This window comes from Chiroxiphia lanceolata, chromosome 4 (assembly GCF_009829145.1).
Source record: "Chiroxiphia lanceolata isolate bChiLan1 chromosome 4, bChiLan1.pri, whole genome shotgun sequence".
Classification (NCBI taxonomy): domain Eukaryota; kingdom Metazoa; phylum Chordata; class Aves; order Passeriformes; family Pipridae; genus Chiroxiphia; species Chiroxiphia lanceolata.
The window spans coordinates 24,568,678-24,670,554 of NC_045640.1; the positions used below are offsets into that span (position 1 = coordinate 24,568,678).

At 41.2% G+C, this 101,877-nt stretch overlaps 3 protein-coding genes across 18 annotated transcripts; 2 read left to right on the plus strand and 1 right to left on the minus strand.

Annotated features, from left to right (window-relative positions):
• The first annotated feature begins 2,736 nt into the window (after positions 1 to 2,736).
• N4BP2 (NEDD4 binding protein 2) lies at positions 2,737 to 46,102 on the plus strand. Of its 15 annotated transcripts, none has more exons than XM_032684646.1 (22): positions 2,737 to 2,815; positions 9,049 to 9,163; positions 9,459 to 9,631; positions 11,329 to 11,489; positions 15,332 to 15,433; positions 16,464 to 16,803; positions 18,569 to 19,796; positions 20,640 to 20,764; positions 21,949 to 22,037; positions 23,711 to 23,787; positions 25,567 to 25,722; positions 26,801 to 29,139; positions 30,562 to 30,647; positions 31,330 to 31,372; positions 32,230 to 32,471; positions 33,871 to 33,989; positions 36,470 to 36,605; positions 36,704 to 36,889; positions 39,075 to 39,243; positions 41,054 to 41,177; positions 41,960 to 42,038; positions 44,994 to 46,102. In XM_032684646.1, the coding sequence occupies exons 6-21, from the start codon at positions 16,587 to 16,589 to the stop codon at positions 42,003 to 42,005; spliced, it is 5,382 nt and encodes a 1,793-aa protein (XP_032540537.1). In that variant the 5' UTR covers positions 2,737 to 2,815; positions 9,049 to 9,163; positions 9,459 to 9,631; positions 11,329 to 11,489; positions 15,332 to 15,433; positions 16,464 to 16,586; the 3' UTR covers positions 42,006 to 42,038; positions 44,994 to 46,102. The 15 variants fall into 15 exon arrangements, 14 of the variants coding, with proteins under 14 accessions (XP_032540537.1, XP_032540545.1, XP_032540536.1 ...); XM_032684654.1 differs by lacking the exon at positions 15,332 to 15,433 and having other exon boundaries at positions 18,569 to 19,219; positions 19,448 to 19,796; XM_032684645.1 differs by lacking the exon at positions 15,332 to 15,433.
• A 4,095-nt stretch (positions 46,103 to 50,197) lies between these two features.
• Positions 50,198 to 75,441, plus strand: RHOH (ras homolog family member H). 2 transcript variants are annotated; one of them, XM_032684660.1, is made up of 5 exons: positions 50,198 to 50,248; positions 51,455 to 51,517; positions 56,013 to 56,069; positions 57,127 to 57,231; positions 70,561 to 75,441. In XM_032684660.1, the coding sequence occupies exon 5, from the start codon at positions 70,788 to 70,790 to the stop codon at positions 71,361 to 71,363; it is 576 nt and encodes a 191-aa protein (XP_032540551.1). In that variant the 5' UTR covers positions 50,198 to 50,248; positions 51,455 to 51,517; positions 56,013 to 56,069; positions 57,127 to 57,231; positions 70,561 to 70,787; the 3' UTR covers positions 71,364 to 75,441. The 2 variants fall into 2 exon arrangements, with proteins under 2 accessions (XP_032540551.1, XP_032540552.1); XM_032684661.1 differs by lacking the exons at positions 50,198 to 50,248; positions 56,013 to 56,069 and having other exon boundaries at positions 51,284 to 51,517.
• Positions 75,442 to 97,953: 22,512 nt separating this feature from the next.
• Positions 97,954 to 99,279, minus strand: LOC116785762 (extensin-like). Its single transcript, XM_032685715.1, has 2 exons — positions 99,245 to 99,279; positions 97,954 to 98,641 (listed from the first exon to the last, which is right to left on the minus strand). The coding sequence occupies exons 1-2, from the start codon at positions 99,277 to 99,279 to the stop codon at positions 97,954 to 97,956; spliced, it is 723 nt and encodes a 240-aa protein (XP_032541606.1).
• Positions 99,280 to 101,877: the final 2,598 nt, after the last annotated feature.

Consider the following 101,877-nt stretch of genomic DNA (forward strand, 5'->3'; position numbering starts at 1 on the left):
CACACCAGAGCATACTGAAAACCTCTCTCTTCCTCTTTTTTGGCAACCTTAAGAATATAAAGACACAGTCATTACACTGGAATTTACATGACCTATTTTTCCAAATGTATGATTAACACATTACCAGCATCACACTCTTAAAGAAAAACGATTTTGTTTCTGATACTTATCCAGATACTGAACACATGAGGCAAGGAAACTGTTCCCCGTACGTCCATGAAACCGTTACTTGACACCACATGCACACACAAATTCTGATCAAGCCTTTTCTTGCAGATTTTTGGATGCTCACAACAGCAGCATGTTGAATAATTATTTATTTTCCTTTTGTGAGTCGTGGCAAGAGACAGCTTTTTTGAGGCTTACCAGCACATCCTGTGGATGTGAAGGCTTTATGTATTGTATTAGAAATGGGAATGTTTGTCCTTGTTTATTTAAATATTGCACACGATATTGCTACAAGATAGGTACTGAAATAGCAAAGTGATGGGCATATTAGCAATGCCTAAATCAATTTATTTCCTAAAACATTAAATGCTTTGAATACTAATTTTCTAACACTACTTTTATTGAGGAATGTATACAATCCTATATATAAAACATACTTGCCATTCTGCTGCTACCAAATAGCCAGCACCTTAGGACCATGATCCCTACAATTCTAGACAAATTACTCTGTGCAGTGTTCCACAGTTTTCATAAAACAACTGCAGTGAGCTACTCATGCATACTTAGTTCACCCTAGAACTATCTATTATTTTTGCACGTGTTTATTCAGTACTGGCATTAAAACTAAAGTTACATTTCTAGTGCAAACAGGTGCATCCTGGTGGCAGAAGGAGAACTCTCCAGGCCTCTAAGAAAGCAGCAATGGAAGTATGAGTGACTCAGACACAAAGCTGGCCATGACTTCTTGGTCTTTCTTGTGAAGCACGTAAGATTAGATGCTAAATAAGCAGCATTTTAGCAGTCTGTCCATGTTTCCCTCTTTGAAGGAAAATGAATGACAAATGAGGCTCAGGGTGCCCCTTCCCTTGAATGGGATGAAGCACAATATAAGGGATCTTTGGACTGGGAGACAACTTTAGTCCCCTTGTGAAGGACCAGGTATAAGAAGGTAAGCATGTTCTATGTCAAATGTTCTGACTGTTGCTACAGGAAAGTTGTGACTGGAAGAGAGGGGAGCGTCCTGCAGAGGTGGGACAGCGGGAGTTGGGAGGTTGCTGAAGTTTCTTGTAAAAGTTAAGGGCTTGTTCGCCAACACATCTGAGACTAAATAGTGGGCTATTTGCTGGAGTTAAAGAAGTTAAGATACAATGAAGCATAAGAGTTCCCTGACATAAGGACTGGTGTCTTTGTTCAGCCTGACGAGAATTTATAAAGAACATCACACATCCTACTGAGTGGGTCGTGACACTCCTCTGGGGAAAATGCTTCTCCCTTTTCACAGGAGTGTCATATTTCTGTTCCCTAGGAGGATCACAGTGGGACACCTCCAGCAAACGTCCTCCTGAAGCGCTGTGCCCTGATGGGAGGTGGTCGCATACAGATGGCAGGGAGATGTCTCAAGATAATGGGGCATAAGAAGGCACTCAGCTCCATCTGAGAATCAGATGTACTAGCAGGAAGTAGTGGAGACCCTGCCTATTATCTTGCTGGGACAGGCAGGGAGACAGAGCTGACAAGGTTGCCTATGGCTATGTAATGAAGTCCTATTCTTAGAAATCAGTAATGGGTAAACTTCATATGTAATTTCCCACCTAGATTTTAAAGCCTGTTTGGTGACCGTGAAATTTCTCAGATCAACGAACTTCTATAAAACTACCTGAAAGTTCTCCTCGCAGAACCTCCTCGAGTGTTGTTTTTTAATTATTTTTTCATTTTATTATAAGAGCTCTGCCCATAAACGCCTTTTGCATCTTGTGTATAACACAAGAAATGTGTTGATAAATTCAAAACTCTTCTCCAGATGCTTAGTTCCCTTTGTGGTGGCTTCACAGCAGTTCTAATTTAAGAGCTGCTTATTATCATCTTAGTCTATCAAACGCACATCTCTCTTTCATCTTTCCATAATCTTCCATTGTCCATCTCCATCAAACGTCCATTGCTTGGTGGAGATAACGAAGCCCTCTCCTCCTAACCACTTGCTCCTCTATTCTCCTGCTGCAGCTCAACTTCCACAGCAATCACTGATGCCAGATCCCGTCAGACGCCTCAATTCGTAAAAACTCTCTATCTCCTCTGCTGCTTACTGCCATTGCCCCTTCAGCACCAGCCCGCTGACCCACGGCATCATTCCAGACTGTGGGAACTTTCTCGACGTGAGAAAAATGCTCCGTAGCACAGGGTAGCGGTACGAGAAACTAGACGAGTGAAACCTGTCACTACACGGCTCAGTCACCGTGCTCAACCCCGGGGGTCTCCCGCTGTTCCTGACCTCACCTGTGCCGTACCCAGCAGCGCGGCCCCCACACACAGCTCCGTCTTCCCGCGCTGGTTTCTCACCCCGGCAGAGCATTGCGACCCTTCCCAAAGCTGAGCAGGCGAAGCTGGATCGGCAGGCAGGTGTGACCGGCAACCACACCGGGAAAAGGGGCGGGGGCGCCTCCCGGGCAGGAGCGCTGCCCTCAGCCGGTCGGCGCGGGAAAGGGGCGGGGGCGGTGTCTCCTCCCGGGCTGCGCTGCCCCGGGCGGCCGGGGAGCGGCGCTGTGTCCCCGCGGCGCTCGCCCCGCCCGAGCCGCCCCTTCCCGCGGTCGCAGCCTCGCGCCCGCCGCCGGCGGCAGCGAGTGAGGGGAGCTGAGCCGAGCCGAGCGAGGTAACGGCCGGCGGGTCTGGCGGCGGGGCCGGGGAGGAGCTTCAGCCTCCCTCTGCTCACGATAGGGCGCGGGGCTGTTCGTCGCGGTCTCCCGGGGGCGGGAGGCGGGCGGCCCCCGCGGCGCGTTATGCATGGCGGCGGGCCCGGCTGCGCTGGGGGCCCGTCCCCGGCGTCACTGCAGAGGAGTTGCCTGCGGGTGGGAGGGGGGGCGGCGGGGCGGGGGCTGCCACTGGCGGGAAGCGGCTGGGGCAGCGCGGTCGCGGGTGGGCCCCGCCGCCGCCAGGCCGGGTCCGCCACTCGGGCCTGAATTCCCCAGGGCCTGGCCGTGGCCTCGGCGCTCCCCGCCGCTGTGGTGAGCGCTGGCGGCGCTCCGCGGAGCCGGCGCCGTTTGCCCCGGCCACCCGCGGCTCCTCCTCGCCCGTCACCGCGGTGCCCGGCCTTCCGCAGAAATCCCGGCTCCTGCCCCGTCGGCGGCTCTGGCCGCTGGAGGAAGGGTCAGGGTTGGCGTGTCGGCGAAAAGGGTTCGCCCGCTTGCCCCGGGCAGACAGTGCGGAGTGCTCGTGAACTTCGTCTCGTAAAATAGAGCCCCGCAGTATGAATTCACCCCGTTCAAAATGAAATCAGAAGGTTCTAAGTACTCTTAGAGCTTGTGCGTTCTGAACAAGAGAACCGCTGAAAGGTGTTTACCATGCGTTTACTCCATAGCGTAGTATCCCTGAACGCTTTGGACACAGTTTGCAGTTTTGCTGATGACGTACGATAAGGTCACTGGGGCTTGGGAGGAAGTCTGACTTCCAAGGCGAGAATAAAAACCATATTACTTTTCTTAACTTTTGTTCTAAAAGACTAAGAACAGTTTGACTCTTAAGAAACACTTTAATACTTTTATACAGTGTCATGACAAAGTTTGGTCTGCATCTCAGGCTTGCAGTAGGACCTGCAGTGAAAAGATGAGCATAATTTATATAGAACTTAAGCAAAATAAGCAAGCTTAAGAACTTAAGCAAAAGACCTCCAAAAAGAAAAAAAGTTTTAGATCACGTGTCTTTCGATGTGAGGGGAGAGCCAAAGGTTGAAATATAGACATGAGGAAAATTATAGAAGGGCAGGAAAAATTAAGTATGGTATAGGTCTGTAAAGCTTGAAAATTGTAGCCCTCATTCATCTGGGTGGGGTCACCATGGGTAGGGTAGGGTTATGTGTATCATGTGGTTGCAGCACATGTTTGCAGCGCTTTCAAGTTGCAATAGTTTATGTTCCTGTAGATTATGTGAAGAACTTGTGAGGGAAATTTAACAGTATAGAAGCACATCTTAAAATCCTTTGTTTTCTTTTTAATAGGCTTTTTCCTATTGTCTTTTGCTTTTTGTTTTGGTTTTTGGTTGTCCTCTAATTCTTTTGTAGTTTTGTTTATACTTTTTATTTAGAGAACTCCTTTTGTGTTGTATTAACGTTAATGCATTTCAGCTGGGCAAGCTACTGATGTAGAGGGAAATGAAGTTCTTAATGATACAGTGTGAAAGTGCAGTAGTACCTGACAAAAATGGTAGCCTAGGCGTGGTGTTAGGAAACATCCATCCAGACTTACAGCTCTTTCACTTTATGGTAGCTTGTTACCTTGTCCATTTTACAAAAGAGAATTTTAATTTGTCTTGAATTAAGATATAGAAATATTGTATTAGGGACTGGGAGATTGTAGATCTGGTGTATTGCACAATCTCATCTTTCGCTCCAGTCTGTCACTGTTAGTGCACTCATTGTACTGATCTATATTCTGTGTTAAATCGCTGACTTAATTAGTCTAATTATTATTTTAAATGGAGTTCTTCTACATATGAATTTAGTTCTGTAAAAGTTTCTGAATTATTAGTCCTCGACTTTTATGAAAGTTGCTGCCTTTGTTTTTCTCACAGAGGCTCTGCTACTATAAAAATGTCAGTAGGCTATTAATTAGCTGTCAGTTACACTGCCTCAGAAGTGAGTAATGCTGTACATTTTCACCTCAGTCTGGCTGTGGTCATGGAAGAGGTTGTTTTACAGCTGTTTCTTCTCATGATTCTGCAGGGGATTCTTTGATTACCAGTGGGTTGGTTTATGTAACTAATCTCAAAAATTGCCTGTGTTAACTCAAACCGCCATTTAAAACTGTTCAAATGGTTCTGGCTGATGTTTTCTTAGTCATCTCAGGTGAACTACTTTCTGAAAGTAAATAACAGGTTTAAGTCTAGATCTATGAAGTAAGTAATGGCAGTCATTTGGAGGCTGTAAGCTTTTTGTTGATGTACGTAGATCAGGACGGTCATCCATCTGTGGGTTATATCAAACTCAGAATAGTGTTTATTGTGTAATGGCTGTGTGTGTTCTACATTCAACTGGCCTAGTGGATTAAGCAGTGGAAGTGCATTTGAACATATGAAGCAGAAATAATTGCCCTGATAAGATCAGTGTAAGTGTCCAGCCTGGGACCTCACATGTGATTTTATTTCCTTCCCCTCCCCCCTGAAAATATTTAAGGTCTCTCCATGAATAAACTGTCAAGCTTTCTTTATGTGATTTGTTTTCTGGCTTTATTTTTTAAGCTGTAATTGTATGATGCAACATGACTCAGTGTGAGCTGGTGAAGTGTATTATGTATCACTATGGTATGTTCCTGTTCAGGAAATTCTGTAGTGGTTCTCATGTTGCTGTTGCATGTGGGCCATCAGGAAAATTCACAAACTGCTTTATGTTTCTTTCTAACCTGCCTCCTGCTCTCCCTGTGGCTGCTACCGTTCTGAGGTCAGTGGTTAATAGGTAACACCTTGGTGAAAAATATTAAGTTCCAGCACACTTTGTGTTCTGATGCTCCAGCATGATCTCCTCAGGCTCCCGTTTTTGCAAGTGCTTTCTGCAAACCTGAGTACATCATTTTGTTCAAAAATTTCTTGTGCTTCAGCTTTGTCCCAGTATGCAACAAAGCTTCGTTTAGAGGAAAACTGTATGAGGCTGTTTGGAGTAAAGTGGCTGCTGGGGATCACTGGAGTGCAGCACTGTGTGTGTTGTCAGTTTGAATGTAAGCTGACCTTCAGGTAGGAAGAGATTATTTTGGAGAGTTGGCCAGATAGTGCTGCCTTTGAGTTGTTCTATGTATCACACACAAAGGAAAGGTGGAGAGCTGAGAAACTTTTGTGGAAGCCTGTGTGGAAGCACCAGAACCAAGACCTGGGCACATTGCAGAAGCCCTCTTAGGTGTCTGCAGAGGTCTGAAGACTCATGCTCTGGAGCCTCAGTCTTTGACAGACACTTCCCTTTGTTCCCAGGTGCGTTGGAATTGCAGCATCTATAAGAAAGTAAACCTGTCTTCATTTGCTTCAACAGCTAAAGCAAGCCAAGATTTGGGGAAGTAGCATTTGCATTTATTGCCAGCCCTGACTGCTGCCAGTGCAGAAAAGTCTAAATTAAAGTATTCCTTTAATGTTCCACTTTTCCTTCCTCCATAATGCCACCTGCATGTGTGTGCCCATAATAATAAGCATCATTTGTGAACTTCAGTAATACTCCTCTTTTACAGTATCTTCTCATCTTGGTAGAACCAGTCCTCACCCTCACAGCCTTTTGCTGGCTTTCCAAGCACTAAAATAAATGCTCATCCTTTGACCAGGTATTAGTCACAGAAAAAAAATCTTTACATTTTCCTTTTTTTATCAGCCTCAAATGTGCTATGGCGTAGCTGCTTAGCTAGATAATGCCAGAGTTGCAATTTATAAAAGATTACAAACTGTTTCCTGCAACTCAGGTCCCAAGACTTGAATTACAAGATCCAGGCACTGCTGTCTTTAGAAAGGCTTTTCAGAGACCGTTATGAAAGTTCATCTGGAGACGACATGAAAGGAAATTCTGTGATGCTGAGGAAATGTTAATTTTGCAGAGATGTCTTTGTTTCATTCACTGCCCTTCAGCCTGAGTTTTGAGCAGTCTTCGGAAGCATTATGTGGGAAGTCTCAGCTCCACCTGTGAGGAGTTCTCTTTCCTCTTTCCAGATACCTCTCTGTGTCTCATAATGTGGACCAGGAATACAACCTTAAGGAGTAGTACTGACTGCAGGTGTGAAACTGCGGAAGCACCACCACGAACATGAGTCTGGTCTTTGTTGCAGCCTGTGGCATTGCTCTGGAGGCCGGCCATAGGTCATGGCAGTGTAGCTGAGCTGTGTGGACAGCCCAGGCAGCTTGAGAGCTCTGCATCCTGGAAGAGCTCTCCTCAAAGCCGAGTTCACCATGGGTAACCCTTCTGCATGTTCGAGAGGGCTGTGAGCTGTATGGGAGGCTATGAAAGGATCAACTAACTCTAAACTCCTCTAGGGCTGGAAAGACATTTTGCAGATACTCTGTATTACTATTTTCTGAAAAAAATGCATGAACTCAAAACATAACAAGCAACAACACTCTCTACCTAAACAAGGAAAACAACAGCTTGTTGATTTTTCCAGCTTGTCAGGTTACATATCTGTACTTTCCATAATCCCAAGGCCAGACTTTGACCTTTAGCACACAGCAAAAGGAGGGTGAATACAAAAGTATTCTTTCAAGCAGACTTGGTGCTGGAGAATAAGATCACTGGTGGCTCTCCCTCCTCCTGCCTTGCTACTTTAATCATGTGCACCCAGCCCGTGGTGTACATGAGCCTGTGCTCACCTGTATGGAGGGCTTCTAGCAAGAGCAGCTTCCCGGCTTAAAAGGAAACTGCATGATGTGGAGTTTGCAGCTTCTGTCACCTGTCAAATACCAGCTGACTGCCACTGCAGGTTGACTTCTTGTGACCTGGCACGTGGAGAAGAGCTTTTGAGTCCATCCTAGTAAACAGGCTCTGTTCTTCCTTCTGTTTACTTCCTAAGCATCTACTTCTGATGAGTTTGTGCTGGTTTTGTACTCTGGAACTGTGTGCGTAGTTGGATGAAATTTTTGTTTCGTATTGAAAGGAAGATTTATTTTTTTTTTTGGTAGCAGTTTCAAAAGAATCTGTATGGCTTGGACCAGACTTTAAAATCATAAAAGTGGAAAAAAATCCTAGCAGAACAGATTGCATAAAGCAAGTGTATGCACATTAGTTAAGAATGAGTTCTATGTTTCGGTGTTATGCACTTTGACAGAATTTGATGTGGAAAAAAAGGATCTTACTTCAAACTGTTGAACTAGCCAAAGCCCTTGGAACAACCAGTGGGAATACTACTGAGGGGCAGAAGGGAAGAGCAGAACACACACTTGAAGTGTTTTTAGAAGCACTTTGTCTCTAGCTCAGTATCAATTTTCGCATTCAATAACAAAGTGTTTAGGTGGCCCATTCTGTTGCTGGCTGCTGGTGGAAATGGAAGAACACAAAAGGCTCCTAAACCATCTCCTTTGCTACTCTCAGGCTTATTGAAAAAAATCTGCTGGAAGCTATTTCCTTTTTTTTCTTCCCTTTTTTTACCTTCTGGTTTTTAGAGAGGGGACTCGAATATTGTACTAAGTACAGCTAGAAAGTACAATGAGTTGGTCTCAGTTTGATTTCATTGGCTGCTTTTTTCTCTTGTGCTGGTGTTTAAATGCTTATTTTGCTCCATATATGAAACCTCAAAATGCAAATGAGCAAATGTGGAAATAACCTTTGTTAAAAAGTTGTTCTGTAAAACCACTGAATGGCTTTCAGCCTTTCCTGGTGTGGTTTTTTCTGAATCCATGTGTTTGAGAGTGAGGTGAATAACATTCTGTGTCTGCAACCTGTCCTATCCTTTGTAAATTTGAGTGCTCATCATCAAGTTCTTGCTTACATGAAGTGCTCTATATGTTTTGATGGCAATTCTTATTGCTTAGGAGTAGTGGCATGAGGTTACATGCAAAATGTGAGATGGGTTTCTTCATCTCTTCTGAAGAATGTTATAAAGTATTTGAGCCATCAACCTGTCATGTCATGAGTGTGACAGAATAGTTGTTTCATATTCTTTGCCTGATTAGGTGTATATGCTTAATTTGGTGTTTGGTTTTGATTTTATTTCTTTTTACTTTGAAAGCACAAGACTGTTGTCAGGCATGAGCTCTAGGCTAATATGTACAGTGGAATTAAGTCAGGCTTTGAGTAGATGTAAACATCTTCGGTGTGTACACAGTGGTTTAGGGGTTTAAATCTGCTTGATGAACAGAAGTGCAGTTCTTTAGCATCAGAAGGGCATCGCAAATAAGTGGTATAAGTAACATAATCTTATTTTGATGTACCAGGTTTTCTTTGCCTAATTTCCCACATGATGGAACAAATCTGTTCTTGACCAGCATGGATATGTAGACCTTTTCAAGATGGTTAAGAACTGTGGTGAAGAACCAAGTGGAATGGCAAGTGAGGAAACTTACATTTATTTCTAACTAATTTTTCTGCCATTATGTTATGCGTTTACCTGACATAAGTCAAGCCTTTTTAGATAAGAAATCATTTAAAAGCTGAAATCAAGTAGGTATTTTTATCCTAGCAAGACTTACACTTGAGCTCAACTTGATATATTGGGTACTTAGTTAAAGTATTAGCTGTGTTTAATCTACTAAAACCAATTAAGTGTATTGGTCAGTGTTTAAAACTTTGCTTATAGTGAGCAAAATGCAAATTTTAATTTGCATGCTGCTTATTCTTTTGTCAGGAGGAAGAATCTACTTCTGCTGATGTTTGATTTCTATGCTGGGAGGCATGGTTTCCTGACAGAAGAGTGCATTATATTTTATAACAGCAGATCTTTATTAAATGTGCCATCAGTGGTAGTTTTGGAAAGATGAGAAGACATCCGTTGCAGAACAATTCAGTGAAGCTGAAAATGTAAGTTCTGTGCCATTGCTATTTTATTTGTATTACCAGTTGAGATTTTTTTTCAGTCCCCATCATGTCACTGTATATGTGCATATGTGTTTTTTAAAAGCTGGAAGATAAACATGAACATTACATGAGATATATTTTATATAATTTAAAATTAAAATATGCTTCAAAAACCTCAAAAGCAAACCAAAATAATAAAAAAAGCCACCACCACCAAAGAACCAAAACTAAACCAGCCTCTTTTATATGTACGGAGTTAACTTCCTAAAATTGTTCAGAGAAATTTAAAAATATATGTAAATCAGGCAGCTTTATTCATATTGCTTGAATCTTACATTGTGTCAAGGCTGGAGACTTCCTCTGTCCTTAAAAGAAGAATAGAAATAATTTTGATAACATTTGTCATTTGAAGTTGATCACAGTTAAACCAGAAGTGTCTCGTGCTGCTTAGTGCTTTTAGTAAACTTCCCGTAGTGGTTAGAATACTTTGCCGGTCTGTTTACTTAAAAAATAAGTTCTTGTAATGACTTTGAAAAATTATATTTACTGTTGATTTTTTGCTGATGCAGTATCTTTGATGTAAAGAGCTTTGTGAATACTTTGGTATCGACTATCTAACTCACTTCAAAAATAGTTTAATGTATTTCTTCCTTTATTCTATATGTTCTGTCTCTTCTTGAATACTACTGGTTTCCAATAGAACTTGCAGTCAGTCCAATTTACTTGAGAATTTTGACATATCCTGAAAAGGCAAGCTACCATGCATGGTTTCTAAGACGACATCCCAGTGTAGAAGGTGTATGACGTGTCAGCTCTTCATCAGATCTTTATTCAGCAACTACGTAAACATTTTTATATTACATTGAGAATGAAACAAGCCTGAGATTTATATTATTTTTCCAGAAATTTTAGAATTTCTGGTGCCTAATGCTTTTCATAGTTACTTATGTCTGATTTTGTAAAAATATGTCTCTTTAACAATATATAGGAGTTCTTAGAAAGGCAGGGAGTTTTTCTGGCTTTTACTATGGAAAACAAGCTGGACAAATTTAATATAGCCTCAGTGCAAACATCACTCATGCCTTTCAGTTTAATTTTAGAACGTACATTTGTAGCCTTGTTTTTTAAACTTTTTTCAGAGTACTAGGAATTCTTTACAGAAAGTTTGCTGACATGACTGTACTGGTTAGCAGTGTGGTGACTTGTGTGTGACGGGTGTATGTTAATGATTATTTCCTAAAATAAATGAAAACTTAGATATTTTAAAAATAATGGATTCTGTTTTGGAGGGTCTTGGGGATTGTTTTTTCCCCCTTAGATTTTTGTTTTGATGGTTTAAATGTTTTGCGTTCTTTAGATTACGTGTCATCAGTAAGAGTGCACTTTGATTATTTCTAAGGACACCTTACAGTTAAGTTCCCCATGGGAGTTATAAATGCATTCTTAGAACTAGTTTATTAAATGATTGGTTTCCTTTTCATCAAAAAGGAAAGTTGAATGTTGTTAGTAAGATGCTGAGATTGAGACTTGATATCTTGGTCCATCATCTTGCTGTGCCAGGTTGGCCACTTCTCAACACTTCATTGTTCTATCTGTCAAACAGAAAAGAAGAATGTGTTGTGTTAGGTTGATTACGTAGGTGCCTGCCTGTTTCTGTAGTGACTGGATTGCCTGTAATAATATCTGGTCTGTATCTGCAGAATGTCTATGATGCATCTGTCCAGCTCCTTAGGGGGGTAGCAGTACTGGAACAGGCATCACCTGAGGCTCATAATCTACCATCAGAAATAAACTCTGGCCAGCTAGAAAGATGGTGATGTTAAAGCACCCTGACCTGACAAGTCTACTTCTTCTTTCCTAGGTTAGTAGCATTTGAAAATTATCTTACTTTGTAGAGAATGCAGGTATCTTAATATCTGCTTTATTTGTAAGATTGCGTAATTTGGAAGATAATTTTCTTACAGGCATATTTTTGTATACGTGCTTCTTTATGGTAGTTGAATTACATTGTGAGGGGATCCTTAATGTCAGGAGTTGTGTATATCTGAAGAACTGTATGTGAAGAAGTGCTTAGGGATTTTGTTTTGATGTGTTTTTAAAGGTGAAGTTGAGATTTTTCACAGCAGTATTGTTTTTTGTCTGTGCTGAAATGAAACAGCTGTTTGCTCTGATTGGATGTGTGTCAGATGGTGGTACCCAGAACTGACTACTGAACCTCTGAGTACATTGCAGCCTCTCACTAATTGTCTAGAATTCCCAATCACTGTGTTCAACACAGCCCTGCTCTTCCTAATCATTATGTTATTAGAACTCTATTTTCATCTTCAGGTGGAAAAAACCCACCCCCACCCACAGCAAACTGCAGACTGATTCATATTATGTTATCCAGAACCAATGAATATAACTGAGCCACGTGTCAGGCTATTGGGTTATTTGGAATTATTTCCTCTTTCTTGGTAAAGGTAATAGTCAAAAAGAAAAGTAAGTATATTAAAAGGCAAGCCCCTAGATAAAAACACTTTGTAAAGTTCAGGGCATGCTCTTAAAAGCAAGTGAAAATTACTCCTTTCTGTTGAGTGCACTAGTGTTATCTCCTAGGAAGTATAGTAAAGTGTGCTTTGTTTGTGTGCAGGCACCTATGTTAAGGAAACTTCCCAATCTGACCATTCACGAGGCTCTCTGGCTGTCACACTCCTACTGCCAGAGACTTTATCTGCTGGACCAAGGCCCCCTCATGGTGGGTGGCTCCAGTGAGCTGACTGGTCCCCACTTGGCTCCCCACACAGCCCACTTACACGCAGCCAGACCAGGTTTCTTTCCTGGTTCGACCCCAGATTTCCAATAGCAGAGTCCAAGACATCACATTCCATAAGGCAGTTTATTCCTGGCACAGTATCACAGCAACAGCTCAAGACAGTCCCTCTGAGGAGAGCCCCAAACCTGAGAATCCCTAAGCTTTTATACCCTCACAGTCTCCTCTGAGCACCAGTCCCATTCTTCTTTCTGTTTTCCCCTCCTGCCCCCCTCCCTCGCTGTTCCATGTCCATCCACCTTGCTGGCTTCACAGTTCCCAGCTCTTGCTGTATCTTTCACCTGGCTGGCTGTCACCCATCTTCATGTCCTTTGTTATCCCAGAGATTGGGCTTCCACCCAGTGCCCAGTCTGCATTTCAGTCTCAATCTGCAGCTTGCAGGTCAGGCCACCTGCATAAGAAGTATTAATCAGCATCTATTTCTATATATTTTCATTGTCCTTGATAGTATCAACAGAAGCTATCTCCTAGGAATCTGTCTATATTGTGATAAACAAAGGAGATTCTGTCAAAATATCTGTCTGAGATACTGACCATGATAAATACCCTGCTAAAGTGAAATACTGGGAAATGAGGATCTATCTTTTTGATAGGCTGAAGATGGAGAGATGGAATGAAGTGTGGATCTGTGCATTGCCTTAGCATACTGGGACATGGTGGGAGTCACCAAGGTTTTGACCTGCGTGTAATTTCTGAGGTGACTGATGTAATTTTCCCTTCTGCCATCTTTCCTCTTCTGTGATTAGTTGTGATTGACAGTTTAGGCCTTAATAATCCTGAAGCAATGCACTGCAGATTTGCTGATTTAGATTAATCCAGACTTAAGTGTGTGGCTTTTTTAGAGTAAAGCATCCTAATATATAGTGGGATACACAGCCCAATGCAGGAAATACATGCAGGAACATCCTGCAGTGAGATAAGGCAATCAATTGTATAAAGTCCTAGCTACAGAGCACGTTTTTCAGCAGCAGGTCCTTACAGGATTGATCATTATATGAGAGCTGAATTAAAACACTGACAGCACTTGAAATGTTCTGCTTAAAGTGTTGCTGCACAGTAATGCCGTAGAACATGAATAACTTTCTCCCTTGCAGGATCTTTTCTTTGTCACTGAACCTGTGTGGTGGTTTGAAAAACCTTTTTTTTTGAGGTAGTAATGGTTTGCCCCACTGATAATACTGGACCAATCAATAGTCCACATGCGCCCTGCGGAAATTACATGCCCACAGAAACGGAAGAGAAGGTAGTGAAGATAGTTTTGTAGCCATGATCTGAGCCACGAGGAGGCAGGGGGCCAGTGAGCCCCTCTGGGGGCCAAGGGCCCCCAGCCCCAATTGAGGCCACAAGAGACCCGGTATAGTGTTAAAGCTGGACCGGGTCCCGTAATCAAGAGCTGGAAAAGTTTCCTTACTGTCAGCAGCAGCAGAAGACACTGAAAGCGGCAGCAGAGCAGTCCTGAACAGAGACAACGGTGGCTAAAAGCCAAAAGATAGCCAGTAGCAACGAGATAACGTGAAGCCGGCTGAGAGAGGCAGACAGGGAGAGCTGGCAACAAAACAGAGGTAAACTCAACAGAGCTGGTTTGGAGTAAGACTGTATTACTTTTCCCAAACCCCGGAGACTCCTTGAAGAGGAGGGGTGGACTTCCAAACCCTTAGGGAGTCCCAAAATGCAGCAGCAGCTAGAGAGAGAGAGAAAGGAGCTGAAAAACCCGGACTTGTCTTGAGAGCTGAACCAGGATGGAATGCGGAGGAGGTGGCCATGCCCTCTGCTGCTGCTGCTTCTATCAAGCTGTCGAGCTGAGACAGAGCAAAAGAGCTTTGGTAAGACTGAACTGAAAACTGCCTTCGATGTTCTAACCCAAGAGGAGTGGAGATCCACAAGGAAATCCCCCGAAGGTTTGGTCTCGGGGTTTGGAATTTCCACAAAGTAAGAACAAAAATCCTGACTACCATACTCATACTTAAATCTGCTGCCTCAGGAAAATGAAGGACACTAACCAGTGCCACAAAAACTGAAATGAAGGAACTGTGGCCTGAGAAGTGATAGAAAGACTTTTCTCTTTTCTTCTTGGACTTTTATTGAAGAAGAGGAGAAAATTAATTTAATGTAAATATATATGTGGGTGTAAATAAACCTTTGTAAATATTTTCCCCTTCCCCCAATAACAAATGGTTGTATTTTGTCTGCAGACTCTTCACATGAGGTGAAAAAGATATCAAGTCCATACCATCACTAAACCCTCTCACAAGGGCAAACTGTGGGAGGGGAGCTTGAACTTAAAAATTAAATTCTCGGGAGTTTCAGACCACCACAACCTGTTTTTTAGGAACAATCACATTTTTTAGCATTGACAATGTGTGAAGTTAGGTCAACCTTTTTTACTGGCTAGAGGATGAATCAATTAGAAATAGAAATTTGAAAGATGGGACTTGCTGTAATTTTTTTTGATTGTTGAATACTTTTTCATGATGGTAAAGAATGGTGTAAGGATGACTAATCAGAGAGTGAACAAAAAAATGTTTGATGAAAAAAACAGCTGCAATTGTCCCAGCTCAGTCTGGATAACAAGCATTTTTCACTGTGGTTTCTCCTTTATTTTTGGAAGTCTGCTTCTTCCTTTTCCTGTGTATTGTTTTCCTTGTGATTTTCAGACTTCTTGACCTCTTCATTGTTTCAGACATCCATCTCATTTGTCTCTGTAAGGTCCATGTACATGTGGTAGATTCTGGAGTTGTCTGTTTTGCTTTCTTAAGTTTCTGTGACTTCGGAACGTAACAGCCCACCTTCTGCTAACTGTTACTTCTCTTGGTTGCTGGAAGAGATTGTTGGAGAATAATGGAGATGTGCTGTCTGAATCTGCTACTAATCTGGCATTTAATTTGTGCCAGAGATCCAGGGAGGGAAGGACTAAGTGAACGTGGAAGTGCTGCCATTGATTTATCTACATGTGTTGAATTGATCATCACTGGCAAAATAGTCTTTACAAACAGGTATTTTATGGCCTAATCCGTAACTGTTATCAATAAACAGTGACTCTTTGCTGTAATTGCCTTTAGATTTTGAACCTTACTAAGGTTTGCTAGTCTTCTGAGTAATTATTTGTAAAAAATATAATTTATTATGACCATCACCAGAGCACCAGAGAGCTTTGATGTTGATATAAAGAAAAAAGGGAGACCATGCCATTGTGTGTGTATTTCAATTAATAATTGGTTTCCTTTTCTATACAAGATTAAGGCAGTAATTGCAGTTATAGATACCGTAATGTTTTAACTAGATGTATTCAAAGGCTTCATGGCAGAAGTCTGGAGGGTGGACAGAAGCCTCTTCTTGCTTTATGGTTTATAAACGATGTTAATAATGAAATAAATTTAACACAGGCCAAGGCACTTCTGAGTGTCATCTGGTTCATCCCAGCAGTTCGAGCAGGGGCTCTTGAAGCAGGTTGCCTGAGCCTTGAAGCAGCCTGGGTCAAGCAGGGCTGTGTTTGGTCAGGTTTTGAGAATCTACCTGATTGGAGACTCCAAAACCTCTCTGGGCAACCTATGCCAGTGTTTCAATATTGAAGAACCCCAACTGTTTACTCTTAAAAGATCATGGGTGGAGGGAAGTCATGAAGACCTCTAGAAGATTTGGAGATGTCTGGTTTTCCAGTACTTTTGTAAGAGAAGTAAAATTTCTGAATGCTAACAGAATATAGGTTTTCCGTAATGTTAACTGATCATCAGGAGCAGAAGAATATTTGTGAACTGACTGCCTTGCATTGCAAACTTTACTCTTCTGGATTTCCTTTAAGTTGTGTTTTACTTAATCTCTCTTCCAGATGCAGATTCAGTATCTAGTTAATTGGAAAATAAGGCTACTCTTTAGCTTTCAGCCATTAGAAAAGAAGAAAGGCAGACTTCTACAAAATGCTTGCCTGTATGCTTTTGTATTTTTTGATCTTTTAGCTATCTAAATAGGAGACATGGAAATGTGACTGTATTTTATTGAAATTTCTCTCTTCTCTTTTTATTCCAGGTCTCCTGTTTCTGTTATGTCTGTCCCAGTTATGAGAGCTTTTTTTGTGAGTTTTGAGCCTGGTGCTGTCAGCCTCATGTGAACAAACCAAAACAAAAAGCACGCTGTTTTTTAGAAAACAAAATGCCACGGAGAAGGAAAACTGGTGGGAGTCCTTCTCAGAAGAGTGGCAATTCTGACAGAACTGCTCTTGCTGTATCCCAAGGGGACCCAAGTCACTTAATGTCTCAAGCAGTGCATTATGTCAATAAGGAAGAGCTTTTCAACAGCATGTCAGAGATGTTTTCTATCCTAGATCCTAGCGTGGTTTATATGGTTCTGTCTGAATGCGATTTTAAAGGTAAATAATGTACAGTTGGCATTACAGTTTTGTTTTATATGCAGACAACTCTAAACTAGGGTGACTCCACAAAAGTTGGTGGGGGTGTTGCAAGCATATTTGTGAGTTTAGCTTTTAATGAGTAGGTGAGTCATAATATTTTGAAATTTTACAACCAGGCAAGATTCTCCAAGTTTGACGTTTCTGTGAGGCTGGTAAATGGAGCAATGTGCTTCATAAATGGAGGTACAGTTAAGAGTGGATTGTTCTGTGACACAGAGCAGGCAGTAGTGGAGTTGTGAGAAGAATCTGTTTTTTCCAGTTAGTTTCTGTGCATATCTGCAAGATGCCTAAACTGTTTCTGCAGGCGGGATATTTTATATTCTAGATGACAATTTTTTAATGGTGTGCCATGTGTGATCTTGACAGCTGCTTTTCTTTTAATACTTGAACTGAGCTTTTGTTTTATTTTGCACTGTCATCTTGTCATCTCCACTGAGGATTAGTTTTTGCAGGATAAATTCTGTTTGTCATGTTTAATTCTCTGCAGCCTTGCTTTAACTGTGTTTCTTTCCCTGTATTCTGTCAAGCTTTGTACCCACCTCTCCTGGCAGACTGTTTTCATGTTTATGCCCGGTCCTTTCCATTTGTTTGTGGTTTTAAAGTTCTTCTATATGCAAGTTCATTTGCTTTTAATGAAAATACTGGATGAGATGCTGGATAGCAATGTCTGAAGAGTTATTTGCCAGGAGAATGTCATATATGGAGCATTTTAATCAATCTATATTCCTATGATCAGATGTGATTAGCTGAGATTTTTCTAAGAATATTTGAAAGAAGGCAGAGTTTGGCAATTTTTTTAATATATGTGAAAGCTAGGTTGCCATTAAAAGGGCTGTTTTTATTGCCTAAATTGTACAGTTTATAACTGAATAAAAAAGTGAGAGTGCTATTATGATTGTTGTTCCTTTTAAAATTGAATTTGATGGAATTACCAATTCATACTTTGAACTCTTATTTAATAAGATTCACCTTTATCAAAATAACAGATTTATATAACACTTATTGGAGACTTCAGTAAACACATGGAATTGATAGTGTTGTACTGTCAATAGTAGTTTAAAAATGGAAAGATTAACATATTTTCATATGAGTAATAAGTTGCTCCCATGTAGTTGAGAAGATGGAAGGATGATGGGGATTTTGTTTAACGTGTATGGAGAAAGAGTCGGACTTTAATGGACTTAGACTTCTTGCTGCACTGTCTTTCAGGAAAACAGAAACTTAGCCTTAGGGCTCTGATGGTACTTGTGCCAGGTTTTCATATTGTTGATCACTGGCAACCTATTTAGTGGCTTTACGAAGATTAATGCAGATACTGGATTTTCCAGGACGTTTTAAATTGGGCCATAATGAACATATTTCTTGGACTTTTATCTCTTTTGTCCTCAGTAGTAGTTTTTCAGTTACTTTTACACTACTTCACCTATATGAGACAGTTTAGAAATAAGTATCCATTGAAACATCCACTGCTGATATTTTTTCCAGTTAAACTTTGTAATTTTTACGTTTATTAGGTTATTATTTTTCAGTATGTCTGTATTAAGTTCTGCCTTCTAATGAGATCAAGGGAGTTGCAGAAGGTGTGTTTAAAGATGAATTGGTAAACTGTCTTTTGGTTGTTTCTTTAGTGGTGATAAATACTTCTTCAAGTAAAAAAATTGCATGTACCTCATGTTGGGTCTGTTCATTGACCATGTTTTATTCTCTTTACCTTTTTCAACAGTAGAAAATGCTATGGATCATCTTCTAGAGCTGTCCACCCATGCCAAAGGAGTAGCATCTTCAAAAACCTTGGGTTTGGATTCAGCAGCAGCATCATTAGTTCTTGTTAATCAGCAAAGATCTGTTGCAAATGAAAGAATGGTGGAAAGTACTGCAGAACAAAGTAAACCCGGAGAAGCCATAGAAAAGGTCCTGTCATCTGATGTGCAGCTGACTGAAGAACTGGATTCCTTAATAGAAAATGCCTTTCAGAGTTACAGCTTGAGTGATGAATTACCTAATTCTGCAAATGACCAAATAGTACATAAGCACCCTGTGGAGCACGATGGCTTAATTGAATTTTCCGAGTGGGAAAAATCTGATTCAGTTTGCAGTGTCCTATTTTTTCCACAGCAAGCAGAGACAAATAATGAGGTTTTAGAAAACTTCTGTTCTCAGCCACCAGTGAGTCAGCTGAGCATCCAGACAAGCTCACCAGCTGCATCAGGCACTTTTACACAGATAATGGAAGATTCTGATTTGTTGGAAATACATGCTCAACATGATGTAGCTTCAGAAGTCTATAAACAATTAAATGGAGAAATATCATCTGAAAATTCTGATCAGACACAAGATACTTTTTTGGATCAAAGTAGTGTCACTCCTGTTTCTGGTGAGTCCTCCCAAAGCCCTCTGGAACTTGGAGTAAATGTCACTGGAGATCCTAATTCAAGGTGCCTGGAACAGCCTGAAGAGGTAGTGACTGCCTTTAACAGCTACCAGAGCACTTCTCTTCCAGAGGCGTATGTCTCTCTTGAAACATCCAGTTTGAAAACACAAAAACCTGCAGATGTTCAGCAAACTCAGCAGGGTTATAACTTAAATTTTTCTACACCATCAGGTCAATCACAGCAACGCTGGAATCTCATGGCTCCTGTGTTTTATCCATCCAGTAGAAGTCACAGCTTTGTAGTTCCTGTGGCTGCCAGTCCAGGGCAGTGGAGACCTGGTTCAGACTGTAGGACTTCAGAAAAAGGACTTTTTGTTTTCTCCCCAGTGGTTTCAAATGCCTGGGATAGCAACCCTTCTCTGAAGGTATGGGGAAATCAAGATAGAAACTCAAAATTGAACCTCTCGCAAGTACAGCAGCCACGTGTTTGTCACATGATGAGAAAAAAGATGCATCTTATAGGTCAAGTACTTGTTCTTCTCAGAGGTGTTCCAGGATCAGGAAAATCATATTTGGCAAGGTAGAACATTTATATTGTGAGCTTCTAAAAAAAATCGCTTAATTGTTTACAGGATTTAGCACAGGCAGAGACAGTTTTCTGACATTTTTAAATATTTGTGCTTATACCCTAAATGCCACAGTACATGCAGCATGATGACTAAGAATTGCTGAGAGCCGAGTTACTTGCAGCTCCTTGACCTCTAGTGGAAACTGAAATAGTAAGGGTGAGCTTTAACTTGTCAATGGATGAAAGAGTTTGTAAGCAGAGTACCATTGCCACAGTGTTGGATCTGCTATGTTCTTCTAGTCCCTGTTTATTTCAGGTGTTTCCTTCGAATAACATCTATGGAAATATGCCAGCTCTTTACAGGTAGAAATTCCCCTTCCACTGTGGGAATTCTTTTGTATAAATAGTATTTGTGAAGCTTCTTGGGGTGAATTTTTGATTTATTTTCTTACTCTCCAAAAGCCTAGATTGAGCTTAGACTCCTTTGGCTGGCACTTGAAACATTTGGTGCAATTAAGACTGTGTATTTGTCAGTGTGAAAGTGTGTCATTTCATGTAGATGGAAAAATACCTCTCTTCTTTTTTGTGAAATGAGACTTGAAGGGAACCTCTGTGAGCTCTCTCCCCTAGATAAATCCTCACCTTTTGGAAAAAGGACAGAAAGTATTATAGACCTATAATATAGACTATTTGCCTAGAGGGTGATTTTTTTTTTCCCCTCACCTAAATTTGCTGCTTCCATTCCAAATAATCTTGGTTTTGTGCAAGAGACTAAAAAAAATGTATGTGTGGTAGCAGGTATCAGGGCTTGGGAGAAGAAGGGGGAAAAGCTATTTACTTCTTGATCTTTCACAGGAATATCCTTGAGGATAACCCAGGAGGAATCATTCTTAGTACTGATGATTACTTTAATAAACATGGACAATACCATTATGATCCCAGTTGCTTAGGGGAAGCGCATGACTGGAACAGGAAACGAGGTGAGAAGTAAATAAGGGATGAGCTTGCTCATTTACTGTTCAGTGCTTGTGTGCTGTTTAAAAAAACCTGCCTGGCTTGTAATGCCTGCATCACAGGACAAGCATTTATCCCATCATAGAAGTATTTTTTAATATGTGTGGAAAAATAGTATGAGCACAAACTCAGAAGTCATCCATTCATTGTGTGTTTTGCAACTAAAAATGCCAGTGTTTTTGTCACAGGATTATTTTATCCTCAGGTTTTGTCATGATGTGTATTTTGGTTTGTGTCCCCTTGCTGGAGTGGTTACCTATATCCTCTCCCAGAAATACTTCTTCTGAGATGATCCATTATAATATGCATATGCAATAAGTAATGAGGATGTTGATACAAGTAACACAGATATTTTCCTGCTCTTCATTATCTTTTTTGTCTTGAGCATTAATTGTTGGGAAATTTAAAACTAAATTACAAGAGCAAGACAGAATTTTTTTTTTCCCCTTTCCATAATCAGTTTATTTTTTGACAGTGCCTTATGCTAAACTCCCCACAGAACAATTCTTTTAAAGCTTTCATTTGCTAAATTTGAACCATGATCACTTTTCTACTGTCAAATTTCTACCAGTGGAGAAATGGGTTGGTAGAAATATATGGTTCAACAAGTAATGTGATTGTTCAGACTCATTGTAACATAGCTACAGAAACATGATGCTGTGTCTCAAAGCTAGTGATTCTAAACATTTCATTACTGTGTATTTAAATTACAATAATTCATTGCTTTTTCGTATTTTATACAGTTTACAGAGTGGGCTAATCTTAAGACTGTTATAAAGCCAAGAATTTTGTATGCAACAATGAAGTCCACTTTAAGGTGATTCATGTAGTTTTTTTAGTTTAATTTACTGATTGATTAGTCATCGGGTGCATTTTACATCTGCATTTTCATTCCTTGATTATCATACCTACCTTAATTCAAAAGAATAATGCCATAACTCAGTAGCTTTATGTGTGAGGGGGGGATTTCTGAAATAGAGGGTCTTGGAAGAGATCAAGCTGTGGCAACAGTTTTTCACACAGTGGTTAATCATTGTGGATTATCTACTTTAAAATAAAACAAATTTAGAGAATTAGTATAAATGTTATGTGTTCACCCTATTATAATGAAATTAACTGTATCCCATTCTTTTGTACGTGTGTTTTTCAGCCAAAGAAGCGTTTGAAAGGGGAATCTCTCCTATAATAATAGACAACACAAACATACAAGCATGGGAGATGAAGCCTTATGTTACTTTGGTTAGTATTACACTTTGACCAATGTGGAAAGGGATTGTTCACCAGGACAGCAGCAACATTGTTTTAATAGGGGATTGTCTTTCTCAGTCTAGGTGCTATTCCACAATGAAGTTTGGAGTAAAAAACGTGTTACATGGAATCATATTACCCAGTGTCATATTCTGTGCATATTCAAGTATTGACCTGACTGGACTTCCAAGAGGCAAAGCCAAGTGCTTTGTACTTGAGGCCAAAAATAAATAAATTTTTTTCCTCTTTCATGTGATTAGTAACATTAGAATCTACTTTAAAAGATAATCAACATTAATCAGTAAGAATGATATTTAATGCTCTGTGAAACTTGAAGACTCAGTCTCTGTTTCACCTTAAATATGACATAGAGACAGATACCAGCTAACCAGTTGGAAGTCTAGAGTTATCAGATGTTGCTAGGTTGCTTGAAGCTATGCAGATTTACTTAATGTTTTTTACTGAAGCGATGTAATGAAAATAATGCACCTGCACTATTTTATGGTAGGAGTGTGGTGCTTTTATTTAGTGACTGAAAGTGACCTGCTTTAGTTTATTAAGTTAATGCAATCTACATTTAACTTTCAAAGTTATATTTAATTATTTAAATAATTTGGTGAACTTCTGTTATAGGTTTCTCATACTCCAGTTTTCTGGACCTTCTCACCTTTTCATTTAATAGTTTCTAAATGGGCATCAGCACTTTCAGACTCTAGCTCTTATTTTGCTGTTGGGCATTCATTGTTTTGGTTGGTATTTGTAGAACTGCATTATTTTATGAAATTGGTTGTGATTAACAGAAATAATATATTGGAAGAAATATTAGGAAGTAGATCTGTTTCTCTTTACACGATACAGAAAGACATCAGAGAGTGTAGTACATAGAATTGATGGCTTTTCAGCAGATACTCTACATATGCTGCATGTGGTAAGGGATTAGTGAACAGTGGGACTTAACACAGATAGTTTTTATTAATAAAATGTTTCCTTGCATTTATTAACAATTGTCAGATTAGCAGTTCTTTCATAAATTATGTCCTTGATTTTGCTGTATATTGACATAAAGGTGCAACAAAAGTTCTTTGGTAAGATGACAAGAATTTTTTCTGAAAACAGGAATGGGGAGAAACAGCACCAGTACTACTCACAGTGTTCTCCTGATTAGACTTAGGCTCCTTTTCTGCCATGGTGAGAATAGACCATATAGGAACCATTTACTTGCAGCTCACTCAAGTTTCCCATATGGCAGGAAGGTCATCCACAATAGCTGTGTTAATGTAACTGAATTGCTTGTTTTGGAGCTGGTTTGGGTCTGGTCAGCTCTGAATGTAAGCAGAGAGCTTTTCTCTGTCTTTGAAAGGCTACATAGACATATACATGCTGTATCTGGAAAGAGGAGATGTTCTGCAGTCTTGTCTCAGAGGAGGCAATTCATGGCACACATTTAATTTTACAGTAAGAGATGCATATACATGTTTTTAAAAATCTCCAGTTACATAAACATAAGTGAAACACTGAATGGAAGTGTTATTCCAAGTATTTAACAGGTATCAAAAGATACGAAAAACAGCTTTGAAAAAGCAGACTATGCATATCGTGTGCTTTGTCATAGAAATAAGAAATGGGTGATGTGGCTTGTTCTTTTTTATATCTGTTTTATTCAGGCTCAGCAGTTCAAATACGAAGTAATGTTCCGAGAACCAGACACTTGGTGGAAGTTTAAACCAAAAGAACTTGAAAGGTAAGACTTTAAAGGAAAATACCACATTAGACAGTATATCTTTTACAGTCTATAAACTATGATTTATAAAAAGCAAAGTGGCTAATGAAGTAGCAAGATACCAGTTCAGATTTTGGTGATCATAAGTAGCTTTTTAACATTCTCTTTCTACAATATTAACTTTTATGGGATTTTCTACATATTAAAAGATTTTTTTTGTCACCTTAGTTTAATTACATACAAAAGATACTGTTAGCAATAGCTATTATGGGATGTTTTCATTATTCCAAGTTCTTTGCGTTTGAAGTACAGTGACTCTTCCTTTGGGTTCCTGAGGTTGGAAAAATGATGTCCAGTTGGGGTGTTTTTGCATCCAACTGGTCTGTTGCCTTAATTGAAAGGTTTCTGCTGTCACTGAGTTTAGGGCAATCAGCACCTCATGGCCTGAGAGGGGCAAACCCCTGTGCATCACCACTTTTGCTTACCTCTTCTTTAGCAGGACCTTCTGTTACCTAGAGCCAAAATAAGCAAGACATAATCCCTAGGTAAGTGAATAATAAGTATAAAATTGGCTGGATGCCAGGTTTAAATGGTATGATCAGTGTCTAAAGTCCGGAGTGAAGGCTGATGTCCCCCTATGATGAATACTAGGATTGCAACTATCTAATGTCCTTTTAATGACTTGGATTCTGGGACAGAGTGCACTCATAGAAAATTTGAAGATGATACTGAACTGAGCAAGGGTAGTTTATTCAACTTTAAGAAGAGAACATTAAGGAAAGATTACATTGTTTTCTGCTACCTTTTGAGAGATTACAGAGAAGACGAAGAAGAACTCTGCAGGGATAGGGCAAAACAAACATCAGCAAGTTGAAACTTCAGGAATTTTGATTACATGGAAGAAAAATAACCCAAAACTTGCTTTAAAGTTGGTTATGTGCTGAAAGAGTTTGCCCAGAGAGCTTGTAGACTTTATCGTTTGGGATATCAAAATTGGACATTACAAAGCTCTGGGCAAGCTGATCTAGCTGTACCTCTTCTGAGTAGGAGATTGAAGTATGTGGCCTCCAGATATCCCTTTCAACATAAGTTATTCATAATATCTGTTGTCCTCTGAATTTGCATACTTAGCTCAAGATTGACCGCTTTTTAAGTGAGGTAAGGAAGATTAGTTTCTTTGTTAAAATAGATCTTAAACCTTTACTCCTGTATCTTCAGTTTCTGTTTTGCCATCCTTGGCAGGATTCACTTGTTCTAGGTGGAAATGCTGTAGAACACAGTGCCAGTTGGTGTTTAACAGAGTTAGTGAAAATTTCAAGCCAACTCGTGTCCAAAATACTAGGTGAATAGGTTTTCCTCAAGGCTCAAGGAGTTCTTAGTTTAGCAAAACCAGAGAAAGAAGACTGAATTCAGAAATCTTCCATATCTAGTTTGGTATCCTGCATCACTGTCAGGATCTGATATGGCATGTTTCTGAAACTTATTTGAAGATGATGCATTATGGACAAAGTTATAGATTTTAGTAATATGCAAAATATCCCATTGCAGTACAGGAACACCAAGTGGGGTGGAGAAGTCAAGTGGAACAGCAGTTTGTCTGAGATGCCCAGTTTGGAATGCCTTAATGCACTGATACAGAAAGAATTGCTGTTTCACAGCTTTTCCTCTGGCCCCATGAATTCTTTGATTAGTCTTGCTGTAAATTTATGAAATTATTATTTACTTTTTCTCTTCTGTCATTCTAATACACAAATCTGAAATGTTTCTTTTTCTTTTTTTTTTTTTTTTTTTAATTCATAGGCGAAACATTCATGGTGTATCTAAAGAAAAGATCAAAAGAATGTTGGAACGATATGAACGCTGCCTTACTGTTAGATCAATATTGGATTCTTCAGTTCCAGATAAATCAGAAGCTGCTGGTTGGAGTGAAGATCCTTCTGAGGAGGAAAGCCATAGGTTAGATTCTTTCACTAGCTTTGTAGCCTCAAATAAAAGGCGAAAAAGACTTCTTAGCAACAGAACTTGAATAATACTGTTGAACAGTGAATGCATTAAAAAAGATAGTTAAAAAAAAAAACCCACTACATAGTTTTCCTAATTTTTAAGAATTTCAGGATTTCTAGAAATGAACAGTCAAGGGATCTAGTCACTTTCCAATGCTTTTTGAAATCCTCCCATTATGGCTGTGTGTTACTTTTCAAGAAGCCAATTTTGACTGACTTTCTCTTATCATAGAAATATGCTGTTGGATGTATGTTGTAGATATGAAGCACTTAAAATCTATAAAATGCTTTTTAGAAGAGTGTAGTCCCAAAGAGGAGCAAATTACTATTTCTGTATCTGTATGTTAGTACTGATGTTATCTTTGTGGTAGAAGGTGGATTCTTCATGCAGAGTTACCTATTTGCCCTTCAATATACTTAATTGAAACTTGCCTGGACTTATGTTGGTTGTATACATGACTGTTTTGTAGTGGCTAATCTGAATGAATCATAATGCAGAGGAACCCAGATTTTGTTGTAGTTATTATTTCATTTGGGTTTTGCATGCTTAACGTATTTGAAATGAAATTGGCACTGATAATTAATGGAATGTAGTTGACTGTGAAGAATGGTTTGACAAGAAATGGCACATGCTCTCCTAGTTCTAGATTTTATTTAGCATTAAGCCATCAGGAGAGAACAACAGTCATTAAATAAAAGTATATTTACCAGATTGCTATCTGATTGAGGAAATGTCTGGCAGCGGAATGTTTCAGTACATAACTGAATGCTGGGAATGGGGGAAAATTGACTCCTGAGAAAGTGTTCTTAGTCCTGTTCTGTAATAAGAAGGGGATACTTACCAAGGAAAGTTGGTCTTCCCTTAGCTCCTTCTTTTTTGTAGAGGAGCGTTGAAGTTAGGGCTAAGTTGTAAATTTGTTTTCCTCTCACTAGAGCTCTAACTAGAGTTAAACTCTCACTCTAGTTCTAACTGGAGCTAAAGTATACAAATGCTTTAAGAAGGTTTGAAATGAGTTTATCTTTTATTCCGGTTTGTGTTTCAGAAAGAGAGAGGCACATTGTGATGCAAAGGAAGAACCACCTTTTGCTTTTGATGTGGAGCCTCTTGAATTAGCTGAAGTTGGTAAAACTTCTCCCCATAATTCTCTAATATTAGAAAGCAGCTGTGATCCTGAACATTTTCAGCAAGAGGAAAAAGAAATGAAAAATAACTCAGTGGAACACAATTCTGAGAACAGCGCTGTTCAAGATGACTTGGATGTCTGTTTATCAGAGTGCATCGAAAAAGAGCTGCCCTTGGAGAAGAAAGAAGAAAAGGGAGAAAAAGTAGAAAAAAATACTGAAACAGAAATAGATGATGTTGATGTGATCACAGCTGAAGAGACTGCGAATTTGCATACAGGAGGAGCTGAGGAACACAGTGATAACAACACTGTCAATGTTCAAACTGAAGTTCAACAATCGGGTTCCATATGTATGGAACCAAAATCAACACAAACTGATAACACAGTGGAACCAAGCAGTTCAGCTTTTGACACGTCAGGGAAACCTGAACTACTAAACTTCCTGGGTGACTGGCCTGTAGAACAAACAATGGGACAGAGAGTCAAAAGATCTAGAAGGCTAGAAAAATCTTCTCTGAAGAGTGATAAGGAAAGTGAAACTCCACGTCAGCAGCATCCTGAGATAGGTAAAGAGCAAGTGGGCCTGCCTGAGACATGCACTGTTGAGAGAGGACATGAGAAGGAAAATCTAGCCTCTAGCTGCTCCTCTATTAGTTCAGATAAAGTTACACTGGAATTGCAAATGGTAGGACATTGGCCTATCTCAGCCTCATTAGAACAGAGACAACAAAGGTCAAGGAGAATGAAAATGACAAATCAGTCTGATGAAGGTAGAAATCCTGAAGGTGACATTGACATAAATGCTCTTGAGACTGTAGATGTGCTTTGTGGGACACCTGTGAGCACTGCAGAGCAACCAGATATAAAGAGTTTTCCTATGCACCAAGATGAAATAGTAGCCAGTGAAACAGGAGGTGAGGAAAAAAGCCAGCAAAATAAGAGAACAAAGAAACATCACAGATTAGCCCTCACTTTTACAAACAACAGTTTGCCCCATCCCGAAGAAGAGGACCACTTGTCTAACCTTAACACTACAGAAGAGAAACAGGACACGTGCTTATGTAGACAAAAAAGTAGCCATTCACAGACTGAATCACAGGACTTTGCTCTCCTGTGGAGATTAGAGAAGAAAATGCTTTTTCCTGACACTACCAAAGTATTGCATGGCAGACTAGATGGCTTCAAACCCAAGCACGTTGATAATGCCTCAGATTCTCAGGAAAAAATACCATATCGAGTTACTTATGATAAAAGCACGTTTGTAGAAGAAAGTGAACTTACCAATATTGATGACTCTGAAAAGCTGGATACACTGTGTAAGCTCTTTGAGTCTGTTTCATTTGAAGCTCTGAAAGATCTCTATGAAAGATGTAACAAAGACATAGACTGGGCCACAGGTTTGCTATTAGACTCTGAAGAAAAGTTATGCAAGGCTGTTGATACCGAATGCTTTCAGGTAAGAGAAGCTGAGCCAGTTGTCTCAGACCTTGATTTCAAGGCAAGTACAAACTGTGATGAGAATCTCAAAGACGGCGAACAAACATCAGAAGTAATTGGGGCTGGTGGTATCTCTGAGGCTTCAGAAGGTAAGAACTCATCACTCAGCATTGCAGAAAGTAGGGCTGCCAAGGCAGCTGTGACAGATGCTGATGTACCTGACTCATTCACTGCTACCTCACTGAATGATACAGAGGAACTGAAAAATTCCATGGATGCAGCCCCTAGAACCGACACAGACAGCTCAGCAGCAGGTGTCACTGAGCTGTCCTTTTCAGGAAAGCAGTCTGTAGAGTCTGAGAGTCTTGTTGAAGAAAGTGTAAATAAGCCATCACTTTTACAACTTGATGCAGCCTTCTGTACACCCGTGACTTTGCCTCATGGTCCTAACACAACTTCTACCAATTTGAAATTTGGATTAAATAATGAAAGTGACATTAATCCTTCAGAAAGCAATGGAGAGAATTCCAAAGTGACTCCTTCTTTACTGGAAATGGATCATGAGCTTCTGGTCAGTCCTAGGAGTGATAAAGAAATGGAGGTGAATAAAGAAACCTGGGAAAGTTCTGAGGAGATATGTGGTAAAGAAGAAATTGAAAGTCCAAGCTGGTCTGCAGCTAAAGCCAAGAGACAAAGCCCTGTACCAGCATCACATGCAGCTTTCAGTATAGATTGCCTAGAACTAACATTACCTCCTGAACTGGCACTCCAGCTGAAAGAGATATTTGGGCCTGTTGGCATTGATGCAGGTACGGGCATAATTATATCTGTGTTTTTATGAAAAAACCTTGGTTTAGGTAAGAAAACCTTTCTTTATTTGCCTGAGCTTTTTTTCCTTCATGCTTCAGTTTTAGGGATTAGATTTGCATAATTCCTCATGATACTGTCTGCTGTTGTTAATCCAAAAATGGAACTGAATTAAGCGTGGCATAAAATATAAATGCAGTAATGCTACAGTTTGCCTTTGTCTTTTTGTACATGTACATACTTTAAAATATTAAGAAAATACATGGACTTATTTGCATTTTGAACAACAGGCCTTTGAGCCTATATTCAAACTGAAGAGATATTAAGATGATGAGGAATATGCAAATTGTGGCTGATTAGGAAAAAAAAGAAAAAAAGAAAGCTTTAGGCATCAGTAGAGTTGGGGAAGGAGAAGATAAATGGTTTAGAGAGAAGATGAAGTGTGGCTGTACTTAAAAGATGAAAACAGACTAGTCTGTTGCTGGGAGATTATGATTAAGGAAGCCACAAGCAGCTTGAACAAGCATATCAAAAGTTACAGACTGATTGAAAAAGGAAGAGAAGAAAATAGAAGGAATATACAGCTTGGTGATTTTCTCTCTCTTCCCCCCCCCCTTTTTATTTCTTTTTTTTTTTTTCCTCTTTTATCCTGAAGATTACTTGATGTGATATCCCAGATACCTGATTTATTGGTGGGTTTGACTGCTGGCCTCTTTGCCTTCCATGCCTACCTCATCAAAAGAAAAAGTTTGTTTCTTGTAGCAGAAAAGTGTTCTATTGTGTCTGAAATATGCCCTGCATTTTTATTTGACACATATGTACTTCTTGCTTTTTTATTTTTGAAAGGATGAGAAACAGTATCAGAAAGATCTTTTAGGGAAAAGATGTATCATTTTGATACCATGATGATTCCTGCCATTTTCTCTAGAGGTAGAGGTGATATTTGGAATTTGACTCTCTGTGTGTTTGAAAGAAGGGATGTGACTGATGTTGGGCTGTGGTGGGTATGTTGTGGCACAGAAGAGCAGTTGCCATGTGGATTGCAGTGGAATAGCGGGAGTCACAGTTTCACTGTTGTAATGAATGAAACTGTTGTAAATTAATAATGGCTTTGTAAAAGAAGGTTTTGCTAGAAAAGTGGAAAAAAGGAAAAAACACCATTGTTCAGGTAGTCACATTTCAACAATATACAATTAAAGTTAACTTGCTTTTTTCCTACCCTTTCTGAGTTTTTGAACACCAGATAACAATTTCTGTGGAATGCTTTTTTGTTGTTGAACTTGGCAGTTGCAGGTTTTATTCAAGCCTGACAGTTTATGCAGAATCTCCAGAACTAGAATTTATAAGTCCTGGCTATTGTACTTTAATTGCTTAGATAAGTTTTGTAGAATGCTTTAATGAATATATTTTCTTTGTTCCACAAGGATCACTGACTGTTGAGGATTGTGTGGTTCACATTGATCTAAATTTGGCAAAAGTGATTCATGAAAAATGGAAAGAATCTATTCTGGTTAGTAGATTTCTTGCTTGTGGTATGGTATGGCACACTTGTGCTTTGTCAGACCATTCATCTCCATATTTCTTGGTCTAAACGTGTAAGGACAATGATAAAATATAATAGTAATTTAAAATATGTGGAGTATATCAGTATGTCATAACCATCAACGCTGTTGAAAGTTTAAGGTATGTCACGAGTGCCTCATCGTGAACCCGAGATTCTTAAAAAAAAAAGGTTGATAGTGCACAATTTCATTCCAAATTGATTGAAAATTCCACTGGCCAAAACTTATTAACTGGTTTTTTGACATGTAAAAAGAATCCTTTTATTAATTATTCTGTATAGAAAACATCTCCATGTGCATTAATTGAGATGAGTTCTCCAAACTGTGTTCCTGCATAGCTATATGAAACTTTGAGTGTTTTGGGGTAAAATTTTTGTTTGGTTTATTTACTTAAGGTTATGAAGTCTTAGCAGTGGGGCATATTCCTCTAGTCTGTGTTTTCAGAAAGATAGTTCTAGCTTATAAATTCCACTTCATAATTACTTTCCTTAAATATACTTCTTTTAAAATATTGAATCTTTGGGAGATCTTATTTTGTAGCTGGCTTACTTAGAAACTTAAAAGTTTACTTGAAGTTTTGCTGTGAAATCTATAACTTATAACTCTAATGATTTTACTGTTTCTATTTAGAAGCGTCAGAGGAGAGATGAATCATGTAAGTTGTCTGCAGAAGGTATGTTGTATATTTTTCTTAATTGTAAAAATACTTAGGTCTCATTATAAAAATATTTAATTCTTTGAAACTTAAGTAAGGTTGCAAATATTCTGTCTGAAAAATGATGGATTCATTTATTAAGCTAAACTTTGGATCCATTTACCTTTCTCTTGTGGAGGTGTGGGGGAGGGGAGAGAGGTTAATTATAAGCAGAATCACTAGTACCAGGTAGCTGCAAGCAAAGAGCCTATCATTTTGTGTAATTCAGACAACTTAAAAAGAATCTCTGGCTGAACCAGACAGCTCTTTGGTGACTTCTGTAATATCTGTGACAAGAAAAGATGTGGTCAGAGAATTACTAGCAGGGTAAAATTTCTGCAGATGAGGGAGGGAGGTCAGAAATGCAACATTCACATGTTGTTCTTGTCAAAGATGATTGTAGCAGGAAGGTGGATGCCTTGTTCAAAAAGTGTTAACATCTCTGGCGACCCCGTTTTCATTCAGCTGTTGCCATTAACTAGTAGAAGTGTAAAACCAGATTCTCTTATAACAGCAAACAACTCCACACACACACTTAAGGTATCTACAGGGTAGTTTACAGCTGTAAGATAGGTCTTAACACTTGCAAATTTGGTGAGGAAGTATGATTGTTTTGCTTTTGTTTCACAAAGTAGATAAAGATGATCAGACAGTCTTTGTAAAATGGAAGTGAGGAAGGTGAAAACAACGTGTTGGTTTCTGTTTAGCATTGTTAATCTTCTTCTAACAAAACTCAAACTGCCTCGGTTAAAAAACTTGTCTTAATTATTTTGGCATTGCTTGTATATAAGCTAATAAGTATTTTATTTGTCACCTAATTTTTATTGCTTTTGAAGGTCCTGTGATTCAGCAGATAGATACAGATGACTCAGAAATGCTGCTATCTCAGAATGCAGACAGTAAAATACAGAAGAAAAAAATGAGCTGGGCTTCAGGCACATCTAATGACATACAGATGAAAAAACCAGCAACATCAGATGTTTTTCCTTTTATGGATCACTGGAACGCTCAGATTCAGAAAGTTTCTCTCAGGCAAATAATTTCTGAAGAACTAGCTATGCAGGAGAGACAGGACATGGTATGGATAGTACCTGTTTTCTATGCAGTTTAGATTTACTACTAGTAATAAAACCGAATGTGACTTTTTGGTGACTCGTATTTGTGCTGCTGATTACAGCCTGAATTTGTGAGACAAATGTGTGCCAATTAGTATTGTTGATTACTGTGATACAGGAGTTTGCTTTTGGTAGATGGTTCTGTTTGAAAAATAGTCTCATTTAGAATGTAGTATTTTGATTGTTTCCCAAACAGATCCTGGTGCATTTCACTGTATAGGTTAGCATTTCTGTTTGGTTGAATCTTTTTTGATTGCTCACCCAAAAGCACAGATCAGTGTGATTTGCCATGCTTTTGATTGTGACAGCAATATCAAAAAAAGTTCTTAATTGGCTCCATGCCTTGTTTGTTTAAAAGTGTATTGAATTGATTTTAATGTTTTGTAAGGAGAACCTATAACACTTCTAGCAGATGAGACACTGAAATAAGTACTTGAGGTTAATCTCAAACAAGTTTCTGTACCCTCTTGTCAGAATATAGTAAATTTTTAATAGATCTTTACTGGTTTTTTATTTTCTACACAGTTCCCATACCCTGCCTGTTGACCTGTGCCTAGTACTGCCCTCTGCTGCCCTGCTGGTGTTCAGAATAGGTGTTTTAGTTTGTAATTGTCTCTGATAAGCAGCCGTCCTAAAAAAGAGGAGCTTTGAACTGGTATAGAAAGTTGGACGGATTAGCCTGTACTTTGAAAAATGGCTTGTGGATTCTTTCTTTGAACTCCGTGTATGTGTCCTGCTGATAAAAACAAGTGTCGTGTCTGCAGCTTTATTTTCAGTTTGAATTCATGGAGCTTGGCTTTATTTTGACTACTTTTTTTTTTTATTTTTTTAAAATCAATTTTGGAATGATGAGTCTGATTTATATTGAGTTATAACTATGTCATCTTCTCAGATGACTTCACAAATAAGAATATTACAGTACAGCTTCAGATACAGCAAACCAAAATTGTTTAGGCTGCTTAATAATAAAATGTTGTTTCAACCTCAGGCCCTCAGTATATAGAAGAGAGGTGGACTTTGCACAAGCTTAACAGTGGACTAGATAGACTAGCAGGGAATAAATTCCAAAACCTAAGTTCCTCCTAAAAAATCCTCCTTTTATTTTTTCCAAGTTATGAGGTAGCTCCAGCTGCATAACTTCAAATGATTGCAGAGTACTGCAGTGGTGTATAATAGAACTCACCTGTCCTTCCTTATGCTGATCAGTGTGGCAGGCTGATACTGGCATGTTGTCATTGTTGTGGGTGCATACCGATATTTTTTTAAATCTTAACGAATAACAGTGAAGTTGATTGGCTCCCCTGTTATGATATTTTTTTCTTATCAAGAACTTGTAATATTTTTCTTTTGTCTTCTGGGTAGAATCGTGTTCCTTCTACGGCTAGAAAAGACTGTGCTGCTAAACTAAAGGAGAAGCAACTTTTTGAGATGTTTCCAACTATTAATCAAAGTTTCTTAATGGATATCTTCAGGGACAACAAGTAAGAAATCTTTACAGGTTTTTGTAAAAATGGTACTCAGTAACATTCTGTAGTGCACATTTGCTGTCTTAAATATTAAGAGTTAAGATACTGCTAAAAATGGCTTTTTACAAACTAGCACGCTTTTTGGTAATTTAAATAAAGGCAAAATTAGGTGGTCTTAAAGGCAAAAAGGGCATAAAAACTCTCAGTGTAGACTTGTTTTTGGGTTTTTTTTGCAGAGGGGGAGAACAGACAGTTTCTTTCACTTGGAGAATAATGTCTCTGGCTATTGACCACTGGCTGATTGTCAGTGTAACTGCATATTTGCCCTAGAGCTGAGATTGAAATCAAGTGGGAGAAATTAGTGGGTGTGGTAATAATAAGTTAAAATGTCATCTGTCCAAGAGGAAAAGTACCGTCACCTGATGTTAGCTGTGAGTACTTTCTTGGCTACTACAGCAGCTCTGAAGGAATGAGCCATCTCTCCATCTCTTCCTGCTGGCATTCTCTCTTTTGCAATATATTTCGGGGGTACCTGTCTACCTTCTTAAATCCAAGAACTGAACTTTTCTGAGAACTGAACTTTTTTTGGAGAGAAATGTCTTTTTTTTTTTATCCTCAGCCATTTGAATGTCTTGTCTCTACATATGGATTTGCATGCCTACCTCTCAGTCATTCTGCTTGTCCAGGTTGTTATAAAAATCTTTCCTGTTTAAAATATGTCCTTCATCCATCTCTATAGCTCATACATTTCACTATCTCTTGTTTTTCCACATTCTAAATTCTCTTCATAGTGTTGCATTTCTCAAAATCTATCTTTACTCTTGATCAGTCTTTTTCTTGTTAGCTTACTGAACAGCAAGAATAAAGAAGAGGGCTTATTAGAAAGCTGATGGCAACTGATGTAGTATTTAATTAAATTTAATAACAAAGCTTGACTAAAAATACAAGGATTTTCCTTCATAAAAGTTTCAGAAAACTGAGCTAGTTTTAAATTAGTATGTATTATCTAACCCTGACCAGAGAAGATTTAAGATAAAGTATCTTATCCAACCCAAAAAGCAGTTTTTACTTATGTCTCTTTGATCAAGGTAGGATGCAATTTACTTTAGTATGTAATTTTCCTTTTAATATTCAAGTGCCCCTCAATTAGGATTCAGTCAACCAAGATTGCATGTATGTTGACACCAGTAATGCCAGGAAGTCTGCAAGCCTTTTTGCAATAAGGTGAAATATTCTGTTCCAGTGGAATATTCCGTTCCAGTGCTTTATTTCCAATGTAGTGTGTTTCTGTAACAATATCAATGTTTGTAATATGCCTTTTGTTAAATATAGCACCTATTATATATTTGTGTTGTGACCCACCCCAGAAATGGGAGGGTAACCCAGGTGTGTATTAATAAATCCCTTGAGATGGATTAGACTGAAAGGACACTGAATAGTCGGGGTTGTAAATATATATATATATGTAGGGTTTATTTTAGAACAATTTTGTTTCGAAGGTAAACAGGTATGTTGCCATGTTGGGTGTTATCATTCTTCAGCAATACAACATCTGTATGTATGTTATCATCTATACAGCAGTATAGCAACATTAAAGCATAGCAATATAGTACTATTAAAGCATAGTAATATTAAAGCATCTGTAGCAGTAAAGCAATATTAGAGCATAGCAATATAGCACTGTTAAAGCATGGCAATATTAGAGCATCTCTGCAATATGGCATTGTTAATACTAAGGCATCTGTAGATTAAAGCATAGCAATATAGTACTATTAAAGCATAGCAGTATTAAAGCATCTATGTCAATAAAGCATTGTTAAAGCATAGCATCTATAGCAATAAAGCATAAAGGTAACACTTAAGGAAATGCATAAGGGAAAGAAAGGATAAGGGTGGAAAGAAGTATATAGTCACTGCCCACTGGGTCCAGCGATGAAACTTGGTAGTTGCAGCTTCCATGTCTGTTGGTTGAAGTGCTGGTCTTGGTCCATTGGGGCTGGGGGAAACCCCCCCACACAACTCAAAGATGTTATGAGTTATTATACACTTCCAGTTCAGGTGGGAATGCCTTGTACCTCCCTGGGGCTGGGAGTTTTAGAATGGATAGTGTCATGGGACCATGCCATGAGCCTCTGACATCTCCAAAGACAGCTGCAGCTGCCTATTGTGCCAGCATCAGTCCTGGTCCAGCATTTGAGATGCATAGCCCAGGCTAGATGAGGACATCGGCATGATAAAAGGGACTTTCCTGCTTTGCAGGACTTCTTAGCCTCTTCCCTTCCTCAGACCGGCATCTGCCCCAGGATATGGGACACTGGCACCTGCTTATCTGATCAGAAGGTCCTTTGGCAGTATTCAGGGAGGGGTGGGCTTTGCTGGGTGAGCAGCTGCTACTTTTCAGTTTGCAAAAGTCTTTTGGTGATCTTAGAATGTGTAAATCATTAACTGTTTCAGTCTCTGACAGTGAGGTCACAGATTTTACTTATCTTTTACAGCTACTCTTTAGAACAAACTGAACAGTTTCTGAACTGTGTCCTGGAGGCAGATCCTGTAAAAACAGTTATAGCTCAAGAAAGTGTTCAGCAAAATGAAATTGTTACTTCCTACAGTGCAAAAAACCGGGAGAAGAAGGTATTTTTATTTAAATAGTATTATAAGGATATCCAAAGCTATGTTAATGAAAACACCCTACAATACATACTTACCTTCAACATTGCAAATTCCTACAGGCAAAAAAATGTAAGGAAGAGGATGATCCTTTGAGTGAAATATTTCAAGACTTTGAGTATCCACAATATGATGATTTAAGAGCAGAAGCTTTTTGTCACCAGCAAAAGAGAAAAGAATGTTTGAAAAAGGCTGGGGAGGCCTATCGGATGGGTATGAAGCCTGTGGCAGCATTTTATGCACATCAGGTAAACTTAAATATTGTGCTTTTTGTCTGAATTTAGGGAGGTACTTAAATACTGAATTGGCAGTGATAAGGAAAACATTGTGCCTACTACAGTTGACACATTTGCTCAGTTACTGTTCCCTGTGTAATTGTTATAGTGACAATCACAAGTAAACTCCCTTTCATAGAATTGATACTGGCACAGGAAGCTACGTAACCAAATTCAGTGTGAGACCTCATGAAAGGTGATAGTGCTTAGTCACACATGTTCTCTTGTCCTAGATCTCTCTCACATCCACAAACTTGTAAGCACCAAAATTTGTGTCCATGCGATCTGGCCAGGTTCACTGGGGTATGACATGTACTGCAACAAACATCAGTTTGGTGCTGAACTGTTTTTAGTTTTTTGTACTTTTTAGGAGTCAGACAGGTATGAAGATGTGATCTTTTGCCACAGAATCACGCTTGCTTCATCCACCATAAATCTTGGGCAAGATTGCTACCTGCTGTCTTTGCTTCTTCATTTCATCTGTCTTTATGGCTACAGTCTGTCTTGGGTTGGGATAAAGGAGGTGTGGCATGTCAGGCTTTTCACAATTCATCTGGTTTTGGCATGTAGATCTGCTGCTGATCAGTCTTGTGTGCTCTGGCCTTGGAGCACAGGCTCTCTGGTCTTGTTCAACCACAGTTCTCTGTATGTACCAGTTTGATTACTGCTGATCATTGCAGTTGATCATATCCTTGATTTTAATTATCAACTGTTCTTGTAACCAACGTTCCTGTACACTGGTTTCTTAGTGCCTTCACAAGAGACCCTTCTATTCATACCACTCTTAAAAATTCTGTTACAAATGTCTTCAAAGGCAACAGTTTTTCCCTGATCTAATAGCATATAAAAATTTGGTAAGAATTCACATTATAGAGGCATTTAATTCTAACCTATGAATTGCATTATAACAGAATGTAATAAATGTAATAAAAAATCACTTGAATTTGCTTATTAAAAAAGCTCTCACATAAGTGGTATAACTCTGAATGTTTAGATTGTGCATGTAGAAAATACTGATTATCAGTCTTTATAATGAACTTGTGTTCTTTATTCATACATTCTTGAAGCTTTTAGAAGTTCTAAACAAGAGTCTCCATGATTTCTAATAGAAATCTAATTTCAAGTCCTCTCTTTTGTTCTGTTCTTAGCCATATGAACAAATACAGTCTGGAAATGCATTTATTATACGCTTTCATTTAGGTAATAAAAAGGCAAACTAAGCTACCTTTATTCATGAAAAATACTTTATGCTTGGTGACCTTTGTCTTGAGAATCCTTTGCAAGTGAGAGTTACAGAGCTGGTGTCTTGGTTCTGACACTAATACACTTCAGACGATCCATTTTAATAAAGTGTAAGACAGACTGTCACTTTTGTTCTCTTGAGCCCGTGTCAGTCTAATACCTGGAGTTAAGTCTTCCATTCCTTTTCAGACTGTGCCTGCAGGTCTTCAAGGCCATAATTTGTTGCTTTGATCTCTCAGACTTTATCACTGCAAGGTTCATGGGAAGTAGTTGGTAGTTGTTTACTCTGTAAGATGACTGACTTTGTACTGCTTCTTGACCCTCGTTCCAGAAGGGGCTATTTTGACCTTGTCAATCGTAAAAGATCTGTCAAAAGTATTAGGAGAGATAATAGACAACTATTTAAAAAAAAGCATTTACTCTTGGCTTGTCTGAAATTAGGGAATGCGTTCAGAAGACTTAACCTCAAATGTAACAGTCAACAGGTTTTTCCTTAGCTATTGGGCAGTTTCTGTGACATTGTTTCATTACAATTTTAGCAAAATAATTGCAGAAAATAAAAATCTGTTGTTATAAGAATAAATCTGAAACTCAGCATGGAGTGTAACTTTTTAGCTTATGTAAAGACCTTATGGTTATGTGCCTTGTCTGGCATTTTTTTTTCCTTGTAAGGCTTTTGTTATAATTCCTTCTTTGTGCCAGCTTTGAGTAGTTTCTTATGAACAGGTCTCATAAAATCTCCTTGTGAGTAGGTCTCACTGAGCCTCTTGCAGAAGTTCTGTTGCAATTATAAATTTTACTGCTTCAAACCGTGAGCTAAAAGCACCCTGCTAGTCCTGTCATTTTGAAAGCAATGACCAGTGTGGAGCTTAGATTATGTCTTGGTGTGTAATAGTCACTGTGCTTATGAATAAAGAGTCGCCTTCACGAGCAGAAGATGAAGGAAGCCAACCATGCTGCTGCTGTGCAAATCTTTGAGAGAGTAAATTCTTCCTTGCTGCCTATGAATGTGTTGGATTTGCATGGTCTCCACGTGGATGAAGCTGTGAATCAGTTGGCCAGAGTGCTGCAGGAAAAAAGTGAAGGTAGGGTTTAGATAATAATTCTTACTCCCTAAGAATTATTCTCCTCATTTTCTACTAAGAAATCATGATTCATGGCAATATTAGAGAGAATTAATTTAATTTAATAATGTGTGTTAAAAACAACTAGGCTTTGTGTTGTCTTATTTTCAAAGTACCCATGGTTTGTTTTTCTTTGACATGACAATGATTCTTGCTTTTTTCTGTCTTGCACCCTACTCCCAACCCCCAAACTTCTTTGAAAATCTTTCTTCTATCTTTTTTTTTTTTTTTTTTTTTTGGTATGGTCTGTCCTTCTTGACATTTTTGACCAAGGTGATAATGCAAACATTTGTGTCATCTTTGCATTACTTTATCAGAACTATTTTGCTTTCATAATCTTTAAAGAATTATGTTGGAATTCTAACCACAGTGATTATATTGACTTCAACTTTTACATGAAAGCGTGTGATTTGAGCCATCTTTCAGAAACTTCTCTATCAGTTTGTGGGCAGGATCTCTTGAGATCAGAATACTGCTGCTTCCAGACCTGTCATTTTCTGCAGTTTTGCTTGAGGGCTCATTTTTTTTCTTCCAGTGGAGTGTTCAAGTACTTCATGAGTGTACTTGCTGTAAAAAGATACGTTTTCTGCATTGCTAGTTTACCCTATAAATTTAAGCACACTGGGAATACTTTTATAAGGAATATTTCTTACACAATATAGTACTGCATAAACCTGATTTTTTGAATCTGCTACTCCACAGAGTATAAACAGAAGTGTTCAGTGGGGCCTTAGATAATCCTTCTCTTTCAATATGCAATAAGTTGCATTATGTTGTGCTATTCTTGCAATGATATTTGTGTAATTTAAGCTGTAACCTAATGCTTTTTAGAGCTAAATTTCCAGAACTGCATTTACATCACGAGTCCTGGAATTGACAGTAGTGGCTCTCTGTGCAGTTCATTCACCTAAATCTAAAAAAAAAAGTTAATTTCAGTGTATGGACATGGGAAAGAGATCAATACTAGGAACTTTTTGCTGGCAGTAAACTGATATAAAACCTAAATAAAGTTATGCGAGAAAGAGAGAGAGGGAGTAGTTGAGGAAAGATGTCATGAGAACAGATAATTCCAAACTGGCAAATCTTGTCTCGTTTTGAGAATCCAGTTTAATATTTTTTTTTTCCTCTTTTTCAAACTCTTCATCAGTTGAGGTTCAGAAGTTATCTCTGGGAAGAGAGCAATTTCTTTTGTTATCAGGGCTAGATACAGCTCATGGAATGTTTTGATCTGTTGATCATGCTCCAGCATAGCAGAAGATAATCCAAATAAGTGTGACTTAAATGTCAAAAATGCTGGATTTATATTTTCTTTCTTCTTAATTTCTTTATTCAATAAAATGTTATTTCTTTATTCACATTAATTTAAGATACAATATGAAACAATAGTGTCACTTAAAAATTGAGTAAATTACACTCACCTCTTTTAATTTTGCAATTTAAATTTATGTCACAGGATGTAAATTCCAATTAAGTATTAGATGACAGAAACAGTAAAGCTGCTATGAAATTAGAAGGATTTTGTGATGATCACAACATGCATATTGCAAGCAATCTAGATTTAAAAAGCTTGACTATGTTTGTTTTTCAGAGTATCTTTTTTAGAACAGGGGGGGAAATGGCTATTTTTACATAAAACATGCATAGCCAGCATGACAAAGCAAGGTTCTGAATCAATAGTGAGAGTTTTCAGAAGAATGCATTGAAGGTATATACTAAATGCCAACTCTCTGCCCAGGGAAAATTGTAACTGTTACAATTCCTGCTGTTACAGAGCACCAGCAGACTGGTGGTAAACCATATCTCACTGTTATCACGGGAAGAGGAAGCCATAGTCAGGGAGGAGTTGCTCGCATCAGACCAGCAGCTATCAGATACCTCACAACCCACAACTTCAGGTGAGTTTAGATTTTTGTTACTGATACATTTTTTTTTCTCAACCCACATGTAACTAACTGAAAATTGAAGTTAGTTTTAGAATACTATTAAGTGACTACAGAGATTAAGGCAGGTCTGCTGTTTCTGACTAAAGTAAATTTGCTGTTTCACAAATCCAGTGCAATTGCGTGACACAATAGCACTTTATACAGGGCACCTATTACATGTTAGATCCTTTCCTCTGAGATAGTTCAATTACATATTTCCATTCAAGGTTGCTGTCTTTACTGTGAAAAGTTGTTAATCCTGCTTTTTATTGGTTCTCAATACCTGCCTTAGTGCTCAGTTTATGGGGGATAGCAATTTAGCAAGTCTGGGCCAGCATCAGTGTGTTTGCTGCTTTTTCTCTAGAGCACTTTGTGAAGGTGACTCAAAAATAACATAGACTTCTGTCCCCATTTCCTTCTTACCTTCTACAGAATACAAGGGTTAAAATCCATTTTTAAAGAAGAGGGAGTGAATGAGGAGGAGGAATAGAGGAGCAGAATGAATATAACCAAGAATATTGGGCAGCTTTTTCTTAAATTTTCATCTTAGTTTCTGCTATTTCCAACTCTTTGCATCTCCAGATTCTGTAAAATCCTCCTTTACTGTCACATTTGAGGACATAGTACTGATTTCTTGACTCACATGCACATCTACTTGACTGAGAACCATACCACTTTCCATATGTTTGAAGATTGAAGGAGATGGCATTGCACATAGCTTTCATGCTGAAGCTTCATTTTTTCTTGTTTTATAGGTTCACAGAAATAAAACCAGGCTGCCTGAAAGTCATGCTCATTTGAGGAGTTGTGGAGAAGAGGAATATAGAAACTGAGGTGTTGGATTACATTCAGATTACAGAAAAAAGATCGATGTTTTGAACAACTGTACTAGTGTTTTGTAATCTGTTTTAAAGGATGATATTTTATTAGAAAATATTTCAATTTACAGTAAGTGGTTTTGTCATAATGTTTCCAATAAAATTTTTGTGTGAAATGGATCCTTTTTTGAACCTGCAAAAAAAGAAGATACTTAAGGGATTTGAAGTCTCAGAAATGCAGATCAAGAATTTTGCTGAGAAATATGTGATGTTTTAAAGGGAAGTTAAGGTACGATTTTTAAATATAACTGTCTTCTCAGCATACCTAATCTATTTCTTTTGACCCTCAGACATTTTGATTGCCGTGACTTGTACAAAGTTATTTTGTGATTCAGAACTTTGTGCTAAACCCTTCAGAAGAACAAAAGGAGAGGGTGAAACTGGGCAACTACTGATATTTCAAATACAGTTACAGCTGAGTGCTACATATTTCCGGGTTTCTTCAAAAGTCTGCTTTAGTGGTTATGTTGTGATGGGTTGACCGGTTCTATTGTCTTTATTCCATTCTAAACTTCTCTCAAGTCTGGGAGATGGATATAATGGCCTATGCATTAAGACCAGCTCCATGTTTGGTAATTTTGCAGACTTAGTGTGGTCTGTTAAAGGGGAACCCACAATGCTGTAGTTCAGTCTCTTCTTACACATGGCTAAACTGTAATTTTGCAGGAAATGCCCTTACATTTTTGCCTTTACCATTTACTGGATTAAAAGTGTTTCTTATTTTATGGCTTTTTAAGTGAACCAAATTGAGTACTGTTTCACTTAATAAGTATCTAATAGTGATGTCTTCATTCTCTGTGTATTAAGTTTGGTGATTTCCTTGTAGAAAATATGACTGTGAAACATTTTAAATGTATTTTTAACATCAAAGTGAATGCTAATACCGCACTGGTAATTGCCTAACAACGTAGAAAACCCGCAAACAAAACCCCTCCACAGTGAAATATAAACATCTGTACTTTGGCAAGTGTTTCCAGTAGACAATCAGAACACTTTTTAAAATAGAAATATCTTCTAGAATGCATTACTACTTTTATTTACATCTTTGCCTCTTGAAATATTCTTAAAATATGAATTTTGTTGTAAGGCTTTTTCAGAACAGGTCTGAGTTTTGTATTAGGAATAATATTGATAGGTTAAAGATTAATGGGAGTGTTTTTAAAGTTTTTAACCACTTTTGCAGGACCTACATGCACATAAGAGTTTGTGTATGAATCCATATGTGTGTGCAAGTTCTGCCATTTGTGTGCATGGGTACTAATAAGCAAGGAACTTCTGTGAGAAAAGCTGTCCACAGAAATAGATTTCACTTGAAAATGTGTCTGTATAAGTTGCTGACAAGCTGAAAGACATGGTGTTTCCTGAATACCCGTGTTTACTGTGATACATACACAGTGAATGTAATGCACGGTAGACTTAAAAATGAGTTTGTCATGCTTCAACAGATATAATAATGTTTTCATGCTGATTTCAAGTGGAAGAGTAGCTTGAATAATACTTAATCAAAGGGACTCTTTCTAAAATAATAGACTGCCATAATAAGTTTTATATTTTTTGTGGGTACTTAGTTCATCTGAATTGTGTCCTTTCTCTGTTTCTTTCTCTCGGGCCTGCTCTGGTAACCAGTGATGAAATGTAAAAGACCTGTGTTCCCCAAACAGCACTAGCAGAATGCTGCCACTGCACGATGTCCTGTGTGGTGAAGCCCACACTTCATCCTCTGTGACAGTGCCTAAATGGACTGAGGTGCCATTTAGGCAGTTGGCCTCAAGACAACAGTTCAGACTATCAGCTGTCTTGTCCCAGCAGAGCTAGGATCTTTATTTTGCACCAAGAGCTGTCCCTTGTGCTCCTGAACAGGTTTTCCTTAGTGCTACTGTTTATAACAAATTAGGGTACAGCTCTCTGGGACAGCTCTTCGAAGTACCAACCCTGTTGCTTGGCCTGAGTGGCTGTTGCGTGTTGAGCTTCTGGATGCCCAAGCCCTACAGTGATGTGCTTGTAAACAGGAAAGTACCAACACTTCTGGTTTTTTTGGGAGGGAGCCTGATTCATTCGAGCATGTTCATACCATTCCCGACATGAACAAAGACAGCTTAGATTTTATTTTGAAAGATGAACAGAAAGAGTTGTTGTCTTGTCCATCTGTTCATCATAATCTAGTTGACAACTTTACCCTGGAGATAAGAAACACTCAGCTTTTTGCCTTCTGGCTTCACAAGTGGATGATAATGATGGCACTTGACTCTCACTTCCCCAGAAAATGCTCTGACCAATGTGCTCGGGACTATTTTTGAAGTCGCCACTTCCTGAGCCTCTTTCAAAATCGCCACTGCAAGCTAAGAGTGCGAGATCAAGGGGACGAATGAGGCTGAAGAATTAAAAGTGCGTAAACAGTCTCTGGAAGTGGGCCAGGACTCTTCAGAAAAGCAGCTGTCCCTGCTGAGCTTCAGTGTCCTTCCATATTATTTTTCCATCTCTTAGTCCTATTTGGATAAATGTGTTTAAAATGTTCAGGGCAAAACCTCCATTGCTCCACCCATTGCTTGGAGAATTTTTTTTTCAGTCTGTCAAAAGTCAGCAGAGAAATTCACAGCTTAAGAGCAGTTTGGGGTAGTTTTCTCTCTTCCTCTTTTAATTGTCCTTTTGGGTACAGGTTGAGGTTCACTAGAGTACTCTACTTAGGTTCACTACTAAACCCTGTCTGGTTATAGGCTGATCTTTCACCTAGTATAAGTTGTTTGACTACCAGCTGAACTGTGATGGAAGATGATGGTTTAAAATTGTAACATGGGTAGAACCAATCTTGCCTCTATTGAAAATAGTGACAGAGCCTCTGTCAGTTTCAGCAATTCAAGATGCAGTTCCAACTCAGAGAAAATATGATGAGCTCAAGCTTCTTCTTTTGTAGGATCTCAAGCATGTGCTTAAAAGCTGTGCTGAGCTTGATGCAGAATGGAGCAGGAGTTCAGTGCACAGTGAGTTAGTAAGTAGAGTTTTATCAGTAAGGATCTAAGTAAGTAAAGTTTTATCACTAAGGATCTTCATGCCTTCAGCTACTTGCCCGTATTCCAGAAACACAACACTGGAGATCTTGTATTCTCTGACTGGTTTTATAATGTATTCTGTGATGAATTCTATGAAATATAATTGTTTCCAAGTGGTATTTTAAAGTAGGTTACATTTTAGAAGTTCCAGCCTTTCTGATGTCTTCTCCAGTTACATCAGTGAGAATCCTGAAGTATCATGTAAATTCTGTATCATCTTACACTTTTAATTAAAACAACAGTATTGCCACCAGCACTCTAAAATAATGTGCGACTGTTAAAATACCTATTTTGTGTACTACTTTTTATTCTGTTCTTCAGCAGCATGTGATTGTGATGACTTTAATATATGACTTTTGGTGTCTTTTTTACAAAACATTTTAATAGTTATCCCAAATTTTAATTTAGGAAAATTATCCTGTTTTTATCGTACAAAATTAATGCTTGTGCTAACATTGATGAGTGATCTTACAGGAAAAAAAAAAAAGACCCAGAGGTGCAATGCAGAAAGTTGTCTGAAGTAACGTGACTGTTGAAAAACATTTCAGTTGATTGTGAAAGTAGTAGGGCAAAAATGTTATTTTAAAAAATATTTCAAGATACTTTGGCTTTTGCTTTTAATATCATGTGGTACATCCCCCCCAAACCCAACCAAAGCCCAACTGTTCATGCTATTTTAGCTAAATAAATTGTGCAGAGGATTAAATGACTATAGGTGAATATGCATGTGAAAAGACCTAGTACTGCAGCTACCACTTGTAAAAGCTGTTAGGACCAGTAAGTATATTGGAAGATATAAATTTCTATTTTTAAATTAAAATAAAAAATGATTTTTTATTTGTATAAAGTTGTAATTTTGCTGTTAACTATAACTTTCATTTTTTACTGAAATAATTTTGTAATCTGCATTTAGAATTTCTAATGTGAAAAGGAATTTACAAAATCTAGTTTAATAAAGATTTTTTTGCCACAATTATAGCGTTCTGTCTTTCCTTGGAAAACCAGGCTTCAGATTGTATCAGATTTTGTCAAATAGTAGCCTTGGAGTTCTTCATGAAAGCCACTTGCCTTGGCTTCAGGATACCATCTGTAGGGAGCTGAAGCAACCATCTGCAGGCATAAAAAGGAACAGATTTGTGGCCTGAATTTCAGTGTTGCAAGTGGGAGCTGAATGCTCACATTACTGAAAATGAAGATCATGGTGTCAGATTTTTTTTTTTGGCCTGAAGTAGCTGAAAATATGCTATTCCAGCCGAGCTTACTTATGAGAGAGTGGGGCAGTGGTGTATGTCAAGGAGAGAGGCCAGTATGACCACTGGAATCATGGGAATTTGGAGGCGGGAAGTGTTCTGGATAGACCTGATTTAGCAAGACTCTTTAGGTCAGGGCCACTGACAGGCTGGATCCTGAGGAAGCACAACTCTGTACTGTTGTGGATTCGGAGCTAAGTAAGCCTGTCTGGCTTTTCCCAAGCCTGCTCTATTCTGGTCAGATGCAGATATTCCTTTGTGTTGTCCTGGAAGTGCAGAAAGACACCTGAGACCAAAGTGCTGGCTAGAGTGCAGCCTATTTTATTAGCTCAGTTTAAGGACAACTGGCTTTGACCCAAATTGACTCCTGCAGAATTGTTCCTATGACTTAATTGCCTTTTAGCTTGGATTGCTGCAGAAACAAGTCAGCCTTGTGCATTTCCACAGCAAAGCCCTAACACACAAGCTGTTCAAGAGAGCAGGGAAAGCAGGTTTTGGGAACACAGAAAGCTTGGCAGATCTTGTTTTAGATCTGACATGGCTGATCCCGAGCCACAGTTACTAGACCACAACATTGGTGAATGCTTTATTGGTTGCGTGCTCCTTCCTTACAGGATTTCCTTCTGGCAGTGTGATTCAAGGACCAGCTTGGGGATTAGTCTCTCAAGTTGTGATGTTTTAAAGTGGAGGTACTGCTACTGGACTTGCCTTCTTTCTGGAGACAGGACTGCAGTTCAGTGTGAAGACCCAGCTTAGCTCCTAACCCTTGCTAAAACAGTCCATCCTGATTCACTAGCCTCTGTCTCAGTTCATGCCCTTATTTCCTCTGAGTCCTGGAATAGCCCTGAGCTCCTCTCTGCTTCCAACTGGGAGATGTTCCTCAACAGCACTCTGGGGATTTCTGAGAGTCTTTCTCCCTGTTTAAATATGAGAAATGGAATATTTTTCTCTGTCCTTACTTAGGGAAATAATTTGAACTTTAAGACTGACAATTGAAGTGTGGTAATATAAAAATATTGCTGGAGGCAAACAGAAATTTTCAGCCCAGATTATTAAAGCATAATTAAATGTTGTGTCTGCTGGTGGAACATATCAGGTAGCTCGACAATAGGTGGTGCCCTTTCCAACGGCACAGCGTGATGGTGGTAGCAGTTTTTACTGTGCCCTTACCAGAGCTGTTGTTTCTCTGTATGACAGGCACTAAAGGATGTTACTACATATCACGAGCTGTTCATTTCTTTCTCAGGGGGAGAATCCTGTATTCAGAGTATTATTTTGGTGACTTTTCTTTCTTCTTTACAGGTGGGTGGGGTAGCTTGTTTTTAAGATATACTTGCTGCTCTGTGCTAAAGATGGGCAAGTCAAGGTTATTTTTGCACTCAGGTTTGAAGATGATAATACTGGGGTTTCTCCGTTAGCTGCCCTGTCTTGGTTTTTGTAGGTTGGTTGTCTGATTGCTTGGACAGATCAGTCTGGAGATGGATATATCAGTTTGGAGATGGATATAAAGGCATAGTGCTGTCAGGTGAAGTCCTGTGCCACTGTGGATGTTGTTGGTGGCACAGTCATCTTGAAAACCCTCATGGGGGTGGATCTTCTTGATGTTGGCTGACGTTCTGCATTATGGGGGCCTGGCTGGGCTAGCAGTGGCTTCTCACTAGTTGGCATCATTAAAAGTTTCATTTTTCCTATAGCCTGAGTGGCTTCTACATGGCATGGAGCTGGGAGGCATTTGTCTTCTGAGGATAAGCTCAAAGAACCCTTCTTATGAACAGGGCCTGTGTTTGTCCTAAATAACAGTTAGGACCTTCAGAGGATCCACTCTCTGGGCCAGTCTGCCCTGTGTCCCTGACTGCTGGAGAGCCTTTGGGATGCTGAATCAGTTCTGCAGCCTTCTCCCCCACATCTCAGCTGAAAATTCATCAGGGAGATGTTGAGGGAGCCTACAGAGTACAGAGATGCCTTGTACACTGTAAGAATCTTGTGGGGAAGATCTATGGAGGCATGTAGATGGGCCATGTTTGAGCGACCACATTGCCAGGTGCAGGCACAGGCCCTGAAAGAGCTGTGGAGAAGTCTGGCTACTGGATCCAGACCAATATCAAGAGACTGCTGAGATGAAGAAGAAAGGCATTATAGCATGAGGGACATTATGCTGGAGGATGGATGGTGGCACCAAGTAAGGACATGGCAGTGAATTGAGAGGATGGCAAACACTAGAAGGGATCTGCAAAACCTGATAGGGAAGGGTGTCGAGTGGTGAGTGGGCAGTGCAGAGGTGTCCAGAGACCCTGAGGGGCTGCAGGATCACAAAGTAGGGTACCGTGCATAGATGGGGCACTATTGCTGGGACAGCCCATTTCCCTCAGCTCCAGTAGAGCAGTGGTGGTATATCCAAACCAGCTTCTCAGAGCAGGCTGTCACTGGCACACACCATTCAGAGGTCTTGCTGAATTAAATGTAGTAGATAGGGCTCAACATCCTTGTTTTGTACCATGTTTAGGTTTGGGGTCCTCTTTTAGCTTTATTTATGTAACACTTGTATTTTAAGAATACTACACAGATCTTTGTCTTGACTGAGAAAAAAAACTATGTTGCAGACTTTAGGGGTGCGGTGGGGAAGACTTGCAGTTTTGGTAGCTTTTGATGAACAAATGGGGCTTTGGCATCCAATCCACAATGGGCATTATGGCAATCCCTGCCACTTCAAGGGTTGAAAAAGACATTCCTGTATCCTCAGTGCCACTAGAGGCCTGAGACCCTTGTGCTGTCTCTGACTTTTAACTCAAGCTGTGGAAACAGAAAGGACTGAGGGGGACCACAGGATAAAAGCCACCATCTTGCTTTCTTTCCTCCCTGTTGTCCAAAGCTGTTTTGTGTCCTCTGTCATGGTGTTGGGTCTGAAACTAGATTTGTGTAGTCCTTGTGAGTAGGGAACATGGCCCAGGGAAATCTTACATGACTTGGGGAATGCTAAAAGAACGGCAAAATATTAAAAGCTGATGCATTTCCTCTGTGTGATCAGGATCTGATATCTACAACTTTCTTTGGGCAGCAGAACATTTGAGTGTAGCAGTGCTGCGATGACAAATGTTCTTTCTACAAGCTTGGTAAGCAACTGTATGGATCAGTATTATTTTTGTGTATCTTGAGAGACAGGACTCTCCTCCTGTGTACACATCTGTGGCTAGTCATACACACTGGCCAGCAGAGCAAGCAGTGGAAGTCCTCTGCTTGTGCCACAGATTTAATCAGTTTGATCTGTAAATGGAGGAATGGTAGTCCTGTCAAGTTGGCCTGTGGGAGTTCTGTGTGGTAGTGCTTGCTCCACGTCAGCTAACTCTCAAGGCATTGCCTTGGATTCCTACCTCAACATCAGGGCAGAAGTAGTCTTCCTCACCTATTTATCCTTCTTGCCTTTCCAGATTATCTCCTTTCACTGTCTTGCTGTGCCATATAGACAAGTCACCGGTGACTGGGAGCTTCAGCTTTTCGGCACTTATCAAGATAACCATGTAAAGTAGCTATCTTGATATGCTGTAGGGAGAGCAGAACATCCCTGTAGGGATGATGCACCCTGGCTGGCAGGGAGGCTTTCACAAAAGAATGCTTTGGGAGCAGTTCAGGGCAGCTATGTCAAGCTCCTGTTCTGAGCCTTGTTCTGGGGCAATGTTCATGGACTAGAAAGGAGAAACTGGCTGGTGCAGCAGAGAGCCTTAGGCTGCAAAGTTTAACTATCCCTATCTCCTCCTTTGAAACAGGAGCAAGTGGGAAAAGTACATTCAAAACAAAACCAGCTGCTGCCTTCAGATTGCTGAGTTTACCAAGAGGAACCACAACGGCTTCTGACAGCTGGGGCAGGAGGCCCGGTTTGTGCAGGCGTTTCCTTTCCTGACAAGGCTAAGGCACACACAGAAGCAACGACGGGCAGGGCAAGGCTGCGGGAGCGGGGCTGGGGCAGGAGCAGCCGCTGGGGAGAAGGGAGTGGGGAGCACGGTCCCCGCTCCGCCGTGGGTGCTGGGAAGCTCCGTGTGCCCGGCGGTTCCGCGGGCCCGGGGCCGAGCTGCCGGAGCCGCCGCTGACCGGGGCATGGGCGCAGGGAAGGGGGAGCCCCGGGGCGGCTGCAGCGGAGCTGCTGCGGAAAGCGGCGTCCTCCGACACTTCTCTGCTGCGACACAGCGCAGCTGGACGCCTCCCGAGCGGAACCAAAGGAGGAACCAGCGTTTCCCAGCGCTGCCCGCCTGCGCCAGCGTTTGCTGCCCCGGGCAGCCGCGCTGGGAGCGCATCGGCGACTCTGGGCCTTCGGCTGGCCCTGAAGCCACGGGGCACCCTCTGGTTGGGTGTGACTTCACAGGGGAAACCACTGGAACCTCCTCCACGGTTTCGGCAAAGCCACTGGGATTATTTTTGCATTAAATCCAGATGGGGGAAGGAAGTGTAAATGACCCCCGGGAGAGAGAAAACTGCACAAGTCAGACGGTTCGGAGAAACAGATGTGGGCTTGCACGTTCTGCCTGTGGAAGCGTTTGCCGGCTGGAGAGGGCTGCCTTCAGCCGCAGGGCTGCCCAGTGGGGGGCAAATGTCTCCCAAGAGCTCCAGCAAAAAAAATAACAAGTGGACAACCACGGAAAGAATCTTCTTCCCTCGATAGGGTGGATGGATATTTAGGGAATATTACCTGATTTGGGGGAAGAAGATTGAATTTGTTCTTAGGCACTGGAACAGATTGCCCAGGGAGGTTGTGGATGTCCCAACCCTGGCAGTGTTCAAAGCCAGGTTGGATAATAGGGCCTTGAGCAACCTGGTCTAGTGGGAGGTGTCTCTGCCCATGGCAGAGGGGCTTGGAACTAGATGATCTTTAAGGTCCATTCCAACCCTTTAACATTCTGTTATTCTGTGATGGGACTGCTTTCACAGGCTGTCCCAGAATGAGAGATGGGGGAGTTAAGTAACCCTCAGCACAGTTCCTAAGCACGCTTCACTTTCAAGAAAGAGGATGTAGGTTTTCATGTTGCTCTGGAGGAAAGCACTTCCTGTACATTGTGCTGACCACCAGTTTTGTGCTGGTGTCACAGGAGGAATCGTGCTAGGAAGTTAGGACACTGGCTTCTGCGTATCAGATTGCAAGAAAAAAAAAGGTGTGTAAACATTAGTTTTGTCGCAGCACACATTGCTGACAATATGATCGCAACAGAAATATCCCAGAGAAATAGCTAATTATTAATCTGTACACAGTGAGAAAACACATAAAAGTCATAAAGAGCAGTTCTGTAGTTAAGATAGCAGAAAGCTCTCGTCTCAGAAAATGGGGAAATCTCTGGCTTCCTTACCTGCACAAGTGTATGGGTTTAATGTATGGAGCTGCATCAGTCTTGAAAAGAGGCTGGATGAATGTAGATACCTGCATGCAAATGCTGACGCCAAACCCAAGTTTGATCATCAATTGTACAACTCAACATTATCTGTTTTGGGCCTGAGAGGTCTGTGCTGCTCAGGCATGCCCAGGTCTGAATTGCTCAGTACCTTGGATCCATCTCAGCACTACACTCAGAAACTGGGTGGCCAAGGCCAAATCCCCCAGAGCAGGGGTAGCTGGAGGGCTGTTCTGTGGCCACCTAAAGCATAGGTGGCCACCTAAAGCAAGCCTGTCACTGAAGGGGAAGAGACACTGGCATGGGACGGGGCTCCACCTGGATTGAGTTGAAGGTTGAACTTTCAGGAGGGAGGCAGGAGGGTCCATAGCGAGGGGGTGGCATTTCAGGCAGGTTCCCTCATTTAGGCTTCTCTGTCAGGCATGCTCCAGCCTCAGTATGCTGGAGGGCTTTGACTCACCCTCTGAAGGCTTCTAGTCCTGCCCACACAATGTGTCAGAAACCTGTCTCATGCTAGATTTTGGACTCTCTTTTATCACCACATGCTTCAGTTTGTACCACTGCAGTACCGAACCCGAGGGTGTCTAACACACAATGTTGGCTTGCTGAGGAACCAGAGCCTAAATTCATCAAGGCATAGTAAACAGCGTGAGAGTTCCACCGGAATCCATGTAGGAAGTTCTTATGAAACTGTGTTTTCATTTCCCCTTTCAGATTTAGTGCTCTCACATTGAGTAATGCTGCAGAAGTTGCTGTGGCTGGTCTGCTTTAAAGACTCTCTTAGCAATGCTCTCTGCCATACTGTGAGAAAGCCTCCCCTTTGCTGAAGTATCTGTTCCTGGGAAGGGAGTACTTTCACCCCCGGGTTGAAATGGGTCCGGGCAACCTACCCGATTTCCCCTGTACTGCCCAGAAACTTGAGGGAAAGCAAATAGCTGCATCCCAGTTTTCCCAATGCACAGCTGGCATCTTGACCACATATATTTTTCTTGCCTCTCTTTGAAAAGGATACAAAAAAAAAGAATTAAGTTCTTTTTTAAACAAAATAAGCACACTTCTTCTTGTGTGTTGTTTATAGCTCTGGAGCAGTGGCTAGATATAAGCAACAATTAGCTTTATTTTCTATAATGATCCTCTAGGACAGGAGAAAGGCTTGTAGGGCTAAATACAGTGAATATCAAGAACGTCATGGTTTACTTCCTGAGCATTGCACATACCATACTGTTTGAGGCAGACCAAAATCAGAGCTGAGTGAATCTGAGAACAAAAAGGAAATCAGGCAGGGGGGATAGGAGCAGCTTCCTTCCTTAATCTCAAACACCTTCCTACCATCAGCCGCTTGCTGGTTTCTCCAAGAGGGACAGAAATCAGTGGATGAAGAACAAATGTGACCTTTCATTGTAAACTGAACCGAGTCAAAACCCTGGGTCATGTCATTTTAGATAATTTGTTACAAACCCTTAGTTACTTGTAGTTTAAGATTCTATTTTTTTTGCTCTCAGCTTACTTTTCAATGCAAAAATAAATTGCAATCCTCCACCCTGCCCTGTAATTATTTTCCACAACAAAGTGTTCATTTCTGAATGTCCCAGATAATGACTCATAATGAGTTTTAAAAAAAGGAGAAGTGATGTATTTTTTAATGTATTAACTATTCTCTCACAGCCAGATGTTCCCCTTCATTGCACAGCATGAAGAGGTGAAAGGGAGCAGAAAAATTGCAGTAAGAAAGACACACACACCAAAGAAAAAAGCCCTACAACCAACCAAGGATCAAGTGAAACAGCTCAGGGTGCAAGATTACACCTACCTTTGGCATTGCTTACATGTTGTGCAGACAGTATGGAGCTGAGGGTCTTTTGTTGGAGTTTCAGGTCACTTGGAAGTGAAGTCATGGTGCAAATGTGTGAAGCATGTGTGTCCCTAAGAAAGGTCTCAAATTAATCAAATTCAACTATTTTTGGGAAGTTTATTCAGTCAAGATCCTCCAGGAAGCACAATGGAGGGAAACGGGTGGAAATCAAGACATGTTAGATCACATTTCTTATACTCTAGTCTTGTTTATTTGCTGGGTTCACTCTGCTCAAAAGTTGTTTACGGAGTATTTTACAGATGGATGCACTCTTTTTCCAGAAATGCAAATTACTTAGCCAGATGGCCTCACATCTGGATTAGTCTCAGCACGAAACAGAAAGGAGTAGTTGCATTTTTAAGTATCTGCTCTCTGCGGCAGACCTATAATTGGTGATGATCACCAAAGACATTTATATCAGTATAATTTGTGAATAGTATTTATTTCTCCGCTTCTGACAGTTCTGAATGTTTCTGATGGAAACATTTCAAAGTGTTTGGGTGTCTGATTTTCTTTATCACAACTGCATTGGAAACTTACTGCCTGATTGCATACGCTGCTATTGGAAAACCCAAACTCAGTTAAAAAGAGATGAATCGATATTTAATGTGAAAATTAAGTAACAGAAGTTCTCATGCAAGCTGATAGTGCACTGAAGCCCCTTATCCAAAATTTTGTCTCAAACTAAAAGGAAGATTAAAGATTTTAATAAAATAGAATTCCAAAAATGCCTTCTCTGAGCCATCCTTTCTTACCTTCATCCCTGTTGGTAATTAACTGAATCAATTTCATTTCATAGGGAAAGAAACAAATTGATTCCCCATCCTAACTGTGCAGCACTGTTCTGCAAGCTTTGTATCAGCAGGGGTTTACAGTATGTTTACATAGGGTGTGTTCTTTCAGCAGCTATTGATATTTTTGGCACAACTGCCTTTCATCTACACATAAATTTTCTTTTTTGTTTCCTTTTTGCTTTATCTTGTAAATTATTCTGTTGGTTTTTAATCTTTCTTGGAAGCAAGATTTATCTTGGAATGCACTGAACTGTCACATTGTTAAAGTGGACAAATTCATTAGCTGTCTTCAGAGAGTTCCCCTCCTGCAAGGAACATAAAATTCATAGCTTTCAATATGGATCAGGCAGCCTGTTCCTACTATTTCATGGCTAGAGATGGTCTGAAGTGGCTTTACTGACCCAAAATATTTGCTGAAAAGTACTTGGATTCCATTTCTGTGCCTCTGGGTTTCAAAGCTTATGGGAACCCCCTGCTCTGCCTGAGGACTAGAAAGTCCACTGCGCTGGTCATCCGGGCCCCTCGTGTTCAGCTCTGGGGCAGCTCTGCTGTGCTGGTGTGCTTGGGCTGCTTAAGGAGCATGGGACAGGAATGCCATCCCTGCAGTCTGATTGCCTAATCACTTAAAATGGACAACATCCTGTGCTGACAGCCCCTGGAGTGTAGACCATAGACACCTGAAATCCTGAAACTATCATCACAGCTTTGCTTTCAGTGTTGTGGTAGGAAATCTGCAAATGATGAGAATCTGGCCTGCTCAATTTGTCTATGCTGGGAAAGGTGGGAGTCTCAATGACTGTAGTCCCTCCACCTGCTCAGCTTCTTTATGCTGGTAGAAGAGAGAACATACTCGCTGATAAAATGATACTATTAATCAATCCTAACCAATGCTTCAGAGGGATCCTCACTGAATTACAACAAAGCCAATGTTGAATCAGCCCAAAAGTGCCTGCCTTGGGTTTTGCACAAAGTCAACTAAATACATGTACTCTCCTTTTAAAGGCAGGACCATATTCCAGCTTGCAGAAAAGTATCCCAAGGCTTGTTCATGCTACTGGAGTGTGAATTGCATGTAGCACTACCAGGCAGTTGTCAGTCTGCTCTGTTTCTACTCACATTGGAGCTGCTGGGCTGCCCTATGCCATTAGCCCCTGTAGCAGAGAGGAGGCAGCTGTAGGAGCAGCAGAGTGCAAAGAGAAAGCTTTCTGCAGGCTGGAGGTTTTGCCCCCCTCCCCCATAGTCAAGGTTTTTACATCTGCTCCCATAGTCACCACAGAGAGAAAGATATATACACTCATATACCAACCCACAACAAACCCACACAGGCAGAGCTGAGAAGCTCTCACCAGGAAGCTGACTTACGCTAAACCTCTCCACTCTTTCTCGTCACACTGCATCTGGGTCTGCTGTCAGTGCTGCCTCCAGATGAACTAGACCCAGTTGCCAGGACTAATTTAGCCTGAATGTGCAGTGGTCTCTGGTTACCTCTTGAGTTTTTGGGTTTTTTTGTCCCTTCAAGAATATAATTGTTCTAATCTGCTAAAACATAGTCCATCTGAAAAAGCCAAGAACACAGAACGCCACTCTTCTTTTTTTCTTCCCCTGTCTCGTCTAGAATACTTGACTTCCGTAACGTTTATTTTCAACAACCACTTTCAGCTTCCTGTCTCTGGTGAGTTCATTGCATTTTCTTTTTTTTTTCCAAAAGTCTTAATATGAATTGATATTCTGAATTGAATTCAGTATCTTTTGTTTTACGTGTTAATTACTTTTATTAATAAGTTTGTGACATTGGTTCACGTAATCAGTCTGACTTTTAATACCATCTGGTAACTACTCAGTATTGTGATATAGAATTGAACGCTGGTCCAGGTTGTGTATTTTCTGGATTTTCACTTGTTCCAAAGTTTGTTTCCACTTCAGCGTAAAAAGGCCTTGTATAAAGTAGAAAGAGGGGTGTGATGGGCTGTGCCATGCCAATTTTTAACATGTTAACTGAGAGAAGAAAAAAGAGAAAATGGGAATTACTCTAAGGATGGTGGGTCTGATTCTGATGCTCTTTGCCATTGTATGAACTATGAACCCGTGAGTGATAGGCATGTGTAAACCTGCAACACCTCAAAGGATGGTTTTCTTCCTCATTTGTGAAGTACATTGTGCTTATGAGAAAACTGTTCTGCTTCATCTTAAAGTTCCCAAGCAAATTTAGGTGAAGATTTTATTGTGAGAATTTGAGAAAAGTTGCTCTTAGGACTGGAGTGAGATTCAATGTATTTTTGATTTGCCAAGATATCTGGCTCTGGCTGTGGCTCCAGTGGCTGCCTGGTCCTGCTGGGTCTAACAAGTGCGTGTGCCACATTCTGAGGTGAAAGATTAATGTCTCAATGGCCATGTCTGTAACTTTGCTTTCAACTCACCCTCACGGCTTCTTTTCTGCTTTCTGAGCCAACTGTGTCATGCTTATGGTGTGGGGTCCCCTTAGAGAGCAGTTTGTGTGTGCATGCATGTGTGCACATTTGTGCACACCCATTTCTAGATCGTGCTTACAAAACCTTCATTTTATGATGCTCTAGAGGCAATGGGATGGTCTTGTCACATTGCCAGTGAGATGCAGTTAACCTAAAAGATAAATGAGGATGGAGCACACTGAGGCCAGAACCATTCCTTTGACACAGACGTCCACAAAAAATCTGAATGTGGATTTAAGATTTTCTAACTTCTTCTTTCAGCAGTGTTTCCACCTGTGGATGGGGCAGAAGTGCAGCTGTGGCATCTTGTGGAGGCCAGCTTTAGCATGGGATTTATCCTGAAGAAAATACTTGCAGAAGAAAAAGGTAGGGTAAATGAGATTAGTTAGTTGTTAGCAGGCATATCTATTAGCAAATTTTAGTGTCTGCTGCTGGAATAAGGTGGGATTGTGCTTTTTATCGTGCTGTTTCACATTTCACATTTCCGCCCCCCACAACTTAGACCAGTGTGTGATTACAGATGTTCCAGTAGGAAGGACCATATGTGTATACTTACCTGACTTTAGAATGGGGTTTTATCTTCTTTTTCAGAGACAGGTCTAAAGATGTATCATACAAGTAAAATTCAGTATACCAGAAAAAGTGGTATGTGATATGAATACCATGTTTGAGACCTAGGCAGTCACTTCAGGATTGAAAAACCGCACATGCACTTGCTTCCTGCTAAGTTTAGAGAGTAGGCCTTGATGAGGCATAATGCCAAGTTTTGTATTCCTTCGATTAGGTGCTGCAAACCAGGAAAAATAGTAGTTTTGTAATTATAGAGAATCTGTGTTTTTATAACTAATCTGTCCTTACTGTCCAAGTTCCAGAGCAAAGAATTAAATTTAAAAATGGGCATGATTTTCATGTATAGTAAATTCATAGTCCATCAGCAGGGCAACATGGCTGTAAATTACTGTCATTTAATCCCATATTAAGGTAATTTTACTATGCCAAAGCAGTGTGAAATCAGCTTGTATCAGAAGATCATCAGGCCTCACATGACTGCCTGTATCAGAGGACAATCCCTATATCTACACACAGTGGAGGAAAACCATGATATTTTAGCTGTACTTCCACAAAGTTACTACAAATATTAAACACTAAAAATACTTTTCCAACCTGGCAACTGATTTAACAAATTCTGGCTCAGCTGCTGCAATGGGAGTTTGAATTTGGAGAGAAAATGGAAGCACTCTCCCTGCTGCATATACCCAGCAACCGAGAGGCTGATGCTAAAGTCGCATCGCTGGTAACAGCTGCTAGTGCCAGTAATATTAGGGAGGTAATCTCTAGTGCAGTGAGGGGCAAGGCATATAAATCCTCAAATATGTAAGTATGTGATTTGCAGTATACCCAGAGCACACAGGAAATGAGCAGCGACGGTGGTGGCGGTCTCACAGGCTGAGCCTCTGGCCCATCCTGTTGAGCAGCAGGTCTGCACCAGCAGGTCTGCTCCAGCAGAAGCTCCTGAGGAGCTCCTGAGGAGCTTCTGCTGGTGTTGCTTTCTGATAATCAGCCAGGAGGACACCCAGGCCGGGAGATGAAATGCTGCTGTTTCTCCTCTTGCTTTTGCTGTGCAGTTCTAGGTGCATAGCAGCAGCTGGGTTAGGCACTTTAAATGAAAAAGATTTTCAATGAAAAAATTTTCAGTGAAAAAGACCTCTTCTCTCTAAGGCAAACACCCACCCCATTTTCTTTGTAAAATGTTGGTGCTGTGATTCTATAGTTTTCATTAAGAAACAGTCGAATGTTACCGAATGCACCATTTAAGTGATTATTTTTATTGACATTGATCATAAAGTGAAAATTTGCAGATTTTTTTATTATGCTTTTGATTATTGTTTGAAAAGAGATAGAAGCAACTGTAAAACTTGCCTTTTTCAAAGTCTTAGTGTGATACTTCAGACACCACGCCATACAGCTAATTAACATCATTTCCAAATTAGGTTCTCGCTTTTTTGGCCAGCAGTGTGTAGTTTTATTAAATCAGCAGTTTTCAAATGTTTTCATGCTATGACACAGCTTACAGCTGAAAAATGTCTTGGGATAACCCCAGCATAGTAATTAAGAAAGGAAGTTGGCTGCAGCTGTCTCAAGCCAACTATTAAAGCATTATGGCCTTAGAATACTGAACAGGATCACACAAATACAAAAAGCAATGTAACAACAAGATTTGTGGGCTGTACCCTATCAGTAGCTCTTCTCCACAAAACCAAATAGAGTTGCTTATGCGCTTAGCAGAATTTAGTTGTCCTTCAATTCTTATGTCAGTGAAGAACTGGAAAACCTTCCATCAGAAGTGTCAGCCTACAGTGAGAGGGGAGATATTTGGAGCTAGTGAAAGCTCTGCAATGCAGCAGTGAGTGTGAGCACTGGGTGTCATGGGTACAAAACTTCGGTGTATCCAGTCAGAAACAAGCAGCTGCCAAAGTGAAATGGAGCAATAGTCCTAGCAGTCACATTCTGCTGGAGGCTGTGCTGGAAGATTGCTATCACTGGCAGTTGGAGGATAGGTGGGAACACAGTCTGAACACTTACTGCGTGCATGTATTCCTCATGGAGCAGGTACAGGAGTATTCACTTGTGCCTAGCCCTGCCTGGGGTTGTGCCCTGGATTTATGGCAAATCCTTTATCTTTCCCACCCTGTACAATTGCCTGCTGCTGTGTCTGCATCGTATTTCTTTTGCACAAGGAATCACATTTGATCTTCAGTTACAGAAGCCAAGAAGTGTAAATTCCTAAGGGATGAGGGTGGGGCTGAACTTGGCATGCTTGTCTTTACCTGATGAAATGTATGAACCTTCTGGAAACCACAGGAGAATTCTGCTATGGTTTGGGGGTTTCCCTGAGGGGGCCATGGTGACTTATCACGTAGGAAAGACCCAGCATATGCTGGAAAAGGAACGAACACCTCTACTGGTAGAAGCTGGCACGGAGGGCTGTGGTTACGTACTGTGCACAATGTCGCTTCTCGCATACAAGCGTGAGCGTGGAGTGCCAGTCTCAGTCACTGACACTTGCCCAGTTGGAGGTTGCTGTACCATCTGGTGATATCTCTTTTTCTCATGAGTGACAGTGAGTTGCTTTTGAAGATTATCCTGGTTTATGTCAAACTACAGATATAACTGGCTCTCCTAATATAAAAGTTGAGACCAAGACCCCTAGGTAGCAAGGGGTCTCTTCTGGTTGTCTCCTACGCCACGGTCACTGAAAGAATATGAAACCTCTCACTCTTGCAAGAAAACTGTACTTTCGTTAATAGGCATGCCAGTGAACACACAGTCTTCACCTTACCTTTTTTTTTTTCCATCAAATGACTGTGCTTAAAAACTGTCTTTGGACAGTTTGAAGTTATTAGGTACAAAGTTATTGAAAAGTCTTTGGTGTTCAAAGGTAATGAATTACTAATATAATTATCTATTAACTTCCTCTCATCATCTGTGAGCTTGTATTTTTTTCATTATAAAAATATATTATAAAACAACTGTCATAAAAATCCTTCATGTAATTTCTTTAATTTCCATCAGTTTAAATGCAAGTTTTTAAATTTAAGTTTTTAAATTCGTGTATCTTTCAGTGGAATTTTATTTCTGGATGAAAAGCCATTGGGTAAAATATCTCTGAGTTTGAATCAAGTCCACCAGGGTTCAAAAAATAAAGCATGGGAAATGGTCTCATAATGTTCAAACACAGCTCTCCTAAAATATCTCTTTTCATGTGTCATCATTTTCATTCAAAATATGTAAAAATCAAGAAAATCAAGGAAAACTTTCTATGCTTCCCACTGAAGAACTCTGCATTAAGATTTACCATAGTGTGGGGATTTGCATGATCGTTAAACCAACTTAAAGCCAAGTAGATGTCAGCTATAAGTATATGAAATGGCTTCTCAAAATACTCAGCTGAAGAATGAGTGAGAAGGATTTATGTGTTACTTTTGGTGGTAAGAATAGAGTCTTTTCTCCCCTTGACCTATTCCATATGACCCACTGCTGTCTGCAGTATTATATGTTTTATATAAAAGTGGAAGAAATTAAGGTTGTACTGCAACCAGAGAAAAGTAAAGGAAAACAGGCACTAAAATATATATTTTGCTCTGGCGTATGGTTGGTGTAAGATATAAATCAATGTAAAATCTGAGCTACCAGGTATGATTTGTGCTAGTGCCAGAAGAAAAAAGAAGAAATCTTGACTGCATGTTCTTTTGAAATTGGACTTTAATTATAACTATGCATAGGACATAGGCAGTTTGATTTAGGCAAGTATGCATGCCTGTTTATTTTGCCTAATTTAATTTGCTACAATTCAAGAATTCTAGAGAAGCTACACAGTGAGAAAAAAAAATCCTACCTGTACTGTAGATACATGTTATCTCTTATTTTATCCTTGTACTGGGTACAGTACATGAATACTAGTCGTGGGATAGATTGTGGAAGACAACTCCATTTTTAATTTATAAAACAAATCAGAAGGATAAAGACTTTAAATCTACAAATGCAGGACAAGTTATGATAATTGTAGCTTTTGTATTGCACCTTCTACTTGAAAAATAATTGAAATTATTTCTGAGTAAACCCTCAAAATTTTTAACATTTCGATGTACATGTGTGCACACAAAATTTAAGAATGGACTTAAAGATGGCTGTTTCGCTGTGGCTGAAATGTAGACTATGATTTTAAACACTGATATATACAGAGACAAGAAAAAGCTTTTTGTTGCTAGCAAAACTAAGGGAAAAAGCTAAAATAATCATAGAATCAACCAGGTTGGAAAAGACCTCCGAGATCGTCAAGTCCAACCCTTGATCCAACACCGCTGTGGTTACTAGACCATGGCACTAAGTGCCACATCCAGTCTCATCTTAAAAACCTCCAGGGATGGTGAATCCACCACCTCCCTGGGCAACCCATTCCAATGTCTGATCATTCTCTCTGTAAAAACTTTCTTCCTAATATCCAACCTCAACTTCCCCTAGTCAACCTTTCTGTGTTATAAAATAAATAACCAACCAAATTATTGTTGCTTCCTTTACTAGCTTTGCTCATTAATTTCAGAAGTTTAACATTCATCACAATAATGCAGAACAGTGACATGCAGTAAATATGAGTTCCTCCTAAATTAAAAAAAAAAATCAGTATGCTTTAGCAAGAGGGCATTATTGTAAATTGTTTGGGCAACTGAAGCATCATTATTTGCTGTTCAGAACATCTGTACATTCAACACATATTTTCCTTATCACAAAATATGCAAAAATAATCTTCCATTAAACATTGTTAGATTTCTAACTAATATTTTCCTCCTCCACTTTTACCTCCCACTGAAATCAAACCTATGCAAATACATAACTTAATGAACATGGAAAACTGCCTTCCCCTCCCCCTGAGAATGGGGGGAGAAGATCTGGACTTTAGAGACTCCTTTTTTTTTTTTTTTGCGATAGGCATTTTATAAAACCAGAGTGAAGTTAAACCTGAAGAGATCTCTGAAAGTAACACTGGAGATCTTGCAAGGAAGCCATGGAGGACAGTGGAGAAATGGGAGGTCAATTTTTTAAGACTTTTTAACATTGAGGAGGGGGTTGTATGACCTATATCATTCATACATTAACTTTTAGCTATACTGTTAATATTGATTACTTTGTAGTGTTTAAGGGACCCAGTCAAGAAGATCAGGTAGTGTGCAAACAAGGAAGAGGAATGCAGGGCTACCCCAGGTTAGAGCCAAAACACACAGAAGTCAGCCCTCTCCACTGGGCTTGGCATAGGCTATGAAAAAGAGGAAGCCCTTTTGCATGCAAATACAAGTGTGTGTGTGGAGTTGCCAGTTTGTTTTAACATTTTACCATGCTACACATCTGTGGGATTCAATATAAATCCATGTGTCTCCTTAACAACAAATCATTGTAACATGCTGTAAAAATGCGTCTAAAAAATTTAATGGCTGCATCTACGGTAGAAATGGAATTCTTTACAATGTATGACTATGTAAATTTAATTGTAAAACTCTGTCAATTATATACCTAGATTATTGCATATCCACATTAAGCACAGCAGTAATCTCTGCTTATGTGTATGTAAGTGCACACACATACATATATGTGGAAATAAAGAAATTTAAGGACCACTGTAATTTCAATAGTGCATCCATTTGATGCAAAATATTTATGCAGATTTTCAACTGATGGTCAGATATCTTGCTGAAAATATATATCTGTTTTGTACAGCAATCTGTAGCAATGTCTTTTGCAACGAATTCTTATCAATGTGTCTATATGTAAATATATATGTATATAGACATACAGACATGCATGTAAATATGGATGTAATTTTTTTGTACATGTATGTATTGACTTGTTATTGAAATAGTTATGTTTTAAATACACACTGATTTATTTTCAATATTTCTGTGTGTATATATATGTGCATGTGTGCATATACACTTCTATGAATCCAGTCTAGCAAATAATGCATCACCCTGCAAGAAATTATGAATGCTTTTTTAAAACTAAGAAATATTAGTTGTGTATGAAAAGGAAATGGATACTTCGTTATGATTATGCCTGTCTGCAGATGGTAAAAAAAAAAACCAAACAGAAATAGTGAAAAGGTTAGGCTTTCTGGAGAGAAAATGCAATTATTGTTGAAGTTGTAAATAAATGAGTACTTCACATTTTGTCAGCCAAAAGAATCTGGGGAGATTCTGAAGACTTAAATCTGCAAAAAAAAAACCCTACAAAAATATGTTGTAAGTGCCTTTTTGATTCGTCTAAAACTTCAAGAAAAGTTAACTGTGTTAAAAGAGGATGTGGCATGAAAAATTTGAAGTGGTTTGTGACCCAAAGCTGCAAACATTTCCACATGAGAATAATTCTACGCACACAGTTGTCTGATTGAAATCAGTTCCTTAAATCTAATGCATTTTATAATATTGGTCCTTCAGTTTGGCTACATTGCAGTTAGACTTGCTGGAAATTTGCTTTTGACCTGTAAGTCCGTTCTGGTAGCGTGACTTTTCATAGGTACATGCGATAGTGCTATAGTCAGTGTGTAGCACTTTATCCATGTTCATCTGCAAGCTTATCTCTATCCCCATCTGGATCCAAAAGTAGTTCTGTGTCAGCGGTGAATATATATGTACATATATATAGGCATGTGCGTGTGTACAAAGACAGATACTATGAGGGAAGGCAGATGGACAGATGGTTGACGAACTTCTGTGCTCGAACAGACACGTGTGTGACATTCGCACACCAGCTGCTCCATGTAGGGCTGTATCTGTGGTGAGACGCAAGGATTTCTTCTCGGCTTAAGAGCAGAGAAGAAAAATTATCACAGAGAAGGGTGGAAAAGAAAGATGACATATCCAGTATCTTGCATAAGGAAAACATTAGGTAAACACAAGGGCAAGTGCCACACTTCAGGCACGACATGCCACTCCATTTCTGATAACTTTGGAAGATATTGGATCAGACTGAGAATGGCTTATGAACTGGTCCTCTGTGACAAGATTACTTTCCTACACTTGATTTATCCAAATTTTAATTTGGAGAGGATGCAACATTTATATTGAAAATGGATCATTTTTGAAAATGCGCTATAGTGCCATGAATATCTCATAGGGCTTAATTTACCATGTCATGCCATAAACACGTGGAGAAAAATTACTTCAGACTCATGGCTTGCATCTTTAAGCAGGTATTTAGCGCTGCCAGATCTCATTGAGTTCTACTAAATTTAGGATCTTGGATCAGTACCTGAGAGTCTTACAGGCTTTTGGTTAATTTTTTGAGTGGTTCTAATAATTTGTGTTTGTGTTGTGTTCTAATAATTTGTGTAATTTGTAAGCAGCTGAATCAAGGTGTGATTAGTCACAGCAAGAGGGTTCTTGAAGATTAAAAAAATATTTCTTTTGTCTAAATGGATAATTAAAATGAGATTTAAATAATTTTTTTCTCAGTGACTATAGTAAATTGAATAGATCTTTAGACAAGTCTTTATCCATTGTTTATATATATATTATTATAGGTACTATTACTAAAGTAATGAAATAGAATTTTTTTTATTTAAGATATGTCATTAAGCAGTTTTATATGGGCAGTGTGTAAGTATGTGTGTAAATATGTATATTTTATTATAGGGAAAGCTTTCATCCCATTACTAGGACCTCATGTCTTATTTCATCTTGTATATAACATTGATCTGTGTTTGCTGTTATTTTATAGCAAGATTTCACATTCTCAATATGAGGGAATTTCCTTTAAGTCTGATAAATTGAATTTCCTTGCTAGTAATAAAGTTGACAAGATCACTGAATATTTGATCATAAATCCTTTTCTTCAGTTTCAGTTGTTAAAACTGCCAAAGAAAGAAACTGAGGTGTTTTCAGGTGTTGTCTTGATCCAGAAGTGATTTTTTGCGAAGGCTCCTAAGGAAGTGATTGTCTACTTTCTCTAAATTTCATAAATTAGAAATTAAAAGCAAAATTTAGTTTTGTGTTTTTTTGAAACAAGGCATTGAAATTTGAGAACAGCATTGTCAGTTTTGTGAATAAGGGAGTGAAAAAAAAATTTAAGTTTTTATATCTGAATTTTTTTTTTAATGCTGGAAGAGATTGTGTTTGAGATGGAAAGGCATCTTGGCTTTGAAAATAGAGGTTCTCTGCATGTTGCTTACTCTTCTAACTTCAGGAAACCGTTGCAGAGATGATTGTACTTAAGGATAAAATATCCATACATAAGCTCTCACCCAAGGTTCTAAACATTCTTTCAACTCTTTAAAATACGAAACCATATTGAAAGATAGTATGGCAATTAATCCATCAGTATTATAAATATATCAGACAGCTGAAGCATTCTGCCATCTTGCTCTTGGGTCAGAGAGTAGAGATGGCCCCTGTGGTAGCCTGCTTGGAAAGCAAATGAGTTGAATGCAGATTTTTGGTGGAGTAGTTTGTGGAAGAGGTGCAGCACGTTGTAAAGGTAAAGGCTGTGCTTTCATAGCAGTGGTACCACAACTGAATGCCACTGTTGACTGAAACACTGACACTGAGGTGGTGGGAGGCTGATTGGCAAGACAGGGCCTCTTAGTCCTATAGATCAAAATAGTCTTAAAAGGAATTAAAAAAGCAGGAGGCAGCTAATGCAAAAGTCAGAGCATTAGTTTAATGAATGCATGATGGGAAACTTCGCAGCAAGGGGCCCTTTGCTTGCAGATCAGCTGCAGCCTCCAGACGGACTGCAGCTTATGTATTAGTTTTCAGGAGCCCTGTGCTGTGGCAGCAGTCTAGAGGTTTGTATCTGAATGGAGCAAGTACACCTCATCCACAGAGTTGAAAACAAGGTAGCGTGACCTTGACAACCTGGTAATCCAGACTGGATCCACAACAGCCATGATTTCTCTGTTACAGGGGCTACATCAACAGCATCTCTGTCCTGTCTTGATTCCTACCAGCCTTCCTCCTCCCTCCTCTCCTTCTACTTGCCGGAGTTGTTCTCAGGCCCTGTCTGTGCACTGCACCCATGGAGGTGAAGGTGTAAAGCTGCACACTGTTCTGGTCGGTGAGGGTAGTCTTCATGCGTCCTTCCTCTCCTTGAGAGCCTCTTACTAAGAGATGCAAGGAGAGTTCTGACATATCTGTGGTGCAGTTAGAAGGAGAACTGGTTACAATCAACACACTAGAGAACTGTAGGCACTGTTTTGCAGACCCAACCTCTCTGTGAGGTGGGACTTACAGGAGTAGTGTAAACAGGGAAAGACAATATGTACATTCAAGCATTGCACAGCAAGTGGAAGTCTCTCCAGTGGTTTTCAACCTTTCCTGTTAGTATAAATATTTTATTTCCTTGCCATGTCAGATCTCTCCAAGAACCAGTATACACGGTGCTCAAACTGAAAAATTCGCCTGCTTTTATCCTGAGATTAACGGGAACTACACTGAGATATAATTGTGTTAGGGACTGGATAATAGCAATAATAGTTAGCATGTTAATTGCTTCAACTCTCTTAAGCATTTTGTGACTGCCTGATCTAAAAAGCCTGTCGTCTTGTCTGCGTGGTTTGTTTATGTATGAGGTAATTCCCTTCAAATATCAGCCTACCTGAGGCTGCACTATCAATATCCAAGAGAGGCTTTGAAATTAGAAGTTTCTGGCTGTTTGTATTTTCCTGTCATAAGATGCTGTCCCTGGAGATGTTTAGCCACAGTGAGCCATGCTCATCTTATAGTAGATGCCAGAGGCATTCTTGGCGTAAATGAAAATCCTGTTTGTTTCAGCTGATTAACTTACGCCTTTTGATACAGCAGTACTGCTTTCCTTTGTTGGTAGAATGGTTTCAACAAATACTACATTAGTTTTTCATGGGATGTATATTCACATGAAGCCTCTACCTGGAAAGAGCTTGGTGCTGCTGTGCTCCTCTTCCCATCCCATCACATTGCAGGTTGGTAACACCACTCACCTCCTCCGTATCGTATTCAGCCATGATCAAGTCTGAAGCATTTTACTTGCATGAGATTGCTGAGGTGCAGGTCAGACAGTGCCTGGAGAGCGACTGTTGTACAGCTTCTTGTGCTCACATAGTCAGTGAAGTCCGAGGGCTCTGTAATCACGCACTAGAGCCAGGGTTACGTATTCCAAAGACAGAGGGAACAAAATCTGAAGTTTGCACTGCTCAGAATGACTACACCAGAATAAGACATGCATTCTTATACTTAATGATATTATAAGAGGTCTTACCTTATTATTCAAATATCTTCGATTGTTAGGAGTGATGAAAGCATAAACCAAAAAAAGCATAAAAGAAGATACAGCTTTATATCTGAAATTCCAGATACAAAATGAACTTAATAAAGTTGGTAAAATTTGGAAGATCAAACTGTTGGGAAAAAACCCCAAACCATCAGCACCTTAGACTCCACTTCTGATCTGTGATCAGAAGGTTTTGTGCAGTCTTGTAATGGGTGTAGCACACTGTTCTGTCAGACCAAGACAGAGTATGAGAGAAAGGAACCAAAACTTCTGCAAATATTTACACAACTGGTTGAATACTGAGGTGTAGAAGTACCCAAAATTGACCTGTCCTTTTAAAGCCTTTTTTTAATGTTTAATTGAGAGTCAATTGAGGTGAAGTTGTGTACTTTTTTTAATACACTAATACTGCTCTTACCCTGAGGCTGCAACAAGGACCAGCTATGTGTTTAATTAAAAATAATTCTTCAATATGCACATATGTAGTCCCAATTATATACGGAAGCACATGAACTCCAAGTGATTATGAGCAAATGCAAGGTCAGGGCCACTGAGGGCAATTTGTCCACAGGACCAGAATATGGACTTAGTTATATTCTGGTTTGGTTTTTTTTTTTTATTATTCATCAATGGATTGTAGAACAATATCATTTGCTTTGGAAACAATTCCACACTGTCACAGTGGAATATTTCAGCTTTTATTATTGTGTATCAACTAGCCATACTCACTACTCCTTAATCTCTCTTTCAGGTTTTTATCATTTATATATTTTCTCTCAAAATAGCCAGTATAATCAAACCTGGTAATCAACAAGTTGAGTACCAGAACAATCCTTTTATCTGTCTTTCTCTGTTCTGGCATTTAAGAAATCACAAAAGTCATGCTTTGGACATCCTTATTTTCCCCCACATTCCAATATACACAAAATAATGAATCTGAAGGCACTAAGGACCATTTGCACCAAAGAAATATTTGTTCTGAAAAGGAGACTTAGTACATGGAAACTTTCTCCTGGGAGCACACAGTTTTGTCTGAATAATATGCTACTGGCTTGTAGTGAATTGTGGTGTTTTGAAACTGTACTGCTGACAAAATTTTAAGTAGAATACCCTGAAGGAGAGATGATGATGCATTTAAGCAATTGGACTGTGTATCCTACGTATACTGTTTGAATTTTTCATAGATATATTTTGTAAAGGTCTTGTGTAATTCCCTTGAGAGCTTGTTTGGAGGATGGAGAGGGTGAGAGAGTGGAGATAGACTTAATGAATCTTTAAGAGCAAATTTTCAACTGCTGCCACCAAAATTTAAAGTCTTGCAGCAGCTTGTTTCCCGGCAGCCAGGAATGTCATGAAGCAGCCTAGGCGTCCATCCCACTTCCTAGAAAAAAGCTGAGATGGTGAGAGCGCGGTCGCGCTGGCAGGCCAGGAAGCGCCATCTGTTGCAATGCCTCCCGTAGCTGTCGGTAACTCAAGTACGCACAAGGACGGCCCCGCAGGCTTGGTGCCTCCTCTATAAAGCAACATGCTCCGGCCACACATCTTTCAGCCGGTGCATCGCGGGGAGAGGTGCAGGTATGCCAGCAACGCGAGAGGAGGTAGGGCGCTGCCTCGCTGCAAAATGAAAGCAGATGAGTTGCCAATAGCCGTTGTCAGCGCCTCTAAAATGTTCTCTCTAAGCTCATTTAGCACTTTCCTTTTCCTTTGTTTTTCCCCTTTGTGGAGTAAACCAAAGCTTTGTGTGTACTAGGAATGTGTGTGAGGGGTGGGCGAGGTGGCGTTAGGGTACTGAAATTGCAGAGTGTTCAAGTAACATACAGTGGCCATCATTAATTTCTGTGCAAATAACCTTCTGCTGTGATGACTCCCTTCATATATGAAGGAAACAGAAATATATTATTTATGTAACATACACATGACATTTTGAAATTATGCAGTGATACTTTTTAAAATTACTTTTGTTGAGCAGAACTAATTTGCCTTCAGTTTTGCCGCTAGTGATTTTCGGAGCATCTTGTGTGTTGCCCTGTGTGAGCAGTGAATCTTGCACACAGCTACTAGGGAAGAGGCAAACACTTTCAAAATAGGAAAATTTGACTGAATGCTGGCAGGAGCTCAAAAGCAATTACATACTCTGAAGAGGTACTCTTAGTTCAGTTTCACAAGAAAGTAAATGTCAGGGCAGTTGAGTCCCCTTCAAATAAAATGGTTTAATTGGGGAAAGTATAGGTAGTGGGGCTTCCTATGACTTGTGCTTCTTACTTGTTGAAAGTGATTTGTAAGAAAAAAATTAATTTTTAATGTACTTTTGCTGTGAATCCTTTATTGCTTTTGAAAATTGTTAAGGCTCATGTCGCTTGAGTTTCACACCTGAAGTCTTTGCTTCCTCATTATCACAAGTGGTTCTGTGTTACTGTTCCATATAGGATTGCTTAAACAGTCGAATTGGTTAGTGAAGGACTTTTTTTCTCTTGACTATCCCTGGAAAGCATGGGTACATTTTCAAGAGAATCTGAATTGATCACTTAAGGATTCAGGATTCTGTCAGTGTTGGTGAAAGTCGGAGACAGGAAATGTCTCACTTAAAGCAGGTTAGTAGCAGTTAAACCAAAGTTAAATTAATTTTATTACTTTTTAGACAATTGGAGGGAAAAAATAGTTGGTGTCAGTGGAAAATGGCAATGGTGGTAAGACTGGTAGCCCCTGTGAAGCAGCAAGAAGGTTGTTTATGTGAATGGCTGTTTTACACAGAACCGACTGGGAGGGAATGGCAAAGTTCATCATCCTCAGTCGGGTACTCCTCATGGCTGTCCAAAGACATGTCCAAGCACCTTTATGTTGCTGAGGAATGGCTTGTTCACTGTGGGTTATAAATGTTACATTTTATTTTTACCGTTCCAGAAACGTTGTTTGACTCACTGAAGATTTAAAACCGACAGCACCACAGAGCCATGTGGGACGAAAGGGGATTTTAGTCTCAAGTGGCAAAACCAAGTCATAAGAAGTAAAGAGATTTGGATGGTTTCTCACTAAATGGAAGTTATCTAGAAAGCCTCTGAGACCACTGCATCTCTCCATCCCACTCCTGCTGCACGGAGACGGCGCTCTTGGCCTTGGACGTTAATAAAATGCTGGATTCTGTCAAATGTGTCCTGGTGGGAGACTCTGCGGTTGGGAAAACATCTCTTTTGGTACGTTTCACCTCTGAGATGTTTCCAGATGACTACAGACCCACCGTATATGAAAATACTGGAGTGGATGTCTTCATGGATGGTGTGCAGATTAGCTTAGGCCTTTGGGACACATCTGGCAGTGATGCCTTCAAAGGCATTCGCCCCCTTTCATACCAACAGGCAGATGTGGTATTAATGTGCTACTCAGTGGCAAACCATAGTTCCTTTCTGAACCTGAGGAACAAATGGATCGGTGAGATCCGCAGCCATTTGCCCCGCATCCCCGTTTTGGTGGTGGCCACTCAGACTGACCAGCGTGACACGGGTCCATACCGTTCCTCCTGCATCAGCCCGATAGATGGGAAGCGGCTCGCCCAGGACGTGCGAGCCAAAGGCTATTTGGAGTGCTCTGCCCTCAGCAACCGAGGGGTGCAGCAGGTGTTTGAGTATGCTGTGAGGACAGCAGTCAATCAAGACAAAAGGCGGAACAGGCGGAAGCTCTTCTCCATTAACGAGTGCAAAATCTTTTGAGGACTCTCAGCGGTGGTTTTGCTCATGTTCGTTCTTTCTGTTTTCACACAAAGATACTGTGGCAGAGAGAATGGGAGGTGAATCAAAGGAGGGCTCCTGGCAGGACCACAGCGCAGGTGCCTCATGAGACAGATGTGCTCTCTATCTGATTCTCTCCCCCCAAACACACATGGGCACTACCTTGAAAAACAAAAGGTGCAGGTACCTGCCCTTATTCACGAGCCTGTGTTTGGACTTTGCTAGCCTGGACTGGAGCAGGCCTAGCCTGGAGATCTGCAGATAACAGCTGTGCTGATTTTGTTGTTGTTTCTGTTGATGTTCCTCAGTTGATGGTTTGTCTGCATCTGCATTTATTTAATGATGAACTTCTGCCTGGATCAACCCCTACCTCTGTCCATGTGGATTTTTTTCTTTAAGAACTTGGTATATAAAATCTGACCACTGTGTATTCTATTTAAAGGACTCTTGTATACATTGTTTAAAATCCTGAAAGTTTGTTTTCGTATTTTGGAGGTTTTCCCTTTAGCTAACCACAGAAGCAAATTGTCCTATCCATGTCAGAAATGGCCTGCAGGGAAGCCTAACACTTCTTAGACATGCCCAAGTCATTGCATAACAGTCATCAAATCCAGTACAGGAATGATCAAAACTTAGTGGCATTTGACAGCTGTCTGGCAGCTTTGTGAGATTTATTTTGTTACATTCATCTTGTTCCTCAGCAATGTGGTCAAACATGGGAAACTAATCTGATTCTTCCTAGACTTCACCGGGTTACAACCCCAGAAGGGCTTGCAGTCAGGGCTGGTTTAGACATATGGTTGGGGTGGCAGAGATGAATCCGTGCTACCTACCATCACTTCTGTTGTGCCTGCTGTAATTCTGGACACAAAAGATTTTAGTCTCCAGGGATGAAAGCTATTTTTTCATGAGCACTAAAATTTTCACATATTTTTAGTACACTTTTTTTTCGACGCAGTGGGTTTAGCGAAACCAGTCACTTACATTAGTAAAAAATTAAGTACATGGCAATGTTGAATTTGTGTATTTAGAATGGCTAAACAATATATTTTTTTGAGTTTGCATACTAAGTTTAACTGCCTGGGCTGTATCAAAGGAAGATTGAAACAGGCTTTGCATCCTGGGGAGCTTGTCAATTCTAAGAGTCAAATCCTGACGTACCTACTCGGGCCAAGTTACCCTCCTGCACAGAAAGTCAGGCTAAGCAGGTGGAAACTCCAAGTATGTTAGAGAACTCTGCTAGAAGATGGAGTGGGCTGCACACACATTGCTGTACATTCCTTCTGAGTTGTGGCACTCCCCTCCCCCTCAGATTATCTGTCCCCTCTGCCCTGCACCATCTCTCAGGGCTTGCAGATCTGTCTCATCCCAAGGTTTCTGCTGCCCACAGAGGAAATCCTCTAGGGGATTTCTTAGTACAGCAAGATTTTCTTTGTCCCTTTCCCTGTCCTTCAACTAGCTCACTGACCTTTGAGGGGCTTATAGAACTTACCTTTGAGGGTCTTATAGCACTGACCTTTGAGGGGCTTATAGCATGGTGCCATAAAAGATGGCACATAGCACAGTAGGATTATCTCACCTGTGATGCAGGTGAGCAAGTATTTGCGTTGTCGGCACCTTGAATACCAGTGGTGCACAGGACACCTGATGTCATTGTCCCACCAGCTCCTAGACTGTTGAATATTTACCACTTATCAACCTGATTATAAGGGAGGCTTCTGGTCATAAAAATATACTGGTCTCATGTGAGGTTTTTATATCAATTTTAAATCTTTTCAAGCTTCTGTACCTGTGCACACAAGACAAGGATTCCCACCACCACCCATCTTTCCTGAACTCTTCTCTTTCCTACTTCTCTTTCTCTTCAGGTGTTGATTGCAAATCCTTTGCCCGGGAAACACTAAAACTCACATATTTGTAAAAGAATTTGAATGCCATTGAACTTATGTGGAGTTACGCAAGTGACTGAGTATTTGCGGTCCTTGGTTAAAAACCTGTTGGCTTTGGGAGAAATATGTTTCTATATCTCAACTTTTGCAGTGCCTCTTCACTGAAACTCCTGGGTTTTATAACCGTAATTTGAAAGTATTCATTGTTACTGTTTGAACATTAAAGATTGCATGCAAAATGTCATGTTGCGACTCTTCAAGCCTGTTACTATTGGGGACATTTTTGTTATGTTCCCCACTCCACGAACGGATTTAATACCTGGTTTCAGCTTTTTTTGAGACATATTTTTCCAGCATGCTCTATTCAATGGTATTTTTTTTTTTTTTATCTCAAGGGTTAAGGTTTGTTTACAACAGTTCATGTTTTTATGTGCTGAAGAGCAGTAACTGCTAGGCCAGAATGCTGTGTTGTGGTATCTGCCATGGGGTACCAGATTCAGGGACCAGAAGGCTCCAGAGACTTGCTGTCTCAGACAAAGCCAGATAAAAGTGTGCTCCAAAATCACACCATAACAAGCTTCACAAAGGTACAAAATTAAGAATTCAGTGTTTGCTGCAGTTTAGTGAAGTAGAGTGGAGAGGCTTCATTGAGTCGCTTGAGCTGATGATACAGGATGCACAGGGAATTTAAGATGGCTTGATACACTCTTGATTGTGCCTAGAGGCAGCACAAGGTGTGAGACCACTGAAAGCCAGCTGATATTTAAAATCAAATTGGAAAGAGTATAACGTAACTGTGGGATTTTGGTTAGGTGCTCTGTGAAAAAAACGGTTCAAATTTTCATAGCCTGGTTATTTTCAAACTCTCAAAGCTAAACCACATTTTTTGCAGGGAACCAACTGTAAAGCACATATATTTTAGTGCCTGTAATTATGCAGCTGTACAACTGATGTGCCCAAGAAGTGTGACAACCCCAATACAGAGGCTGAAATCTGGACACACCAGAATTCAGATGAAAATTTGGCCAAAAGGCTTATGGGGGTGTGGGGCTTGCACAATTGCATCCATGTTGCCTGTGGTGGAACAATGAGGGACTGCTGAGGTCTCCTGTGAAACCCTACCAGGGTAGTTTTGCTTATGTTTACCTGGGCAACAGTGTCCTTGGATATCGCTTAGGGGTTAAAATCCAGCTCTGGAATTCAAAATACATTCAAATGACACATGTGAAATTTCAACTTCTTTTGCTCTGAAAAACAGCAAAACAATGTGCAGCCTTGCCTCAGTCGAGTCAAGCTTTCAGCTGAGGGAAGAGCCTTGCCCAAATATTCTCCTTCTTTTTTCTCAAATCAATCCCTTTCAGTTTGTTACTCTGTTGCTAATCTTATTTTTGCTTGCTATTAGCATAGGTTAAAAGTTTAAAAAAACCCAGAGAACACTTGGAACTTTAAATGAGAGAAGAAATAGCAGTGTTATTTATTTTCATCCCTGTCTGACTTCTCATTTTGACAGCAAAAGTAATTTTGGATCACTTTAATGAATTCTACAAGTCAGATAAAAAGTTGAATATATATGTTGTTGTGATTAAAATTAGAAAATATTTTTATAGCAAGAAAAAAAAGGATTTTCCTTCAGTAATTTGCAAAATGAGGGGAGTACAAGTTGCATTATTTTAAACACAGATTTCCCAGGCTTTTTAAACTTATTGATATGCAGTGTACAATATCAATATTTTATAAGATTAAATAATAATAATATGTTTCAGATCTTCCATCTTGCCTTCCAGTTTTTCATACGGAACATTATTCAAGCCTGTTAAATATAACTGATACTGTTTTGCCTGATATTTGCAATCAACAGTTTGCAAATATCTGTGCAATTTTTGTGAGTACTCTGCGATTCCTGAAGTGTATGAATACATACTACCTGATGCTTGTGTTGATAACGAAAATGTGTTTAAAGGACGCTATGTGTGGCTCCATTATAAAAGAAGTCACCACAGGGATCAGACATGAAGGAAAAAGAAATGTTAACACTGACATCTCAGCCTTTCCTGTATGACTATGGTATTTAAGTGAATGCAGCCACTAAAATAATTTCTAATAAATGGAGCGATTCATGTCTTTCTAACACTTTCTCCTAACGTTTCTGCTGCACATGGCTCAGGTTAATATACAAAGAATAAAAAGCTTCATTTCAGAACATCAGAATGCTTGTCTGCTCTTGCCTTAGTGAGCAAGTTAACTACCTTTACTCAATTAATAAGTCGGTTCAGCCTCTGAAACAAGCCAAACTTCCTTGCTCTGAAATGACAGTAAAGAATTTTTGTCTCTGGATGTGAGAAAACATATTTTATGTCTCAGAGATTTCCTTCACTGTCATCAGTGCAAAAGTTCAGTGTGTACCTGTCCTAACTGACCTGTGTGCTCTTCACCTTGCGCTCTGAGCAGCCAGCTATTGAAAACAAAATTGAGGACAGAGCAACCTTTTTGCATATGTAGATGTTTATATTATATAACTGCTTAATTACTGCTGTGGGGGCCTTTCCCCTATCCTGGACCTCTTGCTCCATCATGGTGCAACAACACAGATGCTGTTACCCAGGAGGCAGAAGAGCATCACTACCAGGCAGCCCTACATTTTCAGCAGGGTAGAAGAGATGCTGCTTAGGGCTCCTCTTACCTGCGTCATAGGCAATTGCCCTACTCTGCAAACAGAGCTGGCCCTGCTACAGTCAGACTCCTGTCACTTGAAGGTGCCTTTGCAGGAACAGATTTATTTTGTGTGCCATTTCTAAAATCAGTGTCAGTCTCCAAGTCATTATCCAGGCTCTGTTGTGCTGATAGCATGTTGCAGGACTCCAGCTGCTACATTTTGGGGTCTCAAAGGACCAAGCTAAATCCTGTGTACATCCCTTCCTGAGCGTGGGGAGCTGCCTCCAGCCTTGCATGAGCTGTGAATCAGTTAACAGTTAACAAAATAATAGTTGTTGTTGCCTTTCTGGTTATGAAGAAGTGAATGAGTGACATATCTGTCTCAGGTCTTTCACAACCACCTTACACAAGGCTGGGTTTCTGTCATTGCTTCTCTCACCTTGGGTATGTTCATGCAGGGGTGGAGCAGCAGGGCATGGGCCTGGTGGTGGTTGTTTCTGTCTCTGGAAAAGAGGAAGGAAATGATGATTGATGTCTGTGCTCAGTGTGAAGTACTCACTCACCCGCTTTGGCAGCGTTTCTAAGAAGTCTCTAGCGGGTACTGGCTCCCATGGGCACCCCAGCAGCTCCCAGCTCTGCCTTGGAGGATGCAAGTTCCTGGGGCAGCTCTCATGCCAAGACCTGGGAGTCTCCTCTGACTGCCTGGGTTGCCTTCCCAAAATGCTCCATCGCTGTTCAGGTACCACAAAAGGGTGAGATTTTCAAGTGCTGGCTTTGCTTTGAAAACCAAGATCCCTTGCAAATGTTAGTTGCCCAGGATGTGGCTGTATCTGCTAGCCACAGGCACGGCTGTGGTGGCCAAAGACGCACAGCCAGTCTCAGTGTGAGGGGAGAGACCCAAAGCTGATACTCCTCAACTTAGTATGTGAATTAAATATGTAGAAGCAACTGGATGGAGACTTAAGTGTCTTATGTGCCAAACCGCTTGCAACACATAAGCACTGCTGAATTTTCTCTTTCCCAGAAAATTATGGGGTTTTTAATATGTAAAATGCTAAGTGACTTTCTGGCTATTACCTTAACTCTTGCATTTATCTATCACTGTGAAGCGGGATTCCCTAAGAGACTGGTTTAGAACTTGTAATGAATCTTGGGCATTAAAATATATACATATATTTTAAATTATTATCTAGTATGTAGAATTTGTGCTGGTATTTGATCTGTCTTAGACTTATTGACCAACTAAACCAGAGCTGCAGCCTTGGCTTGTGATTAGAGCAGTGGCATCGACAATGAATGTTAGCTGTTCAGTCTCTTCTGCATTGTGCAGAGCTTGGCAAAGCTAGATCAGGTTAATGGGAAGCTTTTAAGTTTTACCAGGCTCTGGACCAGGCCTATGTAAGGCTGCACAAATTAGTTTTAGATACACAACTCCAAACAGACTGCTGGTGTGACCGACCTGCTCTCTGTGGCTGATTGGTGGATGGCAGGCAATGAACTGCAGGCATGAAATGCTACTGCACAGACACCCTGGCTGTCCCTGGCCCCACTTCCGCAGCTGGGTGACACTGAGCCATGGCTCTGCTGGCCCCCCACAGGATATGGGGAGATGGCAGTGACCCTTTTTTAAAGTACTTTCAGATCAGTTATAAAAGATCTTTGTGCTGGTGGGTACTTTGGCGTTCGTCAGGTCTGTCAAGTGTTCCTGCTGACAGGTTTGACCTGAGGAGTTTGTTCTGAATGGATCTGTAATACACTTTGTGAGATTAGGGCTTTCCAGCATTTCAATTCACTGAAGTCACAGGGAGTAGGTAAGCATAAGGGACAGAAAAAGAAGGGACAATATATAACGATGCATTAACTGTTTTAGCAGCTTGTAATCAACATAATGACCTTTTTAACTGTACAAAACATGGTATTGGCTGAGTTAGCATCTGATTCATCAGTGATTTAGAAATCTAATTCTTCCTGAGGGAGTTATGATGAATGCTGGGAGGCTAAAATAGAGGGAAAGTCTCTCCATAGTTATCCCTGTTCCTCTTTCTGGAGCATGCTCTTGCATTCCCTGTAGTTACTGGACTCTGGGATGGACTGATCTCAATGTATGCAACAGGGACATTTTTACAGTAAAGATTTAGTCCCCATTCAACAGGTTTCATTGAAATGTCATCACCTTGAAAATATTACTGTTTCCTCTACCGGTAAAGAAAAGAGGCTGAACACAATCTCAGCAAGAATTTAGCCTTAGGGACTTTGACCTAGGAGAGTAGCTGTGAGGTGAGAAACTCTGGGCGTTTTACCCTTAGAATTTTACCCTTCCATGATAAAATACTGGAGAGAAATTACCAGTGTTCCTCAAATTGTTCTTTTTTGATGGTAAAGATTTTTTTTCTGCAGTGGGAGCTACTCATATAGAGACCCAGGCTCACGAGACATAACTTAAGGAGGTTAAGTTAAGGAGAGGAGCATCTGACTCTGCTCCACGTCTTTCACAACTTTCTACCTGGCTGCCAAGAAAACTGATGCACTATCCTTGCTCTGGAGCATTCTCAAGTTTTTGGCTCTCTATTGTGTAGGGCTATATCTTTGTTATTTTCCCCTGAATATCCAGAGACATTTAAAGAAAATGAGGCACCTTTACTGAAGGTATTTCCCTCTTGCATTCATAGCTGACACATGCTTTTGACTCTCACATATGTCACAATTTAACTTTTAATTTACAGATGGAAAAAATCCAATGAGCCTTACCTAGCAAAAAATTAGTTGGGAAGTTGCTTCCACCCCACACCCCATCACGAATAGCTAGTTCTGGTATAGTTAGTCTTTGCAACAGGTGACAGCCAATGCTGGTGGAGTTAAATCCAGTGAAACTGTACAGCAGAGACTGGAGGAATATCACTGCTTTGCATATTACATACATGACTGATACAGCTTAAAGCTGAGAGTGCAAATAGCATGTTAAACCAGAGATGGCTTTCAGAAAGATCCAAGGCAGAAGTCCAGATTGAGATCTGGGACAAATCACTCAGAGATGCTATTGAATGATCCAGAATTAACAGAGTATTCACCAAGCAGAAGAGCTTAGATGTCTGGAGGGTAGTGCCCTGATATTGTACATATGACAGAAGAACAAAAACAATGGGAAAACTGAAACCTGAGGCAGGGTGGCTTGAAAAAACCCTGCCTTTAACTTCACAAAATCAGTCTGCTGAGCTGTGTGTGCTGTGCTCTGAGTGTGCCAGGCACAATGAGTGAGATGCAGAAGCAGCAGCAAACCACATTATGTTATTGGAGTCTGCAGGAACTGGTAGAAGACACCCAGGATGGGAAAAGGAGGAGACAAAAGCTTGGGAGCTCACACGTGCTCTTCAAAAGAGCAATGAACAAAGCTGCAGCAGGAGGTGGACAGAGTCAGCATGAATGTGAATGGAATTTATGTTCGTTTCTGTACAGTGTGGAGGTACATAAGCAACCGTGGTGCTAAAAGTAATTATGTAACCCCTGAAAAAATCCCTGGGCTGCAGAAAAAAAGTTGTGCCAGGGCCCCTGAGGACTTGCAGGTACACTGAAAAAAAAAGAGAGGAGCTGTGTCAATATTCAGGGTAGCAGTGATGGGTCCACAAGGCCGTGTGGACGTCTCAGGGGCTGTGGCAGGACCATATCTGACAACAAGGCTGAGCCTAATTCTTACCATTCCCTGGCTTGGCTTGGCTGAGGATGAGGGGTGTAGAAGACAGGCCTTTGAGGGACTTCTGTAGCCCACATGGGCAGAGGTGCCTGAGCTAAACTCACTAGTCCCTGAAGCAGGCAGCTTGTGCCTCTGTTGATGTGGCACTAAGATATGGGTTCACCACAACACCACGTGCCACTTTGGCCTGCGTTTAACAGGGTGCAGTTGGCTTCAGGACCAGTTGCAAGACACTGAGTGTGGTTGGAGCACCAGAATTTGCAAGAGAAGCTTGCCAGCACTCACAGCAAGAGGTGAAAAAAAAAAAATTGAAGTAAAATAATGACAAGTTCATTGTATGCCTCCAGTGTGTACACAGCTTTACATGACAGCAAGCAGCTGGGAGGGACTTTGCATCCCTGCACGCATCTCATGATTTGGTGCTCCCAGTGGCATGCGAGTGAAGGAGCCACAGCTGGATCAGGCAGTGACTGTGGTGGACTGAATTCTGCTCATCCTTGACCTCACAAATATTGTGCAGGACACAGAGGGCAAGCAGGAGACAGAATCAGGGTCCAGCACAGTCAGACTCAAGGCTGCAAAAATAGGCTTTCTGTCACTACTTCTTATTCACCAGCTGTATAACTGAAGGGATCTGGTAACTGCTTAAGAACATCAGCTAGGTAGGCAGGACTGTCACTTATAGAGGGCAGTGCAGGAGCTCCATTTTTCTCTGTGAACTGAGGATCAGGGCATGGGGCTGGTGCCATACCTATTTGGACTCAACTAAGAGACAGGAGATGTGGAAAATACAATTGTCACGTGCCTCATTACACTAATTAGAGGTGTAAAGCATCCATTGTGTTCAACAATGCAGTCATATTTTGCTTCTTCATGAGGAATGGAGCTTAACCAAGGGAGCCAGCCTGTAGGATCATGCTTCCAGTTGACCATGCCAAATACTTGAGGAAAAAAACTCCCTTGTGAATTACTCTGCATTCATATTCTGAAGGTTGTTTGGGAGAAGACCTGGAGTGTCACCTGCTGATATGCTGACCACATTTTTAGGTTTGAACCCATTAGCAACACAATGAATTAGAAGCTGCTAGCTGCTAGATGTCAAAAGAGCAATACATCTTTCTTGTTGCTCCCCATCTGGCCAGTTTAGCACAGTAGATTCCCATCTATTTCAGTCCAAAGGCCTCCACTGTTGATCTTACCACATATGCCATACAATCCTGGCAAGAAAATTTTCCTTTCACAGGCTGAATGCATGTCTGACACAGATCATTAAGTAGCAGGTCTGCATCTTGTGCCTCCAGTGGGTCCCAGGTCAATGAGAAAGCTCCATCTTGTTGTAGCAAATGTTGATCAAACTGCAAATCCAATTGAATGTGACAGAGGTGCTGCTTGATCATAGCAAGACAACTCCCCTAAGACAAATATATACCCAAACATTCTACAGTGCAAGGAGAGTTGGGGTCACAGATTTAAAAATATTGGCAAGCTGAAGGATAGAGATGCAGTCTGCAAAAGCTGACTCCAGCTCTATTTTGTGATCACTTCCCTATGCTCTTTGGAGGTAGTGCAAATGCTGCCAGTGGTGTAACAAGAATCCAGTTGTGTGCCAGTGCTTTAATAAGCTCAAGTCTGAGTAAATCCCTGAATGGTACAACAATACACAGATTTAGCATTATCAGCCACAAAATTAAGCCCACAGTAACCAGCACAAACAGGAATAATCTTTTTTTTTTCTTTCTCTGAGGTGCCCAGCAGTTTGTTTAGTAAACTGTTTTTACAGGACCACAAACCTGCACTGAGTTTCAAATTCATGGACTTATTGCAAGGAATAATTTACAGTTTTGAGATATATATGATGTAGTTAACGGAAACTTAGTTCAAACATATGTAAAATGTAGTTTACTGGGATGGTCTGCACACCTGCAGATGGGAACATCTGAAGAGCAGTCTAGGTTCAGAGCTGTGCTTGACTGCTTTATCAAAAAGTAGTGAAGAACAATAACAGCAACATTGGTGGAGGCTCTAACAATGAGAGTAATGTAAGGATGTGGTTTTCTCTCAAAAAGGTCTTCAAAGAAGGCAGGAGGGCGAAGGAGGGGAGAGAGGTGGGCTGCTGTAAGTAGGAGCTCAAGTGTAGTTAAAGGATATAGCTGAGGCTGTAAAAAGTGAAAAAGGTTACTGAGAACTGAAGAAATTGGACAAGAGACCATGTGGCTGAAGGAATCTTTTCCTCAGCTCTGTGATCGTGTTTTCAAAAGCTGTTTGTGGTATGGTTTACAGCACAAGAAGGTATTTGAACAATTTATTCTGATGCCTCTTCTGTCAGAAGAGCAGTGTGATATCCCAAACTAGGAATTCATTGATCAAAGGGCAACATGAGGAATGACCTGCATTTGATGGTCAAATCAATCTCCTCTGAGGTCGATCTCTACAATACAAAAAATTGTGGAAGGACAGCTAAGGCCACCCTCAAGCCAGCGCTTTCAGGCAGTTAAAGGCAAAGTGTAATATGCTCCCTTAAAAAAACAACTTTGCTTTGTGCCTGTGCTGCAGCAGGTTGTGACACCCGTGCATGGCCCTGTGCACACCTTCCCACCACCTGCTCCTCTCTCAAGCCTTGTCCAGGGCTCAGGCCACATGTCCCTGGTTCGGGAACATGTCCTGCTGCAGCTATTGCTGCTGTGGTGCCTGTACATCCCAGCAGAACAGGTGAAGCTGTCTTTCCCAGGGATCTATGTCTCAAAGGTGGATGAGACCAACTCAGATCACATTTTTTTCACATTTCCAAGACATTTTTAAGACCTGAGTAGCCCTGAGGTTTTTACTCTTCCATTGAATTTAATTGAAATTTGCCAATTTGTGAACAAATTGTTGGAAACAAGCAGAAATCAATCACATAATCCTTGTTTTCTTAGGAATTGAGACGAGTGGAGCGATCACCTTATTTCTGTGCTTATTCTGATCCCTAGGGAAAAATCTTCCAAACAAACAGCCTATTCAGCAACATAATACACATGACTGAGATGCTGCTACTGAAACTGTGGGCAGAGATATAGCAAACAAATTTCTTCTTGCATTTAAACCTTATTTTATATTATGATGCCATTGAGAGGGATGGAGGCACTTGTCACAGCTATTGTTTGTCTTTCTGAAGTTAATTGCACTTTAAAGGTTTTTTCCCCCACCTGTCACACCTGAGGCAGAACTATGAAGTGCCAGGAATGACTTTGTGCAAGAAAGCAGCATAAAGGTACAATAATCTATATTTGATGTAGAATCAAATAAAACTCAGAGGAATTAGAGACAAAGATAAGTTTATGGACCTAAAAGTTTGAAGTTCAACTTCTGCATCAAGATCAAGGCACCTGCACATTTGAGGCATTCAATCTCACATCAGCCACTTCACAAGCTTCCCATTGGAAGGAATATAAAGTTAGCTGTGATTAGTTGATGTCAGGATTTTTTGAGACAGGGATGGACACTGATGGGGTGTGAGGGATGTGCAGCATTAGCATCAGGCTGTGCCAGGCAATTAGCTCACTGTCAAAGATAAAGCTTTCATGTGTCCTTTAATCAAATGATGTGTCCTATTTTGAGGTGTCATATTTCTGTTCCATGGTTTAGGATAAAAACCATTTTGACTCCTTTTTAAGTGGCCAGGCTTCCAGTGAACAGGACCTGTTATCTCCTATTAAGTGGGAGGTAAAAGGACCCAGCAGCCTTCCCTCTATAGCTATGCTCCCTTGTAAAACAGTTTCTGTTAACTTTGCAGCTGCAATTAAATCCAGAGAGGAATCCAGAGTTCATTTTTATATTGAATTAACAGTGAAACTTGTCTGCTCTTGGATTTTTTGCTATGATGTTTTTCTACCAAAGTAGATGCATGATAAATCTAACAATTTAAATGAAGAATTGTTCATCAATTACATGTTAAGGTTAAGACATTAAAATCTTTCACTACATGGTGCAGAGTGTTTGGGAAATCACCCAGCTTGAATGTGATCCTCTCTCCTGAAGGGAGTGGAAATTATTAAACTTGGCACAGGTTTAGTGAGCTGCAGCATGGAAAGAGAGAGGCTCTGACTCATCTACTCTGCAAACAACCGCATGAGACTGCAGTTTCATTTTGATGTGGTCTTATTACAGAAGTGCATGCCGGCTGAATTATCAAAATGAAATACTATTTCTACCTGGCTAATCACTTAGTAATTTTACTTGAGGTTCTGGGGGAGGAAAGCTGAAGCTGCTGCAGTGGGCATCATACTTAGAGTTCAAGCAATAATTCAGTCCATAGTACCTTTGGGGAGGAATTGAGCTCTCCCACTTTCATGCAGGAGAAAAAGAAGACAAGACCTAGAAAGGACTAGGTCTAGAAAGGACTAGGACCTCTGAGGTCCACACACATAAGAAACTGCTCAGAGAGACTACAGTGAAATAGAGGCCTCTCCTGTCTGTGTACCAGACAATGTTTGCTATATAAAATGTTTGGGGAGATGAGGGCACATTCCTGTGCTTTTATCAGAAAGCTGTTATGAGAGCCAAAACAGCAGCTCTCAGATGCAGAGTCCCTCCTTTAATAGCAGATGAACCTCGCTCTCCCTTACTACGTGCATCTGTAGATCACTGCGCTGACCATCATTCCCTATGATTTGGGAATGCTTTTAACTATAAGGTATGCCTAGTATGCAGTTACAAATTATATTAATCTTGCCATATTTGTTATCTATACCAAAAAAAACCTATCAGCAGTCAGGGGCTCTGTGTACTGAACACCTTCCCTGTTCTGTGGTCTCCAGCAGAACAGGGAAGTTGTTCAGAAGGATGCAGCATATCACAGAATCAACTGGGTTGGAAAAGACCTCTGAGATCATCAAGTCCAACCCTTGATCCAACACCGCCGTGGTTACTAGACCATGGCACTAAATGCCACATCCAGTCTCATCTTAAAAACCTCCAGGGATGGTGAATCCACCACCTCCCTGGGCAGCCCATTCTGATGTCTGATTACTCTCTCTGTAAAAAATTTCTTCCTAATATCCAACCTAAACGTCCCCTGGCAGAGCTTAAGACCATGCCCTCTTGTCCTACTGCTGGTTGCCTGGGAGAAGAGACCAACCCCCACCTGGCTACAACTTCCTTTCAGGGAGTTGTAGAGAGTGATCAGGTCTCCTCTCAGCCTCCTCTTCTTCAGGCTGAACAGCCCCAGCTCCCTCAGCCTCTCCTCATAGGACTTGTGCTCGAGTCCCTTCGCCAGCCTTGTTGCTCTTCTCTGGACCTGCTCCAGCACCTCAATATCCTTCCTGAATTGAGGGGCCCAGAACTGGACACAGCTCTCGAGGTGTGACCTCACCAGTGCTGAGTACAGGGGCAGAATCACTTCCCTGCTCCTGCTGGCCACACTGTTCCTGATCCAGGCCAGGATGCCATTGGCCTTCTTGGCCACCTGGGCACACTGCTGGCTCATGTTCAGCTTCCTGTCAATCCAAACTCCCAGGTCCCTCTCTACCTGGCTGCTCTCCAGCCACTCTGTCCCCAGCCTGTAGCGCTGCATGGGGTTGTTGTGGCCAAAGTGCAGGACCCGGCACTTGGCCTTGTTGAACCTCATCCTGCTGGAATCAGACCATCTCTCCAGCTTGTCCAGCTCCCTCTGCAGAGCCCTCCTGCCTTCCAGCAGATCAACACTCCCCCCCAGCTTGGTGTCATCCTCCTACATCAAATAGTTTCTCCCCCTTTAACATTCACCAGTCCTTACATAAACTTTCTCCTGGAGTATTCCTTAGATGATGATTTCAGAATAAAAAATATTTCACTGAAAAGTTTGTAATCTGCATTCTTAGCATTTTTCACCCCTCTTTCACAGACAAATGCCATTAGGAAGGTGGTGAGATGCCACTGGCTGCTTAACTTAAATTAAAGCGACTGACTGGAAAGTTCTTGACTTAGCCAGTCTGATCAGTTGCAAGTGTACAGCTCCAAGTCTGAAGATATGGCTCTTGGCTCAAGATAAGAGCTCTTGATTGTGTCATCTCACTCCTATTTTGAATTTTGAATGCTGGTTTTTACCTAGGATGGGAAGAAATACCATCACATAAGTAAAACCACTAGATAGCTCTGTGACTGACTCCTGCACTAAAAAGTATTTGGCTACTGGGTCCTTTTACCTCCCACTTAATAGGAGATAACAGGTCCTGTTCACTGGAAGCCTGACCACTTGAAAAGGAGTCAAAGTGGTTTTTATCCTTGTCCTAGTTAGAACAGCTGGGACCGGTTCATCACTGTATGGGTGTAACCCAAAACTGTGTATTCTATAACCTTCCATGCCATTTCCCAGAAACTGGTATCAATAGACCATTTACACCATCTGCCCAGAGCAACCTGACTCCTCAGGCTATAAACTAGGTATTAAAAGGCCTGCAAGATAGGAGGGTAGGAGGGTGCTTCTGTCCTCACACTCTTTTGTGTAACTCCCCGCCCTGAGGGAAGTACTTGGCATTCCTGCCTGAACTGGAGAATATATAATCTTGGAGTCTTGGAACTTTTGGAACCTCTCATGGGATCCAGAGGAAAACTGCAGACCACCGCTCTCAACCAGACTGCAATCACCACTCTCGACTGGACTGCAATCATCACTCTTGACCAGACTGCACCAGCACTCTCACCAACGGGTTTTCCCCTCTCCTTTTACTTTGACTCAGGGGGCCCAATGAACATCACTCTGTTCATGCCCCAGGATGCTGGGTTATACATTTGGGTTTTGCGGTTAAAACCAATTGTTTGTCTGTATAATCGTACTTATTGTATTATTTTATTAAATTGTTATTCTGATTTATAATCTCTCTTTTGAGCTGAGTTCATTTCCCCTGCTGGTTTACCTTTAAACCAGCACAATCCTAAACCACAGAACAGAAATATGACACCTCAAAATAGGGACACATCATTTGATTAAAGGACATGTGAAAGCTTTATCTTTGACAGGGAGCTAATAACCTGAAAGGAAGAGACACAGTCTAGTCTGGATTAGATCAGTAGTAAGGCAAATCTTACTGTGGAGTAAGCTGCTTGTTTAAGAAACCTCCGGGTGAATGCTTTTGCTCTTTGATCAAGTGTGAAGTCATTTACATATTTTTGCCTTATGTTTTGTTGAGCAGGAGTGTGTATGCACGGGTAGTTACCATGGAAGAAATGACATGCTGTAAAGTCACACCATCAATTAAATTCCTTTATGTGCCCATGCTTTTAGACAGAGGAACACCCTGTTTCTGGATGATGAGTGAGGAGAGGTATGAGGAAGATGTGATGTCAAAACAAAGCTGCTGTGTAGTAGGAAAATCAAGTGTTTGAGAAACCTTATAGTTGCAAACTGAGTGCCTGCAGGCTTCCCCACGGTCTTGGCAGCACAGGGTCAGCCTAGAGAACTGCAAAGGGAAGGGACTGATGGTAGAAATGGGAGCTTGAGTGTTGAAGGTGGCATCTTCAGCTCAGGTGCCAACACCCCAATTTAAATTGGTAGGCACACAAATCCCTTTCTCAGGGTTTGTAGCCACAAAAAGAACAAGAAAAAAGATTACTGCTTGCTTCTGCAGGATAAGGTGGGGAAATATTGTGAAAAAAAGAAAAAAAACTGAACTTGCTTCAGTGCTTACTGTATGGTTGGAGGTGTAGAGGTAGACATGCACCTGAATCTTTAACCCAGGAAGCCTTTCTTTGTTTCCTGCACTCACGCTGGGCTTGGCTGTGCACTGCCTGTGGGAGTATTACCATGTATTCCATCACTGGCTTTTTCAGCTTAATTTTGCTGCTTAATTTTCCTCCAGGAGCCTTCAGAGGTCTTTATTTTACCTCAGTCTTCCTGATGGAAAGGAGACAGGTAGCCACACTTCCAGTCTGATTAGGATGAGCAAATCTAGCAATTGGGATATGCTTAAGGGGCCAGGGGTGTCTGGGAAGCTTTTCCTGGGTATGGGAGCACCCAATGGACCATTGCCCTAGCACAGCTTTTGCAGCCACTGTTACAAAAAAACTAAATAAATTATTGTGTGTTTGGGTTTTTTTAAGTTACCTTCTTTGAATAACATTAAGTAGAGACGTTAGTAGTGGGTGTTAAAATACTCTCCTTGTTCTGGAGCTTTTTCACAGGGGCTCAGATAAGTTGGGGGAGCTGCTTGCTTTTGGTGCTGATTGGTGAGTGAACTCAAGTAAAATGTGTGGCTTAACCACAGGGACCTGTTTTCTTTCTCTGCAGGAAACACCTGCCAAAAAGGCTACATTCACTTGGGCTGTACAAAGAAAAGCCCCAGATGAAACTTCCAGCCATACAGCAACAGGTCAGGAGATGATACTCAGTACATCAGTTTAAATTCAAGGCAGCACACTGTGCCAATTGGATATGAAAAACTTATGGCCATTGATTAAAACAGAATATCAATATGAGGGGATAAATGATGCTTTCCCTTGCATTATTACCAAAGAAATACCTTATACTCCTACTGAATTGGCTAAATTACAAGAATAATACAGTCACACTCAGAAAATGAGTCTGACAGAATATGTGCAGAGAGTCTTCCTTACAGGAGGAGAATGAATTATGCTAATAGAAACAGAACCTGAGGGCTATGGGGGCCTAGGGTCTTCTTAACCACAGGTAATAAAAGAGCTCCCTGGTCCCTCACTCAAAGAGCCACCTGGGGGTTTGAATCCCCTGGGAAAGAGGTGATCCAATTGCCATAGTGACTTGTATGGATCAATTGACTGAAAGTGTCCAAAAGGCTGCCTATCTCCAATTAATGCATCAGCACACACTGGAACCTGACCAAGGCTCACCCAATGACCATGCCAGTGGATCCAGAATCCCTTGCCCTACTAATATATGACCTCCCAGAATCATTAAAGAATCTGGGAATTCACTGGGAAGATCAAATTTGCTCTACTCTAGCTGATGACAGTGAACACTCCACCTTTGAGCAGACTGAGGGGAAAAATGTGGGCGTGGGGTGAGGTTGCCCAGATTAATTATGGCAGAAATGAGGTTGCCTTGATTAATTATGGTAGGTGTTTTGGACACCCTAACCCAACATCCTCTAAGACTGCCATCCACCAGGCTAAGTGGCAAGGTACTGCTGCTGCTCAGCAGAAGGAGGTGAGAACACCCCTCCTCTGGGGAGTACAACATCAGAAGGAGCAAACACTAGCAATAGGGGAAAGATATGCCCTCTGGATTAAAGATACACAGAAGGGCATTCCATGAAGCCTTGTGCAGGGCCAGTCTGATGCAAATTTGAAGTCATTAATTGAAAATTGCATGAATTCTCCATCCAAGGCAAACCCTCCCTTGTCCACAAGTCCCTCTGAGACTATGCCTCAGCTCTGCCTATTGGAAAGCTGATTGATTTAAGCAGGCAGGAGTTGGGAAACTCCTCGGGCCATCCACAGTAAGCAAGCCAGGGGATGGGCATTGGAGACACCTTAGAAGGCTCACAGAAAGCTTTATGATAATCTTTTCCATAGGTCCCATAGGACCCCTGTGTCTTTCTTAGTCGACACAGGGGTGCAAATATCATCTTTGCAAACCGGATCAATATTCAGTGGATTGTTCCTTCCTTTTAATAATCGGTGTGTAATAGGCCAAATTTTCACTTTTCTTTTTATAGGATCCTACTAACAGATGAGATTGAGCTGTGTGAAATCAATGAAACTTTTAACTGCTTGCATAATTGCTTGTATTATCAGTTTATTAATTTTTGTGATTTGTGTTTTTATTGCGAATGACTTGTTGGGAGGCCAAATATTAGCAAGATTATATAAGACCATTTTAGGTATTGCTAGTTTGATTTTTGTTAACGACTGAATGAAACAGAAGAAAATGTTACATGGAAAATGATTGAATTCCCCTTCCTAGACCAGAAGGAGGGACAACCATGGACTGCAAATGGAATATGGATAGAACACAAGAAAGTCTTTTAGCAGGTTCCAAGCAACTCTACTTGGAACCAAACATGTTAAACATTACATACAAAATGCCACTTGTATTCCCACTTGAACACATCTAATGTACCTAATCTAATGTTTCCTACCATGTGTCCTAAGAAGTTTTTTTGCTTTACATCACTTCTTTTATTTATGCTAATCAATATGGTAACTGTAGTACATTCTGCACTACACACACTTCCAGTTGTGGGTGTAATTTACTGTGACAGCAATTGTAAAGGAATGTGATTTTGTCCACTGAAATTTAAAAAAAAAGCAACCTGGGATAAGACAACTAAATTCAAAAGGGATAAAAATTTCGACTTAACACCCCACCAACTGTAAAGCCAGTTTCTGTTTTGTGTCAGGATTAAATTACAACAGAACTGTACTCTATTCCCTGGAGAACAGAGTATGAGCCTGATGTAAGATGTGTTTGCATGAGAACATTTTGTATGAGAACTTCTTGTATTTTGTATGAGAACTTTGAACTCACAGACAGCCCAGTTGAAGGTACGCTATTACCAGGCACAGACCGAAGAGCACAGTTGTCTGTCTCAAACACTGTTAAGGCCACAGGACTTTGCCATGAGGTAAACACAGAATGGAGAAACAGGATAGTGATAACTCCAGGCCTAGCAGAGGTGAGATCTGGATATCAAATCCAGACAAAAGTTCCCTCTGTGGCAAACTGTGTAAAGAAGCAACTGCTCAGATACACATCACTGGTCAAACAAAGATCACCCCAAGTTATGGGACAGGTGGCATCTGCAAACACTAATGATCACTGAAGCCCTTCCCTGAATATGCCTTTGTGGATACCAGGAACTTGGACTGTAAGATAAGCTCCACAGTGGGATTTAAGATAAAGGTCGTACTATTGTCTAGGTGTTATCTCAGATCTATGAGGAGGTTAAAAGCTGAGGGAGAAGAATGTATCACTGATTATGGACACAAAGAAAGCAGAAAATTACAGGCCACAAGGAAAGCAACTGTGCTAAAATCTGCTCTGACTGGGTAAAAGGTAATTCTGGCAGGGGGAGATTGTGACCCACCAACTCAAGGCCCACCGACTCAAAAAACCCACCGACTCAAAGAAGAGAAAGATCGAGCCGTAGTGAACTAATAAGCATTAGAAGTGAGGCAATCATTTAACCAATAGAATAAGAGAACTGTGTAGCCAATGAGCATTAATTCATGTTTGCTAAAATGTATAAATAGTGAAAAGTTTTGCAATATCTCAGGATCCCCTCTATCAAGAAACCCAGGGTAAGGAAGGACCAACAGAATACCCCTGGATCCATAGGTGGTGGACTGTCTTCTGCTTGATCTCTCTCTCCTCTCCTCTCTTCTATTTCTTTCTATCTCTGTACCTCACAGGTCACTGTTAAATAAAATCTGTATTATTGACTTCAAACAGAGAGATCTCACGCTAATAAGATCTTAACAGCTGGGTCCACACCCACCCTGGTCCTGCAGAAATAGGGGTGCTGCAGCACTGCCCAGGGTGGCCTGGACCCTCTGTTTCACCAAAAGAGATATCATGTCCTCAGCTGGAACAATGACCTTGCATTTCAGTAATCTGAAGGGATAGCTTGGTGGTGCTTCATGAGGAGGAGCAGCTGGCCGCTTCTGTCCCTTCTGAACTCTTTGACATGTGGCTTGTATGACAAAAGCCCAGGGCAGCTCACAGCCCTGCATCTGCAGAAGAGAGGCAGTCTGTAATGCCTGACTGGACAAACAGTTAAATGTTTTTGCCTCCTCCTCCTTTCAGCAGTCCCTACTGTGCACAACTCACTGCTCCTCCTGCAAAAAAAAAGGAGGCTTGCCAAGCTGGGGCACTTTAACTGTCAAGACGTGTGTGGGCGGAAAAATTGTCCTGCCTCTTTTAACTTTGCTAAAAGTTTAACTTTGCTAACTTTGCTAAAATGGGCCCAGTAAAAGCACAGGCAATTTTTTTTTGCAAGCTGCCTAAATCTGATATGTTTTCCATGCATACTGAAAATCTGTGGCCCCAAAAGCCATCCCTTGGCCTTGCAAGCCCAATCTGGGTCTGACAGCTCTTAGCCTTCCAAGTGTCATCTCCTACTCACACCTCTGGGCGGATGATGAGGATGAACCATGACATAACATTCATGCATAAACATACATGAATGCACATACAGATGCATGGATGGATATGGTCTGCAGTGCACTGAGCCCACCAGTTACTTCCTGACCATGAGAGCAGCAGTTGCTCTGGGTGGCAGCAGCAGGGTCTGGAGTGCTATGCACCACCACTTGGTCTCACCCCTAGTGCCTTCAAGTGTCTGGGTGACTGTAGTTAGCAAGTCTTGCAGACAGGGGTTGCTCTGAGGGCTGAGCATGCTTGAGGCAGCAGGATGGCATTGGGTTGGGAGCTACTGTATCCTGAGCAGCTCACACTGCTGCTTGTTGTGAGCATGTCCCACCTCTCAGGACAGGCTGGATGAATTTCCTAAACCTCTTTTATCATTTTGATTCGTAGTGGATGGGCTTTTTTGAAGCTGCCAAAGTGTGCCAAAAGGATGCTGTCTGGATGCTTGCAAAAATGCTTGTGGAGGAACTAACTTTGGTGATCATCTGGTGTCAAGGCATGAAAAGACCAAGTATCAGCTGGTTAAAACAAATATCAATTGAATAAAGAATATCTTTAGGAAAAGGAAAAAAAATTAAAAGGAAAAGTAAAAGAAAAAAGAAAAAGAAGAATATAATGCCCTGACACTAAAGAGACTTCAGCGGCAGAAATATAGCCACATCCATATATTCAGAGCAGGAGACCTGTAAAAGGAACAAAATGATTGAGTGAGTTGCTACAGCTCTACAGACAACATGCATTGCCCCTGTTTCTTTGTGCTTGTGGCAGTTCACTTTATAGTTAAATTTCCCTCAGACACTGTGCACAGGGGATGCTAGTATTACATGTGCTGGTTTATTCTAGTGTATGACAAACAACAGAGCATTTTCTGTAAAATCCTTTATAAACCCCCTAAAGGCTTTCATTCCCAAGGTCAGTAGCAAACTGCAAAACACATCCTCTGTGGTATGAGGATGTGAGAGCTCACACTGCTGAGCAACTGGGGATGAGATGATGGAGTATGTCATGAAGTGACCGAGCAGCTAATGCCACAGAATATTGTCATGAAAGCCAAGCTGAGATGCAAGATTTGGCTCCACATTGACCTAGTCTTAAAGTAAATCATAGTTTCTAAAGGAATGAGGGCAACGTGCCAGGAAATAAAAAGCTGACTAAATCTAACCGAGTCACTTGTATTAGATATTGGGGTCCAGCCTAAATAACGCTGTTGGAATTTGTGTTGAAAGAGTATTAGATCTCTTTATAAATCCTCAATGCAGAATGCATGTGTGAAATAGCACAAAAGGCTTTAATAATTTTAAGGTCTGAGCTCTCCAGGTCCAAACTTGTAGGATGTAGTGTCTAAGGCTTGATCTTCGTAAGGTGCCTGTGTGTCTTTACATCAGTTTACCTTGACTTTTTGATGATAATTTTTACATATGATTTTGCCCCACTCTGCTACAGACTGAGCCTGGAGACAACAAACAAGTATCTATCAGTGAAATATCTGTCTGCATCTACCTGCACTGTAGGAAGATAGCACCTCAGAAACACTACTCCACAAAGGTGTTTTTAGGACATAGTTTGAAAACTTATGGCAGGAGAACCAACTTATGCCATTTACTTACTTGGCCTCAGCTGGGTCAGTTCAGCTTTTTGTTCTCCTGTCACTTTCCTCCAACATGTCATTGCCACATGCCAGCCCCTGAGTTTCAGGATGAAAGAGCAGTCCAGGATTCCATATGTGATCGCACAGCATAAGGCTGGGTGGTCATGCCCACAAACACTTGTGCCTGTGCAGTCAGTTCCATCTCCACCATCATGCACAAAGCAAAATCCTGCTTGTCCTTCCTTGACAACTCCCTTTTCCCTCTTAAGTAAAACATTTATGAGCCAGAAAAATTTTTTGTATTCTGACTTCAAACCAGTCTTCCTCTCACTCCTGAAGCAAGATTTCTTCCTGCCTCCCCTCAATAACCAAGGCTGATGAGCCAAACTCTTCCTTCTCTCTCATTACGCAGCCTGAGACCTCTGCTTCCTCTGGCACATTTTTCACAGGGATTTTTTAACCAAACCAATTACCTTGCAATCATAGAGAGAGAGAGCTCTAGCCACTCTGACATACCATTTCACATTTCATCATGAATATGAGCAAGATGACTGGGACTCAGCATCAGACTACGTTAATTCTGCAGCATCTTGTAGTAAAGCTGTAGAAGGGGAGCTACCAAATGTATGCCAGCGAATTAACAGATTGCTATCTACTATCACAGCTCTATCTTTCCTGTAACTAAGGATCGTCTTGGAAACTAGCTTGAGGACTGAGGAGTGTGGTTAATGCTGGCTGTTTTCTGAGTATCTAGTTGTCACCAAGGTAGCTCCTGAACATGCTGATGCAGAGCACTACACAGGATGCCAATTATTTCAAACACCCTTATGTGTGAAAGGTGACACTCAACCTTCTTATGATCCTGCTTGTCAGATTTAGTTATTTAATCTGTATTAAAAGTCCATCTTTAACACGTGTACAAATTACAGAGGGAGCGTTATTTGTGATATCTATCTCTTTATGTTCTCTGCTACTTCTGAACTGTGCAGAGTCAACTTTGAGGTGTCACGCTTCAATTAAAGGCTACTTTTTATCAGTATACAAATTGATACATCCTTTCAAGAGGGATCAGTGAAAGATACTAAGAATTGTCAAGGGGAAGGCTTCTATAGGTAAGGAGACTGCAGCAGGTGAGGTTGGATGCAGCTGCCACAGAACTGCAATTTGGACAAGAGGGTCAACTTCCCTGCTGGTGTCACATTCAATTAGTAGCTTCACACTAACAGCTTCCAATCACCAACTATCAGTTAGCTTTACTTCTCATCACATTAGACAGTAAAAAGAGTGCATGTTTGTCACCACTGCAATTAATAGCCTTTGACCAGGGTGAAACAGACTAGAGAAGGTCTTGAAAGAAAACATTGTTTAATACAAAAGGTCAGAACACAATAGAACAAATAGCATGCTGAATAGCATACACACTGCCCCACAAGACCCAGCAATTTTAAAACCATGACACTTCATTCTCAAAACCACCATAGATGGGAAAAGTCACCTTCTACTTTGTTCCTCCCCTTCTTTCTAACTTTACAGAGCACTGAAAATTTAGTCTGTATAAAGTATAAAATTTGTGCATTGCAGAAGATACCCTGTACTGTGGAAGCCCAATACATAGATGGAACTATGTCTTCTTATGAATCTTCACCACCACCTTGCCATTCTATTAATCGCTTTATGTGAATAGCCATGAGATACTGCTGTTGCAGTTCCCCAGCCAGAAGGAATGCATACCATACTGGTTTGGAGAAAGTCCAGCTAACCTAAGAGCACGGCAGAAGACAGCTAGGAACTCCCTCTTTGTCACAGCCATACTATTTGAGTGCACAAAGAGAGGGCCCTGTCTTTGTGGCCGTGCTGCCACATAGATACGGAGAGCTTCAACAGGACATACCCACATCTCTTCAGATAATCTCAGTTGGATCAAATACCTCTGTTGGCCCATATGAAATGTATGCAAACAAAGGTGTGCACTCCCTTCTGTCAGCTGGAGGTCACTCAAGTACAGGAGCTCTGGCTGTAATATATTTTGGTGATTTGCCACCATCTCTTCTATACGGAGTGCACCAAAAAAAGCTACAGTAAACATGGCACGGAACAATAACACTCATAAGGAGAGCTGCACACAGACTCCAGAGTCCCCAGGAGAGATCTTAACACTTCAATTGTTACAGGACGATATTCATAATTTGAAGGGTGAGTCCTACATTTTAACCTTGATATCATGGAACGGATAACAGGATCTTTAAGAGGATCAGGATAATCTACCATTACGGAGATAAAGGACAGTCCTTCCATATACATTATTATTTTTGTGGGAGGTAGATCCTGGGACTCCATGGCAACCAGAAACTCTCTTATTTGATCGACTGGAATTGGCCAGACTGCAGACAGAGCCATGCCTTCTCTAAATGCAAGAAAGTTTTTCAGGCCTTCATGGTAGATTTGCCACAAGTGTCTATCTCCCGAGTCCTCCAGTAACAGCAGAACCTTCAGGGGCCAAGGGCCCAAGGGATGCTTCTCAGGAATCTGGCTGAGTTCATCTGCTGAAAGAAAGCCACATTAGCAATGACAAAAAAGGTGGTCTCACAGACAGTAAAGCAGATAGAAGTTCCCTCCCTTTCAACATGTTTCAGCTTTTACTTGAACTGCTCTGAAAAAAGCCTGTCCCATGCATTCTTATGGCTCTCATCTACATAGCTTCCAACAGTCAGACCACAGGAGAAAGATTAGACTCTCAAAAATCACAACCCCCCAGCTATTTATCTCTTTAAAGCAACATCTCAAGCCTGGTGACAGATGCAACACCCTACTGCAAGGTTTCTCTGACCTCAGACCTCCTTCGGTAGGCACAAGGGGCTGGGAGTGGCAAAACCACCACAAACCGGTAATAGATTCAGCAGTGCACAGAGGTCCCAGAAGTCTTCCAGCACTGGGGTCAGACCCCATGGAAAAACGTGCCAAGCCCACCTCCCCCACCACAAAGCCGGCTAACACTCCCCAAGGCCGCACTCACCAGCCTCTTCCCCACTGCCAGCCTCCAGTCCGCGGGTACGCCGTGCTCTGCTGCAGCCATCCGGGCTGCACGGCAGCCACCCCATACCGGGCTCCCGCCGCAGCTCTGCCAGCAGCGCCCAGAAGGGTGAGAGGGCAGCCGGCAGCTCAACCCTACTTCTCTGCATCAACAACAAAACAGCAGACGCTCAGTGAGAAGCACAAACCAGCGACCTCTCAGTGGTGCCGCCGCGCTGCCCTTTTATAGCCCGCTTTACTTCTATCCCACGTCACGGCCCCCCTGCGTGCACCTCTGCGCCCCACCCCGAGCCTGTGCCTGAGGGTCAGCGCGGGGTTCCCCCCATCCTGCTTCCTCCTCCCACGGGCCTGGGTGGGAGTCGCCTGTAAGTGAGACTTGCCTTGGAACTGCTTCAGCGGCCCTTATCGCCTTCGCTGTGCTGCAACTGGGGGGCTAACGAAGAAGGAGTAGAGGGTTGGCCCGGCGGTGAGTTCCCTCCTTGGCCCTGGCCCTGTTCTGTCCGCCTAAAACCATTGTGTAACTAAATAAGAGAGCTGGGCAGGGCAGGGGAGGTACAAACACGGTACGGCCTCGATGTCTGCCAGGGATAATGGTTAAATCTTGAAGGAAAGGAGGGCTCCTCTGGGAAGGTGATTTACGCGCGTCCCTGCACAGCCTTCTTCAAAGCGAGATCGAGAGGACTAGCAAGCAGGGACAGGTGGTGTACCCATAGCGGCCAGGAGGGCCCGTGGGATACCTATACCTCTCCCCAGTGCAAGTGGGCTCTGAAGGCACGCCAAAGGAAATATCAAGCCAAAAGCTCAAGCTGTGGCTTTGTATAGCCTGCTTGCTTTGCTGTTTTTCTTGGGATTTTACAGGGATAGCTACTGTGGAAGGGCACATTTCATTATGAATATGAGCAAGATACACTCGTTACACTGTGCAAAAACATCTCATGCGTTGTCTGTAATGAACAGGCGAAGAGGGACTGATGAGTAAATTAGAACGCGCAGCTGCCGCTGAGCTATGCTCTATAGGAAGCTTTCTGGAAGCCCGTCTATAGAGGCCAGGAAAACAACTGCCTGGTAGCACAAGTACTTTTCTCTCCTTTTACCTTATCACTAAATCCAGTCACATTCCAGGCTTTGTCAGAAGACAATGTGCTAAAACACCTGGAAGTTTCACAACTTCCAGTTCGAGACTGGGGGCCGGCTCCGCACTCTTCTTCGCATTCCAGAGGGCAGCGCTCGCGGACGCGCGGGGCTGTTTGAGAAGACGCAGCGGGCGGACCGCGCGGCTCAAAAAGTCCCGGCGCCGGAGCTCAGCTCTGGCAGACTCGTGTGGGCGGCGGGGTCGGGGCATCGAGCTGGGTTGGTCCTCCTGCCATGGCCTGCAGTGCCCGCGCCCCACCTGCGCCTGTCGCCGCGCCCTTCTGGGACATGCTGGCGCTGCTGGCCCGGGAGCCAGGTATGGAGTGGCTGGAGATGGGCCTGCTGGGCAGGCTGTCACCTCCCGCGTCGCAGCCCAGAAGCACCGTGCAGCACTCGAGTCGGCGCGCTGGCGTGCGGATCGGCATCGCGGGAGCGCGGCGCGGCGGGGGCCGGTAAGTGCGGGACGAGGGCAGGTCAGTGTGCGAAGGGCAGGTCAGGTGCGGGAAGGGGGCCGATTAGTGGGGGACGGGGCCGGTAAGGCGAGACGGGGCAGTAAATGCGGGAGGGGCGGGTAAGTGCGGGAGTCGGGCGGGTAAGTGCGGGACGGGGCCGGTAAGTGCGGGACGGGGCAGGTCAGTGCGGGAAGGGGCAGGTCGTGCGGGAAGGGGCAGGTCAGTGCGGGAAGGGGGCCGATTAGTGGGGGACGGGGCCGGTAAGTGCGAGACGGGGCCAGTAAATGCGGGACGGGGCGGGTAAGTGCGGGACGGGGCCGGTAAGTGCGGGACGGGGCCGGTAAGTGCGGGACGGGGCAGGTCAGTGCGGGAAGGGCAGGTCAGTGCGGGAAGGGGGCCGATTAGTGGGGGACGGGGCCGGTAAGTGCGAGACGGGGCCAGTAAATGCGGGACGGGGCGGGTAAGTGCGGGACGGGGCCGGTAAGTGCGGGACGGGGCCGGTAAGTGCGGGACGGGGCAGGTCAGTGCGGGACGGGGCAGGTCAGTGCGGGGACGGGGCAGGTCAGTGCGGGACGGGCAGGTCAGTGCGGGACGGGGGCCGGTTAGTGCGAGACGGGGCGGGACAGTGCGGGAAGGGGGCCGGTAAGTTCGAGACGGGGCCGGGCCGCTGGCGAGGGGCAACAGCTTTGCTGGCGGCCGTACCTCCGACCCGGCAGGTTTTTCTTTGTTTTGCTCGAGTTTGCTGTATGACCTTTGCCGTTGTACTTATGCAAGCCGTACTTTGGTTTAAAAAGTAGTTTTTGCTTGTCTTCTCCATTACTACTTCACAACCTTGTAAATTCCCGGCGTGTTACTACATCCAGTGCCTGAAATGGGCCTGGAATGTTGCTTGTTTCCCATTTGAAAAATATCTCTGCTGTTTAGCAGCGCGGGATTAGCTGTGTGAGTTGTCTCTTATCAGATACACTCACCGCGTTGTCTAGAGGTGTACTGCACTCAGGATACTGTCTTTATTGCTCCTTAAGTGGCATATTTTTGCCTCTTGTCCTCGTGCTAATATGGATCCTCTCTTGCAGGAACGGAGATTAGTCGTCATGAGAAACATTCCTTGGGACCTTGGCCTCTGAAGACTTTGTCGTTGCTGGAGTGCTCAGGGGATAGTAGGCTTTGGAAAGCCTGCCTCGAAGGACTGAAGAAATTCCTTGCCTTTAGGAAAAGCATGGGAATGCCTGCAGCCTGGCCAATTCCAGTGGAGCAAGTTAGAGGGTTTTTGGCTGTGGAATCTAATTCTTCCTCCTCAAAGACACTTATGTACCTGGCAGCACTGTCTTATTTATCAAAATTGACTGGTAACTCTGATCCTTTGGAAGATCCTATAACCCGTCGCATGGTGGCGGGGTTGAAATATCGGGCAGGTATCCTGAGGGATAAATACTTGCCTATAACAATTGAGATGTTGCGATCTCTCTTAGGAGCTCTGGAGTCTGTATGCATAACTCATTATGAGTGCTTACTGTTCCGTGCGTTATTTACTGTAGCTTTTTTTGGGGCACTTCGAATAGGAGAGATGGTGGCAAAGCACCGTAATGTACTGCAGCCTGAGCTTCTGTACCTGAGTGACCTCCAGCTGACAGAGAGGAAGGTGCTGCTTTTTCTGCGTAACTCTCCTGTGGGACAGGAGAGACACATCATCAGCCTTGCGCTGTCTGGAGAGCCATGGGTGTGCCCTGTGCTGGCCCTCCGGAGCTATGTGACAGTTCGTTCTCAGCTGGAAGGGCCACTCTTTGTGCACTTGGATAATAGGACTGTAACAAAGAGGGAGTTCCTGACCGTTCTCCGATGTGCCCTGGGTCTGCTGGGGCTGTGTCCAGAGCAGTATGGTGTGCATTCCTTCTGGCTGGGGACTGCTGTCACTGCTGCGCGCTGCGGATATCCCAGAGAAGATGTCACTCGCCTGGCAAGATGGCCCTGTATGATCCCAGAGAGACTCTAGCCGAGGAGATTAAGAGGAAAATGGAAACTGATGAATTATTTTCTTTATGTAGAGTTAGCATGTAGCTGTAGTTTCTAGTCTTAGACAGAAATTTAGTATTAACACATGAAATTATTTTTCTACCTCACAATGTAGTGATCTGAAGTTGACTCAGAACTTGCCTGTGCTTCTGTGGTGTTGAAGGTGGAGGGAGTCTCAAAACTGTTGTGCATGAACTGCAGTTTTATCTTGTATAGTAGAGTTAATAAATATTGCCTTTTTAAAAACAGTTTCTGCCTATTCTTCTTTGCTCAGAAGTGGTAATCTTGGCTTTGATAGCAGTGAATGATGAACGGACTCTTAAGTTTTGAAGGAAAACTCCCGAGACTTTAAGGTAATAATTGTAAAGAGAAAGTAGTTAAATGGTAGTATGTTTTGGCATAGCTGTACACTTTTTAACATTAACATGTCACTAAGGTCAAAAGAGAAGTATAAGCTGGGCTATTAGCCAAATAACATACACCAAAGGATGATCTTTTAAAAATAGTGATCATCCTAAGATGTTCAAAGCAATATCTTTTACTGTTTAAACAGATGACAGTGACTATTCATCAAACTGCCTCTGAAATATTTAATTTTTCCCTCTAGACTCAATTCCCTCTGAGCATAATTAGCTTAGTTAGTATTTTAAATAATAAAAATAGCAGCACATGGGTCACCTAACAGTTAATGATTTCATTAAGCTGTGATACTTGCTGTCCTTAATTCAACCTGTTATTTCCTGAATTTATTTTTTAAAATCGAGTTTTCAACCATAACTATAAAGTGCAATGGCTCAGCATTTCTAATTTAATTGTTAATAGCATTTGTAACACTTTGCTAGTTTGTGGTAGAATATATTCTCACCATATGGCTGGACTGGGATAGGAGTTGGTGAGTCAGACAGTCCCTCTGGCTGAGAACTGTGGTGAGCAAGCCTTTTTGATCACCCTTATTACTATCACTGCTTTGAACCTGGACTGTGATTATAGCTCAACAGGCTAGTTTTATCTTGCTCTGCCCTATACCATTTTCTAACAAAATTATGGGTAACAGAAGGATGAGAGCTAGCTGAAATTTAGTGCTGGCTTGATCTCCATGTGGATAATTAGTCATGATTTCTGAGACTTGGATTAGTAGAAATACACCCTGTCCATGCAGGGCAGCACCTATCTGCTACCCTTTGCAAGTGGCATTGTGTTCACTGTGGGAATTAACTTAAGTGCAGCAAGACTTCCCTCATTATGCTGATATCAGAGATACTCGTTTTAATTGACATTCAGCTAAAAGCTTTTTCATTTTGTGGCTGTTCACTAGAATTGCTTGTTTGTATAGTAGTTTCTGTTTCTGTGCATGAAATCTAAGTGTAAATAAAACTAAAGTGATGCAAATGTAGTATCTACCCAGGAGTTTATTCTGAGGTGCCCATCAGCTGCAGCTCCTAGTTAGGCTGAACAAAGGCTTGAAACATACCTGCATAAGGAAGTGCTTTGTACTCTGGAAGCTTTGGATTTTTCCTGTCCCCTGTATATGTGTCTGTGCTCACTGCTCACCTGCCAGCTTCTAGTACTGTCTGTTGCCTTGCTGTGAAAAGTTTGTGTATTGGCTGTATGTGGCATGAGTTTGGTAGTGGTGGGAGGGGGACTGCAGGGGTGGCCTCTGTAGAAAGAGGTAAGGGGCTGCCTAGTTCGTATTTTTGTTTCCTAGTACTCATATCTTTTTAACAGTGAATGTGCCTGACCATTTTATTCCCTGCTAGGACTCTTCCATGTAATCGATTTCAGCAATAAATTGTACTTCCAAAATGGGGATACAAGAAAGTTTTTTGCAAGTATTTTAGTTGTGGAAATAGTTGTCCTAGTAGACAGGAATGGCTGTGTTAATACTAGCAGCTTTAATATATGTCCTATTTTGGAAGCTTTTATATAAGTCTGTCTTCTGGGAAACATGGTATTTGGCAGTAAAGCCTAGGAAAT

What these genes read in the sequence shown, in the direction of transcription:
- N4BP2 (XM_032684646.1), top strand. Translation starts at nt 16,587, where the DNA reads ATGCCACGGAGAAGGAAAACTGGTGGGAGTCCTTCTCAGAAGAGTGGC. An exon ending in TGACTGGAACAGGAAACGAG is followed by an intron (nt 20,765 to 21,948) that starts GTGAGAAGTAAA and finishes TGTGTTTTTCAG; the next exon opens with CCAAAGAAGCGTTTGAAAGG. An exon ending in GATATCTTCAGGGACAACAA is followed by an intron (nt 33,990 to 36,469) that starts GTAAGAAATCTT and finishes TATCTTTTACAG; the next exon opens with CTACTCTTTAGAACAAACTG.
- RHOH (XM_032684660.1), top strand. Translation starts at nt 70,788, where the DNA reads ATGCTGGATTCTGTCAAATGTGTCCTGGTGGGAGACTCTGCGGTTGGG.
- LOC116785762 (XM_032685715.1), bottom strand. Translation starts at nt 99,279, where the DNA reads ATGCGACGGGTTATAGGATCTTCCAAAGGATCAGA. An exon ending in GGATCTTCCAAAGGATCAGA is followed by an intron (nt 98,642 to 99,244) that starts GTTACCAGTCAA and finishes ACAACGGCAAAG; the next exon opens with GTCATACAGCAAACTCGAGC.